This window comes from Topomyia yanbarensis, chromosome 3, assembly GCF_030247195.1.
Source record: "Topomyia yanbarensis strain Yona2022 chromosome 3, ASM3024719v1, whole genome shotgun sequence".
Classification (NCBI taxonomy): domain Eukaryota; kingdom Metazoa; phylum Arthropoda; class Insecta; order Diptera; family Culicidae; genus Topomyia; species Topomyia yanbarensis.
Window position 1 is genome coordinate 421401245 of NC_080672.1, and position 118745 is coordinate 421519989.

The following is a 118745-nucleotide window of genomic DNA, read 5'->3' on the forward strand; positions in this document are numbered from 1 at the left end:
GGTGATAGGACTATTATGAATTAAATACGCTTGGAGGCCAGGTGTGTGGAGTTGAGCGAGTCTACCTAGGTTGTCGCGAGGTCTGATATGGCAATGGATATGCTCAATTCTGCAACTCCATCTACAATTTGTGCAGGTGTTCCTGCTATGCTAAGCTATGTAAAATTATAAGTAAAACAACTACAATTATATCCTGTCCGATGGATTCCGTTGACACTGCGTGTATAAATTCTATTTCTTGGTGGTGAATCAATAGCTACAATATCCGCTACAACTTGAAGGTCAATCGGTGTGCCTTCTCTCGCGTCATCGCTACGACGCACAGTGGCTGGAGGCCGGACAAAACCTCAAAATGTTATGTTTGAAATATTGATATTAATATATTTTCCTAAATTTGTCATGCATTGAATGATATATATTCAAAATTTTATGATCATTGGATAAGAACTGGATTTTTAACAGCAGTTTAAATGATGTAATGTCCGGACTTTTTAATGATTTTCATTTCCGAAACCACAATTTCTATGTTCACTTCAAATGCCTGTTGCTCTTTTCATTTTAGTCCGGTTTTACCACAACTTGTTTCATTTTATAGGGGAACGAAAAAACTCGGTTTGCGATTATAATATATTCACTAAGTTTGCTTGGAATTATGACTTTTTCGTTTAATTATGTTTAAGGTGACCAGATCAAAAATACTGGTGGGTGTAGCGTAGTTGGTAAATCGATTGCCTTGTACGCAGCGCACCTGGGTCCGAGTCCCGACCCTGCACATAGGGTTAGAAATTTTTCATAAGAGATTTTTCTAACCCGAAGAGGTGAATGACCTTAACGGTAAAACCTCTATAATCGAAATAAAAAAAATACTTTAATCACGAATGTAATCTGTACAATCAGGCGAAACATTTCGGAACGGTCAAATATTATAAATTCTATAGGAAATTACCTCTACTTTTCGAATAACATGGACTCATCCTGCGCTTAGGTGCGCAAACGGGTTTAAGGATATTTTATTTATTTATTTATTTATTTATTTATTTATTTATTTATTTATTTATTTATTTATTCTTATTTTTCATCTGACCTGTGTTGGTCTACATGAAATGTTTCTAGAATGGGAAAAGCCCATTTCAGGATATGCTTCAGAAGCAATCCTCAAATGGGCGTAAAAACCCATCATCTTTTCAAATTTTTCACAGTTGATTACAATGATTTTACACTACAATTAAACTTAATCACATAGTACACAGTATTGCAAGAACAAAAATTACAAATATTACAAAAATGGAATCTTAAAATCTAAGTCAACCTTCTTAGTCTATTTTTGAAAACATCACAAGATACAGAAAAGTCAAAATGGTCATAAACACTATTAAAAACATTACACATCGCCCTAATGGGTTCGTTCTGACCATACTCTGTGCGCTGAAATTCCAGTCTTAAGAAGTTATGCGATCTGAGATTTCTAGGGGGCACATAGATATTTATTTGTGAGAGAATATCTGGAGCATCTATTTGACAAATACTGCTCTAAATGTGTTCCGCCTTTTCGCTAGGGTTTCCATATCGAGCAGACGACAGCGATCGATGTACGGTGGTAGCTCTGCTGGGTTACGCCATGGGAGAGTTCTAAGAGCAAAACGGAGGAATCTTGCCTGCACTGCTTCTATTCGGTTGATCCAAATGTTCGTATAAGGACACCAAATGGGTGCTGAAGCTTCCAGGACAGATCGAACTAGTGAGAAATAGAGTGCCCGTAAACAATATGGATCAGTGAATTCTTTGGCGATTCTTATAATGAAGCCGAGGTTTCTATTTGCCTGTGCTATAACATGAGAGTAATGATTTCTGAATGTCAGTTGTGAGTCCAGGAGTACTCCGAGGTCTCTGATAACTGTCATTCTCTCTAGCGATTCCCCTGAGATGGTGTAGCTCCAGAGTATTGGATTTTTTCTGCGAGTAAAAGATATTATGGAACATTTGACCACGCTGAGAGCCAGCAAGTTGCGACTACACCAATTACAAAAAGCATCTAAGTGTCGCTGCAGTGCCACGCAATCTTCTATTGACCGCACAATGAGAAATAGTTTGAGATCATCAGCGTATATAAGTTTACACCCTGGAGGTATAACATAGCAAACGTCGTTGAAGAACAACGAAAAAAGCAACGGTCCTAGATTGCTCCCTTGAGGCACTCCCGACAAGTTAATGAAGCTGTATGACTCGCTATTTCCTAATTTTACAGATAGAGAACGATTTACGAGATATGATTTAAGCCACCCTGTGAAATTTGACGAAGCGCCCAGCCGCTTTATCTTTGCCGGTAGAAGAGAGTGATCTACACGATCGAATGCAGCCTTGAGATCCGTGTATACAGTATCAACCTGAGGTCCAACTTCAATATTTTTAATACAGAGCGAAGTGAATTGGGCTAGATTAGTAGTTGTCGATCTGCCTGAAAAAAAGCCATGTTGATCCTTCGATATGTATGCTTTGGTCTCACGAAACAGCACGTTTCCTACTAAAATCTCAAATAACTTTGATCCAGCACAGAGTGAGGTTATGCCACGATAGTTCGCAATATTTTGCTTATCACCTTTTTTAAAAACGGGAAACATAACTGATTTTTTCCAACACACGGGAAACGCCGATTGCAATAGTGATTGATTGAAAATTAGCCTTAAAGGCGTACACATCTTTTCAGTATAATAGAAGGAATACCATCTGGTCCTGCTGATGTTGAAGATTTTAGCTTTCTAATGGCAGTTAGAATGTCTTCGTCAGTAAATTGGATATTACCTACATTAATTACATCATGAGGGACATTCTGAAGGCCATATTCCACCTGAGTGGAGTTAACCGAGTCCTTTTTAAACACACTCGAGAAATGTTGAGCGAATAGGTCACAGATGCCACTTGGAGTGCTTGATGTTTCACTTGCAAGGAACATACTGGAAGGAAGCCCATTTTCTTTGCGTTTTCCGTTAACGAAGGACCAAAACTGCTTTGGATTTTGTTTCAGGTTTGATTGGGTTTGTGCTACGTGTCTTGAATAGAGGAACCGATTATATGTCTTGTAACTGTTGCTAGCTTGAATAAACTCTCGTTTTGTAATGGGGTTTCGTCGGTTGGTGTAATGCCGAAGCGCAGCTGCTCGCAATCTTTTCAGCTTACGTAGCTGACGATTGGACCATGCCGGTTTTGGTCGGGGACGTGGTGCGGGAACTGTTATTCTGAATAGCTGTTTCAGGACCAGTGAAAGTTTTTCTACGGCAACATCTACATCGATCGCGGAATTTAACAAAGTCTCCCAATCAATTGCCTGTAGTGAACTTTGAAGCCTAGAGAAATCAGTCTTCGAAAAGTTGAACTCCCTGACATCCAGAATTTCGTCAAAAATAACCAACTGGGGACAAATCTGCGCTACTAGAAGAGGCGGATGATATGCGTCACAGGCAACTAATGTCTCAAGGGCTTCTGAAACGGCGTTAATAGAAGCTTCTTCATTTACGAACAGGAGATCCAGGGTTCGATTTCGTCTGTTATTTACGGTACACATTTGCAGCAAGTTCAATATAGACATTCCGTCCAATAAGGCAATACTCGCTTGAAGTTTTGTTACTGCTATGGAGACGCATGGTGCTTTGTACAAGATGATTAGAAAATTTATGTTAAACCAACACGTTATATAATGGATTTAAAGTAGTGTTCTTCATTTTTTATGATATTTTTGATATGGATGAACAGTAACGGAAAATCTATCATAAAAATGGGATCATAGTCATAAGATAGGTTCAATGACACTGTATGGAAAAATGCATCTAACATTTTGAGACTTTTGACATCAAAAATGATTCAGCACCTCAAAATTAGCTGAACTTATGATTTTCAGCCAAATTAAACAACATTTTAGGTCTGGCCTTTGTTCGAAGATTCGCCACTGTGCGACGTCTCTAAACATTTTTGGTGACCTTACCTAAAATTTTGTAATTTTATGACGTCGCCAAATGCCCATCGCTTTCTTGTTGTTCATGATCGGATTTTCCTGTTGGTTTATTATCCTTACGAGCCACTATTGTGTATTAGTCTTCTTCGGCGTTGGTTGGTTTGTTGGTTGTGCCGGGTTTTGATTTGCAGACATTAGGTGATGTCGTTGTTGAGTGAATGTTTGTTACCTTATGATCCGCAATTAATATTTTAGTAACCGCTTGTGATTTATCATAAGTTGATTTTGTGTTGGTGTCTGTTGTAGTCGATGAATTTTCCTTAAGAAAGGGGGGGGGGGGTTAAGGTTTCAGCGTGAAAAAAAACACTGTACGAATTTTGCGTGAAGCGAATTGAGCAAAACTTTTGTACATTATAGTATATCATTTCAATAACATGCTGTAATTTTTTATGCAAAAATATCGACAAACGACTCGGTAACGAAGCTTTTTCTATAACGTCTCTGGAAAAACATGATTTGCGGTATTACCTGCCATTCCAAAACAACTTAACCGATTTCTTTCAAACTTTGCATACACATTCTATGTTAAAAATTCCTAACCGCTACGTTGAGTTTTGAGATAAATTTTCAATTCAGGAGTTTTTTTACTCATTTTAAATAAAAATTACTATTTTTCACGAAAAATTCCGACTTTTTGTGAGATTAATGAAAAATTATCTCAAAAACTCAATGTAAGGGTTAGGTATTTCAAAAGCTCCGTCACCGAGTCGTTTGTCGATATTTTTGCATAGAAAATTACAGCATATTTTTGAAACGATACACTATAAAGTACAAAAGTTTTGATAAATTTTCTTCACGCAAAACTCTAAAAAAATCGCAAAAAAAGTATTGTTTTCTTTTCACACTGCACAAAACAATACTTTTTTCGCGATTTTTTTTGAGTTTTGCGTGAAGCAAATTTATCAAAATTGTTGTGCTTTATAGTGTATCGTTTCAATAACACGCTGTAATTTTTCTATGCAAAAATATCGACAAACGACTCGGTGACGGAGCTTTTTAACCTTCTTTAGGTGTTGGGCCGATGACTTTTTAGGTTTTGTACCTAGAAGTTTGGAATTTCTTGACATTTCCTCTTTCATGGAGAGCAACGATTTTCTATAGAGTTTAGAATTTCGGACATTCCTTAAGGACTGTACAAAAAAACGAATAAGGTGTTCGCGGGTCATATTAACCCGGATTTCGAACTCAGTTTCAAGACACATTTTCAGCCGATTATATGAGATTGTACCCAAATGGCTCGTTAGAGTTTTAATTTTCAGTTTCTGGAAAATATTACCGTCTCTGACCTGGTTGGCCAGGGGGAACCATCGGTGCCTAATGGGGTCATGTTTGGCATACATAGATGTATGCAGAACCGTCATCTTAAGTAACATGTTTATTGACAGAATACAAATAATAAGCACAAACAAAAAAACGAATGAGAATGTGCATTAGACTGGTTCAATTTTTGACTTTTAGCTCCACCAGGCTCTACTGATTCCTTTTATGGCCCTTAGTAATTGTGCAAATTTTGGTACCGATCGGTTGTATCTACGGACCTTCCAAAAATTTCAAAGTTTCTATGGAAATTAGCATGGAAAATCGGTTAAAATTGAAAATAAATTCTTAAAAAACCACCTCATCAATCAATTCATGAGAACACTATATATTTCTAAAGGTATTCTTCTATGGAACACATTCGTGGAACATTGTAAGGTTGCGAAAATTCGCAGAGAAAAGTTATTAACTAATGAAGCAGCATGACTTCAAAACAAGTGGATTTTATTATTAATCATAGCAACCCTGTTTAAATAGCTGCATCAGCCATACGGGAGCGGTGGGTGGTAAGCCTAGTTTACACTTGTATAATGATGGAGCTATTCAAACAGGGTTGCTATGATTAATAATAAAATCCACTTGTTTTGAAGTCATGCTGCTTCTTAAGTTAATAACTTTTCTCAGAGAATTTTCGCAACCTTACAATGTTCCACGAATGTGTTCAGTAGAAGAATACCTTTAGAAATATATAGTGTTCTCATGATTTGATTGATGAGGTGATTTTTTAAGAATTTATTTTCAATTTTAACCGATTTTCCATACTAATTTCCATATAAACTTTGAAATTTTTGGAGGGTCCGTAGACACAACCGATCTGTACCAAAATTTGTACAATTACTAAGGGCCATAAAAGGAATCAGTAGAGCCTGGTGGAGTTAAAAGTCAAAAATTGAACCAGTCTAATGTGCATGTTACTTTTTTACATAAGGTCGATTTTGGATGTTCCGCATTACGATTCCGATGCCGATTCCGGTGGTACAATAGTATTTCTCATAATACTGAACAAGCGACAATGTGGTCAATCAATGAAACTTATCCCAAAGTGTTGTAATATTCTTTAAAGCTTATATAACATCCCATCTAAAATGATATTGATTCTCTGATTTAACTACTGACCTCGGATTCTATGTGCAAATCATTCGTAGAATCCGGAACATCTGTAAAACTGGCCAATTCATGAATTTTGTTCTAGAATTTTGAAGTTCGAAAACATTTCTTAACGTTGAATTGGCATAAATTCATAGTCCCGAGTAAGAAATTGATCATATTGGTCACATAATCGCCATCTCGAACATCCGTAACTTTCGCTAAACTAATCGATGCATAAAGTTGGTCTTGGAATCAGGTGTTTTTTAGTGTTTCAAGAATTCTCATGACTACATAATGGCCTTCCGGAACATCTGGAACATCCATGGAACTGGTCAACCTTGTCATAGAGCTCTGAGATTTTTCCGTAAATATTTTTGGAAATATCATTAGCATAAATTCATACATGTGATTAGGATAGGGAAAATCCTGAAATGGCTGGGGAAGTCTGTTGTTTTCTCGAAAGTTTTTTTTCAGAATTATTATTGCGAAGAAATCGTATTTGTGGCCAGAACAAAGACCCTATTAATTTCGTAGAAGCTTTCCGGAAGATTAGCAAAAAAAAACTCGCGGTTGTATGGGAAAACTTCAAAATGATATAAACTAGCGAGCACAGCTCTTTTTGAGTTCCTTTTGTGGTCCCAAATGCCTGTGCCAAACTAGTTCACAAAATCATTAAATATTATTCATGCATTCGTGAACTGGTTCATGATCCCTAGTGTACTAGTCACGATCTACCATTCGCGTTCGTGTATTATTTCACGAAATCATCAAATATTTCACTGTGCTACAGTGATTTTGTAATTTTCAAGTGATCTAGTATAGGTTGTAGATCTCGCCAAATGCAGCACAACACAGTGTTTGAAAATGCTGTGTACCCTCAAAATCTTGATTTATGAAAAAAAACTATTTTGCGGGACTTTCGGCATTAAAAAAATTTCTACGCGATCATTTTTAAACCGATTTTAAATTTTTGAGTGTTCTGAAAAGAAGAAGAAATGACCTTTCCAACGGCATGCTACGTTATGTGCTTTTGTCAAAGCTACTTTGCGGTTCTGGGTCAACAATATGAAAACAACCATAATTTAGCGATTTTTCTATGAAAATTATGAAAATTGCTCAATATTCTTCTATAGAAGCGTCTTTGTTTTAATAAAATTTTAGAGAAAGCATTCAGTTTTGCATCCAACGACCTATTTATCATCACGATCGGTTGGAAAATGGCAGAGTTATTATTTTTTTTCCAAATTAGAAACTTGTTCGCATGAACTTTTAAGGGGTTAGTGAGGTATTGTCTCGCACTATAAGATGCTATAATTATATCTTCCGTTATTTCTTTCCAATTTCAAGCTCAAAGTTCTCACCAGCCCATGGACAACTTGACAGGTAGTGCTTGTTTCATATATGTACCACCGACTTGATGGTGGCGCTAGTATGCCTTCTCTGTACGACTACCACGAACAACGAAACGAAATAATTTCAAGAGAAAAGCGTGTTTCGTTACGTGTGTTATGAACGCCGTCAATGTGGCTAGAACAACATTTAGAAAAAGCGTATTACAAAATGTAGATAAAGAAAACTATTATTAGATAATAAATTTATCCCTAACTGGAAACCGTCAGCAAAGTTACATAAATCTTATTATAAATTTTGCTGGAAGTCGTTGTTTTTAGCAACCGGCTCTCTTCCTTCCTAAAAATATTTTGGTTTTCTGGTTGTGTGAAGTTTGTAATCGGTTAATCGTTGGTGATTTTTTTCTCAAGAAATATAAATGAAAAACATTTTGGCCAATGAAAGTAAACCTACGACCTTGTTTCAAGTTCATTAAGAACGTCAAGAATTCTAGTATTTTGATCGGAAAACTAAACAGTATATATAGGATTTTCGACACATTTAGCAAAATTGGTTTTGAATAGAATTTGTGTGCTTTTATCAGAATTCTGGCCAGCAAACCGGTAGTGTTCGGTTTCAGCAAGAATGCTGCCATCTCTGAGAAACAGAGGTGACATTTTTTCCACATACACACATACATACACACAGACATTTTCCGATCTCGACGAACTGAGTCGAATGGCTGGGATTAGGTTGACGATTTTTAGAGTGATTGCAAAACCTTTCTATATGAGAAAGGCAAAAACATTTTTGAGTGTGTCTCCTTAAAAGTTAATGCGAGCAAGTTTCCAACTTGGAAAAAAATTAATAACTCTGCCATTTCCCAACCGATGTTGATCATAAATAGGTCGTTGGATGCGGAATTTAATGTTCTCCCTAAATTTCTATTTGAACAACGATGCATTTTAATAAAAATGTTGAGCAATTTTCATATTTTTAATGAAAAAAAACGCAAAACGATGGACACTTTCATATTGTTGTCCCAAAACCGCATAATACTTTTAACAAAAGCATATCGTTGGAAAGATAATTTTTTCTTCTTTTCAAAACACTTAAAGAATTTAAAATCTGTTGAAAAATGACTGCGCAGAAAAATTTTTCGTGCTGAAAATCCAGAAAAACTATAAACTATTTTGCTATAAATCAAGATTTTGAGGGTATATTAAATTGATTAAGCGTGGTTTTGTGTTGTACTGACGAGATCTACAACTTTTAATGAACCACTTAAAAAGTCCATTCATTTTTTTTTAATTTGATGCACCGTGTTATTCATATTCGTGAAATGGTTCATGATTCCTAGTATAATGGCCACGACTTACCATTCGTGGTCATTAAATAGTTCACGAAATCATCAAACATTATTCACGTATTCGTGAACTGATTCATGATCCGTAGTATAATTGCAACGACTGACAATTGGCGCGCGTGAAATATTTCACGAAATGATGCAATATTATTCATGGGTTCGTGAACTAGTTCATGATTCCTAGTACTTGATCTACGATCTATCTGCGTGCTTGTGATATTTCGAATATATCCCTAATTATTTTCAATTTCATGCAATATGGCCATGAAATTTACACGGGAACTTTTTCACAAAATATAGAAGTATTATTCGCATAATTATTTTTTTTCTATGTACCATTCCTTGAAATGTCTAGTGACCAGCAAAAGGCACGAGCAGTAGATATAAGAAAACTGTTAGGACCTAGAACATCGCCATCCATTTGATAAAGTTCGGTGTGATGTCTCGACAGAAAAAGAGAACTGTGCTGAGCACCAAAAATATATTATAGGGCTAAAAATCGTGTTCGTGATATAGTTCATATAACAAGATCCCGCTTATTAGTCACACATTTATGTTCCTGTTTATATTGTTGCGATACTTCGACTACAAAAACCGATAATAACCAAAAAATAACAGTTCGCGATAAGGCGAAGAGAAATTACAAATATCATAATAAAACTCATGAACATCAGTCACATAGCTCCACGTGTCAAATTCGAAAGTAAGTTCTAGAATAAAATATCATGATAACGTGCAAATAAATTACGAAAATCGCGACTAAGATCCTAAAATCAAAAACAGAAATCATACTATTCGTGATAAAAATATCGCAAATCGTTACTAATATCATGAAATCATTAATACAAATCACACTACTCGTGACAAAAATATCTGAACAAAAATTACGAAAATCGTGACTATGATCCTGAAATCATGAATATAAATCACATTACTCATACAAAAATCGTGACTATTATCCTGAAATTATGAGCATGAATCACTCTACTTATGACTAACATACCAGAAATAGAAATTACGAAAATCCTGCAATCATGACCATAAATCATGCTACTCTGACAGAAAAATCTGAAAGCAAACTCATGAGTAAAATATCACGGAAACTTGATGAGGAATCACAAAACTCGCGAATAAGGTCCTGCAATCATGAACATCGGCTGTGTATTCTCAAATTATGAACAAGGTTCACAACAAAAACTAAACATGTCCAGGGAACAACCACAGTAACTCTACAAACATTTGAATGCAACGCCCTGTGTATATTCGACGCGAACTAGTTTTTTGGAAACGTAAATAGTTTCATGAACACGAGGTTTATTATTCACAATTTCAGGAACTTGGTCACGGTTTTCGTAAATCCTTCAGTTCACGAAATTCGTTTGCAAAAAAAAATTAAAAGGGCGATTTCCCGGAATTTCCGAATCCCGGAAATTAATTAACATTAATTCTCGGGACTTGGGAACCCCGGGAAATGCAAAAATCCTGGAAAACAAATTCCCAGGATTTCGGATATCCCACAAGAATGCTTATATAAGATGTCACTGAATCGTATGGGATAACCTGTAATAGGGCACTTAATAAGCCGCATTCTACATTACGATGGATCGGTTTTTCGAACGAATGTGATTTGCATTCTCAATAACGACAGCAAAACCAAACGGGAGCCTACTTAGATCGAATAACATTCGTTCGAAAATGTGATCCGTCGTAATGCAGAATAAGGCTGAATATCATCGGATATCACGGTAATCCGCATATAACTTGATATCAATGCTAACTGGACATACTTGCGATAGTTTAATTCGCCTCGTTGGCGAAACAAGAACCTTCTTGTATAGGACCTGGGCGTACTTAATTTGCATTTGGTGATACTTTAAAATGAAAAGTGATATTTATGTAATGCACTTTAAAGGTAATTTATGTTTACATGAACGTTTAGCTTGAGAATTGAAGAAAAGAAGGAAGAAGAAAGACAGCCAGCATTACCCAAGAATAATAATTTTAAATGAATTTTCGAATCTTTAAATTAGCTCTTTCGCCTCTTGGGTTCTGTGATATTATAAAAAAATCCACCTAGCAATGAGCTAATTTTATTTTTTATTCCACATCTATTGCATATGATTTTGACAGTTCAAATATATAATTTTCTAATGCTTCATTTCATTATACGTACGGATGTTGGCCGTTCGTTTATCGATCAACAATATTTTCAACAATATGCACCACTGTCGTGATACATTTTGTTAAAAGATTTCACTCAAAATGTTCAGTTGTTTAATGTTTAATGTATACAAATCGACATCATCATTCGAAATCGAACAATAATGGTTAGTTGATACTGGTGGTGAGTTGAGTTTGCTTCGCATGCTTGCACTACAGATGACTCTCTCGTCTCTCTTTAAAATAGGTAAATGAGATGATTCGAAGGCGGGATTTTCCCTAGATTTAGTTTAAAAAGCCGCGTCAATATCAAAAGTATAGTGTACAATAATTGACATTAAAGCAAAGTGACTGATAGTTATTTTTTTCTTTTCTTTAGTTACTTACTGTATGAAATTCATACCCCTTGATCCAATAGTTATTCCATTTTCTTTTTCAATGCTAATTTGAGGACGTTTTCTGGTGGTTTATAAAGAGAGTTACTTTTTTATTTTATGAGAAGTGATGGCGCTCAATCTCCCAATAAAGAATCGATATTTAAATTTTGTTTTGTATACCATTTATATGTCAGTGTCATTCAAATAAAGAACAAGTGAGATGTCAAAAGTATTAAAATCAAGGAATTTTTTTTAGAATCCCTCTCGAACGATGGTCATTGACAATTTTCGTGTTCGATTTGAATGACACTGACAGATAAAAGATAATGTTGTCGAGTCATTATAGCGTTTTTAAATAAAAGCAATAATCTGCAATGACTCGGACCATATGTAACACAATCATTGCAATCATTTCTAGGAGAGTGGAGGGTGAAACAGAATGCTCCGTCGATGACACAGCGTAAAATTGCATTTAAAAACTTTTGCAAAGTTGTCAGGTCATTCGCTACAGAAAGCAATCCATGGTTAGACAGATTTTGCTGACCCGGACTTTGACGTTCCTTCAGTGACGGATCATCCAGTTTGACCCTTAAGCAGTTGCTGACAGCACAGAGAGTAGACATCTAGGTTTGATTTTTTTTTCATAAAAATGACATTTAAACGGAAGTACATTACAAATTATAATAGAACGTATGAATCATCACACGCATGAGCAGAAGAAAATTTTGTCTAAAAGTCCATTCTTGATTCCTGTGCCAGTTCTCTGTGCTATGAGTTAGTGCGAGAAAACGATACAGGTATAAATGAAATAGAACCTTCCACATTTCACGACTATAACTAATGTTTTCGTTGATATTCGGATAAATTTCTAGTTTAAATTTTAACTGCCTACACAATTGGCATTTTCATACGCTAATTATTTCAGCTCCTAGGTGTTGCTATCTGCTCTAAACTGCAAGTTATTTTAGCTTCCCTAAATAAGTTAAAAACGATATTGTCAAATTCTGTGTGGCAGCTGTTCTACATATTAGCTTGCCATTTACAATGTCTTCAAATATAGTTTGTGTGAGTTTTTGCTACCTTCCTCAACACAATGTTTCAAAAGAGTTGCATTTTACAGACATGCTAATTTATTGCCATTTTTTTTTGTTCAAACAATCAACAAGCTAACATTCGTTCAACTATTATTGGCTGTTTTGGTCATTCTACAACATTTACTTGCCACAAATTAATTATATTGTACATACATTCATAACGTGTTTGTCTGTTTTGTATAAGAAATCGAGCCGAAGTATAATTGTTTGGCACTTGCTCACTCGATGTGATTTGTGTGTGCGTGTGCCTTTAACTTTAAAATGACTTCTGGCCAGTCCGCTATTATATTAGCCTGTTATAAAATAATGAAGCCTCAATCAGTTGTTGACCCATTCGCTGGTTTGTGTTTGTGTGTATATGCATTAGGGTGGATTTAAATCTGTCATTTTTCAGGCACTTTCGAGTGATTCCTAATAAGAGTTGAAACAGATAAAAACATGAAAATAGTGAAATATTCAAATATTTGAAAAAATTGGTTATATAAACGTTATCCAAATTGAAAGCGCATTGATAAGATTTTGCTAAGTAAAAAATAGACTGAAACTAAAATTTAAAAAAAAACTCGTGCTTGCATTCCAATTTTGCAGTATCAGTACAGTATTAATAGGAACGACCCGACTTATGTGGCTTGAAAATGTAAAATTTTAACCACCCTACTTTAGTATGTTTTTGTTGTTTGTATATTTTGACCTAAATGGAAGTATGCAGTAATTGTTTGTTTTGATAACTCCTATTGGTTAGATTGAAATATGCACAGATATACAAGTAACTATTTTTGTTTTTTATTATTATTGGTAACTGTATTATGAATGCGATTGGTATATTCTTAGTGCTCACTCTGCCTTGGTTATGCTAGATCTCTCACTGAACTCGTGGTTAAAAAATGTCCAGCTCCATTGAGTCGTCCGTACGTTCCCAATAGCCTCCCTGGTAGATCCAATCGTCCTGCTTAGTGTGAGGATTCATCGTTAGTTTGAACCACCTGAAAGCACAAAATATAATATTAATCACTGTAAACTAGGGCATTTAAAAAAAAATTAATTCTCAAAAGCCCCCTCTCATATTGTGACAAATGTCAAAGTAAGCTCAGATGCCAAATTTCACATCATTTGGACAATTATAGACTCCCGCCCACTTCGCTTGAAATTTTTGAAATTGATACTATGGGAAAATATGGAGGAAAATATATTAAATGCTATAACTTTTGAAGTAGCAATCAAAAAATTAAAATTTATACCTCTTTTTAAAGGAAATAACCTTAGTATTTGAATGGAGATATTTCTGCTTATAGAAAGTGGGGTACTGGGTCATTTTGGGCCCAAAATCTCCTATCTTTAAAAAACAATTCTACTCCGTGCGGCAAATCAAACTTATTTAACAGTTTTTCTAATGTGAAAAAGTCTCAGAAATCGAACGGAACCTTTTTGACCTTTGCCCGAATACGAGAAGTTGGGGTTAAATGGCTTTTTGTCATTCATATTAAATTTTATCATTTCTCGACAAACATATGATTACGGCCTAAAAGCCAACTGTCAAAATCCACTTTGAACGAAAATTCTAGACAAACTGTTATTAGTCGAACACAGTTCACAACAGTTTATGAAAGAGAAAACTTTTCTCTTTCGTTTACTACCAACATCTGTGATTGGCGTGTAACGGTTTGTCCGGAATTTCCATTCAAAGTGGATTTTGACAGTTGGCTTTTAGGCCGTAATCATATGTTTGTCGAGATTTTATCGTGCATATATCTATATTATTTTTCCCTCAATTTTAACAAATTGTACCTTGTTGAACGTGGAATATCCTTAGGAACAAAATGAAAATAGATTCGTTGCCGGAAACATTCAGAAACATCAAATTATCTGACATATAGTCTCGATTTCACATTTTTATCATAAAATCGCACATATTAACTCCATTTAACAACAAAATTCTTATTTAATTTACTACTCATAGTGAAAAATACGCTTAGGGATCACATAAGAAAAGTTTCATTCTTGGAAAAATAGGGGAAGTTGAGGTATTAAGACATTTAATGAAAAAATGTGATTTGTAGAGTTAATGTCAAAAAATTTGATGTTTCTGAATTTTACCGCTTACAAATCTATTATTGTTGTATTTCTAAGAATTTTCCACGTTCAACAAGCTACATTTTATGAAAATTGTTTGAAGAACAATAGAGATATATGAACGAGAAAATGACAAAATTTAATATACATGACAAAATGCCCTATAACCCCAACTTCTCGTATTCGGACAAAGGTCAAAAAGGTTCCGTTCGATTTCTGAGATTTTTCACATTAGAAAAATTGCTAAATACCACGGATCAGAATAATTGTAAAAATAGGAGATTTTGAGGTCAAAATGACCCAAACTTTATCGTTTTTTTTCTAGAGACAGGAATGCCTCCATTCAAATACTAAGACTATTTTTTTTAAAAAAGAGGTATAAATTATAATTTTCTTATCGCTACTTCAAAAGTTATAGCATTTAATATATTTTTCCTCCATATTTTCCCATAGTACCAATTTCTAAAATTTCAAGCGAAGTGGGCGGGAGTCTAGAATTGTCCAAATGATGGCATCTGAGCTTACTTTGACATTTGTCACAATATGAGAGGGGGGGCCTTCGAGAACTCAAAAAAAAAAAAATCGCGATGCCCTGTGGTTAATTTTTTTTCGTGTTGTTAATTATGTTTCGTTTCACATATGCAGAACGCTGCACAGTGGTGCAATTCTGAACAAATGTTGGCCAAAATTCTAAGCATACCCAGATTCCTTCCGGAATCATTTATTCATTTCATTTTAAAATTGCTATATTTTTGAGGCTAATCTTTTAATATAGGGATCACTTTCCCATGTTATTCGAAGATTTGTGCCTCGCCATGTCGTCTCATCACTTTCCTGATAGGAAAGGAAAAGAAGACGAAAGAAAAAAGGTAGGGAAATGGAAAATGATTACACAACACAATCACAACACAAAACAATAAATAATCTGAATTCTTCACTTCCGAAGGGTCTACTACGAAAGGCCGAATCACAGAAGGTCGAATCACAAAAATCGAAACCACAAAATATTAACTCGGGAAATGCCATTAGTGTTACACCATTAAAAAATTGAGTTCAAAGCTAGAAACTGTACCAAAGATGTTTTTCATTTCTTATGATAAAACGTATAGAATTCACTCAAACCTTTAAGAATCCATGCGAAGCCCGGAGGGCCGAGTCTATAGACACATTCCACGCACTTGTATCGCTTACCTCATGAAAATAAATCTGGTAATATAAGTAAAACTTGTTCTAAAATATGTTGGTATAGATTTAAGGCTCCCAAATCATAGATATATAGAAATTTTTTAAAAGAATTTTATGACGCTCGTCAATAAAAACCAGTAATACATTTAAGACTCGTTTTTAATAATTCAATATATTTTCCCGTATCACACCGGTATGTTCGTAATAAAATTAATTTGGAGTAATCTTAAATGCCATTTTATTGTATACATATTGTACAAAGATTTCATCTTTGGACGCAGATTTTTTGAGTGAATGGATTGCCGGATAAAAGGGGGGCAAAAATTGACCATTTTTGCGTTGTCCCCTAACACAAAAATCATGTTTTTTCAATTTTTCACGAAAACAGTGCACGATATCTATGACATATTTTCAGGAGCTATTAGTACTCATCAATACCTTTCTAAAAATGTGCTATTTGTATATAACAAACTTTGAAATCGTTCTTTCATAGGGGTGCACTGAAGTGTTGTCCCCTAACGCTTTCCGTTACAGTACGGTAAATCCTTCTGCAGAGATACTTTGGAAGCCTACAGAACAGGATATAGACATAAAAGATATAACCTATTTCAGAAATAGCGCAGCCATGCAGTGGTATGAGTGGCCTAAGGGGTGGAAAGAGAGATAGGGGTGGGGGGGTGATGCCATTAAGGGGAAGGCCTACCTTATAATATCGCAAAATAATCGAGTTTTCATTACATCTATCAATGGATAAACTATCTAAGGATAAATCAACAATTTCAGAACTGGGTTCAAAGATATGGAATGGAACGCAATATGCCAAACAAGTATGAGAGCGCACGGAAGAATTTGGTCATAGGGAATAACACTCACTTGTTCTCCTTAAATATTCTTTCAAATTGACGGGATAACACTGTTCAACACACGATCGGGGAGCAGAACGAAAAAAAATGGCGGTTTAAAACCAAAGTTTGTATGGAGAACTAGGGATGTTCAAGGGCAAGATATCAATAAAAATGGTCATCTTAAATTTTCGCATAAAGTCTTACATAAAATGCTTATTATATCGAAAAAGTAATCTATGCAAGTTTTTAGCGCAATCGGACATCATTAAGGGGGTGCGGCGTTTGAATATTGTTTTCATAATCTATCTATATCTATCTATCTATCTATATATATATATAAATCAAAGTTTGTATGTATATGATTTATAGACTCCTAAACGGCTGAACCGATTTCCATAAAAAATTATACACAGTAGGCATTTGTTATGGAGCATGTTTGTGAGCTATTGGTTGGCGATTATCTGCCCGCAAGATGGCGCTACGGAACAAATTGTGTTTTCCTCCTATTTCGATGAAAGTCGCAGCAACGCGCGATGGGTATTAGCTAGTATAAGAAAAAATTCAAAAGGGGGAAATGTCTAAAATCGAAAAAAAATTAGTCGAAATACGTCTAAAAATAGCATGAAACATCAGCATCTAGTCTCAAAACAAACGAAAACCGCTGAAAACAAATTATAAAATTTTTTTAGATCCAAGGACCTCGAAATTTTTGAAAAAATGATTCGAAAATCGAAAATTTTACTGTAATGCCCCACGATTGAAAAAAAAATTCCCATTGAACTAGGCTTGGTAGCAGCACAAATAAAAAGATGGCAGGGATTTGGGGTTCCAACTAAATCACCGTGAAGGAATTTTTGAAAAAAATGGAACGGGACTTTACAGTTTAAAACCAAAGTTTTGTGAAATTTTTTGAAAATTTGCATCTTTTAAGTGAAAATGGCCTTTTTTATCGAATTTTTCCAACGTATTGGGCTTGGGAGCAGAACAAATAAAAAGATGGCGGAGTTTACGGTTCCAACTAAATCACCGCGAAGAAATTTTTGAAAAAAATTAAAGGGTTGTGTACAAGACACGACCACAGTTACATTGAAAATGCAGCATTATTAACGAACACCATGCGCGAATTTATTTCGTCGCATCAATACCATCGATCTTTTTAGGGCACACCTGCTTGACGTTGTTGCATTTTTTGACACAACGCCGACGATAAATGTTTATACATATGCTTTATTACATTGTTGGATAAACAGTAGTTACATTCTCAAAAAGATCGGTTTGCTGTCAACTGTTTTGGGATACGGGACGAGACCCCTTTGAAACAATTCGAACTTTAGAACAGTGTTCTATTCGTGTTTTAAATTATGGAAAATTTAAAACAGAATAGTCGAGCTATTCAACTTACCAAAAACTACTTGAAACCACCTTTTTCGAACCATTAGAAAGTGGCGATTGTGGTCTACAATCTCATCTATACCGGGCCACACTGTTGAATGCGGTGTGGCCTGTTCTCAATCCATCCCCATAAAAAATCCTCTCGATTTTCCCTACGACGAAATCGGTTGAATCGCCCGACTTCAAAACCGACGAATTTATAGATTGTTGCACCGACTCTTATGGTAGTTCAACATGGGCGCATGTCAACGAAACAACCGACGAAATCAGTCGACGTAGCACGACTAAATCGGTGGATGCAAAACAATTAAATGGGTCGATTTATTGATACTTATAAATAAAGGGAACCTAGTTTGCTTCGGGAATTTCTGTAAATAAGCACAAAAGAATATTGGAATAGAAGAATTTATTGGTGAATTTTTTTTTCGCTAGCTATTATGAAGGGAGGTCGGTACATATTTTGAACTAGCACTAGCAATTGGCACCAGAATTCACTGCAGAAGCTATTCACTGGAAAACATAAAATAAAAATTAGCTCCACCAGTCTTATATAGGCAACGTCAAAACACTTACGTTTGAATGCATAACCGATAGACAGTCTAGTATCTGTTCCGCTGTTAGAGGAAGTCACACAACCTCGACGGTTGCTAATATGAATACGGAATATTATAAAAATACAAACGGAAAACAATGCTACTGAAACTTACCCAAAACTAACCGATTACCGAATAATTTTCGTATTCCGACATTATAATCGGAATATTTTACATTGCGCGTGCAATTCAAAATATAATATTTGAAATAAAAAACTTCAGACCACTGGTTTTGTCAATCTCCCTGTCAATAAGTAAACCGATTTCGTCTGTTGAATAATATGTCAATTAAATCATGTTTCTATGTTCCCAACCGATGTCTCAGTCGACTAAATCGAGCACCAGATTTACACAGATTAAATCTGGCGATTAATATGTTAATTCGCAAATACATCCGACGTAATCCGATTTTGTCGGTAAATTAATAGGTCGATCTCGAAGACCCCCGATTTCGTCGGTCGAGTGTGCAATTTCGCAGCTGTCAAATTTTCTATGGGGATATTAATTTGATTTCTAAATATCATTTGTCAAATATACATGAAGGTGCAACTAGAAATACATCTAGTTTGGCATTTCAAATCTTTGATTTGACTTATTTACATGTCTCGAGGTAATATACTTCGCTTTGTTTGAGCTTCAACAAACACTTCGGTCGCGTTAGGGGACAGCACTTCATATGCGACCGTTTGTGTTCATTTTGGTGTTGTCCCCTAACGCAGCGTTTGCCACGGTCGTGAAAAAAAATTCATGAAATCTAAGTATACAGTATTGTTCTGTGACTATCGATGATCAAATTCCTAGAACAAATGGATGCTCTAAAGTTTGAGATAGAGCAGGTTTTTTGATAAATACGAGTGTAGGTTGGAAAATCAATATTTTGCTCTGTTGTCCCCTAACGCGACATTTTCACCTCTCAGAATGAAATGACAACCTGAAAAATATCGAACCCATAACATTAACGTTGTGTTAGGACTTTTAAAGTATTCAATAAAGTGTTTTGAGCGTACATCGTAGGATTTGTTAAACGACAAGCTGTTAACAGTTGCATATTGCGTGCAAACGTTGTCCCCTAACGCTGAAATGTGTCTTAAAGCTAATCGCAAAGAATTACGGAAGCAAAATCGAGCTCAGATATTGTCGGTTAACTAAAATTCTTAAAGTTCCACAAATTAGCATTTGCTATACAGAGTTGGTGAATCCGAAACATAACCCAACCTGTAGCAATCGACTCAGCTCGACGATTTAGGACAATATTGCCGTTTTATTAGAGTGCAGAAAAACGTTCACTAGGCTTAGCCTTCTCCGAGGTAGAGTTACCTAGCGAGAGAAGATACCCCGAAACCTAGCCGTCCTCTTTGCTGGCTCCCCGAAGATCCATACCCGGCGTTTTGTCGCAATCTATTCGACTAGCCCACGGCGGTGGATCTAGCCAACTCCGGCGGAGCGGTTTTTGGCGGTGATTGCTCTCTCGAAACCGTTGTTGGCTGCTCGTGCCATTTCCGCTGTAAGTCGGTCATGATCCACGTCACCACTCTGCCGACCGCGTTCCACGTATGTACGTCGCTTGTCATTCTGCAGACGACATTATCCAGGATGATGTTCGGTCCTTCCGTTTCAAGCATTCAAAGACCGGTGTCTCGTCGATGTTCTCACATTCCGGGCACAAAGGTGACGTTGCGTGACCAAACCGATGAAGATACTTCTCAAAGCAGCCGCGGAAGCTGTGTCAGGTGGAAGTTCACCTCTCCGTGCTTTCTATTGACGCACGTCGACAGGTTTAGGATGAGCCGGTAGGACCACCATTCACCATTAGCAGTTCTAATCGAACTGACATTAAATTCTTTCGATTTCGAAATTGTAACGTATTTTATCTACTAATCTCGTTGAGATTTGAAATCAATGGACAGAGTAAACCACTTCGCTCAGAGAATCAAAGGAAATTTCTGAACGCTTTGCCAGCCAACTTAAATGCCTCCAACCCGTCCCTGCGTATGCGATTCCAGGCTCTTCTAGATAACTTTTTGAGTCGAACAAGTTCGGTATTCCACCAAGGTGTTCCTCTAGAAGCACGCATAACTCGATGCGGACAAGTCTCTTGGTATGCTGCTACTCGGCCCTATTCTGCACGGCGTGTGACGTGAGGTGACTGAACTCACCTCACTTTACGTGACTTTTTTCGCTCGATTCTGAGAGTCGACTCGGGTGAGGTGAGATTCTCCATTGCGGTTCAATGGGCGTCTCACGTCACCCGAAGTGACTCTTCAGAATTGGGTGAGAAAAGTCACGTAGAGTGAGGTGACATTAGTCGTCTCACGTCACACGCCGCGCAGAATAGGGCCGGTTATGAATGAGTTTGTTTTATCCACGACCTCATCCAAGTCACCTAGAGATTGAATCGTTGGAAAATACCCATGAAACCTAGTCGACAAGCCCTCTTCGTAGAGGTCCCAGTTCGTAGATTTGGGATAACGATTTGTGACGATATCTAGCGGGATGTATAAAGGAGCAAAGACAATGTGATTATGATCAGATAACGATCAAGCTCGTTAGGTACGAGCCAGTTTGCCAACTCATGCGTAATATCGTCAGAGCAAAGAGTTACATCTAAAATCTCTTCTATGGCAGCTCGTCTAAATGTTGGGCGATTTCCTACATTAAGTATATGCAGATTCGTACTGCTGAAGTATTCCATCAATTCTGTGCCTTTCAAGTAGATATCTGAGCTGCCCCAAATTATGTAATCATTTTTTCTGCAATATGATACAACCCTTTTGAAATCATCAGGAAGTGAGGATTAATTATGCTGCAAATATTCCGAGCAATGGGCATATTTCCTGTTTGTGTTATCAACAGTCATATTGACTGTAACAGTACGCGAGTTGTGAGGTGAGTACTATTCACAACTGTACATGCACGAGACATTTCACATGGATTTGTCATGCCATTTTTGCTGAAGGCCACGAAAATGGTGTTAAGTAGCTTTCCAACATAGAAGAAATACAGTTCTTGAACCAAATCTATGGAAGCTTTTCCTTCTTGCACAAGGCGTGATAGATTCATAATAGCTGTATATTTATGTTGAAGATTATTTTACTTGATCGCACTACACATTTCATCATCAGCACTTATTGTGTAGCAACTAGAAGATACCAAACAAGTTGGTTTATAGTCGCTTATAGCGAACCCCGAGATGGTTATTTGGGACATGACCATCATTTGAATATGTACTACGATTTGCGACGAAACAAACGTCCACTGTGTCAGAGATTCGCTTAACAAAGCAAGAGTAAGACAAATGTGCCGCAACGAATAGATAGACCGAATAAAATAAAGGAATCCCATATAACATTGGGCAATTATGCGTAGAACAGCAAGTACGTCGGTAAAACACCGCTAAAACTTGTATGTAATACATCTATTTCCATCCCTCACTAAACCAGTGTACGACGTCTGGTAAAACGAAAACGATATAAAGCAAAAAAAATCCATCCCAAGGAAAAGTGTACAGAACATCTTATACTATACAAACTGGTAGAAATAAAAAGTTCGTGATACAAGGCAATCAATTATTCACAACCAATTTCGACCATGTGGAATTAGTTCTCCCCTCTAGTATACACAGCAAAATGGTGTTGACATGATCGAATAAAACTGTAACAAAATTCGGCGAAGAAAGTAAGTCGTCATTTGAAATTGTTGGAAATTTCAATTTCACATTCATTTTTATGCCCCAAATAGGTGCATGAAAATTTGTAAAATTCCAAAATATTTTAAACTGTGAATATAGTCCAACCCAGCACTCACCTCGGAAAAAGAGCTTCGTCAGCCTTTTTACACTTTTTTCTAGTTTCCCGTTGTTTCTCTTCGAGCCTCGTCTTTTCCGCCGCTGCACCCTCCAAATCACCCTGTTCCAGTTTGCGAATGTCAGGACGCAGTCGAGAATCGGTTGGACAGATCGTCCGCTTCATATGATCCTCCATCTGGTTCAGCGACATGGCGAAGTTGGTAAACTGGTAAAACTCCGCCGTGTTGCGAGGGCGAGCTTCCGCTTCCCACAGGGAGACCGAATTGGGAATGTCTATCGAGTAGGTCGAATCGCTCTTCGGAATGTCCCCGTCTGCCGGCTCCGGTGGATCGTCAGGCTGGGTTGGATAAAGTAGACAATTTCGAACAATCCTATATGATGCTTTGAAATCAGAATTAAATTACCTCTGATATCGACAAACTTCTGAATGAACTCATTTTGAGACTGTTCAGTTTGGAAAGCACTTTTCGCGGTGTTGTTCCGGGTGATTCATTTGGACTTTTGTCGCCTCGCTTGAACTTATAACCGTTCTCCTTACAGTACTCCTCATACGAATTGTAGTCAGTACATTTGATAAATTCGGTCCACTTCCCGTACAGGAAATAAATTCTGCGTTTACTGAAGTCAAAACAAATTGAATTTATAACTTTTCCATACTTATTTAACTAGAATCCCAACTTACTTCCTGTCCGATATGTAACCTTCCACGCGGTGCAAGTCTTTATTGCCCACGCCGGCAGACTTGAAGTTGAGCGTTGCCTTCAGACCATGCTGGTGACTGACGACGTCCATCACGCCGTACTGCTCGATCCACAGTTTGCCCACGATTATGTTGTGTACACAGCAGTTCACATTGTTCCACGAGTATGCCTCACCGAGCTTCGGAAACTCGACGGTCACGGTTCCCTTCGGTTGTATTTCTACGCTTTTCCCCCAAAATTTCAGCTTCGGGTGGATCGAACCGTGGAATGTGAAATTTTCAGAATCGGCATGGAATGCCGAAATCGGTGGATGATGGGAGACCTGAAATATAGCCATAGGTTTATAATAATATATACAAATATCTGGAGCCCAGTCGTACCTGTTCACAGATGATTCGGAATTCGGGACGAGTAAGCTCGTACGTTTCGCCAAGCAGCGGGTTGAATGGTTTGCCGAGCCGTTCCCAGTTGGATGCCAGTGCCGAGACGGCAAATGCTGAGACATACTTCAGCCGTTCGATTGGATCTGGCTGTTCCGATGCTATCCGCAGTAACTTGGCATACTCCATGTACTCGGTCATCCGCTGGAGGAAGCTGAAATGTGGTGCATGAAACGGTTTTATTACAGAAGGAAACAAAGGTTGAGAAAAAATATGACGCGTTTGTTTATTTATTTATTTATCATCTGACCTTGTTGGTCTTATTGAAATATTAAGTATTAAATGGAAAAAAGCCAATTTGAGTGAAGCGGAATTTACATGAGGCTTCACTGAAGCCTCCTGTAAATTCTCTCAAATTGGCCTAAAAACCCATATTTTTTCGATTCGATTAACAATACAATAAAATACAACTCAACGCAATTCATGAGTTAAAAAATAAAATAAATATATAAATGACTCAAAATGGAAATTATATCAAACAAATAATCGGACACAATAAAATTAACAAAATGTAGAAAAAACCTTTATTTTCAAAGCGGTTCAGCGCATGCAGATCGACGTCGGATGGCACGTGATTGCATCGAAGCGTGCACTGAAGCAATTAGGAGTGATAATCGAAGACTTCTGAGCTTCAACAGCCACGTGCAGCACAAGACGTCTGCTATCTAGTGTTTCGTCGTCGATACTACGATATGGAGTTCCTTCTTGGGGTGCTGCGCTGAAAACGAAGCGGAACCGTGAAACTCTGAACAGAACATTCCGGCTGATGGCCGTACGAGTCGCGAGTGCCTACAGAACAATATCGTCGGAGGCAGTATGCGTTATCGCCGGGATGATCCCCATCTGCATCACCCTGGCGGAGAAATGCACGTAACACAAGGAGACTGGTCCGAGCGAACTCGTTGGCTAAATGGCAGCAGGAGTGGGACAACGCGGAGAAAGGAAGGTGGACCCACCGACTCATCCTAAATGTGTCCGCTTGGGTGCATAGGTAGCATGGAGAGGTGAACTTCCATTTGACGCAGTTTTTGTCCAGGCACGGATGCTTCCGGAAGTACTTGCATCTGTTTGGAAAAGCTTCGACACTTATTTGCTCGTAGTGTGCGACCGAGCAGGAGTCACCGGAACACGTGGTCTACGAATGCCTGGTGTGACAGTTGACAATATCGTCGAAGAGATGCGCCACGACGGGCATACCTAGGACGCTGTCAGCAGAGTGGTTAGGAATATATTCTCCTAACTGCAGAGAAAGTGGCGAAGGGACCAACAAGAAGCCACAAATCAGGTTTAGACAGAAATTCCGCCGACGGGGAACTCTCCGACTGTGTAGACTAGGTCCACCGCCGGGGAACAGTTGAGTAGTACGTGACGTAGCACCGAGTTTGGGTCGTCGGGACGCCTGCGAACTGGACGTCAGGCTTCACCGGAATTGCCGGACCGACCTCGACACCCTACCAGGTATCTCGTGAGTAGGCTAGATCCACCGCCGGGGACTAGATCGAGTAGATCAGGACGACGCGGAGAGCTAAATGGCTCATGGAAACGCCGGGGAATTCGTCGTCGGAGTAAGGCTAGATCCATTGTCGGGGACTAGACCGTGTAGTTCGTGAACAAATGAGAGCGGGAGCTGAATGGCTCATCGGTAAAGTAGAGCGAAATGGAACGAGAGGGAGCCAAAGGGCTCAAGAAATTGTGGCGCTAAAACTAAAGATGAACCAGTATCGGGAGAACTTCCTTCGTCAGGGAACTCTCCGTCGGCGTAAGCTAGATTCACCGCCGGGAACTAGACTGAGTAGACCGCCACTAGACACCACTAGTCGCGGGTCGTCGGGGCACCAGCGAACCGGACGCCCTGCTCCACCGGAATCGTTGAACTGATCTCGACACCTTGTTGGTTGGCTTGGTTTCGGGAGAACTTCTCTCGCCAGGGAATTCTCCGTCGGAGTTGGCTAGGTCCACCGTCGGGGACTATACCGAGTAGTTCGTGAACAAGTCGGGAGCTCAACGAGTAAATGGCGCTGAACTGTACGAAAACGGAGTTGCGGTGCTAACTGGTACAAGGGAGCCGAGTCGTGGTGCAGATTGGCATAAGGGAGCTCAAGGGCTCGGTGAATTAGACAATCTGAAGTTTGGGCAAAAAAGAGTAAGGAGTGTTTTTAGTGGTTAAGCATGTACGTGAGCCACGAGTTTCACACAGTGCCAATACAATACAAGCCAGGCTTTACAAGCTTTTTGAACTTTTCCAGAAAAAAACCTGTTTAATCCTTTTTGTGCCTTTCTCATTTATTGATGTGAAGGTGGTCCAAGGGGGAAAGGGGGAGTGATGAAGGAGGAGGTGTAAAGGTAAAATGGGAAGCGGGTGGTGTCGATGCAACACCCAACTGCATAGTATACCTTCCATTTGAGACTTGGTTCGAGAAAATCGGTTCAGTCATCACCGAAGAATCGATGCGACTTTAATTGTAGAATATGTCCGAAAGCCGGGACTCCCGGAATTGTCGTATAGTGGACAATATATTCAAAGAATATTTGATTGGCAATTAGTTATCTAGACCTGTGAATCGATGTAATTTAGTGACCATTCCGATAGTTATACCGTTCATTTGAAAATAAGTTTGTGCAAGCGGTTGAGCCATCTCCGAGAAAATTGAGCTTATTATTTGACATACACATACACACACAGACATTTTGCAATCTCGACGAACTGAATCGAATGGTATAAGATACCCGGTCCTGCGGGCCTTGGTTAGAAAGTCGAAATTCCGACCGAATTCATATCCTTTCTGTATGAGAAAGGAGAAAAGAAACATACAGAAATTGTCCCAATTTGTCGAGCTGAGTTGATTGGTATATGAGATTAGGCCCAGTTTTTAAAGTTTGAATGAATCCTATACATTTTTTTTTGTAAGAAATGTAAAAACACTTTTGAACAAACGAAAAAACTATTGCACCACTTACGGGAGCTAAGATGAATAAGGGCTGTTCTACCCTAGTACAAATATTTACTCACCTCAATGGTTCGTTGAAAACGACTGGCATGGTGATTTTGCTTAGTTCCTTTCCGATGCAATTCTTCAGCACTGACCAGATGTTGAAGTCACTGCGTGAAAACATAGGAACCGGCAGGGAAGTTCTATTGTTGTTATTGTTGCCGTTGTCGTCGTCGTAAATGTCGCCCCAGACGTATATGAAAACAACGAGGAAAAAAAGCAAAATAACAAACAATTAGGTTAGCGTCTCAGATTATAGATGATGGGTTCACCGTTAGCTAAGCTATTAACTTGTTCGGTGCTCGTGGCACGTACAAATCGTTGAATGAGTGATGGTTGGGTGGTGAGTACAGTGGGTGGTAGTGCTATCTGGTGGTGTTGTGAAAGCCAAGCGGATAAGCAAATTCAGTATTCAGGCAGGGGGTGTTTTGTATTAGCTTGTTGGTTGCACGTGCGACTAGCAAAATATTGATGCGAGGATAATGCAGGATACATGAAAGCTTGCGTGACACTGATTACAATCAAAATGATGAGAATAGGATGACAAATTGCGATACTGATTGAGTGTAATAAGTGATAATATCTAATGTACATCACCAGGAACTAATGGTGACAGCACAATGGTTATGGCCGGTATAGAGCAACATGCAACAGTTCGATCACTCTTCAATTGAGGAGAATTTTTATGTAGTTAAGAGTAATGTGAAATTTATTTATTTTCAGGATCAGCAGAGCTGCTTGAAATATGTTTAGAAATAAAATAAAATTACAAAATCTGACGATGTGACAAACTAAACACGCCATTGCTCTAACTCACTGCTAGATGAATTATTTTGCGTCTTTGTGAATGAAAAATTTCCACCAATGAAAAGAACATCGACAGGTCTGTACAACACATGTCAGTTTGGAGTTATACACTACACCCATTCGTTGATTAGGGACCATTCATAAATTATGTCACGCAAGCATTACCCAAAATTGACTCCCTGTCCCCCCATGTCACAAATTGTATTTAAATTTTTTATTCCCTTTCCCTAGTATGTCACGATTTTTTTTATTATTTTATTTTCTTCAATAAAAAGTTTACGTTCTAACTACTCCCCCTCCCCCGTATGTCTCAAAATGTGACAATTTGTGCTGACTCCTAGCAGCATGACATAATTTATAAATGGTCCCTTATGGACGACTTCGAACTGTTGTGCAACAATCCAGATCATCCCAGCAGGCGCCACAGGCTGTCAACATGGGGTCACATTTTGTTATAGGAAATGGTAGGCATTCCATCCATAGGCGCTTGATGAGTGAGACGAACTTTGGTATGATCAAAACATTGTTCCATGATACTGCGAAGGGTGGAGACTATGAAGGCAGAGAGATGGTTTCAATTTCCACCCGTTGTTGAAAACTGCAATCAGTGGTTGTTATTTCGATTCCGGGACAGCAGCACATGTACATACACTACTTGTTGGTGCAGTGGTTCGCGTGGGTGTTGAAAAATGAATTTTTTTTTTAACTAAAGCAATGGCTTACAGACAATAGCTGAGCGATATCCTGCTTTTCGTTTCGGTGAATTTGGAATATAACATGCGATATTTGGTGTTGAAATTAAGATAGCTTCGAATTTTTCAACAACAATTTTACTAAATTAGTTATGGAATTTGCGTTTTGACTTCGTCTCATCAGAATCCGATACTAAGTTAGTTAAAGGACTAAGCTAGAATCGGATTGAAGCTTCCATAACTAATTTAGCTATAGGTTTTGTGCTCTTCACAAAAGATGTTTTTAAACAATTTTCTCCTTAATCGAGAAAAAATAGTTTTTACCACTAAGGAGAAACACAGCTAGTACAATTTTATTGTTCAATAACTGACATCAAGAGATCAACATACTACTTAGTGAAATCCAAATTTGAATAAAAATCGCCTCATTAAAGGCTGGTTTCATTGTTCAATTTCCAATTTGCAACCCAAGAATACACCTTCTTGCTTGACATTGCAACAGACTCTCTTTTGAACCATAACTGCAAACTGAAGAAATTCGCAGGATCGTTTCATTAGTGAAAGTTTGATTTTTTAGTGATGCGGATTCTCCTCGTCATTAACTAACATCAACTTTATGCTAGTTAGATAAACCAGCACTAAATTGTCACACGTCTTGAGTGATGTCTCAATAGTAAGCACAGAAGTTCAGGTTTCCTAATGAGCATTAAGCAGCATTAAGTTAATGTTAGTTACTGACGAGGAGAGTCTGAAACACTAAAAAACAAACTTTTACTATTGAAACGATGTTAGGTATTGTGCCCTCGCGCAAAAAATTTGGTCTTGTCCAAAAATATTTTCCCGTTAGCATTTTTCGCATTAGTGAAAAATTAGTCAGACACTAAGAAGCTGCAGGCTGCAAAATCTGTTGTGATAGAAAGTAATGTTCAGTAACAAAATGTAGCACAATAGAATTGCCTTTGTTATTGCAGAAATATCAATAAAGGATGACGAATGAAGCTTTTGATACGACAGTAAAACGCCCACATTTAAAGTTAGAAGAGTTCTTTTCATCTTATCTTAGCAACATTATCTCGCTTTCCCCAGGATACGGAATTTAAAAAGGGAAAAACAGCGTGAGCGAGATTTGATACGTGTGGGCACGGTTCTAGGCTTTCAAGGTTACTTAGCGTGAGCGATGTAATGAATTTCGCTTTGAACAGTTTCGTTTTTTTGTCAATGCATAAAAGAATGACTTTCATTTCTTAAATTTCTATCGACTAAAAAGGTGTCGGATATCTTTGCAATGAAAAGATTATATGTATCCGGATCGGGCTGGCGTAGAAATATTTATTATATAGTAACGTTGATTTAAAAAAAATCAATCTTACACGGTGTAAATGAGGTCAGCCCTGTTGCTCAACCGAATAATCGGCTGCACAGATGACGGTGAAAAATTATGCAAATTATTTCCAGCGGAAAATTGACCAGGCTATTTGCAAAGTTGCATGAGCTGTAGCTTCTCTGTTCCTACAGAGACCAAGCACGCCCCTTGCCTCAATGGAGACTGGTTCGGTGTGGTGGAGACGTGAATTTCAATTTTTCGGGCAGTGGCTTGTTGCATATTAAATAAAATTTTAATAATCCATAGTATGGCTTTTCGTGCAGCCTTTTCACTACAAACTCAAAGCACGCTTCCTAACTGCAAGGATAGCTTCCCTTTAACGACAATAATGATTTTCTAGTATCATTGTCCGCGCTTAAGGCTTCCAATGCGAGCACACATCCATTCAGTCGCCATATCTTGTATAGTTATACGTCAATAACCACAGCAGAGTGTCTCGTTGCTTTTGTTATGTGGAAGCCGCCTTCAGAGATTTCGTATTGTGATATGTTTCGAATGAGGTTTTTCTATTATACTTCACTCATAATAGCTCCATAAATGACCTATGCTTCGTGTTGAGCTGTCGCTTCTGTTTTGCAACTCGTAGCAAGCCTTTAGCAGTACATCAATTTCGATGGTGACGCATGGTTTATTTCGATGCGTCGGATCCGGGGAAAAGTACCATGTGTGTCCATCGAAATTGTAAGGGGAAGATATTTTGCGAATCTTACTTTATCATGTATGTATCCTCCAATTGTTCTACATCAGGGCATTACACTTTTAGTCCAAATGGATATTAAGATAACCATAGGGTGGGGGTCTATTACTAGCGATTTGTTGCCGTTTTTTTTATATTAGTTGAATTAGGGTGGTCCTTGTGGTTAGGGTGTTCAATTTATCAACTTCTTAGATATGTAAAATTCAGCTACATAATGTTCTACAAAGTTATAAATCAATCAAATCGAAGCAACTTTTCTGAAGAAACTATGCGACTATCTCTAATGGTTCATGTGCTATGATTTTTGCAATATTTAAGGTCTTCCAACATTGCAAATGGATTTTCAATCTTTTAGTTTCATTTGAATGATTGAAACTTTTGTAGTTTTTGGTGAAAAAACTGTGAGAGCGTTATTTCTGTAAAATAAATAATTAATTTTTGAAATTGGTGTATTGTTCAACAAAAATCGTTCATAACTTTTCAAATAGACGAGATAATAACTTAGTTACTTCAGCAAAAATATTCGCCATATAAAGTTCTAAAAGTGCTGCAAACAAACTATTTACGATAAATCAATGTATGAAGTGACAAATGTAAAATAATGATTTTAAGAGGTCACGTTTACATCGCTCAATCTCTTATGGTAAAATCAACTAAGAAATAGTCAATGTGTGTTATAATTAAAATCTATTGAATATGTGACACTGTTTGAAGGCGGACACTTGGATTAGAATGATAATGAAAAGTTGAACATTTTGGCATCAGAAGTTTTTAAATATTTTTTTCTCAGAGGACGCTCGAAAATTGGCAAATTTCGTGGAGCGATGGAAGTTTAGGAATCCCAAAGATATCAACAAACCTTGGTCCAAGAGAATGGATGAGGGTCATGACTTCATTCGGGTGATATCTCAGGTCATGTACAATCACTATACGTAGAAGGCCCATCTCCGGCGTATTGAGGTCGTGGAGAGCGGTCTCTGCGCTTGTGGTTGCGGTTATCGCGATATTAAACAAGTTGTCTGGTCGTGTTCTAGTACCAGATCTCCGTTAAACGAATCCATTCGGCCTCGTTTCAGTCCAATCCGAGATGCTATACCAAATTCGTTACTGATACTTTTTGCCTGATACATGCAACTAGCAGTTGGGAAATTTCAGTTTTCGATAAAAATACACTGAAAAAATACAGTTTGAACAAGGAATTTTTTCCTTGAAAGTGCCCAACTTCAATTTTTGACGGTAGGTAGGGAACACCTATCGTGGAATAAAATTTCATCGAAATCAAAGATGGGGTTTTTTTTGTAAATCAACTTTAAATTTTTTAAATCTATTTTCTTCAGTGTAGAAGTCGATAAAGAATTTATTCAATTCAATTTTTATTCAAAAACTTTACTAATTTTGTGAAAATCACTCGCGCAACATTTTTTTAGGGAAATGTCATTTTTAGACTATAGCCATTTGAAAAAAAATTGGTAAAAAAGTTTGACCCTTTTCAAAAGACAGTCTAGATCATTTTTGGAAAAACAAAGCATGCAAAGTGGCTATTTGTGATAAAGTTGTCATGTACAGAAAGTTACATTAAAATCGCAGAGGGTGCTGCCAACATTTGTTCGAGTTGGCGCGAAATTCGTCCTATGTAGGATCGGGTTCAATTTACTTTGTACAAAATATTTTTACAAGGATCACTTACAGACGGTGGTCGGCTATTTTCGTCCGCGTCCCTTATCACATATTTTTATAAAGTGATTCATCAACAGTGCTATGAAAATGAAACCACCTTGGCTATGCCAATAAATTTTTTCCGATCTTTTTCAATACAAATAATTAAGCAGTCTTCATTTCTTTATATTCTGAATTGCACATGTTTTGTCGTATGTAATTTTTAATTGTTCTTTGATTTGATGGCATTGTGAGGGAACCGTCGGATGATGCCAATCGAGCTGACATTTCTTTAGGCTGAGCAAACTAATTTATTTGTTTGTATTGTGTTTATTTGACCAACTTGGAAACGAATCGACGGGGTATTTAATGCGCGTGGGGAATACGCATGGTCTTGTCTTAGCGAAACAGTTTTGATACTCATATTGCTAGGACAATATTGATATTTACTAATCGTGCCATAGTACTGGAACGTTACTCCGAAAAATCCGGATTACTAGGAACCAGATCAATTCATCCAATTCCATTTCTCACAGTCGAGAAATGAACAAGTTGCTGAATCCAAAACATCTAGAAGTGTCCAATTCGGCTAAAGAAAGTTACAGTTATGAGCATTTTAATTTGTGGTTATCCGGGTACCCTCGTGGGCCTGTTAGAGGTGTTTTTTGTTGGACACACAACGGTTAAAAGGTCAGTCAATTATACTGAGCTAAGAATAAGTACGTACTATTTGGGGACGGGGTGTGTTTGATTCGTGCATGATATTAATATTGTTTAGGAAGGCAGCATCGATATTATTTCGCGTCTTCATTGTAATATTGCAAAGTTTACCCAAACGAGGTGGAAAATTTCAAGTTTCGGAATCTCAATATGCTTATGATAATACCTATAAAGCTCTGACAAATAGTGACATAAATGACATGGGAAGCCCGCTTTGACGCAAACGGCCATTTTACGCACGATTGTACGATGTATAGAGGAAATTCCGTGCGTGCAGCGGCAGTATTGTGCTCCTACAAAAAAGAAAAAACTGAGATCATTTGGTTCGTATTAGACCAAGGGGATACAGAGCGTGGTAATATGAGAGAAAATTAGTTAGTAGTTGGCAATCTCTGCGAGACATGAATTATGAATGGTTCACAATACCACTTTTAAACTTATTGTTTATGGTCTATTTTATTTTGTCGACAACATTCCCGCCAGCCAACTGTGCGGAGTTCAAGTTGTTTTCGATGAAACAAACTATCGATAATCGATTACCCAATCCGTGGTACTTACGGGAGTGTCATTGAGTCGGGGTCTTCTGTTAAGTAAGTATCATATCAACACATCCTTTCTCGTATCCCAAGTTACGGTAACAATGGTCGTGGCCCGCAATGGTGGTTCAGAGGCGAAATTCTCGCTTGGACTGGATCATTTGTTATTCCCAAACAATGCTCTTCAAGTAGTCTGGCTGGAAATGAGAGTCACCAGTCTGCAATCTACGAAGTATATCGGGCTTACGCAACGCAACGGAATATGTTTACAAGGATCGCTTACAAAACAGGGAATTTAAAAAATACTCCTACAAAGCGATAATCCAAACAAAGCCTTGATACTACATTGCGTTGCGGAACTTGACCTTCTGTTTCAACTGACTAAGCAGCCGATTCTTAGTATACTATGCGGGTGCTAACGATCCTTCCAACCACTGAAAGTTCTTCTGGACAAGTCACTTATGAGGCCAACGCGCCTGATCCTATGATCGATAATTCACGCACGTAATATAAAATTGAACACGCGTGCACTGAAGTAGGGCATTTCAAACAAAACTCAATATTATTCTGAAGCCACGTGCAACAGTAGAAGGTCTAACCGGCTTCTGATCCAATCCAGCTCACTCGTTTTGAACGCCACACTATTTCATTCCTATTTCCGATTCGTTCATCTCTGATGACATTACTAGCGACGGCCCTTTTTCGAGGGCGTACCGCGTGTAAGTACCTGCAAAAGAAGTAAAGATCGATGGCGTGGTCACCGAGACGACTTTGGTGTAGCACGGGGTTGGCTGTTTTAAGGAGCCCATACTTCAGTCAGTGAAGACTGCGAACGATACGGAATAAAGACCTATGTCAGCTCAAACTCACATCGAATGACGATTCCTTGGTCTGCAGTACCTAAATATCTCCTCGTTGACAAGGTTCATCTATATGTTCGCCGCGCCTTGTGCCACAGTTCCAAATCGGATTAATGGCAAATAGTGAGCCGCACAGCCACAGCCAATAAGTGTTGGCGCCCTGTATGCGATGAAATTTGAAGTGAGCTATTTAAATAAAAATAAACTTTTATATTTCACAAGAAGCGTTCTCTATTTTTAAGACTACCGTACTTACAACAGTGCACAGCGGTCCAGAGCAGGCCCGTGCGCAAGGGAATGGTTTTGGTGGTTCAAACTCCTCCCATGAGGTTTTCGAATTACTATTAAAAACTTTTTATTTTTAATTGCAAACCGTTTTGACACATAAAATGTCATTGAGTTCAATCACTCTAGAAACGAGTCGTTGAAGAAAACAAGTGGGGCTGGAAAGGGATGTATGTCAAGATGGTCGGCTTCTCTGATGGATCGGTTCACGTTTCGAGAAGCTTTGAAATTAGCAACAATTGTGAGTAAACCAGTTCCACAGCAGATGTCGGTCAGCGTGCTACAAGGAGAGCTAAGGTAGAAAAACACGAGGTTGGAGAAAATCGTGATGTCGTTATATGGAGAAATTTCACCGCCAATGATTACTCCGACGGAGTGGCTAACAGCTAAATGGAAATTCCGCTGCCAAGGAACTCTCAGACAGCAGATGAATAGGAACGAGTAGCGCCAAGAAGGATAAGAAACCCTGCGAAGGTGCTTGTGATGAGATGTAAATCATTATGATCGATTGATTTGTGTCTCGCCAGATTGCAGCAGACCAGAGCAGGTCAGATATACCGTGAAGGTTGGACAGCGAGCAAAGAAAAGCAGCTATGGATAAAAACATGAGTGATTAACACAAAACAAAAAGAGTAAGAGCACAATCCCTACTGAAATAGTACCTAACGGTTGCCCCAGATGGATGCGAATTGCGAGATGCAAGAGGTTTAGGTTTAGTCGGTAGGCTTAACTACTACAAACCAATCCGAATCTATCAAAAGCCAGTGGGCAGCGGTGCCTGTTGATGATTCATTCTCGATAACAATTTGTTGAGCTGAGACAATTGGTACACAAGATTCGGCCCTCCAGGCCTAGGAAAACTCTTCAATGTTTGTGGGTTTCTATACCTTTCTTTACAAAGAAACGTAAAAAAAATCAAAACCCTCCCCTTGAGAATTTTCTGCGCACGAACCTAGAAAGGCTAGAAAGGCCTTAGAATGTGGGTTTTGCTTGAAGCGAATCTGAGTTGGTAGAACCTGACTCAGTTTCGGGGTCATGCAAAAAACGGCATAAGGAAAAATCGATTTCCTCTGCACTAGGCAAAACCCAGACGTGTCGCCACATTGAAATTAATACCGGTAATCCACATTGAAAGGTTTTAGTCACGATAAATAAAAGCAGACGGAATGACGCGCCGAATGAAGTAAGTTTTCGCAATAACGTGAGGCCATGAAATTAAGCAGAAGGTGCTTCATATACAATCAAGATATTATTTATAAACTGTGGTTTCAGAGTAGTTTGAAAAGCAAGCAATTCATGGTTTTAGGCACGGACAACTAAGAAAAATAAATAATATAAAAAATGAAAGACGTAGAGACATTCTATAATATTTCGTTAGTCGGACGATTTCATTTTCGTTCATCGAACACAATTTTCGTGCGTGTTACTTTTTCATTCGATCTTTTAGGATCGATAATTCCATTTTTTTTTATAAATATTGTGGAGATTCTCTGTTTTTTTGCGATTGGCGTAAAAGAAATGTCTTGGGTTGATAGCGAATCTGTTTCGTTAATAGCAAGGACTGCTACAAATATCTTTCATAGAGATGAGTCTGACTGCGTGGTCGGAAAACCAAGCACTTAATCACTGCCGAAATTATTTATTATTTAAAAACCAACCGATTCAATGTTTTGCTTGAAGGTAATTGAATTGAACACCATTTTCTCCAGAAAACCTTTTTGCACTGGACTTCACAGAAGCTCTGCTTTCGTGCGGTACTCATACTTTCATACCCCGGCTAGAACAGAACAGCATTACTTTATTAATTGGGCTATCAAGGATTTTTAATATTTTGTAGCTATAGTAGAAGACACATATAATTAATAATGCAAGCACCTAAACACTTATGCCGCGGTCATCTTAACTAAACACAGAGAAAAGTAATATCTTAAAACCTTGTGCATACAGATAGAAGCTATTTATTGAAGCATGCCAACAAAGGGTAAATATTTCAGAACAAGGGTGAACGGTACGTATACAATAAATACTAACGAAGCAAGGACACTTATATCTTGATAGTATTTACACTCTGTGCGGTAGTTTGTATATGAGGAGAGCTGTGCGCTCACCAGTTAAGGGTTAAAGTGCCATGTTTTTCTTGCGTGACTGGGGTCAGTGCCGTTGAGTGCATTGACGACTCGCATGACATTTAAAGTAGGAACATGTTTCAGTTTTATTTTCATTCCCGCAATTAGCTACTATGTATATTGGTGTATTTGTCTTCAATTCAAGCTCGTGCTATATGTTTTCAAATAAGCATTCATTGTCAGCTGTTGACTTGTGTGGAATGTGGAAATATACTGTTAATTCTATTTGTTCTAAGTGAACGAACACTACTATATTTACCTGAGTTTTTCGTACTGGCCATTTTTCTCATGGGAAACACTTTCTGCCATATTACTTCAAGTACCAAAAACGGAAAATAAAACTCAAAATTACCCTCAATATTTAATTCTTAGTAAGTCTTCTGGTTTTCCGTCAAAGAAAATACTGTCAAAGTTTATGGAGAGGAACGTAAAGCCAATTACAACAGCGGTTTCTGATGCCTTGAAGTGCTCAAATTATCTCTAGTTACACTGTCCTTTCTCTTAAGAAAATTAACTAGAAAACTAACTCCGTTTTGACATTGTGTAGTAAGTTTGATTGGGTTCGAGTTCTTCAAATTTCTTGGTTTGCTGCAGGCGTTTTCAATTTTTCGATATTGAATTCTCATACTCTAAATACCTAAAGTTGTCATAAATCGAAACTACTTTTTGACTGGTAGTAAAATATTTAAAACAATAATTCGACGAGAACATTTCAAATGGGCCGATAAACAAAACGTAAACAATTCCGGTTAATACTTACTTCAAATAGACACTAACAAAGCTTTAAACACATCTTAAATAAGCCGGTTCTGAAGCCTGGCTGTTGGCGAAATAATAGATTATCGAAAAGGCACATAAGCAAAATAACTTGTTTTGCTTATGTTCCCTTTCACTTCCCCTCAAAAATTAACGGTTCATATACACCAAACAACAAAACGGGAAAATTTGTTTATGGGCCCTTTTCTTAATGAAAAAGACTATACTTGAAAAGGGAACAAAAACATCGCAACACCAAGAAAGGGATCAAAATAAACGTCACATAATCATTTGCTGTAAACAAAAGGGTTCACCCGCACGCACTATAAGCTATCGTCTCGCCGAAAAGGGATTATAAAAGAGGGCACAAAACCAGTGCGATATTTCAAAAGGGACCAAAAAATTTATCTGCAAAAATCGTTCAAAATACAATTTTTTAATAAAATATGGTATATTATTCGGAAAAAATGGTTAATTTAACACGACATTGAGTTGTTTGGTCCTTAAATCAAGCTCCTGTTCATAAATGGGAATATAAAGTACGAGGTAATTTTTCAGACGCCATTTTCTCAACATGAGCATATTGTATATAATGCCTTATGAAATGTTGACGTCGAATTATTATCGCTTGTATTGTGCCAGTGACTACTTTGATTCGTTTTATTCGTTTTTGCGGTTATTGCCCACTCGTTTCGTGCAATAATCTCTAGGAAAAGTTCCCAGTCAAACAAATCCGGGATCGATTCAGAATCCTGAATGGACTCTAGGGATTCCTACTCAAATGCAGCAACCGATTCCACACTGAATCCATTCAAGATCCCAAACTGGTTGCAGGATGGATTTGACTGAGTTTTCTGACAATAATGGAGAAAATGATTGACTACAGCAGAGTACTTGAAATACTCTCCACTGAGCGAATTTCAATTCGCATATCAAAGCAACAAACTAACAATAAATCCATTACACATGTTAGTTGGAAAACTAAAGAATCCTACACTAAGGCAAAACTCATAGCGAAATTCATAAGATTTATCTTATAATGAATAGAAAAGTAACAAAACTATGTTTTCATAAGATTAGTATGACAAACATACGAATTTTATTGTATCGATTTTGTTGGCTATTTTCGGCAAATTTGAGACTAAGAGAAACGAATGCAATGAAATTGAAAGATGGATAGGTATTCTAGCGGCGTCGGCGGTAAAACATGATGATGAGTTATGTTCTACCATAGACCATGCGGTAGACTTGGGCAAGGATGCAAAATGCCTACCTTTTCTGCGGCTGTAATTTTTCTGCCTACATTCTCATTTCTTTTTTGACGCTACTGTCGTTCGCTACTGCAGGACGTCCAGCGCTGTACGGCAGTCTGTAAGCAAAGCAGTAACATGACAAAGAAATACTGCCCCCAGTACAGCCACCAGACGCGAGCGGTACAGCTTCTCTTTCTTTATTTTACACTTTTTAATATTTTTAATCTATTCAATATTTTCAATAACGAACGACGGTAATAAATGCGGTTCGTTTACGCCACGACCGGCATCATCGCTTTCGTGTGCGAGCCTCTCCCTTTGACTACGCAGAGAAAAGTGTACAAAGCGAGAGAACAAACTTTACTACGTCACACTCTCACCGAGCAGTCGGAGTACAGCAGCAAAACAAAAATGTATTCTACTTCTCTACGGGAAAATGTACTCGGTTTGACTACCGTTCTGGCAAGAGCTGTAGTGATGTGTCGCTGTAGCGGGCTGTACGGCTTGTGCAAATGTAAATATACCGAAAAAAATGTAGTTTATCAGTACCTTTGGCATCCCTGGACTTGGGTGCAACGCCCAACTCCTACTCTGCAGAAGGCAAAGAATTCTTCACATTTCCTTTCGATCATGCCCATATGAGCTTGCCTAGTTCTAGTTTTCCGTTCTAAGTTTATAACTGATTCGCTCTAGAGCACCTATCCGTCTTTCAATTTCATTGCTTTCATTTCTCTTAGTCTCAAATTTGCCGAAAATAGCCAACAAAATCGATACAGTAGAACCTTGCGGCAATTAAAACATAGTAATATACGAATTTTATGATTACCTTAACATTTTAACAAGTTATTTCATATGCCAGTCGTACGAGTTTCATTCGAGCATCTAATGGTTCTCATAAACATAAGAGAAATATATAATATTGTCTTATGATAATTCAAAGATACCTTATGGAACATGAAATCATAGCAAACCGATTTAACAAAATGAATGCCGTTTCATAAGAGTATCCTATGATTTACATACGTGCTACTTGTGGCTAAAAATTATACGATGAAATTCGCTGTATTTTTTGCCTGAGTGTATTGAAACAAAAGAAAGATTTCTTTTCCCTTGCGGTTTTTCTCGACATAAAAGGAACTTTCGACAATTCATCTCATAGTTCAATGCGAAATGAGAAAAGATGGGTTTGATATTTACACAATAAATTGGATCAATTCAATGCTTATAAAGCATGAAGTAACTAGCTCGGTTGAAAATACGACACTGACTATGAATACAAATAAAGGATGTCCCCATGGCGGAATTCTATCATTCTTATTGTGGTCATTAGTTGTAGACGAGCTATTGATATAATTAGTCTTTACAGTACAAGGATATTATTTTTATAAACATTCTATTTTAGTTTTGCTTTCATTTTGTCAATTTTTGACAGATTTTTATGAAATCAGCTTTAAAAGATCTAAAGTTTAGTCCAGTTTCTTCGTCCCTATAAGCGTTTGAATCCGTTGACCGGTTCTAGAATTATTTGGAATCCCCATGAGATATACCCGGCATCCAAGTGGGGTGACGAACGAGTTTTGAAGAAACATCACATAAATTTAAGTAGATTTTTTTTTAATTGGTTGCATATGACTATTTTCTATTGATCCTTCACAATGTACATGAATTGGACCAATCTTGGCTACCGGAAAACTGTCCCGGGAGAAAATGTATTCACTTTTCTATCATTCCAGTTTTTTTAATTCATAGATTTATAGGAAATGTGAAGTCCTTCAAATCATACGTTCCCACAGGTTCCTAAACTTTGGTATGGCCATTCCGGCATCGGATGGAATTAAATAAAAAAATTTAACGCCATTTTGAAAACCAAGATAGCTATTTCCGGTAACCACGAAACAGTGAAAACCATCTTCGATATGTGTGTCATTAGGGGGTGGTCAGCATCAGATAAAAATTGGTGAAAACCAAAAAGGCGACTTCCGCTGGTACCAACATTCAAACCACGATCAAGATGTAATAAATCATGAATCAGTCACGTCGTACAGTTGAACCGTAAACAATGTAGATTTACGGATGTAATCACAAGTCAACATTTGGTTTAAGAGTAATATTCATAAAATTTGTAAACTAGTTCACGGACAGAAAAACGATATGGTAATGACAGAGCGGTAACCGTAAATGAATTCACAAAAAACCAATAACCTCCCCAAGTAAAAGCATTTCGGAAGGAAATTGAACACAATTATAAAACAATTGATTTTTGTACATGGTCCTGTTTTCGTTACGAAAAAATAATCAGAATTCATGGCACTTTATTCCCGATTCCGGGAACAAATTTTTTCCGTGCGGTAAACAATAGAAAAAAAGCGGACAATCGGAAACTGAGGAAACACATATCATAGTAGTTTGTCTTCTTTTGGTAAAAGCAAGCATATTGAGAATATTGGAGTACGTAAATAGTCAGCGTAGGAGAAAAGTTTCGGCGGCGATCCGGTCTATCGTTCGGCGTCGGCGTACCTATGTCAAAAATTACTGGCGGCGGCACACATGTTTAACCAGAATTTGCCTTCTTGGTTTGCAAAATGGCATTAAAAGTCCATTTTTGTCTTCTTTTGATCACCTTTTTTCAAAAGACTACCATATTGATGATGGTTTTCATTGGTAACCAGAAACCGCCATCTCGAGTTTCGAAATGGTGTACAAACTCAATTGCTTTATTCTACTGATCCGCCTTTTTCCAATTACATACATGTCTCGTTTTGGCGTAAGTCATGTGTTCCCCCTTTTTTCAAGGTTTTTAGGAACGTGTCCAATGAAAAATAAATAGAGAAAGAATGACCGCAACGGTGAGAATGAATATACGGTAGCAAATCCCCTTCTACTGGACACACTGCGAAAAGATATGTCCTAAACCATGAATCGAACCTGCGATCTCCCAGTCTCTAGTTGGGTGCGTTTACCACTCCGCCATCGAGGAACTGCGATGACGTCATCGCAAATTCCATACGCACATTAATGCACCCAACTAGACACTGGGAGATAGCAGATTCGATTCCTGGATACACGCTAGCTTAATCCTGTCACTAAGTTTGTGTCGGTTTCTGATGAGACAAAGTCGAAATGCAAATTCCATAACTATTTTTTTCAATGTATGAAAAACAAAATAAAGTGTTCAGAAACGTGTAATAATTTGTTTTTGCGAACATCTTTACTGAAGACCAAAAATCCCTATTATTGGTAAAATTTGTAAAAATTTCAAAAGCAGTAACTTTTGAACGGGCAGCCAGCTCTAATTGCAATTAGTTAGTTATTTGGTTATTTTTTATTTGAACTTGAACCATGAGGTCATTCGCCCATTAGAAAGGAAAAGCTACGTTACATTGCATTAACAAGTGTATATCATTTAGTTATTGCCTGTGTCGTATCTTGTTCGGTGCAGTAAGCCTTGTTTGGCGTATTGGGCACACTGATGGATCGACCCTGGTGATTGTATGTACCAGTTTCCAGGGCGGTGATTACCGACAGGGAGTCGGATAGTATGACGGTCGGGATGCCATCTGTTTTGTTGGCCAGCGCAAGGCTACCCGCAGCGGTTTCTGCTAAGAATACGGAATAGCGGTCTGTGCCTATCCCTCGGACTCCCATCCCAACTGTCGACTAGCTTGGACGCATCGCTGAAGATCCGGGCGTGGTTTGTGAACCGATCTTTCATTAGCTGGTAGAAGTTAGCTCGGGCTACCTCTGGGGAGGGTCCAGCGCCAAGTGACCTAGATAAGCTGGTGTTCGTTCACGGCCGACTTTCGTAGCAGAGGCGGTCCCGGGCTTTATGAAGACGTGTCAGTTGGGGAAGTTCCGTACCGGTATACTCCCGAAATATGTTTTGGGCGGACTGTAGTAAGGCGCAGTCATTGCCCGATGCCCTGTCCAAATATCTTAGGGTACATCGGAGCATATTGTTGGCGGCTGCCCACAGAAAAAGGAGCAGATCGCCCTCGACACGATAGATCTTGCAATGAATAAGAGCCCCTCCGACGCTGAGGGCGGTCTTCCTGTTCCAGGTCGGATGCCGGTAGCTGATGGCCCGGATTAACCGTTTTTTGCTTTCGCAATCTCGTATGAGAGATCGAAGGTGCGGCAGATCTCGACGGAAGGGATGATTCCCTGTGCGATTTAGATTGACTGGTCGACTAGTGGCATCGTGGTGCGAATTATAGCAATGGACGATGAAGCACTTGGCAGCTGCCAGGTTAAACCCCACTGTTTCGTCTACCGACTAACAGCGTTCACTGCAGCTTGCAACTTTATTCTCACTCGGGTCGTTGACTTTCCTACTACTATGATAATGATGTGATCGGCGTAGATAAAGATATGGACACCCTCTGGGAGGATGGCGAAGAGCGAGTTCATGCTGACCAAAAACAGTGAAATAGCAAGCACCGATCCTTGGGGGAACCCGTTTTCTTCTGTGATGATCCTTGATTGCTGACCACCGATTCCTACACGAAATGTGCGGTCGTGGAGATAGTCCTTTATGAAGTAGCCTAAGTTTCCGGTATCTCGCCAGTTGGCCAGCTGTCGGAGAACTTCTTCTCGGCTAACCGTGTTGTATGCTTTAACGACGTCTAAAATAGCGATGTCTGCGTGTTAGTCGTTGGCTAGGGCTTGACGAAGTATCTCTCCAAACGCCCCAAGATGGACTCCGGTCCCCGCTCCTTTGCGGAAGGCAAACTGGCGCTGGTCCAGGTGGTAGTTCTCCTCCAGGAAGGTCATAAGGCGTTTACTGACCATCCGTTCCATAACCTTCCCGAGGCACGGAAGTAGGCTTATAGGGCGGAAGTCGTTCAGCGTTCAGGGTCCTCCCCCTCCCTTGGGGATAGGAATTATCATTTTTCAAGATGATGGAATAGGTTGGCCATCCCAGATACGGTTCAGACATTCCAGTAAAATTCTTTTCCCGGCAGGTGAAGCGTGTCGCTAATTGCAATTAGGAATACTACATCGACACAATAAAATTTAAAAAAAAGATCAGTTGTCGCTCGTTTTCTCCAGTAGTCAAATAACTTCGAGATAAGAAAATTATGCGTTGATAAAAATTGTGTATTTTGATAATTGAAATAACTTCGTAGAATGTGTGAAACCCGTAGGAATGATTATTTTAAAAGATATTTAAAAATAATATTTTTGGGAGCCATCCAAATATAACGATCTATAACTTTTTAAGCACTTAAAGAAGGGGTTTCGTGTTTTGAGCAAAGATATTCGTGAAAGCAATCTCCTTTTCTAAGGACGTTAGCTCATTTCTTTCACAAAAAAAATTAGTTGAAGAATCTCACTTATAGGAGGATCAATCACGAAAATCATAGCAGCAAATGTATTTTTCCAAAAAATACTAAATTGCTTTGAAAAAATAAGAGATAAGCCATTGTAGTAATATAGAAAAGTTTTCCATTTTGATAATTAAAAGCTTTTTACATATCAGAATGTTATTTCGAAAGCTATTTTAACCTATTGGCTTTAAAGGGATCATCCACAAACACACAGCTATAATGTTGAAGATATTAAAGATGAAGACTTTGTGTCTTCAGCAAAGTTGTTGGCAAAATTTCGCTCTACAGCTCTGCCGAAAACATAATTTTCATATATGTACTTGCGAGAAAGTTGGTAAATATATCTCACTTTTAGAAGGAAACATCATTAAAATAACAGCACCATATGAAAGGGCTTATAGTGTCGACAAATTCCTCCGAAGGCGTTATTGATCCAAATTTAACGATTTAGGCGTAATTATTATATCGCGCGATTTTGGCAAAAAACACTGTGCGTTCGTAGGAACCAGTATCAGTGCCGCGAAAATTCAAAATCATTCTGCTTGTATTTACCGAAACCAACATTCAGATTCATCGCCTCCCTCATTCATTAACTTTCCAAATGACCGAAATTTCATGCAGCATCGAACGCTTGAGTGCAAAGGAAATATAAATTCCTTCAACAACCAAAGCATTCATTTGGTATTATGTGGACAGTTTGAAGGCAGAAGTTGGCATCTTCTACATCTTCAAGCATAAGTGAACTGCGTAATGTGGTATACTCTTGATCAAAAATCCATCATCCAAACATTTCAATCATCGTGCCGGGCATGAATTGAATTTTGTTTTCTTTCAAGTTCACGCAGGGATGTCAGTTTTTTTGAGCTCTGACGTGTATAACAAAAATGACATCAAACTGGTAGAGCGCAACGAGGATTCTCGATGTGAGTTCATTTTTTTAAATTTTTGATTATAGAGGTTTTAACCTTAGGGTCATTCGCCTCTTTTCGGGTTAGAGAAATCACAGAAATGAGCTGCGTACAAGGCAATCAATGTACCAACTACGCTATGCCCGTCCCCGATGTGAGTTCATTAATTAGCGAATGTGATGAGCAAAGTTAACAAGCACTGATCTAACCAACGACTTCAAATGGTTAGCGTGCTAATAAGAATAGAGTGAAAATCGACTCATTTATCCACATATTTTATGAGCGTCTCACACAAATCTTAATATCTTGACACTGATACGACACACGGGAGGGGGGGTTTTGATTTTATGTTCCTTATATGAGGAAGGTATAGAAACACTCAAATGTTGAAGTTTTTTCCGAGTACCAGAGAGCTGAGTCTTGTGTCGACTTGGCTTAACAAAGGAATCTTGATCAGGCACCCACTGGCTGCTGGCTCATGGTAGTCTCGGATTCTTACTGTGGTGGTAGTAAGCTTACCGACTAAACTTAAACCTCTTGTTCCTCCCAATCTAGATCCTTTCAGGGCCACCGTTAGGTATTACTTCAGGAGTTATTGTGCTCTTGCTCTTTTTATTTTATGTTAATCGTTCATGTTCATTTTCATTTATGCTGTGTCTTGCTTGCCTTCGTGGTATATCTGACCTGCTCAGACGCAAGCTGATCCAGAGATACCGAACATAACGACTTACAGCTCTTTACAGCCATCTTCGTAGGGTTTCTTATCCTTCTTTGTGGTACTCGTTCCTAATTATCTACTAGCTTGTGCTGAGAGTTTCTCCGCGGCGGTATTTCTCCCGATACCGATCCCCTTTTTCATGAGACATTTAGTTCTCAGCAACTATGGTGCGGAGGTCACCTATGGCATCTAGACAATGGTATCCCGATTTTCTCCGAGTTCGTTAATTATTTTTCCTCCATTCCTGGCGCCATCTTGGTTTTCAGAATGGTGTCAAAAATCGATCTCTGGCATCTACTCGTAAAGTCCGTTACAAAAATATCCTTATTGATTAGGTCATAAGGAATTCAGCATTAGCCAGAAAAAAATGGGGTGCCGACAACCGACTTTAGTAACCTTTTCGAAAACTGAACAAAACAAATGTGGCGAACATTTCGGTGGTATTCAAATTTTGAATAAAAAAATAGAAATAATTCACATCGTAAATATTCAATGCGCATATTTTTTCGATCGATAGGCTTCTTTCTATAACACTAAGCAAATGATCAAAAACTTTTGATTTTTACTTGTTCAACAAATATTTTGGTTCTAAAACAGAACATACGAGCCTGGTTGCTTCAGCAATCGGCACAAAAAGAACGTGCTAATATAACACATAAATAATATTTGTCCGACTGACAATGTTTGCTTTCTGTCAAAAGTTACGCCGGGGCACCGATAACCGATCAGTACCAGCAACCGACCACTTTCCCCTATAAAAGATTTGATGGGTGGGGTCAGAAGAAAAATAACAGAATTGAATAAAAAAAAAATGATTAAGACGAATGCACAAATCAGAACATATTCGTAATTTTTCATTGCTTACATGAAAATTAAATAAAAGGCGGATACGTCCTTTAAGCAAGTTAATTTCAAAATTTAATATGTTAAGGTTTTTCCCTGCCTACTTTTTTGATGGAGACGGAGAGTCTTTTACCAGACATACATTTCTAGAATATAATGGAGACTCGCCATTATTTTTATAGGTCAAGAGTAATCTACTAATCCCAAAGCAAACCCGAAAAATCACATCCTCTAATTTAATTAATCAATAACACTTCAACATTGCGGCGGTCCTCCCTATTAGAAGTATACAAATATTTACGAAACCTAGAAAAACAGAATCAAACTAGCCCCAAAACATACGCAGGACAAATTAAGAAGACCAGAAACATCACAACGCGCCGTGATAACACGAATAGGGGACAGATCTACAGCTATAGAAAAAAGCCACGAAGATACAACGATTCGCCAGAAGGACAAAAGAGCAACGTCGGGAAAATGTATATATTTATAGATAAAGACACAAAACATGGAAAACGACTAACACCTATACATATTGAAGAGATAAATCAGAGTGATAGCAACCTTTCGAAAAGGGAAGGTTGTGGCGGAAAATGCTCTTACGCTTCTTTAGGCTTTATATAGATAAAAATAGGCCACTGTTTCCCATGCAAAAATTAGCTATTGCCATAGTCAATGTTTGACGAGGAAGATGTTTTCTATTGCCACCACACAAAGCAACGGTGCTACTGATCTTTGTTCAAGGCATAATAGAAAACATTGCACTGTTTTGTGACATATCGCGTTACAAAAAGATGTTACAGATTGAAAACGTTGATTAGGTATGACTAGGATATGAATGTTTCTGAATAATGAAACATAGAAAGATCAAAGATGAATAAAGCAGTAAATGTCCGATAGAAATATAATGTACTGGTGTTGTAGCAACTCTCTTATTGCGTTGAAATAAATGGAGGTCAACGCAGTAAAAACATGGAAAGGACACCGACCGATTTAACTGCTGGAATGCATAGACCCCGTTCATCAGGTTTCAGTTTGTTTTGAGCATAGGACAGCATTACAAGAGAAATGACACTATAGGCAACCACTTAATCCAATGAACGCTTCACGATATTGCGAATGGATAAATCCAGGCATGTGAATGCTTGTTTACAGTTCACTAACACCCCAGCCAAACACAGCACAAACTCTTATAGCGTTTATTTTTTCATTCCTTTGTAGTTTTCCCAACAGATTTCACATTGAAAACATAGATGCTGTACAACAGTAGCACTGACGCCGAACCTTTTTTCTCACTTCATACGAAATAATCACTTCCTGCAAGGATATCGATTTTCGCCCTTTCATTCATAAAAACTTATTAGGTAAGAGGGAGGACTGTGTCTCTCATGTGGAGTTGAAATTTGCAACTCACAACACAAATCACGTACTAAAATACTTCACCATCCATTCACTTTCACTGCCAAAGCTCGACTCAGTCCCTTAGCGAGCCTGCAGGAATATCAGGAAAACCTTTCGTTTGCCTCCTCCTTGTCGCTCACGGTTTCATCACACGCACACATCCACACAAACGATACTCATTTTCTTCCTGTTTGAGATACGAGTAGAAAATCTATGGCGCTCACAGGACGAATGTGTGCAGTGCTGCGAGCTTTCAAGTTGTATGAAACTCAGATTTGTCCTACTATGTTCAGGGAAGTTCAATAAATTTTACAATCTTCTTTGTCGAACTTCAGAGTATCATAATAATCAATGTAATTTAAGTTTCAGAGGAATCCTGCAAGAAAGGTGATCCAACGAGTTCAAAAAGTTATAAGCTTGTCCGTTTCGTACTGTTAAATCGACAAGTGGAACCCCTTAGTGGAGGACTGGGACTGAGCTTGAAAGAATGGAAAAGAATATTAGAATAGCTTGGAACCGGTGCGGCGTCAGCATGATAACTCGAGGGCTTTCAGGTCAGCTCGTAGCGCACATAAGAAATGTCTTAATATCTTGCAGAGCGGGCTGGGTGACGAAACCTATGCTCTAATGTCTCTACTCTAAACGAAGCCAGAATGTTAAATAAATTTTTTTCAAAATCGAAAGAGTTTCAAATGAACTCCTTCGAAAATGATGTTTTGAATTGTCCCTTTCACGCACACCTTCCAGGTTGTATTTATCCGGAGCTGAACAATATTCACAGATCTCGATCTGGTGATTCGGACTCGTGGGTGTTAGCACTAGGGTTACCAAATTGGTTGAAAGCAATTTAAGGACACATTACATTAAATGTTAAAACCTGTTGCGCTTGGAATTCGCACACATTATTAATTCTGTACCAGCACCTGAGCGGCATCATAGTAGCCATGTGTGTTGGACGCAAAAAATTTCGCTGCCGTCAATTTTGTCAAAGTTTTCTGATTTTTCGACAAATTCAAGACTTAAATAGAAAAGACGATTGGCATGAATAAGGCATCTGTTAACGACATGGCAGCGCAGGAGTGTGTACACGAAAGTGCAAATTCTCGAATCTTCATTTCCCCGTGGACCTTTCAAATGTGACACTTGGATGCAGCGATCGAAACACTACCATCGGAATACATAAAAAATGAGGTGGAACCTGACGCTTGAAACTTGAATCAAAACGTCGAAAGAAATTTGTTATTTATTATTTTTTTTATATATTCGTTTCGAAACTTTCGTTAACAGTACGTAATCATTTTTGCTTACCAAACCCATTTCCCATTTTCCTTACCTACTAACAAACTCCAACATCCGTAATACCTATGACGATTGCGTGGGTCTCCTGTATCTTCTGAAGTAGATATTTAACTAATATTTCCTTCCCCTTATCGATCGTAGGAACATGGCCAGTTGTGCAGTGAACTATGTATACTAATGTAGAAGTCCACTGTATCAGCCACCCATGATTAGTGCGATCGTTTTTGCTGTGTTATGCTATGCTATGCTATGCTATGCTATTATTAATTCTGTACCAGCACCTCTGGTGGTTTGATTTGGAAAGTTTTAATAGCGACTTTGTTTGGAAAACACGCGTGTTTCAGCGGTGAAGGTTTCGCCCTGATCCAATTAGTAAAAAGTTGGCTAGATGGTAGACTCTGCACTCTCGTCGAAAACTCGTTTCCGCAGACTGCTGGGCAAAAGTTTTATCTAGCTTGAGCACGAGCTTGTTTTCGCCCTGTAAATTTTACCAGAAACTTATGATCTGGTAAGGAATTTGCAGCTGCAAACTCAAAACCAAGTTTTTAAGTCCTAAGAAAACGATGAACTCGAAGTTGTATAAGCAAGAGTTCCTGGAGAAGGCCCAATGGAATGTTGGCTAGATTTGGCTAGGTGTCAGTACAACCAGGAGGTATATCGTGACAATAAAGTGGATTTCGCCCACAAGGATATTAATTGGTCGAACTACCCGCTGTGTCGCCCACGGGAAAGACGACTCAGAATGTTGCACAAATAGCTCGATGTTGGAACAAAATGCCGCTGAGATGGATAGGCCAGTGTCGACTTTTCAACGGGAGTATGCAGGATAAATTTTCTCGCTTACCATGGTGCACAGCTATTCTAAGACTGCTCGTTTCGAGGCCTTTCACCAATGAAACTCGTGTTTTTTCCAAACAGATTTCTGTTACAACACTCTACATTCGACCACTTTAAGCACTTACTCAGAATAAACATTCTAATCTCAATCGTAAGTGAAGCAGACTTTATTCATTTTGGAGTAAAAGAGCTTTCGTTTCCTTAGCGAAGGGTATGCATATAAGTAGCATTTTGCCGACTTTAATAACAAAAAGCACTGAAAGAAAATGACCAATTACAATGATGATTTTATTTTATTTTTCCTAGGAATAAAATTAATATGAAAAATTTTGAAATACATCTAGGTTTGAAACTAAATCAGGACCTTTTTAGTATAATAAAGGACGCTTTCCAAAATCATCGACATTAAAGACATGTCGACATTTAAAAGAAGAACGGTTGGTAATTCTAGTTACCACTGAAGTGGGCTGTTGATAGAATCTTTCCCGTGCTGCTACAAAGAGATTTGATATTCTCAAACATGTCTTGAAAAAGTTTATGGGTTCCAGTCCTGATCCCGAAACCATGGCGAGAAATAGCTGCTAGATTTATTCCTAAAGTGAGCGCTCAAGCTATGAAGAAGCCAAGAGTGCGTTCGAGCTTAAGTTCTTTTCTTCCAAAACCTTTGGAACGGATTATCGATCAACGCTAGTTTAGTTGAATATCCACTGCACAAAATGCTACATGCACATCAGTGTGGAAAATTCACGATCACTCTGCTTCACGATGTTGCTTATAACATTGAAGAGGCTTTTTCGCTCAAGCAATCGAGCTTAGATGTATTCCTAGATATTGAAGGTGCTTTTGACAATGTGTCCTTCCTGTCTAATCTGGAAACGACGCGCGGTCATGGGGTATCTGCATGCATCTCAAGTTGGGTAAACGCAATGCTTAGTAATCGCATTCTTTGCTCGTCACTGAGACAGGCAGAAGTTCAATATTTGCGGCTGTCCTCAGGGTGACGTTCTGTCACATTTGCTATTGAACCTGGTTGCCGACTTGCTTGTTGAGGAATTTCAATGAGATTGAATTTGTTAATCTACGGATTTATAGACAATTATCAAATACTAATTACTAAATTTTGCAATCTTCGACTTAATGCAACAAGCATTAAGAGCAGTCGAACAGTGGTGTCGACAAGTTAAATCATCAGGTAATCCAAGACACAATTTTAATAGACCTTTCAACGAAGAAGCGAATAACAACCGATGTTTGTCCCTTGCAAGTTCTATGATTCTGAGCTACTGTGTGCGACTCAAGTCAAAAACGTTGAAGTTATATTGGACTACAAACTCATATTCAGTTCAGAATCAAAAACGGCATCAACTGAATTTAAACGACAATTATACATCCAATACTGTCATACGGATGCCTTTAATGGTGCGTCATACGGATGCCATCTGCAAAGAATGGCGCTCGTGACGTTGATTGGTGCTATCACCACAACTCCGCTTCCCTTGAGACTCTTATAAATATCAAACGAATACACGTACCCATTAAACAAGAAGCACTATATAATACCACCCCGTGGTGGGACCTGTACGCGGAAATGGCCACAGCGTATAAGGCCTTCCAGGTTACCCGCTAGCTATCGACAGTACGTGTCGTTAGATACGCGAATGAAGAATCTGATGAAAGTCGAAAAACGCAGTTATTGGCGGCGGTTCGTCGACGGGTTAACGACAGAAACAGCGATGAGTACTCTTTGCGGTACGGCTCGACGTAACCGAAACAGTACCAAAAAGAACGGGGAATATTCAAACCGCTGGATATTAGCTTTTGCCAAGAAGGACTGTCCGGTCTCTGGTCCGGTACAAAAAAAACATACCGCGCTGCGTCTTCTCACGATACCGCGAACGAAACACCTTTTTCGATGGTGTAGTTCTCACTTGCTCTCTTGTCATGTAACAATAAAGCCGCTGGGCCAGACAGAATCAAATTCAACGTGCTGAAGAATCTGCCGCACTCTGCTAAGAGACGCTTGCTGATTTAACAACATTGTAACATTGTCCCTCATGACTGGAGGAAAGTGAAAGTTATCGCCACCCAAAAATCAGGAAAACCAGGCTCCGACCACAACTCGTATCGACCGATTGCAATGCTGTCCTGTATCTGAAAGTTGTTCGAGAAAATGATTTTGTTCCGCCTCGAAAATTGGGTCGATGCAAATGGCTTACTGTCAGATACACATTTTGGCTTTCGCAAAGGCAAAGGGACGAAGGATTGTCTTGCGTTGCTCAAAACACACGAAAGCGTGCAGATGACGGTGTGGTCTCTATTACAAGGACCATTGTAATAACCGGAACATGGTGGGGTACATTTCATCAAACTATAGCAAATCCAATATTGTTGGCGTATTGCGTTGGGTTGCATGCACTCGACTCATACGATGAGTGTAGAAGTTCTGGCGGGCGTCCTTCCGCTGAAAATTGATTTTGGGACCTCATATCGATTGCTCATCCGATGCGATATCTTGAATCCAAATTTCGAGAGGCTTGTCGAGCTCAATTCTCCAATCCCATTTATGTCCTTGTACTTCGATTACATAGAGGAAAGTATCAATCCTTTTTCAAATTATCCGAACCGTGTCAATCTCTTTCATTCTTCTGGCTCAACCGTATTCTTCGACGCATCTATAAAAGATGAATTTTATGGAATCCCGGATCGCATACGTCCGCAAGGGATCCCAAACATCTTAATGACTAACTTTCGAGAAGTCGACTGCAACAAGATGTTTACACCGACGGGTCAACCCTCGACGGCTCCACTGGCTTCGGTATATTCAATCCAAACCTCACCGCCTCATTCAAACTCAATGATCCTGCTTCAGTTTACGTCTGCTGCTATTCAGTATACCCTCGGGATTATTGCTAATTTGCCCGCCGATAATTACTTTATTTTCTCGGATAGCCTCAGCTCAACAGAGGCTTTCCCTTCAATGAAACCTAGAAAATATATTCCATATTTTCTGGGGAAAATATAGGAGCTCTTGCGTGCTTTGTCTGTAAGATCGTACAAGATTACCTTAGTTTGGGTACCCTCGCATTACTCCATTCCAGGTAATGAAGAAGCGTACTCTTTAGCTAAGGCTGGCGCTTTAGAAGGTGACCTACGAAAAACCAATTTGCTTCAATGAATTTTTCCATATCTCTCGTCAGAGGACGCTAGAAAGTTGACAGACCTCTTGAAGCAATGGAGAGTTGGGACGGTGGTTACATTCTATCATCCCGAAGGTATCGATGAAACCTTGGTTCAGAGGAAAGAGTGTGAGTCGGGATTTCATTCGTGTGATGTCTCGGCTAATGTCCAATCACTACAGGTTGGACGCTCATCTCCGAAGTATTGGGCTCGCAAATAGCGGTATCTGCGCTTGTGGCCACGATTACCACGATATCGAACATATTGTCTGGGCATGCGCCGACTACCGTTCTGCCAGAGCTCAACTACTGGATTTGATTCCTTCTACCTAGTGTGTGAAACACGACCAAACAATGCGTGACAATGCAAAGCAGGTGTATACCCAGTTGCGGGCAAACTGTGTTGCTGTTAACTTCTCCGGTTGGACCATCGATTCGTGAAGTGAAGCAAATGTTGAAGGTGAGCATTAGACCGGCAACAATTTTGATTTTTTTTTTTCGGAATACTGTTAAAGCAAACGGTAATTGGCTTCACATACCATTTGTCAAATATGAGCTTTTTCTGAAAACTCTAATTCACTCACAAGAGTTTTCAAGTTTATATGTGCAAATAGATGACAGAACAAAAGACAAAAGAACAATAAATTCAGTAAAAAATGCCAGTATCATCTTGTGCCTCCCATAATCTGCAGATATATAGCTTAAAGTGTAAGGATCAACTTCACCGAAGTCTGCAAATTGATCCGATTTAACAGTAAAAAGATATTAATAAAGTTATGTGTTACCTCTCTTTCTCACACATGCTTAGAATAGGCAGCTTTAAAAAAATCTATTGATCTTAATTTTTTTATAACTTTGTCGGGGAACCTCCAATCAATATGCTACCTTCAACAAAGCTGTTCGTTACAATATAAGCTATGTAACTAAAAGTTTTGAGGTATGCAAAGTTACTGCGTATTTTTATTTGATTTTAAGTTTTTATTTCCGAGTTTCCATATACATTACTATAGAAACTAGAAACCTCTTGTGGGTGAAAAAAGCTCATATTTTGCATATGATTTGTGCATCTAATTACCATTTGAAGTAGCAGTGAAAAAGTCAAAATTGTTGCCGGTCTAGTGATCATGGAGCTCAACGTAGCATAAGTTGATGCTGTACAGTACCACCATCTACGTCATGAGGTACTGATTATGTTCAAAAATTAGTCAAGTCATCTGCTTCGCAGAACAACTTGAAACACGTCGAATGCAATGATATTTTATACAGCATCCCAAGATATATAGATAATGACAGTATTGAAATACAATTACATGACTTGGCACCAGGTACAAGTCCCGCTGCTATCAAACAAGTAATGTCAAAATTCGGAGAGATGTATAGTTTTAAGGAAGATACTTGGAGAAATTTCTTCCTAGGACTTCGCAACGACGTTCGTGTGGTGAGAATGCGTCCGACAAAACCTATCCTCTCCTACTTGACACTCCCAAACAGATCACCTCAAGGTGTTACATATTCTCAACGAACACTGGTCACTAGACTGCCCAGAAAAATAATGAAATTTTGAAAACTCCATCGGCCACCCCTGAGTCGATTCCTGGTCCAACTAGGAGTACTTTCTCCAAATTTGAAGCAAATCGGACAAGTCTAGCTACCGGACCAACGTGCCTGAAGTTTGTATGAGATTTTTCGACAATTTACATGGAGAAAACCCACTAGCTCGCATTTTCGCCGATAGGTGGCACGGTATGCATCATATTATCACTTTAAATGAAAATAAGAAAGATAATTAAATTGTCTACAACTTTGTCGAAGACTGCTAGTCAATCCGGCTTAAATGAAGTTACTAAGTTTTGTGAAATAATCGTTTGGTTTTTCTCAATAGTATGTTCAGAGGAATTATAGTACATAATACTAGTTATATTTGGTTAGAAAATTTTAGTTCCGCCTGTGACCGTGTAGAGGGCGCCAACCCTAACTTTTCATAGAAAAGAGATAGAATATCGAGATGTTCGGAAGAATTATTGCAAAATACCTGTTCTACAACTTTGTGGAAAACACCTAATTTCTCTCTCCTTCCGTTGAAAAGTTTGTGTTGGCGCCATCTATCCTGTAAAATGTGGAACTAAAATGTTTTAACCAAAACATTACTCGTATTTTTTACTATAATTCTTCTGAATATACTATTGAGCTAAACCTAATAATTACTTCAGAAAAATGTTTAGTTCGTGCGAATCAAGTACTGATACATTACCATGCACTGCTACGTCCCATGCAAAACTGACTCAGACATCACCTCGTTAAAAGTTTAATAACTTGTTTCATCAAAACCAGATTGACTAGCAGTCTTCGACAAAGTTATAGACGGATAAATTATCTTTCTTATTTTCACTTACAGTAATAATACAATGCATACAGTACCACCTAGCGGCAAAAATGCGAGTTAGTAAATTTTCTCCATGTAAGTTGTCGAAAAATCCCATACAAACTTCAAGCATGTTGGTTCGGTAGCTAGACTTGTCCGATTTGCTTCAAATTTGGAGCAAGTACTCCTGGTAGGACTGGGAATCGACTCAGGGGTGGGCGTATTTGTATTTGGTCCAACTAACGAATTAAATTCGTTAGTTAGACGGAGGGTGTGGCCCAACCAGCGAATCATGACTGTAGTGCATTTATCAGCTCTTGGTTTCAGTTTTTTTTGCCTAACCGACACTTCATTTAAAGGTGGCCAAAATGTGACTACCAAATATTTACACACAAAACAAGGATCATGAAAAACAAATCCACTTTAGTACAACTTACGGAAAAAATAGTCCACTCTGTGCTAACCTCAAAATTTTATATTTCACTAAGTTAGATTAAAATAGTTAACTTCCTTCAATCTCACCAAATCACCTCACTATTGCTTATGCTTATCTGCAGTTGCTGCTTTGGTCTAATCGAATGAGTTTTTCCTGTGCTAACGATGGCTGCTCCTTTGCTAGAACTTCCCTAGCAAGTGTGATGACAGATTCCGCAGTGTGCTCTCCAAACGATGCCTCCTTCCTACACGTTGGCTGGGCTCTCATTCCCTGGTAACTATAAAGCAGAGCAATACTCGCTCGAGTTATACTCCACAGCGAAATTGGCTGGTGCCCTACACCTGAATAATCCGAAGAAACTGTTCACAAACGCGAAAAATCTACAGCTTAATATGAACGGCGCAGAGCAGTGATGCATATTAGACTTTTTCAAAACATAGCACTGCTCAGTTAATGTGAGTCACTTATGGTGAAGTTTCGAACCAGTGTCAAATTAATACCCTGACGAGTTACAGAAGGAATGAACAGTACATACTTGTCTTTTTTCATTCATTAGCTGACCAGACGAGAAAACGATTTGATTCTTCTGTCTGGTTTCTGGCCTTTACTCTTGTGCCTCTCGAAGCCTATCCCAGATTAGTAAAAATCTCCGGGCCAAGGCCTCATCAGAGGTGACAACCCTATGAACGAGTAAAAAAAAGATGGGTGGGTAATGTCAGAGACATAACCGGAGTGAAGTAGAATACACTTTAGACCGGTAAATTCTCCTCTGGAATAAGCAATTTCTATGCGATTTTGTCGTTTTTAGCACATTCATAGTTTATTTGGAGTATGTTTGGAATTATCAAGTTGACAATTTGCAACATTCTTTGAAAATATTGTTGAACTTTTATGAATGAAGGCACGAAAACGAGCGTTTGACCGTCGTCCTACTACCAGCATCAGAGAAGTAGCAGATCAGCATTTTTCGCTAAATGACCTGTACCAAACAAACCGCTCGTAAGTCCACCGGCGGAAAGGCTCCCCGCAAGCAGTTGGCAACGAAGGCCGTGTAAAAGTGCCCCAGTCACGGTTGGCGTTAAGAAGCCTCATCGCTACCGAACAGAAACTGTCGCCCTGCGAAAAATTTACAGCTATCAGAAATCGAGCGGGCCTAAATTGTGACCCAAAATGAACCACAAACCAACAAGTTCTTTTCAGGACCAGCCAATTATAAAGTATTATTATTATAAATGAAATTTTCCATTGCCTTACAACCTCCCTCCCCCTTTCCTCCCGGCTTGAATTACTATCAATCTTGATGATGCTGTGCGGCGGGGGCACTAGTTTTTATTATAGTGGAAAATTTAGGTTTGCGCGTTTTTCCCAAAAGTTTTTTAGCTGTGCTGTTTTCAAGGAAGTTGTAGTTGAATTCAAAATAAAATTGTTTATTTCTATTGTCAGAGATGGACCTTCCAACGAAAACTAGTCTGGCTCGCTTGGAATCGAATTGTACGGACCAACCACTGCTTTCACAAAATCTGTTATTTTCAGTAATTTTACATTCTACACAACTAGTCACAACTATTTCCAATCAGCGCAAAAATCGAAGGTTTTCATTCAGTACAACAGCAGATTTTCACTTTTAGAAAAAAAACAGGCAACATTCTGGCCGAAAATTTTGAAACGGTGCACCTATATCGAAACGTTAGAAAACGTTCGATTTTTGTAAATTGAATCATTACACTAACCTGTGCCATTCTACTTGAAAGCGACGATATTGTTCACAAGTGGCTCACTTACCATTCAACGCTCTTGACAAGCCACTTTCTGATGCTTGTAATAACAAAACTTCAATTTCATTCTTTGTCGATAAATTGATGGCCCTGAAAAGGGCCATTTGTTTGGGCAGTGTTCGGAATTTACTTGGAGCTGGTGTATTTGGTAACAGTTTTGGTGCCATCTGAGACGGCGTGCTTGGCCAACTCTTCTGACCGCAGCAAACGGACGGCGGTTTGAATTTCGCGGGAGATGCTGCAAACGAACTGCTGCATACTGATGCTGCAAACGAACTGATCGTGAACAACAGCATGCTGAGTTTTTATACCTGACTACAGCACAATGTAAGCTCGTCCTTTTTTGTGTTGTCCTCAATGTGTGTTATTCGTAGCTCCACCCCTTCGTTGGTCGACCACATATTTTTGATAAAGAACAAAATTGAAATTGTGTTTCCAATACGGAGGTTATCGAACATTCAGGGTAAAAAGAGTAATGTAATACGGCACCTTGGTAAAATGTTTGAGAATTGAAACCTCTTTTGAATGCGCCTAGTAAACACGAAACTGTAAACAAACACACAAATGGTAACTTTTTATTTTGTGTCATTCTACGTGAAATCGACGATATTGTTCACAAGTAGCTCACTTGCCATCGAACGCTCTTGGCAAGCTACTTTCGGATGCTTGTAATAACAAAATTTCAATTCGATTCTTTGTTGACAAATGGCCCGTACCAAACAGACCGCTCGTAAGTCCACCGGAGGAAAGCCTCCCCGCAAGCAGTAAGCAACGAAGGCCGTGTAAAAGTGCCCCAGTCACGGTTGGCGTTAGGAAGCCTCATCACTACTGAACAGAAACTGTCGCCCTGCGAGAAATTCACAGCTATCAGCAATCGAGCAGGCCTAAATTGTGACCCAAAATAAACCACAAACCAACAAGTTCTTTTCAGGACCAGCCAATTATATTTCAGTAAGATATAAATGAAATTTTCGTTTTCCATTGCCTTACAACCTCTTTCCTCCCGGCTTGAATTACTATCAATCTTGATGATGCTGTGCGGCGGGGGCACAGGCAGTTTCCATTATAGTGGAAAATTTAGGCTTGCGCGTTTTTCCCAAAAGTTTTTTAGCTGCGCTGTTTTCAAGAAATTGTAGTTGAATTCAAAATAAAATAGTTTACTTCTATTGTCAGAGGTGGACCTTCCAACGAAAACTAGTCTGGCTCGCTTGGAATCGAATTGTACGGATCAACCACTGCTTTCACAAAATCCGTTATTTTCAGTAATTGTACATTCTGCAGATTTAGTCACAACTATTTCCAATCAGCGCAAAAATCGAAGGTTTTCATTCAATACAACAGCAGATTTTCACGTTTGAAAAAGCAGGCAGCATTCTGGCCGAAAATTTTGAAACGGAGCACCTATATCGAAACGTTAGAAAACGTTCGATTTTTGTAAATTGAATCATTACACTAAACTGTCTATAAATCACAAATAACTTTTGATTTTGTGCCATTCTACGTGAAAGCGACGGTATTGTTCACAAGTGGCTCACTTACCATCCAACGCTCTTAACAAGCTACTTACTGATGCTTGTAATAACAAAACTTCAATTTCATTCTTTGTCGATAAATTGATGGCCCTGAAAAGGTCCTTTTGTTTGGGCAGAGTTCGAAATTTACTTGGAGCTGGTATATATGGTAACAGTTTTGGTGCCATCTGAGACGGCGTGCTTGACCAACTCTTCTGACAGCAGCAAACGGACGGCAGTTTGAATTTTGCGAGAGATGCTGCAAACGAACTGCTGCATGCCGATGCTGGGAACGAACTGAGCGTGAGCAACAGCATGCTGAGTTTTTATACCTGACTACAGCACAATGTAAGCTCGTCCTTTTTTGTGTTGTCCTCAATATGTGTTCTTCGAAGCTCCACCCCTTCGTTGGTCGACCACATATTTTTGATAAAGAACAAAATTGAAATTGTGTTTCCAATACGGAGATTATCGAACACTCAGGGTAAAGAGAGTAATGTAATACGGCACCTTGGTAAAATGTTTGAGAATTGAAACCTTTTTTGAATGCGCCTAGTAAAAATGTTTTCCACTTCACTCCAGTTTGTTTCTGACCATGTTTGCAATTTGCGTACTGAAATAAATCATAATTTAGGGTTTTACCCAAATTGCTCCCCAGGGAGATTTTGCACTTGGCGTGTTCAGTATAGGTCACGGCATCTCGGATGACATTTTCCTGCACACCATCAGCATTCGTAGATTAAATCGGAAATGCATTTTACATTACCACGACGATCCAGACGCCGAATGGCGGATTTGGTGATTCCCTGGATTTTATCACGAAGAACCTTGCGATGACGCTTGGTAGGGAACGCAAACATGATACCGCTCATTGTACCGTCCGGACGAGCATGTTGCTCGTGTGGTAAGCGAGCACCCACTGATACAAAACAAGCTCGCGTGACCTGTATATATAACATTCCCGTATGTAATGAAACGCTTACATGCTCCTTTTTGACGGCTCTGCGTGGGATATGCTGGCAAATTGCGCATTTTCCTCGCTGTTTCCGAAGGATTTTCTAAAAATCCTCGTTTTGGTTTATTTATAGTAGTCGCACTAATTCCGAAATTTAATACGAAATACGTGCACAAATTTCCGATCAGATAGTGCAAAAATATTGCGATTTCGTCCAGTAGAACGGAAGATATTCGCATTTCAAATCTGGGAAAATTTCTCAACTGAAATTTTTGAAACGGGACCCCATATTGAAACGTTAGAAGTATTCTACTTCAAAAAGTTCGATTGACGATGTGCATTCAAATGGGATTGAGTTTTTGAAGCAGTATCCTCAATACTGTGTATTAACAAAAGTATTCTATTTGTAAGGGCAGCTTAACAGTAGATTAGTTGGGATTTCGTAGTTCGAACAAATCAGTTTTTAAAGGGCGAACACGAAATTATTGCGACACATTCAACAGGGCATAACATTTTACCATTGGGTAAAAATCAACCAAATTTTGCACACTTTCTCATTGATGTGTATTGTTTACATGCTGTCAAACTCGAAGTCGTGTTTTTCGATTCAACGAAAATGGAGGTGAACCAACGCGAGTTGAGAGAACAAATTCTTTCCAAACACCTGGAATTTCCTGACCTGTCGCATCGGCAGTTGGGAAAAATGTTGAACATTCACCATTCAACCGTCTCCAGAGTGTTGAAGCGGTTCCTGGAGCGGTTGACGTTGGACCACGGCAAAGGAGCTGGAAGAAAACCGGGACCGGAGAACAAAAAGACGGAGGGAAAGGTGAAGCGGATGATTAAAGCAAATCCCAACGTCTCAAGCCGTGATTTGGCTAAAAAGATCGGCATGTCGCACAGCTACGTCCAGAATGCAAAGAACAGAGCTGGACTACATACATACATGGTACAGAACTTCCCAAACCGCGATGAGCGGCAACAATCGACGGCTAAAACTCGGGCACGGAAACTCTACGAGAAGATGCTGACAAAATATGGCTGCTGTGTGATGGACTACGAAACGTATATAAAAGCCGATTTTAAGCAAATTCTGGGGTTGGAGTTTTTCACCGGCAAGAGCAAGTTCTATGTGGACAACAAATTTAAGAAGAAGAAAATGTCGAAGTTCGCCTCCAAATATCTCATTTGGCAGGCCATCTGCTCTTGCGGACTAAGGAGTGAGCCTTTCGTGACAAAGGGCACAGTAAATGGCGAGATCTACAAATCTGAGTGCCTCGAGAAGCGCCTTTTGCCGTTCTTGCAGCAGCACGACGAAGCTCCGCTATTTTGGCCAGATTTGCCATCATGCCACTATTCTAAAAGTGTCCTGGAGTGGTATTAGGCCAATTCTGTCCATTTTGTTCCAAAGGACATGAATCCGCCAAACTGTCCGGAGCTGCTCCCCGTGGAGCAGTACTGGGCAATGATGAAGCGGGAAACTTCGGAAGAGCAAGAAGACAGTCAAAGACGAGAAGGACATGTTAAGAAAATGGAAAAAAAAAAACTGAAAAACTGGTACCGGATGACACTGTAAAGACTTTGATGGAGGGCATCTAGCGAAATTGCGTTCATTTTTACACTCAAGGCTCCATCGATTAACTTTTCTTTTGAAGTAAATATATGAATAAAACTACCCTAAAATTTTGGTTTGATTTTAAACATTATAAGAAAATTGGCATGACATTTTCAATGTCGCAATAATTTCGTGTTCGCCCTTTACATGCACGTTCACGTCGGATCACTTGGAAATCTTCGGTGCACTTATTTCTTGAGCGTTTTTTCAAAACGTCATATCTGCAATGAGTTACTCTCCTTTGTTTACTTTCTCTTCTGTTAATAATTCGGTCACTTTAACATTTATCCCACAGCTCTTTGCATAATATGCTAGCTAAAACCACCGTCTTTCGATCTGTACTGTAAAATAAGTGAAAAGTGTTATAGTGACGCCGTAAAAATCGAAAGAGAAAGTATAAACGGAGAGTAACTCATTGCAGATATGACGTTTTGAAAAAACGCTCAAGATTTATTATTAACCAAGGAATAAGAATAACGAAGACTTCCAAACGATCTGACGTGAATGCGTACTTTTATCAAACATGAAAGGAACTTGCACACTTATGTGATAGTCCAATTTGGTATGAAATGTACAATATGAATAACTTGATAATTTCCCACCCCGCATTGCGCCGTCATGCCGCCGACATCGATATTTTGCATCGGCGCATACCTCTATTTTTGAGTACTACTGAAGTACAGTATTAATTTTCCAGGCACCTAACCGACACAAGAAAGCACATTAGAAAAAAAAATCAAAGCCAACACTGACAGAGAAATTTCTGGTCTTCTGGGAAAGGCACTGCCCTGCAATTGTTCGACCGTTGTCATAGCAAATAGCAATTATAGCCCTACATCCACTTAGACCCACACGATGTCAACAAAAGACACTCATTTATAATTGAGTTTACCCGAGCCGAGAGTGTCATATCGACATAGATCTTTCATTAGGGCTTAAATCGCAAATGTAAACAAACTGCGTTTTCGCTATTATGACATTATGCGACAAAAATACTACAAGATTGAGGTGAAAATTAGTTAAAATGGTTTTTAGTTCGATTTATAATTAAAGAAAACAAAACGGCGAAACATGCATTTTCTTCGAGATTTCGACTTAGGCCCTTCTTCTCATATGGAATATAAAGGCTAAACTTACATTTTTTGACAGAACCGGGCGTACGGTTATTATTCACAAAATTCTTTAAACGGCGGTTCTATTATATAAATGATAAGCAATATCTACTAGGATCATGTCTACTCGATACTTGTTGCACATAAACATTCGAATATTTCGATATTTTCATGAAATTCGAAGAAAAGATGCACGCGCCCTATCATTTACATTGGGTTTCTATGCGCCCATTTGCTGAGCCCTATTAAAAAGTATACTGTCAAGCTCGCCCATTTACCCAGCCCTACCCAGCAAGACAGAGTCAGTTTAGCCCTTTTACCGCGCCCTTCTGAAAATTATGTACACCGTTTAGCCCTTCCGCAAATGGTGGTTGCTGAAGGGCGAAATCACGACTGGGATGCAAATTGGGCGTAAGCATTTTTTTAGTTTCTACCCACTAAAAGCACATAGGAATTAAATTCTTTGTTATATTGTCATAAGGTTTAACCAAAGATGCTTCCGGAAAAACATGGTCATAAAGTAATTTATACCTACAATAAAAACTACATTTAGAAAAGCATCGCCGTATATTGAAACTGATTTTTCTCCATTTGAGTACATTGCGACTTTGGCCCTATTGAAAGATCTGTGTCGATATGTTCCTGTGGGTGGTAGTTGATGATGCTCGATGGGCGATTAGCACTCACCACCACAGGGAGGACTGCGTTCGGCTCCGTTTATAGTCGGTCGAGTCGGCTACCACGGTTGCTACCGCCCACACGCGCTTGTTGCAACAACACAATGGGCGTCAATACAGGAAAGAAGATGGACAGGAACAGGAAAATGCTCACACGTATGTGTGTGCAATGGAAATGGGCAATGCGATGTGACACAGCAGAAGAGAAGAAAATTAATGCTATGCGATTGTGAACGACCATGAAAAGTGCTTAACTTGGGGAAATATTGATTTTTCGCCTATTAGCACCGTTGCTTATTTTGTTCTCAAATGCACGAATCTATCAATAACTAAATTGCTTCCAATCACCTTCTGTGCCATTCTGGATATACTAAATTTGTCCGTTTGATGCAACAAAAAACACTAGAACACTGATAAGAATTATTCTTTTGTCACAAAATCGTGCATAAATTAGAAAACTAATCAAGGCTCTTCACTTTTCCATTTCTAATGTAATGCGTCGAACATAAAAAAAACACCACGCCAGAAACTAAAGCAATGCACTAAAGCGGCGAAACCAACAACTGTCTATCTAGAGCAAGGGCAAAGTTCAAACCATTAACGACCAAGTCGGCTGACGGAATGGTTGATAAATGCGAACGAGATTTTCACACTTCCTGTTCTGTTGTACCCACCACCCACTACCCAATGATGCACGGGCCTGAAGCCACTCACATGAAACCATCGCACACACAAAGTTGTCTTGTCCTGAGGGGATGCACAGGCTAACGAAGCAACTCACAGCTGGACGCGCAAGGTGAAAATGCAACAGTTCGTACGAGCGAGCCTTTCCGAATGCAAACGAATATTGTGCTATATTTTAAATAGATGTATACATCCAATGGGCCGATCCGATTGAAATAACTTGCCCGTTTCAAGGGTAAGACAAGCAAAAAGTTCAATTCTAGCTCTTGTCATGATTCACATGTTGAAACAGTAAGCTCATTTCTTTAGCATTGCACAAGGTCGTAGGATGAAGGTAACTGGATGGCTGATATCGAGCCTCCCTAGCAATATTCATACTTTTTATGTGATGTTTCCGCTGTAATAAATCTGCATCACAAATTGCTCCTTACAACGAATCGAGTGTTTTTTGACGTAATCGGACCATGAAATTTTCTCAAACAATTCAACCACTAGATCATCCTCTTCAAAGTGATATATTTAAAACCTTCGATAAACGGAAATTATAGTTAATCGTTTGATTTCAATATTTTTCTTCGAATCAGAGGCTTTGTTAGATTTTATATCGTATTTGCCTTATTTTAATAACGATCCTCTTCACTCAGCACAATTTCATACTTCATTTCTTGCCGGTAGCCGCAACCTGCTGTGCGGTTTCCTCCTCCTTAGCAATAGACTGCAGCAGCTCCTGCTTCTTGTTGGCAATACGTTCCTCGCGGCGCTTACGTGCTTCCCGCACCTTATTACGCTTCGCCTCGGCCTGATCGCTGAGCATCTTGCTACGAGCCTTCTCGGCCTTTCGCTTATGAATGTGCTCCATCAGGATGCGCTTGTTCTTAAACACGTTACCCTTCGCGCGCATATACAAATCGTGGTACAGATGACGATCGATCTTCTTCGCCTCCCGGTACTTCTTCAGAAGACGACGCAAGACGCGCATACGATTCATCCACAGCAGCTTCTGGGGCATACGGGCATTGGCCGTACCTTTCCTCTTTCCGTAGCCGCAGTGGCGACCCTTACGACGAGCGATTGTGTTCTTACGGACACGGAAACGCGAGTGCACCACAACCGGCTTCTTGATGATCAAACCATCCTTGATTAGTTTGCGAATGCTTTGCCCTGTAATTCAAAGCACTGTTGAAAACAATCACAGTATTGAAATGTGCCAATACTCACGGGAATTCGTGTTTCCGATTTCGTTGATTTCATTAGGATCCAACCAAACCTTCTTTTTGCCACATCGCATAACCGAGGCTGCTAGCCTCTTTTGAAGCTTGAGGGAACTGAAAAAAAAACAAGTTTTTGAAGGATTAATCAATATTGCGAAATAATTAGTATTTCGGTTTAATCCCCTAAATATGCAACCAAAACAAAACTTAAAACGTTAAAACACACTATACCGGCAACTTTTTGCACGTTTCTATAAGGAATAACACTTGTCAACCATATCGCTACACGAAACAAAACCTGGCCATTGCTGCCTTCTCTGAAACAGTGGTACATGTATGAAAACATCGCTTTTTTAGCTCGAATTTTATCAAAACTGCTGCAATTTTCACCGGTATAATCTATCTGAACACTTTATCCAACTCATCCAGGTAGTTTCAACTATTTTCAACCAATATTTCACACAAATTATGCTACAAATCGTACCTCATGTTGCTAGTTGTTTCCTCGAAAGAAGTAAAAAGAAAGCTGCTGTCTATCGGGCGGAAGTACTACACACCAAAATTTGACAGCTGTGCTTAACTGTGACAAACGAATCTGACGAACATCCGTGCAAGGGGTAGGAAAGCAAACGAAATGAAATCACACGAAACGCGAAAGTGCACCGCTAATACAAACTCGACTTTACACGAGAAGGAATGGAATTCGAGCGTACAGGCGATGGTCCTGTGGTCTCCCTGTCAAAAAAATGCGGACGAACATGATTAGGCGATTTAAAAAGTTTGACGTTTGACTCAACTCGCCTACCCTCGAAACAAATGCAATTTGCGAATGCGATTTAAAGGCAATTTCAATACTTAGACAAATTTTCTGGCGGCTGAAATGGACTTGGTTGTTTTTCGCGTTTTTTCAAACATGGCGGTTCATGTTTGGTTTAAGCTTAAAATTGTTTTTTGAACAATTGGTGTGTTTTCACTTGTACTTTGTTTGTCTAGTGCACTTTATTTAGCCACCGAATGTGGGAAATTGTGGAATCGTGTTTATGTATAGTAGAACAAGATCTCTGCCCTAAAGTCTTAATGAACGTCAGATTGTGATAAGTTTGGCAATACCAATTTCACCATTGATTCTTCCTATAATTTGGTGGTGATTACCTAGTATACTGGTAAGTATATGTGAGTAGATAATGATTATTGTTAATTTTCATAAAAGGTAATTAAGGGCGATTAAATGGCGCGTTCCGGGGGCGATTTGGGCGGCAAAAAAAGGACGGCAGCAAATCGCCCAAATGTTGCATTTGAAATAGCCCCCTAATTGCCACCAATTTTCTGGCAAATTGAAGGGCAATTGACGCATCCGAGTTGGCAAAAAGCCCCCCGTTAGTCAGTGCCCTTTTTGACTGGGCTACATTTTGAAGTTAGAGATTGTTCGTACCCGATCAGAAATCAGCATTGAAATATGGGGGCAAATCACTCTATGAAGTATAAGAAATTTACATTATATTTGAAAAAAAAATGCATTTCATTTCCATTTTTGCAACAACGTTTGCATTCTAGGAGCAGATCACATGTGATGCATTTTTAAAAATCAGCGAAATTAAATGCATTTCTTTTCATCAAAATAGAAATTTGTAAAGCATTTTGCGTTGCGTGTATGACGTCAAAACACGGATAAAAAAAACCAAAAGTTGAGTTTTTTTGACTCAATATCGGTGTATCGTGGAATAAGGTAAAATTAGGTAAACCGTGTTGAATGTAGTTTCCCTTTAACCACGGCAAAAACCACAACTCATTGACAGGTTTTTTATACTCAACCTTGAGTTTAATTTGAATCTACCTAATTTTGAGTATACCTCAAACAACTCAAAAGTACCTTATTCCATAGAGTTCTAGGCAAACCATTCCACGCACACCACTTGAGTGGTTTGTTTTCCTCCAACTGTCATATGTAAAACTGTCAGCCAATTTGAAATAGCTCGCATAAAGTATTTATAATGGTGCTGAAATGCTCTTTGTCGCTGTAAAAGTCATTCCGAAGACGTACAATGCCGATTGGTCAAGTTCAAGAGGGTGAATGTTTTGACGTTTCTTTGAAAAATGAGTGAAGCCAACATAAGCTGGCTTCCTGGCTCGGATAGTTGTCAAAAATGACAGCGAACGCGCTTTAAGCAACATTCACATTGCTACGAGCCAATGTTGTTAACACGACCTGAAAGTTGTCGAATGCAAACAAACTTCATTTTGATGTGCTTAACCGGTATTCAGGTGATAAAAACGTACGGATTTTATGGAGAAGAAGCAATGCAAGAAAAAGCGTGCGTTCTCATATATTGTTAATATTTACTTATTCTGAATCCCACTTTCAAACAGAGTTGTGCAATTCATGTGGACAGACCTTAAATATTTGAAACGTAGCTAGCGCTACTAGCATTTGGTGGTAGCTTCAGGCAACCAACTGTTTTCATGGGGCTGGTCAAGTTCCATCATGAAAATAATCCGACCAAAAAGTTATTTTCGATTTGTTTTACTCCACCTATGACAGATGGAGGAAAACAAATCGTCGAACACACTAAGACAGTTACAGATTGTCAAGTACTCTATGGAAGGCCTCGACTGAGTCAAATCTCTCTTTATTTTTGACAACACTAATAAGTGCGAAAGTGACGCAAAACTCAAAACTACCTAAACTTAAGTTAAAAGAACTTATTCTGTGGGTTGTTTTATTTTTCCGTGTACATTCAACAAAACATCGAAGAGAGTGAATCAGCGTAGGACGTTTGTTAAACAAACTTTTCTGCGGGCGAGTGCAAAGTTGATGAAAAAATGGAAATTAAAAGCATTTTTCCTAATTTGATTCAAATTTGTTATACATTCTTAGAGTAATCTGCCCCTTGGGGAAATCACTCTAAACTTAGGACTAAAATAAATTAGTGAACTTTTTTGTTCCCAAAATAACCCCGACTAGTATTAGCTAATCTTGTTAAGTTTTGCTGTTCTTGAATAATCCTATCTAGTTTTCAATAGTCTTGGTATAGATTGCAGCTTAGAGTGCCCAGAAAAATGATGAATTTTTGAAAACTCAATCGGCCCACCCCTGAGTCGATTTCTAGTCCCACCAGGAGTACTTGCTCCAAATTTGAAGCAAATCGGACAAGTCTAGCTACCGGACCAACGTGCCTGAAGTTTGTATGGAATTTTTCGACAATTTACATGGAGAAAACCCACTAACTCGCATTGTCGCCGCTAGGTGGCACTGTATGCATAGTATTGTCATTATAAGTGAAAATAAGAAAGATCATTTAATTGTGTAAAGCTTTGTTGAAGACTGCTAGTCAATCCGGCTTTGTTGAAATAAGTTATTAAACATTTAACGAAGTGATGTCTGAGTCAGTTTTGCATGGGGCCTATCAGTGCATGGTTGTGTATCGGTATTCGATTCCCGCCAACTATACATTTTTGTGAGATAATGGTTAGATTTAGCTGAATAGTATGTTCAGAAGAATTGTAGTACATAATACGAGTTATATTTTGGTTAGAAAAATTTAGTTCCACCTGTGACCGCATAGAGGGCGCCAGCACTAACTGTTCATAGAAGTGAGATAGAATATCGAGATGTTCGGAAGAATTTTTTAAAAATGCTTGTTCTACAACTTTGTAGAAGACACCTAATCTCTATTTCATTCCGTTGAAAAGTTAGTGTTGGCGCTCTCTATGCTGTATAATGTGGAACTAAAATTTTCTAACCAAAACACGACTCGTATTACTTACTATAGTAGATACAGAACACTAGATTAGGATTGTCGCTGGCATCAGTGGTTGGAACATCATTGTTTTGATTCCGGGATATACCTGTCAAATGGGCCAAATAAAAAAAAGCAAAAAAATAATCCTCTATCGTTGTTTCATAGCGACCAATCATTTTTGTTTCTTTTCGCCATCAAAGCAATGGCCATTCTCGGTTGGTGTATTTTCACTAATTAGAATGTACAAATTGTCTAAATCTGTACTGAATTTTAATGAATTTTCATTTCCTTGTGCGGTATATACAAACTCTTCCATCTCATAACAATAACAGTCGAAAATGTACACCGAGAAAATTGAATATATTGATTTCACACATATTTTTTTTGCAACTTGTAGTAGCAAATAAAAATTACCTGTCACGCATAGATATCATGTGAAAACTAATGAAATTATAATAGTATGCCACATAGAAATTTGTTTCATAGCAGATATCACGTAATTTTTCTGTTTGCCTCTCGTTTATTCTGCTGTATATTTTATGCATTGGACGTTTTCGATCATGAATTTATAAAAATCACAGAAAAATAAACGAGACTGAATTGAAGAAAGGCAAACTCTGCCTTTTACTAATTCGAAGTTCAACTAAACGGTTTGTGGTTACAAGCAGGCCATATTTTTCTGCGTGTACCAAAAGTGCGGACCAAAGACTTTTACTAGAGAGACTTTCGATAACTTGACAGATATATACCGAAAGCAAAACAAACATGTTCCGAGGCGAAAACAATGGGAACACCAACGACAATCCTTATCTAGTGTTCTGTATCTACTCTTACTATAAATCTTCTGAACATACTATTGACCTAAACCTAACCATTATCTCACAAAAATGCAAAACTGACTCAGACATCACTTCGTTAAAAGTTTAATAACTTCTTTTAACAAAGCCGGATTCACTAGCAGCCTTCGACAAAGTGGTAGGCAATTGAATGATCTTTCTTATTTTCACTTACAGTGATAATACTATGCATACAGTGCCACCTAGCGGCGAAAGTGCGAGTTAGTGGGTTTTCTCCATGTAAATTGTCGAAAAATCCCATACAAACTTCAGGCACGTTGGTCCGGTAGCTAGACTTGTCCGATTTGCTTCAAATTTGGAGCAAGTACTCCTGGTGGGACTAGGAATCGAATCAGGGGTGGGCCGATAGGGGTCATTTTTTTCCTGTCACTCTATTGCAGCTGTCACTTCAACCAACGACATGACCTGAAACTTAATGAAATATTGTGAAGAAAAACGGTCTGAGTCATTTACCGCCAGTTACCAGTATATTGAGTGACCCCTTCTTTGTTTATTGATTTTCAGTTGCTGTATAGCAACTATGTTATGTTTACAAAATTACCTTCCTAGTTACTAGAAAAACGAAGTTATTGATACCGGAAGCATTCACGTTCTTCTTCATACGAGGAACCTGCATTGGTGATAATCTTTCTTTTCGTCACCCGAGGTAAAGCGCAAGAAGGTAATAAGGTGAAAGTTCTTTATTATATGCAAAAATTGAACCAATATTTTGATTCCAGAAGAAAGATAAAAGGAAGAAAAAAAACGTCGCTCTCGTTCCGTTATCCGAGGAAGCAGCCCTGGTGCTAGACATCATACTCCGGAAATCGGTACGAAAGGCGGTTCCTTGTCTCTAAGGGTATCAGACTATGCGGCATTATCAGAGTCGGAGTTGGAATCGCAAAGAGCGGCTTGCCTACTGTAACTGAACGAACAGTTAGAAAGAGGGTACTGACGGCCAACTTTCAGTGGGTCGCAGAAGACAGGGGCATCGATACAGCAACAATTCACATGTGCGAAATTGTCAGCCTTATTCTGCATTACGACGGATTGATTTTTCGAACGAATGTGGTTCGATCGAATCTGACCCGTTTCATTTTGCTGTCGTTATGAAGAATGCAAATAGCATTCGTTCGAAAAAGCGATCCGTCGTAATGTAGAATAAGGCAGTGTATACCTTTGAGCCACAGATGAAAAATAAAAGCGCAAAAAAAAGCAGTAGTGGATAATGTGCCTAGTCTATTTCATAATTTTCGAAACTTTCGCTGTATCAGCACAATTATTCTGATACGTATTTTTCGTGGTTGGGATTCATTCATTCGAGGAACCAGGAAGCTTTTTTCTATCTCAATATCAGTTTTTCATCCAATTAGCGCAAGACATTTATTTTTCTGTCGTTCTCAAATGGAAAGCCAGAATTTATTAACATTGAATCCTTCAAGCTTGAATTTCATTCGAATTGTGAAGATAAACTAAATAGTAGTTTAAAAGGTTAGAGAATACACGAAGGAACAATTCAAACTTAAATTTTAGTTTCGTCCGGATATTGGATAACAAATTCTTCAATGTTGATTGGTAACGGTTTGCTTTTTGCCGCAATTTATGCAGCAGGACCTCGCTTGAGCAGCAACCTTTACATCGATGGGCGCTGGCTTCACAAAAGGAATCTCTTCGCGGTACCTTTCCGGCTTATTTTTTTCAGTGGTTCCGTAACCTGTAAAAACAGAAAAATATCTACCAGTTTCCATTTGCCCTTACTTTGCCACTAAAACATGCTGCTTGTTACCTTGACATCAGTTTAGGTGTGATGCGTTTCGAGTATTACGCAAATCACTCGAGTAGTAACACACCGTTGCGTTAAGCATGAGAACATGATCGACCGAGGCGTTCACATTCTTAGTTTATCCTTATCGAACCGGTAGCCTTCTAGCTTGATAGTCTAGGCTGTTGCTGCAGGAAACTATCTCCCTATAAACGCCGGAATCATCAAATCAAGTTTCCAAGTGGTTTTTTGAAGCAGCATCATTTCGAGTTCCGGAAACAATATTCACGAAGCGATACGGTATGTCTAGTGATGGCAATACTACCCTGCGTTACCGCGTTATCTCTCAGAAAGATACCCTGTGTAAAGCGGCCATGTGAACCGAGCTCCTGTCGGAAATATGTCGAAAATCCAGAATATTTTATTGGTAGCGAAGATTCTGGAATCCACTCGTCTCGGTGATAGTCAACGATACTAAGTTGCTCAGATGTTGCGATTAGATACTTCTCGTCAGAACTACCTTCTGACTACCTTTTCCGCGACTCTATATAGCTCTTCGCAAAACTGTGAAAACTTAATTTCTTGCATTACTTCTTTGCACATGAAAAATGGTATGAAAAGCTGTGTATAGTCGTTTGTGTATAAAGTTTGCAAAAAATGCTGAATCGGGGTTTTCTCCAAGAAGACCGCAAGACCATTCAAAAATATCTCCTTCCGCTTGAAACTATAGCATCTTTCTCTTCGCTCATTCTGTCGATCATAACTATCAGATCTACATGCGAATATTTCAATTCGCAATCACCAAACCTTATTATGTTCTCATCATTGCAGTCGGGCACTTTCGTACAGATTTCCACTTCTCTTAGTGCCTTTCTTCCTCGCAAAGCATATTCTCGTTATCTAATACAGCTTAGTAGATTAACCCACACACATTTTATCTGACTCTTCACTCTTCAACAATAAATCATTTCCGATGGTTTCCAGTACCAATTTGTCCTCCATCTCCTTACAGCTCTTTTTCTTCATTTTCGCCGCTTCTATCTAAGGCAATGTCCTTAACGCGACGCTCCTGGTATGTTTGAACTTTGTCCAGACCATAGGGTCTGAGCGAAACAGAACTCATTCGAGGACCATTTCGCCGCACTGCACAGATGCTACAGATGACTTGATACGACACTAGAAAGGATGATGAAATTAAAATACGTCCCAATTTCACTCGAATAAAATGGAATACCTACTTGCAAATTCGAAGCCTTTTTTGATTCCGCTTTTTGGTCACCAATCGATAGAACGCTATAGAAAGGACGCCGAAATGCGAAAGCGTAACCAGGGATTTCAACGGTAACTATATAAGTTGTTTGCAAAAAATAACAACAGATTCATCAGTGTTGCTGGTTTCATGATTTTTTAATCAACTGTCAAATTTGACAGTACCTGAGTCACTGAGGGGTAGTCATATTTGTGATACAGTTTTGGAATTGATGTGTCTCGTCGTGTCGTTGCTTCAACCCATTACGTGTTCGAAGGAATTCTGTTTCCGGAAGCAGCTGCCCTTGGGTTGATATTTTCTTCGGATCGAAGCAACAATGCTAACATCAATCTGATCAGTCTAATTCAAAACTGGAATCGATTTATCCTACACCAGATGCACTACAAACTGTTGGAGGCTGTGAAGAAGGAAAGTTTGATCTCCCACGATACAGTTAGTGGTATGCGGAGAATTCTACTATCCGGTTCACCGCGACCGTTCGTTCCGGGGGCGGAAATACACATCCAACACCCGCAAGATCACCAAGAATGCTTGTACAGCGCAGTTCAGCAGTATGACGCTAACAATAAAAAGTTTCAATTCTTAGTGACCAGTAGTAGTGATTTGGGCGGTTCCTTGCTTCAAATAATCTCTTCTCGCACAGCTGAGAGCCATCGAGCGCATCTACGGGTGGCGGATACAGGGACGGCTTGTATCCAGTGTAGGTTAGTTGCGAATACAGTCGTGATTCGCTGGTTGGGCCACAAACTTGTCCAACTAACGAATTTGATTCGCTAGCTGGACCGACTGACAAATGTCAAAAACTCTCCAAAGGAGATGTTGGCAGTGTAAATGCAACGACACGACCTGAAACTTATTGAAAATTACCAAACAAAAAGTGTTCTTTTTATTTATCGCCAGGTACCAGCACATTGAGTTACCCCTCGATACGCAAAATAAAATAATTTCTCCAGCAACACTTTTTCGTTTATTGGATTTTCAGTTGCTGAGCCACCTATATGTAATGTTTACAACTTCTAAAAATCCATCCAGCGGAATAGACCTTTCTCGTCAAAAAGTTTTATATGCTAGAATGCTTCCTTTTTTATCCCCGATGCGTTACTGCATATTGCCGCGATGATTTGATACCTCTAACTATTGAAAAAATCAAAAATTGTGCGAGCTGCTCATTTAACCCCATATTCTGAATACCTATCTTGCCTGGTTTCCCCGTATTTTTACACCATTTGGATGAATTTCCTGTGGGGAATACTAAAACGATGCCAGATCTGCATATATATTACTAAATCTGCGGATTTTGCAGTTTCGCTGCAGATTTTTGCAGATTACGAATATTTAGCAGAACAAAGCCTAAGTCAGCTAATTTTACCCAGCCTTCAACGTTTCTGATCATTGAAAATATCAACACACTACATTTCTATGTCAAATTTATTGAAGATTTTTACGGAAATCTGCAGACTTTTTTATTTTTTTTTTTTGAAGTAGAATACTTCTAACGTTTCAATATGGGGTCCCGTTTCAAAAATTTCAGTTGAGAAATTTTCCCAGGTTTGAAATGCGAGTATCTTCCGTTCTACTGGACGAAATCGCAATATTTTTGCACTATCTGATCGGAAATTTGTGCACGTATATCGTATTAAATTTCGGAATTACTGCGACTACTATAAATAAACCAAAACAAGGATTTTCAGAAAATCCTTCGGAAACAGCGAGGAAAATGCGCAATTTGTCAGCATATCCCACGCAGAGCCGTCAAAAAGGAGCATGTAAGCGTTTCATTACATACGGGAATGTTATATATACAGGTCACGCGAGCTTGTTTTGTATCAGTGGGTGCTCGCTTACCACACGAGCAACATGCTCGTCCGGACGGTACAATGAGCGGTATCATGTTTGCGTTCCCGTACCAAGCGTCATCGCCAGGTTCTTCGTGATAAAATCCAGGGAATCACCAAATCTGCCAGTCGGCGTCTGGCTCGTCGTGGTGATGTAAAATGCATCTCCAATTTAATCTACGAAGGCTGATGGTGTGCAGAAAAATGTCATCCGAGATGCCGTGACCTACACTGAACACGCCAAGCGCAAAACCGCAATGAATGTCGTCTATACTCTGAAGCGGCAGGGACGCACTTTGTATGGATTTGGAAGTTGAAAAGGTAGAACTCACTTGTATCATTATAAAAAGGCCCTTTTCAGGGCCACCAAAATCATTTCAAAGAATGAGTTTGCATTTTCTGTTTCATGGACTGTTTCTCCCTGGAGAGCTATTTGGGTTAAACCCTAAATTATGATTTATTTCAGTACGCAAATTGCAAATATGGTCTGAAACAAACTGGAGTGAAGTGAATTTTTACTAGGCGCATTCAAAAAAGGTTTCAATTCTCAAAATTTTACAAAGGTGCCGTATTACATTACTCTCTTTACCCTTAGTGTTCGATAATCTCCGTAGTGGAAACACAATTTCAATTTTGTTCTTTATCAAAAATATGTGGTCGACCAACCAAGGGGTGGAGCTACGACGAACACATATTGAGGACAACACAAAAAAGGACGAGCTTACGTTGTGCTGTAGTCAGGTATAAAAACTCAGCATGCTGTTGCTTACGCTCAGTTCGTTTCCAGCATCAGCATGCAGCAGTTCGTTTGCAGCATGTTCCGCAAAATTCAAACCGCCGTCCATTTGCTGCTGTCACAGAAGAGTTGTCCAAGCACGCCGTCTTCGATGGCACCAAAACTGTTACCATATACACCAGCACCAAGTAAATTTCGAAAACTGCCCAAAGAAAAGGCCCTTTTCAGGGCCATCAATTTATCGACAAAGAATGAAATTGAAGTTTTGTTATTACAAGCATCAGCTTGTCAAGAGCGTTGGATGGTAAGTGAGCCACTTGTGAACAATACCGTCGCTTTCACGAGAATGGCACAAAATGAAAAGTTATTTGTGACAGTTTAGTGTAATGATTCAATTTACAAAAATCGAACGTTTCGATATAGGTGCTCCGTTTCAAAATTTTCGGCCAGAATGCTGCCTGTTTTTTCAAACGTGAAAATCTGCTGTTGTATTGAATGAAAACCTTCGATTTTTGCGCTGATTGGAAATAGTTGTGACTAATTCTGTAGAATGTACAATTACTGAAAATAACGGATTTTGTGAAAGCAGTGGTTGGTCCATACAATTCGATTCCAAGCCAGACTAGTTTTCGTTGGAAGGTCCACCTCTGACAATAGAAGTAAACTTTTTTACTATGAATTCAACTACAACTTCCTTGAAAACAGCACAGCTAAAAACTTTTGGGAAAAACGCGCAAACCTAAATTTTTCACTATAATGGAAACTGCCTGTGCCCAGCCGCACAGCATCATCAAGATTGATAGTAATTCAAGCCGGGAGGAAAGAGGTTGTAAGGCAATGGAAAACGAAAATTTCATTTATATCTTACTGGAATATAATTGGCTGGTCCTGAAAAGAACTTGTTGGTTTGTGGTTTATTTTGGGTCACAATTTAGGCCTGCTCGATTGCTGATAGCTGTGAATTTCTCGCAGGGCGACAGTTTCTGTTCAGTAGTGATGAGGCTTCCTAACGCCAACCGTGACTGGGGTACTTTTACACGACCTTCGTTGCTTACTGCTTGCGGGGAGGCTTTCCTCTGGTGGACTTACGAGCGGTATGTTTGGTACGGGCCATTTATCAACAAAGAATCGAATTAAAGTTTTGTTATTACAAGCATCCGAAAGTAGCTTGCCAAGAGCGTTCGATGGCAAGTGAGCTACTTGTGAACAATATCGTCGATTTCACGTAGAATGACACAAAAGAAAAAGTTATCTTTTGTTTGTTTGTTTACAGTTTCGTGTTTACTAGGCGCATTCAAAAAAGGTTTCAATTCTCAAACATTTTACCAAGGTGCCGTATTACATTACTCTTTTTACCCTGAGTGTTCGATAACCTCCGTATTGGAAACACAATTTCAATTTTGTTCTTTATCAAAAATATGTGGTCGACCAACGAAGGGGTGGAGCTACGACGAACACATATTGAGGACAACACAAAAAAGGACGAGCTTACATTATTGTGCTGTAGTCAGGTATAAAAACTCAGCATGCTGTTTTTTTTTTTTTTTTTTCATACGTTTATTTGACACGGCATTTGCAATAGCTTTTTACGCCAGTTTCTTTTTTTACATAGCACGTTACAAAAATCCTTAAGACTAATTTTAACTATACTAGTACTTTGTCTAAAACTAACACTGAAATCACTTTATTGTTTGCTTTTTTCCTTACATTGTTGTATTTCATACTGATCTAGTATTTTCGGGTGTATTTATTTACTTTTTTTCTGTTATTGTCTAAATTTAAAAACTAAATATTCTAGGTTCCTTTAATTGGTGAATGATTAGCCTTGGATGAGAGTATGAGGAGATGAATTTAATTAAATTTTGACAGACGCTGTTTTTAGAAAATGATAGATAAGTTCCATGTATAGAGGATCGCGATACGCCAGGATGTCTCTAACAGGAACATGGATTGGTCTTCCTCGGACATGTAAAGAATCTACTAATTGTGATCTGGCTTCACGATATTCAGTGCAGGACCAAACAACATGCTCAATGTCATGGTAACCTTCTCCACAAGCACAATGATTACCCTCAGCGAGCCCAATACGACGGAGATGCGCATCTAAAGTATAATGATTGGACATGAGCCTAGACATCACACGGATGAAGTCCCGACTTACATCCAATCCTTTGAACCATGCCTTCGTTGATACTTTAGGGGTAATTGAGTGTAGCCATCGTCCCATATCTCCATTGTCCCAAGATGTTTGCCAACTAGCAAGTGTCCTCTGTCGAGAAGCGCTATAAAATTCATTGTAAGCGATGGGTCTTTCATATATTTCACCATCTAGTGCACCAATCTTGGCTAAATTATCAGCTTTCTCATTGCCCGCAATAGAGCAATGGGCGGGGAGCCACACTAGGGTAAATTTATAACATTTTCTTGTCAGGTTACTCAGAGATTCTCGTATCTTCCCCAAAAAGAATGGATCGTGATTATCAATCCTCTTTGAGCGTAGAGCTGCAATTGTGCTGAGACTATCAGTGAGGATAAAGTAATGGTTCGGGGGTAAAGTATTAATTATTTGCAAACTATAGTGAACTGCTGCTAGTTCGCTATATAAACAGAGGCGGGTTCTGCAAGTTTGAGAGAAATTGAAAAATTATTGTTGAAAATACCGAAACCAGTGGCCTCACTGATTCGTGACCCATCAGTGTAAAACATTTTAAGGCAGTCTATGTGTTGATATTTACTTGTGAATATTTTAGGGATCTCCCGCGAGCGTAGATGATCCGGAATTCCACGAATCTCTGCTTGCATGGACGTGTCGAAGAATAAAGTGGATTCAGGAATATCTAGTATATTGACGTATGTGGGAACATACCTAGCAGGCGTTATTTCTTGTGACATGTGATTGAAATACACTGTCATGAATCTGGTTTGGGGTTGAAGCTCGACAAGTCTTTCAAAATTTTCAATTACCAGTGGGTTCATAACCTCACATCGAATAAGTAAACGAGAAGAAAGATCCCAGAATCGGTCTTTTAAAGGAAGAACTCCCGCTAGTACTTCAAGACTCATCGTATGGGTCGACTGCATGCAACCTAAGGCAATTCGTAAACAGCGATACTGTATCCGTTCCAGTTTAATAATGTGAGTGTTCGCAGCTGAACGGAAACAGATGCACCCATATTCCATTACTGAAAGTATTGTTGTTTGATACAATCTTATCATGTCACTTGGATGAGAACCCCACCATGATCCAGTTATTGTTCGCAGAAAATTTATCCTTTGTTGGCATTTCGTTATTAGATACCTAATGTGGCCTCCCCATGTGCCTTTAGAATCGAACCAAATTCCAAGGTATTTAAAAGTCAGGACTTGGGCTATCGTTCTACCAACCAACTGAAGCTGAAGCTGAGCTGGATCACGCTTCCTTGAAAAAACAACCAACTCTGTTTTCTCCGTAGAGAAATCGATGCCTAACTTCAAAGCCCAACTTGATAAATTATCCAAACTATCTTGCAGTGGTTGTTGTAAATTTAAGGCTTTTGGTCCTGTAACAGAAACCACGCCATCATCTGCAAGTTGTCTTAGAGTGCATGGGCTGACAATACAATTATCAATATCATTCACGTAAAAATTGTAGAGAAGGGGGCTTAAACAAGAACCTTGTGGGAGGCCCATGTAACTTATTCTGAATGTTGCCAAATCGCCATATGAAAAATGCATGTGCTTTTCTGACAATAAGTTGTATAAATAATTATTTAATATTGGTGAAAGACCACATTGATGTAGTTTCTCTGAGAGAACATCAATGGAAACAGAGTCGAATGCTCCTATTATGTCTAAGAACACAGACGCCATTTGTTCTTTTTTTGCATAAGCTAGTTGGATTTCTGACGAAAGTAGCGCCAGACAATCATTCGTTCCCTTTCCCCTCCGAAAACCAAACTGGGTATCTGATAGCAAGCCGTTCGCCTCAACCCAATTATCGAGACGTCGTAGGATAATTTTTTCCAACAATTTCCTGATGCAGGATAACATTGCAATCGGTCGATACGAGTTATGATCGGAGGCTGGTTTTCCCGGTTTTGGAATAGCGATAACTCTCACTTGTCTCCAGTCGTGCGGGACAATGTTCTGCTCAAGAAGCTTATTGAATAAATTCAACAAGCGTCTTTTTGCTAGGTCAGGCAGATTCTTCACCAAGTTGAATTTAATTCTGTCTAGTCCCGGAGCATTATTGTTGCATGAGAGGAGTGCAATTGAGAATTCCATCATTGTCAAAGGCGAATCTATGAAATCGTTACTTGTGGGAGCATCGCGAGTGATTTTCTGCGCAGGAGCAGAATCGGGACAAATTTTCTTGGCAAAATTAAATATCCAACGATTCGAAAAATCTTCGCTTTCATTAGTCACGTTTCGATTCCTCATTCTTCTGGCTGTGTTCCAAAGAGTACTCATTGATGTTTCTCTTGACAAGCCATTAACGAAGTGTCTCCAATAACTAGATTTTTTGGCACGACGTATACTGTCAAATTTGTTTTGCAAAATGAAATAATTTTCAAAGTTCTCACGTATACCCCCTTTCTGTTTCATAATTTCTTTGTAGGCAACTTGTTTAGCTTCATATGCATCAGAGCACTCATTCATTCCAGGATTGCATTTCGTTTGGGCTTGTTCTGCTGCTTCAATAATTAAACCCGCTAGGAATTCATATTCTTCGGTAGGGGGTAGCTCTTCTGTCGAAGCAAGAGAAGTGGAAATTAATGTTTCGTATGTTTTCCAATCAATATTTCGTGTTAAGTCATAAGGAACATTGATTGAATTCGTAAGGCCTAATTCACTGTTAATTGAAACAACGATTGGCAAATGATCGCTACCGTGAGGATCAGGTACAACCTTCCACGTGCAGTCTAACCGAAGTGATGTCGAGCACAGAGATAGATCTAATGCACTTGGACGTGCAGGAGGTCTGGGGATGCGTGTTGTTTCGCCAGTATTTAAAACTGTCATATTAAATTCGTCACAAACATTGTAAATCAAAGAGGATCGATTATCATTGTAGAGGGAACCCCACAATACTCCGTGCGAGTTGAAGTCTCCCAGTATCAGACGCGGAGCAGCCATGGATTCCACTACCTCAAAAATTTGACGTTGTCCAATTTGAACTTTGGGAGGTATATATATAGAAGCGATAGACATGTCTTTGCCTTTAATGTTCGTTTGGACAGCTACAGCCTCAATGCCCGCAAACAAGGGGATGTTAATTCTATAGAAAGAATAGCACTTTTTAATTCCTAGAAGCACTCCTCCATACGGGGTGTCTCGGTCTAGGCGAATAATGTTGAAATCATTTAAGTTGAAATTAATGTTTGAGGTAAGCCATGTTTCACATAGAGCAAAAGCATCGCATTTTAAATTATGCAGTAAAATTTTTAAGGAATCAATTTTAGGTATGATACTTCTGCAATTCCACTGTAAAACAGTGATGGAATCTTTCATTGGAGGAGGTGAATTACCCATTGAAAGATACAATCGCTGCAAGGATGGGCCATTGAGCAATCAGCTGCTCTAAAAATGTTCTAATTGTTGGGAGGAAAGCTGAAAGTATACTCTTTAGTGGTTCAGAAATATTGAATGCTTTAAAAATCCAATCAACAATTTCAGAAAATTTCAATAATCCTACCCCCGGCTGAGGCTCAGAGGAAGTCGAAATTTTATTATTTCCAGTAATGGTGTTCTGTTTGGATTGTACGTTCCCAAAACCGGGCGGAATTGATTTCGGTTTTGAATCGGAATTTTTCGGTTTTGGGCGCAGTTTATCTATTGGTGGAGAAATTTTAAGGCCCTTGCTTGGCAGCTTGGGAAAAGAAGACTGTTTTCTTTTTCTGGAATTTCCGGGTAAAACAAATGATGTACCTTCGCACGCTCCGTCAGAGTCAGACTGTTCCGAAAATAGAGATGTGTAAGTGTTTTCTAAGAAGATGGGTTTAGGGGTAGCATTTTTCAACATTTCTGCATAGGAGCGCTTAGACCTCTCCTTCAAGGATCGTTTAATTTTATCCTCACGCAATTTATAAATGGGGCATGCAGGGACCTCATGTGAGTTTTCTCCGCACATTAAACATTTTTCTGAATTTTCATTACATGTATCCTCTTGATGAGAACCCCCACATTTGCCACACCGTGCCTTATTGGAACAGTAAGTGGCTGTGTGGCCAAGCTGTTTGCAATTAAGGCAATTCATTACACGAGGGATAAAAAGGCGAACAGGGAGACGAATCTTATCGATAATGACATAGTTGGGCAGCGCAGACCCAGCGAAAGTCACTCGAAATGAGTCAGACAGTCGATAAACTTTTTTATCTCCTTCGTGTGATACTGAATGCAATTGCTTGCATTCAAGTATTTTTACGTCTTTAAGTATGGTGTCTTTGAAACGACCAACCCCATGCTTAACTAAGTCATCAACAGTCAAACTCGATTCTGTGATGACCCCATCAATTTCAATTTCCTTTGAAGGAATATACGCTCTATACTCACGCGTAAAAAGCTCGCAAGAAGCAATTTCATTGGCTTGTTTGAAACTACCAACGACAATGCGTATTTTATCTTTATTGACTTTGACGATCTCTTTTACATCCGAGAATCGCGAAGTCAAATCTTTAGAAATTTGAATAATATTTAGCGCCTTTACTTTACGCCTAATAAATACAATCCATGGTCCCGTTGACGACTCTGGGTAAATTTTAATTCTAGTCGGATTTACATTTTCAGCATAAGGCTTAGGGGGAGGGTCTGTTACTCGTTCTCCCATCTCTTCATCCATTTTACCTAGCAAGAAAAACTATCACAAAAAGGAATGAAAAATATACCTGTTATACCTGTAGAACACACCTCATGTGTTACGTTGTAAACTCGGTGCCCGTTGTTTGACAATGTGACACCTGCTGTTCTTCTTCGTCGCGTTGCTTCTTCAGTAGAGAAATAGTCCTACCTGCAACACTTCAAAACTCTCTCCGATTAAGCTGCTCGTCGGTATCACCACCACAAGCGCGCTCTCTCCGTTTCCACCACCTCGGTAGACAAATGTGGCTACCTGTGGCTTGCTGCGAAAATCCCACTGTCGATGCGGCACTTTTCAGTGCCACTTGTTTTCCTTATTCGTTGTACCACTTCTGCGGTAGACAAATAGAGCAAATGGGTCTACCTGTGACGCTTCCCTCTCGTCGATTAGAATTGCCCGACGACACCAATACACTATATTTTTTTCTGTGTGTACAGGCACGATCACTGTCGATCTCTGCCACCGCGGTAGGCAAATTCGTCTACCCGCGGTTTGCTGTCAAAACACCACTTGTCGAGGATGCCGTTGACCACGCCTCCGACGTATCAACTGTCGACTCACACTTAACAAACTGGTCTCTCTCTCTCTCCCACAATAACGCATACAGCGTCTCGCACTCCGTCACTCTCTCGAGAACAAATCCTTCCACCTGGAGGCACAACCGTCTCGGTCGGTTGCAAAAACTGTTATGAGCATGCTGTTGTTCACGATCAGTTCGTTTGCAGCATCAGCATGCAGCAGTTCGTTTGCAGCATCTCCCGCAAAATTCGAACCACCGTCCATTTGCTGCTGTCAGAAGAGTTGGCCAAGCACGCCGTCTTCGATGGCACCAAAACTGTTACCATATACACCAGCACCAAGTAAATTTCGAAAACTGCCCAAAGAAAAGGCCCTTTTCAGGGCCATCAATTTATCGACAAAGAATCGAATTGAAATTTTATTACAAGCATCAGAAAGTGGCTTGCCAAGAGCGTTGGATGGTAAGTGATCCACTTGTGAACAATATCGTCGCTTTCAAGTAGAATGGCACAAAATAAAAAAGTTATTTGTGTGATTTGTAGACAGGTTAGTGTAATGATTCAATTTACAAAAATCGAACGTTTTCTAACATTTCGATATAGGTGCTCCGTTTCAAAATTTTCGGCCAGAATGTTGCCTGTTTTTCTAAAAGTGAAAATCTGCTATTGTACTGAATGAATATCTTCGATTTTTGCGCTGATTGAAAATAGTTGTGACTAGTTGTGTAGAATGTTCAATTACTGAAAATAACAGATTTTGTGAAAGCAGTGGTTGGTCCATACAATTCGATTCCAAGCGAGCCAGACTAGTTTTCGTTGGAAGGTCCATCTCTGACAACAGAAATAAACTATTTTATTTTGAATTCAACTACAACTTCCTTGAAAACAGCACAGCTAAAAAACTTTAGGGAAAAACGCGTAAACCTAAATTTTCCACTATAATAAAAACTAGTGCCCCCGCCGCACAGCATCATCAAGATTGATAGTTATTCAAGCCGGGTGGAAAGGGGGTGGGAGGTTTTAAGGCAATGGAAAATATCATTTATAATAATAATACTTTATAATTGGCTGGTCCTGAAAACAACTTGTTGGTTTGTGGTTTATTTTGGGTCACAATTTAGGCCCGCTCGATTTCTGATAGCTGTGAATTTTTCGCAGGGCGACTGTTTCTGTTCGGTAGCGATGAGGCTTCTTAACGCTAACCGTGACTGGGGCACTTTTACATGGCCTTCGTTGCCAACCAGCCCCTGTCAAGGACGACGTCTCTGTACAGCCAGCATCACTGCCATGAAAGGCAAAACATTGATTTTGAGCCGAATGATTAGAAGCTGTATTTAGTTACAAAATGTCGATTAAATTAAATTATTAAATCATCCCACAAGATGCAAAACGTCGTGTGAAATGCTTGAATATCGAGCATAGTGCCGAACATAATTCTTTGTTTGGGGCTTTATAGCTATAACGCCCCATATATGTCGGTCGCTGTCAAACTCCATATGATGGTATAGGGTTGCCAGGGAGTTGTTGCCAACTGCTTGCGGGGAGCCTTTCCTCCGGTGGACTTACGGTTTGTTTGGTACAGGTCATGTAGCGAAAAATGCTGATCTGCTACTTCTCTAATGCTGGTAGTAGGACGACGGTCAAACGCTCGTTTGCGTGCCTTCATTCATAAAAGTTCAACAATATTTTCAAAGAATGTTGCAAATTGTCAACTTGATAATTCCAAAAATACTCCAAATAAACTATGAATGTGCTAAAGTCGACAAAATCGCATAGAAATTGCTTATTCCAGAGCAGAATTTACCGGTCTAAAGTGTATTCTACTTCACTCCGGTTATGTCTCTGACATTACCCACCCATCTTTTTTTTTTTTCTATTGTTTAAATAGACCTGGCATCACTGATGCTAAAATAATTCATTCATATACCTGTCAAAAACATAGAACACTGCACGAAAGTGTATAACCTAACTATTCTGACAGTTCAGAGAGTTTGTTTACATGGACTTGCAAAATTTTTGATTCCACTTGGGTGAATACTTTCGATACTCTTTGAAGAAAATCAACTCAAGAAGGATAAGGATTGGAACATTGGGAACCTGGTTCATACACTGACCAATCGACGCTGGATGGAAACCCCGTTGGCATATGCTGAATCACAAGATCAAGCTTTGGTTTATAAAACGATTGATTTCTGGATGATGGATAAGGATTTGTACACAGTTGTTTGTTCGATCATGGGATAAGTCATAACAATATGACCCGATTGATAACTCCTTTTAGATGAAGTTTACCTGAACTTTATAGGTAACAAGTTCAACAATTTATTATTCGTGTTCAAGTTACATTGAAGCAAAAGTTTCCCCGATCATCGCATTGTCGCTGATGTAGCCGGCAAGTGCAAAACAGTGCTCAGTACTGACGATAAGGAGTTTGAAGGATTGATAAGAATGGAGAGGATTGTACATTCCGGAAGAATATTGGGAAGGTGAAATTATTTGTTATATTCCATCCTGAGTTGGCATCATTTTGGCACCGCAATAAAGCTATCTGCAATTATTGTCTTGTTCAAATTGGCAGGGAATAATTAGGCAGCGAATGATAAACTGCATAGTCAAAACGTTTGTTACTTAGATAGAGTAGATTTTATTCACTTTTTCGGAAGAATAAGTCATTAGTATGTTGTGGATATAAATGTGTCGCCGGTGCCGTGTATTATGGTAGTGCCGTTCGGAAACTGTTGGTCATCAGACCCTTCTTGTCGTACTGGTCATAGATGCGACGATTTTTCTCATCTGACAGCACTTTATATGCTTTGGAGATCTCCTTAAACCGTCGATACGATACGTCGATCTTCTGGATTTTTATCTGGGTGCCATCGTAGCGCGTTTTTTGTGCGCCTTTTTGATTTCCGCATCGGTGGTGGTTCTGGTCACGACCGCTGCTAGCTTTCGAAAGATATTTCCTAGCTGCTGCTACCGTATCAATCTCTCTCTCTCTCTCTCTCTCTCTCTCTCTCTCTCTCTCTCTCTCTCTCTCTCTCTCTCTCTCTCTCTCTCTCTCTCGACTGAGGACTTCAATTTCGGTTGACTAAATAATGCAATGAAAATTGTACTTCCTGGGATTTAATCTAACGAGAGCAATTCATTGTGAGGAATTACGCTGCGTTCCGTTATTGCTTGCCTCTGTAGAGGATGTGTGTTTCTTCACTTCGGCTGTCAGCTCTTACTTTTTGGGTAATTTTGCTATCTTATTCTGCGGGATAAATCTGTCTAAATCCGCTACGTTATACTATGGTCACGTTAAAAACACCCTGCTATTTAATCTTGTAGCATTGCTTGTAGCTCTCGGGAAGTCTTCTTCTCGACGTCGCACTTATTCTTGTGATCCAACTTGGTGCGAACGGTGTGGTTTCGTCGGAATTGCTCACTCGACAAGCTGTAGGTGCAAGGACTCTGCTACTAATGCCTGAGCGACTCGTTGAAACCTTCGTACAGGGTCAAATCGGCCTGTTCTTGTGCACAGGACCGGAGCTGCGTGATCTTCCACGAGCATCGTTCTGCCGGAGCGTATTGCTGAGCCAAAGCAGTCTGTGCTTCTGTGGCTGCCTCCTTCGAATCGGAACCGCTGAATATTCTGGTTAGGAGAATGTCCGACGGCAAACCGATTGCAGCAACACCACCTGGCGTACCTGATATTTTTGACTTTAATCTAAGTCCCTGGCTGGTGGCTGCTATTGACGTAGCAACAGCCGAGCGCGTCGCAGGCTGGACCATCGGTTGACTCGGTGCCGGACGGGACGAAACAGCTGCAACTGGAGCGGACCTAGAATGGGTTGTAATGGTCATCAATTACCAAAGATGGTCAAAATGTTTTGTGACTAACGTTGTGATTCAGCAAAAAAGCAAACCAAATTAAATTGATTGCAACAACTAAACTAAATTCTACCCAAAAATTTGAAGAGGGTCTAACTGCCAAACGTAAACACTGAGAAAAAGTTTTGGTCAAATTCATTATAATGTTAAAAATTTGATACAGTTTATTTCGTATGATTGCCCATATTGTTTCTACTTGGACACCAAACGCAAGCAAATTCTTTTAAGGCCTGATATTACACCAAAAGGTAGAAAAAATAAGTTAAATCCTGAAACGTGACTTGCCGATAGATGTTTTCTTTTTTTCTGTTCATTCTATAGTTCGTCTCACATAGCCTCTCTTTCTGCTTCACATAGTTTAAATAGATTGACGTTCGTTTTTTTGCTATTTGCATGTCTCGTCTCAGGTTAAATCTAATTTGATGACCAGACTTTAATAGGGATTTTTCACGAAACCGCATTTTTCAAATTGGCAGACGCGATAACTCAAAAACTTTTCAGCTGATTGACTTCACATTTTAATGAGAGTGCATAATATGTGTAGCCAGTCGATGAGCTACGGAAAACTGAATTAAAAAATTCTCCACATTATTTTGAAGAAAAGTAAATGAATTTAACATTAAAATATAAGCTTTTTCAGTTTTTTTGATGCCATTTTCCGAAATTTTAACTTTTTTCTTTTTTGGTTCATCGAAGAACTACAAGTCTAAGCTTTATAAATCTTACTAAATTTTCTGTTTCAGACAATTTGATCAAGAGTTATCATGAACATCTGTTCTTGGAACAAGATCTCCCATGAACATCGACTTGTTTGTAACTATGTACAAAATTTCGTGCACGCATTCAACCTTAAACATGCTTCGTCTTGATGTACAGGTTCGCCTCGAACCCAAGCGAACAAGGCAAAAAGAATCCACGCTAGTTTTGATTAGAGTGAGAATGAGAAATGGTGAGGTTGCACAGGCGAACATGTGCATGTGTTTTTGTATGAAATACCCTGTTCGGGTTTGCACACAAAATGTGGATTTAATATGAGCACAGAACTAGGGGCAGATGACGCTAGGAATGTATAACAAATTCGCATCAAATTAGAAAAAATACTTTTAATTTCCTTTGCATCAACTATCAACTTGCATTTTGGAGTAAGCCTTTTTTAAATGTTTGCCCAGAAATGGCTCACTTCAACGAATCATGTACAGCAAAAGTCGAAATGCCAAATTTAACGGAACATTGCATGATGATGACAAATTACAACTGAGCGAGCTAGTTTACAAGGTGTTAATATTTAGCATCGAACCTAACCAAGTTTCTCATACTATGATCGAATCAACAAAACATTTCAATACCATGTAAACAAACTCTCTGAACTGTCAAATAGGTGAGGTTAAACATTTTCATGCAATGCTCTACAGCGAGAGGTTCACTTTATTTTGTTTACATTGCCAATGAATTTTGTATCGCGACTCACCACTTCATTTGCCGCGTTGCCAAGAACACAAGAAAAAATATACAAACCAGTGCTGCCCAAACACACTTTTTGAGTCTCACCATTCTTGCAAAGGTGAAAAAAATATTCAACATTCTTGCATTTTTCAAACTTTAAAAAATCATTAAAAAATCACGATAGCTCTAAAAAGTCTCATTTTAACGGAAATATTCTTAAAAATGTGTAATCTTTCGATTAAAAATAAGAAAAAAGGGGGTTAGGTCGGACGAGAAAGGTCTATTGTGAAAATTGGTACCGGTGAGAAGAACTTCGACCCCTGGAGCCATTCCAGATTGTGTTAGGCTCACAGTGACAAGTGGTCGCTTCTATAGTAATTCATCCCGTATCCAGTGGAAGTTTCGTGATTTTTATCATCTATTTGACCAATCAGTCGAAGAATAAAAAGGCACTCGATCTTGAACAACAAGATATATTTTACCAGACTGAAGTGACCTAAAAAAGTCACCGGAGATGGTTTTAAGGATGAAGCCAACTCAATCAAGGCCCGCTGGTAATTGGCGTTAGGTTTCTTTGGAAGGCCACTTGGTCATGTGACATACAGAGAATTTAAACACACAGGATTCGCTGGGAGGGAATGATTGCTTGCGTTTCGTCAGCCGATTACAACTGCTAGGAAACGATCAATGCCCGGCGATAGAATTGAAGCCATAATCAACCAAAATGCAAATCACGCAAAGATTCGTTTGAATGCTGTTAAAAGAATCTACAGAAACTGTTGCCCGCTATTACGGGAAATGAGAGTGTCCCAGAGAAAGGTAAGAATGAGATTTCGTTTGTCGACTGATAGTAGAGTTTTAATTTCCAGTTTTTAGCAAACCACCCTTCAAAGTTAAGCGTTGGTCTAGCAGGAAAAATTCATTGCCAAATGCAATCAAAATCACTTCAGTCAAGGCTATCCGATCAGAGCGCGAACTCTCGGATAAGATTCACTCTTCATGCCACAACGAACTGATAATGTCATTAGAAATGGTTGGAATATAAATGAGTCCGAAGCGTGCACAAAGAAACAGAAAACGTCAGCAGTAAAATAATAGAAGAGTAACACATTTTTCGTCAAAGTTTATCTTTCTAAGTTTTATTGATTTCGTAAAAAAAATCCTTTGTCACATACACCACAATTGTGCCGAAAGTCACCAGCATGATGGGATACACGCTAAGTTTGTGCTTGCCACACAAGGTGCACTTGAACCCTTTTTCATTCGCTTCGTGCTCGTGCTGAGAATTCTTTGCCACATACTTTTACATTCGTTCGCCCGTACGACAGCGCATGTGTATGGGTTAGTAGTGTTTTCAATACATGATCGTTACCAGTAACGGTGCCCTTAAACTGCCTGTCACTTTATGAAAGCACATGTGTACGAGCATACGGTTCACTCGTATGATCGCTCACTCGTTTGAATGGTATTGGTACCTTCAAACATGAACTTGCACGAACAATCACCCGTATGAAGACAAATGTGTACATTAAGATTGGTATTGGACATAAAATATTTGTCCCACAAAAAGCATTTGTACGGTAGCTCGCGCCTGTGCAGATAAGGTTAGGGGAGATTTTTGAGCAAATGCATTGTTTCATAAAGTATACTTTTACCGGTTTTCGTTAATTCGTATTGAATAATGCAGGTCCACAGATATCGTAATTGAAGGACCATTTCACGAGATGTATCCGGACGTGTTTGCCATTTCCGGAAAAAATCGTGTTTCTCAAGCTCACATTTGTGTGGTCTTATGGCATGAGTGAACTACATAAGATATGCTTGATGCATTTTCGTTGGTGTGTACGCTAGGGGCAGATCACTCTAGGAATGTATATCAAATTTGCATCAAATTAGAAAAAATGCATTTAATTTCCATTTTTGCATCAACTTTGCACTCCCTCGCACAAAAGTTTGTTTAACAATCGTCCTACGCTGATCCACTTTGTTCGACGTTGTGTTGAATAGGGCTAGTTTTTGTAGGGTTTGACGTCTTACACGCAACGCAAAATACATTTTGAATTTCTATTTTGATGGAAAGAAAAAATGCATTTAATTTCGCTGATTTTTCAAAATGTATCACAAGTGATCTGCCCCTAGTGTGTACGTCATCCTGTAAGGAAGTAATGTCCACTTTAAATATTTAATTAAGAAAACTAGTAATCCAACTCGAGTCATGAAACCAGATTCCGTTAAAGTTGAATATGGAATGTGATGCAAGGAGAGAGAAATTCTCCGTATCTACCCATGCGTTCGTACAAACCAGACATCGATTAGCCGCTAAATTCTTGGGTTCACAAGTTTAAGGTTGAATCCAGATTGCTGACAATAAAACATTAACGCACTAATCAGATAATTTTGGAAAGATTTCCTATTTTTAGTAGCTTACAGTATGTTTTGTTGTCAAATTGCTTTTTTCCCTGTGTGTGTTTGAAAAAATAACAGCGGATTATTCAGTCTTGCTAGTATAATGCATTTTCTAATCAAATGTCATATTTGACAGTACCAGTTACCTGAGTCACTGAGGGGTAGTCATATTCGCGAATCACGACTGTAGCCAAAATAAGCACCTCTGGATGAGCAACGCGTTAAGAGAGCAAATGACATTTCGGCGGTCTGGATCGCTTTTAAACGTAATATGGTGTTGAGCAAGTCCACCTGCTACAAGGAGCTGTGGCCGTGTGATATCTTGCGAGCTGATATCTCATTTCTGCACACTGGAAGCAGATGGACGTTGACTCTTTCCGTTTCGGTACTTTACAATGAGTTCAACGCGCAAAGTTTTGGCCGCCCCTCGACCTTTACCTGGGGATTAGTAGTCTTTCGTTTTCTCTGTTGCTTGTATACTCCGAACAGGAGTGAATCGTTTGTTAAATTCTCGCCCTCTAACTTGCGTTCATTTCAAAATTAGTACTTCTTTATTGCTAAGAGTCTGCTGGAGGAAACACTGGAAACAGATGGACGGTTTGATAAAATTTCCCGTGCAAGCGTAAATTCGGTGTAGCATCTTGTCCCGGACCACGATCAGCCCGGTGGTAAAGCCGAGGGGCAAACACTAGCAGGTTTGCGTGCGTCGTATTGAAAATGCCAACGTATTTTGAATATAATTAAAGTAAGTAATGAAAGTATTTGAAAATAGTTCTGTTGTACTTATTATGGTACTTAATGTAATTAATGCCGATGTGTACGTACTGAAAATATTTAAAGTACATCTTGACGGTAATTAAAATATTTTGCGTGTTTAAAGTACGAAGGCGCTGTACTTAAAATCGTTTCAGTAATTGAAGTACAATGAATTTGACGCGTACTTTTTTAAATCTTTGCGGTACTTAATGTACTTTATGGTACTTAAAATAACTAATTATGTAAGACTTTTGGCACTGCGACGTATTGAAGATTTAGTGCTTGCCCCTCGGGTAAAGCACAAATGACACGATCATTCAGCGGAATTTGCGTTGGTTCTGATAGCGATTCGGTATCCTCCATTTGGTGTCCTTGAGCGAGCGAATCCGATCGTCTTGTTAGACAGCAGGAACAATTACACGTTGGTTAGTAGCTCAGCGGGGGACTGTAGGAGATTAGGCAGAAAAAATATTACGTATGTACTAATTGAAATGTTAATGAAATTCAAAATAGCAATAAAGTAAATATATTCTGAAAATGAAACCATCAGAGTTGGTTATTATACTTCCGAAAGATGCCCTAAATCATACCTGAAATCGCGCATATATCAGTTGGTGAGCAGCACATGTACCAACTAATAACAGCAGCAGCAACTACTGAAGAATTCAATTTGAAATAAAGTTCCATTCAGTCGTTCGATAGCATCAGTGAGCAGCACATCATCCTTTCGGCAGCAGCAGCAGTAGTAAATATGGCTAATACCATGGAAGATCTTGAAGACATGGTCGGTCGCGACAGGGACGATACTGCAATAAACGGAAATCAGTTATGATTAATTTAATATATTCGTCTCCAAACTTACCCGCACCGTTTGACGCATCCTCCTTCTCGGGACTGGCGGCCTTGATGGCAATCTATTCGATTTTGCTCCAGCAGCATCCAAACCAAACAATCGCCGCTGTTCGGAAAACCCTTCCTCGTGTTCTGATTCTGTCGTAAACGAGTTAGCGGCATACAGCGTCGTCAGTGATCCTGGCTTCAAAGTGCATGCCTGCGTCGGAATGTACTTGAATCTAGGGGCAGATTACTTGTGATGCAGTTTTAAAAATTAGCGAAATTAAATGCATTTATTTCCATCAAAATAGAAATTCATAATGCATTTTGCATTGCGTGCAATGTCTTTTGAGTTACGTGTAAGACGTCAAAACCCTACGAAAAAACTATAGCCCTACATTCCACAAAACGTCGAATAAAGTAAATCAGCGTAGGACGTTTTTTGAACAAACTTTTCTTCGCGGGTGTGCAAAGTTGATGCAAAAATGGAAATTAAATGCATTTTTTCTAATCTGATGCAAATTTTATATACATTCCTAGAGTGATCTGCCCCTAGACTTGAATACACGTAAAAAATGAAGTTATTTTATTTATTAAGTTTGATTCATAGAATTTATTATGTTTAAAACTATATACTTCATAAGGCTAACCTTGTTTTTCATTACATATTCTCATAATAAGCATTTAGTGTACATATATGTTCTATTCATCATAACAGTTTTTGCAACCGACCGAGACGGTTGTGCCTCCAGGTGGAAGGATTTGTTCTCGAGAGAGTGACGAAGTGCGAGACGCTGTATGCGTTATTGTGGGAGAGAGAGAGAGACCAGTTTGTTAAGTGTGAGTCGACAGTTGATACGTCGGAGGCGTGGTCAACGGCATCCTCGACAAGTGGTGTTTTGACAGCAAACCGCGGGTAGACGAATTTGCCTACCGCGGTGGCAGAGATCGACAATGATCGTGCCTGTACACACAGAAAAAAATATAGTGTATTGGTGTCGTCGGGCAATTCTAATCGACGAGAGGGAAGCGTCACAGGTAGACCCATTTGCTCTATTTGTCTACCGCAGAAGTGGTACGACGAATAAGGAAAACAAGTGGCACTGAAAAGTGCCGCATCGACAGTGGGATTTTCGCAGCAAGCCACAGGTAGCCACATTTGTCTACCGAGGTGGTGGAAACGGAGAGAGCGCGCTTGTGGTGGTGATACCGACGAGCAGCTTAATCGGAGAGAGTTTTGAAGTGTTGCAGGTAGGACTATTTCTCTACTGAAGAAGCAACGCGACGAAGAAGAACAGCAGGTGTCACATTGTCAAACAACGGGCACCGAGTTTACAACGTAACACATGAGGTGTGTTCTACAGGTATAACAGGTATATTTTTCATTCCTTTTTGTGATAGTTTTTCTTGCTAGGTAAAATGGATGAAGAGATGGGAGAACGAGTAACAGACCCTCCCCCTAAGCCTTATGCTGAAAATGTAAATCCGACTAGAATTAAAATTTACCCAGAGTCGTCAACGGGACCATGGATTGTATTTATTAGGCGTAAAGTAAAGGCGCTAAATATTATTCAAATTTCTAAAGATTTGACTTCGCGATTCTCGGATGTAAAAGAGATCGTCAAAGTCAATAAAGATAAAATACGCATTGTCGTTGGTAGTTTCAAACAAGCCAATGCAATTGCTTCTTGCGAGCTTTTTACGCGTGAGTATAGAGCGTATATTCCTTCAAAGGAAATTGAAATTGATGGGGTCATCACAGAATCGAGTTTGACTGTTGATGACTTAGTTAAGCATGGGGTTGGTCGTTTCAAAGACACCATACTTAAAGACGTAAAAATACTTGAATGCAAGCAATTGCATTCAGTATCACACGAAGGAGATAAAAAAGTTTATCGACTGTCTGACTCATTTCGAGTGACTTTCGCTGGGTCTGCGCTGCCCAACTATGTCATTATCGATAAGATTCGTCTCCCTGTTCGCCTTTTTATCCCTCGTGTAATGAATTGCCTTAATTGCAAACAGCTTGGCCACACAGCCACTTACTGTTCCAATAAGGCACGGTGTGGCAAATGTGGGGGTTCTCATCAAGAGGATACATGTAATGAAAATTCAGAAAAATGTTTAATGTGCGGAGAAAACTCACATGAGGTCCCTGCATGCCCCATTTATAAATTGCGTGAGGATAAAATTAAACGATCCTTGAAGGAGAGGTCTAAGCGCTCCTATGCAGAAATGTTGAAAAATGCTACCACTAAACCCATCTTCTTAGAAAACACTTACACATCTCTATTTTCGGAACAGTCTGACTCTGACGGAGCGTGCGAAGGTACATCATTTGTTTTACCCGGAAATTCCAGAAAAAGAAAACAGTCTTCTTTTCCCAAGCTGCCAAGCAAGGGCCTTAAAATTTCTCCACCAATAGATAAACTGCGCCCAAAACCGAAAAATTCCGATTCAAAACCGAAATCAATTCCGCCCGGTTTTGGGAACGTACAATCCAAACAGAACACCATTACTGGAAATAATAAAATTTCGACTTCCTCTGAGCCTCAGCCGGGGGTAGGATTATTGAAATTTTCTGAAATTGTTGATTGGATTTTTAAAGCATTCAATATTTCTGAACCACTAAAGAGTATACTTTCAGCTTTCCTCCCAACAATTAGAACATTTTTAGAGCAGCTGATTGCTCAATGGCCCATCCTTGCAGCGATTGTATCTTTCAATGGGTAATTCACCTCCTCCAATGAAAGATTCCATCACTGTTTTACAGTGGAATTGCAGAAGTATCATACCTAAAATTGATTCCTTAAAAATTTTACTGCATAATTTAAAATGCGATGCTTTTGCTCTATGTGAAACATGGCTTACCTCAAACATTAATTTCAACTTAAATGATTTCAACATTATTCGCCTAGACCGAGACACCCCGTATGGAGGAGTGCTTCTAGGAATTAAAAAGTGCTATTCTTTCTATAGAATTAACATCCCCTTGTTTGCGGGCATTGAGGCTGTAGCTGTCCAAACGAACATTAAAGGCAAAGACATGTCTATCGCTTCTATATATATACCTCCCAAAGTTCAAATTGGACAACGTCAAATTTTTGAGGTAGTGGAATCCATGGCTGCTCCGCGTCTGATACTGGGAGACTTCAACTCGCACGGAGTATTGTGGGGTTCCCTCTACAATGATAATCGATCCTCTTTGATTTACAATGTTTGTGACGAATTTAATATGACAGTTTTAAATACTGGCGAAACAACACGCATCCCCAGACCTCCTGCACGTCCAAGTGCATTAGATCTATCTCTGTGCTCGACATCACTTCGGTTAGACTGCACGTGGAAGGTTGTACCTGATCTTCACGGTAGCGATCATTTGCCAATCGTTGTTTCAATTAACAGTGAATTAGGCCTTACGAATTCAATCAATGTTCCTTATGACTTAACACGAAATATTGATTGGAAAACATACGAAACATTAATTTCCACTTCTCTTGCTTCGACAGAAGAGCTACCCCCTACCGAAGAATATGAATTCCTAGCGGGTTTAATTATTGAAGCAGCAGAACAAGCCCAAACGAAATGCAATCCTGGAATGACAATAAATAGACGGCCCCCTAATCCTTGGTGGGACAAAGAGTGCTCTGATGCATATGAAGCTAAACAAGTTGCCTACAAAGAAATTATGAAACAGAAAGGGGGTATACGTGAGAACTTTGAAAATTATTTCATTTTGCAAAACAAATTTGACAGTATACGTCGTGCCAAAAAATCTAGTTATTGGAGACACTTCGTTAATGGCTTGTCAAGAGAAACATCAATGAGTACTCTTTGGAACACAGCCAGAAGAATGAGGAATCGAAACGTGACTAATGAAAGCGAAGATTTTTCGAATCGTTGGATATTTAATTTTGCCAAGAAAATTTGTCCCGATTCTGCTCCTGCGCAGAAAATCACTCGCGATGCTCCCACAAGTAACGATTTCATAGATTCGCCTTTGACAATGATGGAATTCTCAATTGCACTCCTCTCATGCAACAATAATGCTCCGGGACTAGACAGAATTAAATTCAACTTGGTGAAGAATCTGCCTGACCTAGCAAAAAGACGCTTGTTGAATTTATTCAATAAGCTTCTTGAGCAGAACATTGTCCCGCACGACTGGAGACAAGTGAGAGTTATCGCTATTCCAAAACCGGGAAAACCAGCCTCCGATCATAACTCGTATCGACCGATTGCAATGTTATCCTGCATCAGGAAATTGTTGGAAAAAATTATCCTACGACGTCTCGATAATTGGGTTGAGGCGAACGGCTTGCTATCAGATACCCAGTTTGGTTTTCGGAGGGGAAAGGGAACGAATGATTGTCTGGCGCTACTTTCGTCAGAAATCCAACTAGCTTATGCAAAAAAAGAACAAATGGCGTCTGTGTTCTTAGACATAAAAGGAGCATTCGACTCTGTTTCCATTGATGTTCTCTCAGAGAAACTACATCAATGTGGTCTTTCACCAATATTAAATAATTATTTATACAACTTATTGTCAGAAAAGCACATGCATTTTTCATATGGCGATTTGGCAACATTCAGAATAAGTTACATGGGCCTCCCACAAGGTTCTTGTTTAAGCCCCCTTCTCTACAATTTTTACGTGAATGATATTGATAATTGTATTGTCAGCCCATGCACTCTAAGACAACTTGCAGATGATGGCGTGGTTTCTGTTACAGGACCAAAAGCCTTAAATTTACAACAACCACTGCAAGATAGTTTGGATAATTTATCAAGTTGGGCTTTGAAGTTAGGCATCGATTTCTCTACGGAGAAAACAGAGTTGGTTGTTTTTTCAAGGAAGCGTGATCCAGCTCAGCTTCAGCTTCAGTTGGTTGGTAGAACGATAGCCCAAGTCCTGACTTTTAAATACCTTGGAATTTGGTTCGATTCTAAAGGCACATGGGGAGGCCACATTAGGTATCTAATAACGAAATGCCAACAAAGGATAAATTTTCTGCGAACAATAACTGGATCATGGTGGGGTTCTCATCCAAGTGACATGATAAGATTGTATCAAACAACAATACTTTCAGTAATGGAATATGGGTGCATCTGTTTCCGTTCAGCTGCGAACACTCACATTATTAAACTGGAACGGATACAGTATCGCTGTTTACGAATTGCCTTAGGTTGCATGCAGTCGACCCATACGATGAGTCTTGAAGTACTAGCGGGAGTTCTTCCTTTAAAAGACCGATTCTGGGATCTTTCTTCTCGTTTACTTATTCGATGTGAGGTTATGAACCCACTGGTAATTGAAAATTTTGAAAGACTTGTCGAGCTTCAACCCCAAACCAGATTCATGACAGTGTATTTCAATCACATGTCACAAGAAATAACGCCTGCTAGGTATGTTCCCACATACGTCAATATACTAGATATTCCTGAATCCACTTTATTCTTCGACACGTCCATGCAAGCAGAGATTCGTGGAATTCCGGATCATCTACGCTCGCGGGAGATCCCTAAAATATTCACAAGTAAATATCAACACATAGACTGCCTTAAAATGTTTTACACTGATGGGTCACGAATCAGTGAGGCCACTGGCTTCGGTATTTTCAACAATAATTTTTCAATTTCTCTCAAACTTGCAGAACCCGCCTCTGTTTATATAGCGGAACTAGCAGCAGTTCACTATAGTTTGCAAATAATTAATACTTTACCCCCGAACCATTACTTTATCCTCACTGATAGTCTCAGCACAATTGCAGCTCTACGCTCAAAGAGGATTGATAATCACGATCCATTCTTTTTGGGGAAGATACGAGAATCTCTGAGTAACCTGACAAGAAAATGTTATAAATTTACCCTAGTGTGGCTCCCCGCCCATTGCTCTATTGCGGGCAATGAGAAAGCTGATAATTTAGCCAAGATTGGTGCACTAGATGGTGAAATATATGAAAGACCCATCGCTTACAATGAATTTTATAGCGCTTCTCGACAGAGGACACTTGCTAGTTGGCAAACATCTTGGGACAATGGAGATATGGGACGATGGCTACACTCAATTACCCCTAAAGTATCAACGAAGGCATGGTTCAAAGGATTGGATGTAAGTCGGGACTTCATCCGTGTGATGTCTAGGCTCATGTCCAATCATTATACTTTAGATGCGCATCTCCGTCGTATTGGGCTCGCTGAGGGTAATCATTGTGCTTGTGGAGAAGGTTACCATGACATTGAGCATGTTGTTTGGTCCTGCACTGAATATCGTGAAGCCAGATCACAATTAGTAGATTCTTTACAAGTCCGAGGAAGACCAATCCATGTTCCTGTTAGAGACATCCTGGCGTATCGCGATCCTCTATACATGGAACTTATCTATCATTTTCTAAAAACAGCGTCTGTCAAAATTTAATTAAATTCATCTCCTCATACTCTCATCCAAGGCTAATCATTCACCAATTAAAGGAACCTAGAATATTTAGTTTTTAAATTTAGACAATAACAGAAAAAAAAAGTAAATAAATACACCCGAAAATACTAGATCAGTATGAAATACAACAATGTAAGGAAAAAAGCAAACAATAAAGTGATTTCAGTGTTAGTTTTAGACAAAGTACTAGTATAGTTAAAATTAGTCTTAAGGATTTTTGTAACGTGCTATGTAAAAAAAGAAACTGGCGTAAAAAGCTATTGCAAATGCCGTGTCAAATAAACGTATGAAAAAAAAAAAATATATGTTCTATTACATTCCCCGATGAACAATATAAGTTAAGTCTATTACTAATACTTTTGAATACGTTTTGGTTAAAATAATCTAATCAACATGGCGTTATCAACGACACGACCTCAAACTTCATGGAAAATTCCGAAAAAAAAGTGTCCAAGAAATATCCCACCAATTACCAATACATTGAGCGACCCCTCGGTAACGATGAAATATAAATTTCTCGCGCAACACTGCCTCGTTTTTTCTCAATGTTTATTTGCATACCCTAGCAACCAAAGTCCGCAACAGCTAGGAAAGAAAACGTACTGTTTCGTTTCCCGCAAGAGTCGAAAGCGAACTTTTTTTTGATTTCGGCAAAATTTGCTTCTTTCGAAGCCTTTTGGCCTGAAAAGTGTCTAAAACGTGAAGTGATAGCTCCAATTATCAGTCAAGAAAAATGAATCACATGCTCACAACGCTTTGTTTATTTTTAGGTTGGAGAGCTAGGCAAGAACGCCAGCAAGAAGAAGATTGAGATTCGAAACGTGTGGGTTGCTTGCAATCCATCCGGGTTTGCATTTGTAGAATTTGAAGATGCCTGTGATGCAGAGGATTCGGCGCGTGGTGTTGATGGAAAAACAGTCTGTGGCCGTTGTGCTCGTGTCGAACTGTCTACTGGAAGGGCGGTCATTGTTTTCGCTGTGGTGGCGAACCACCGCATGGCAAATGAGGTCATGGCAACTTCCACCCGGACGACAGACGCTACGAGTGTGGAGAGCGAGGTCATTATGTCCGAGATTATACTAAAGGAAGCAAGAGATCTCGGAGCCGCAGTTCGCGTTCGCGCTCTCGTAAGCTCCGAATTCGTTCCAAGAGTTACAGCCGAAGCCATGAACATGCCCGCGACCGCCGTACCCAATCCAACACACTGAGGAAGACAACTCGCGAAAGTTCGATTACTCGTGATTATATTAAATCGCCACGACGTTCCAAGACCCACTCCTGGATCCACCCCATTCGACAACCAGATCAGGCTTCAGATCGCATCGTCGTTGACCGTTTGCATCGATATGAGCCTTGCAACACAACCTTCAGTTCATCCGTGCAAATCACGAATTACAAATTAAAATTACATCATTGCAAAACGGTTTAATCTAAACAACCTGTACGCAAATTGCTGCCCGTATAACGAACAGATATATTTCTCAAGATGTATGCAATTTTGGTAAAAATAGCTTTCTGCTCATTCAGAAACTGCACGGGGATGTCGTATCCGAGCATTTCTAGTGTTCACTGCTTTTAACGATAGGTTGGAATAATGATACAAAAACTAGAGAATGTTTCACTTGGAACGGAAATACAGATTGTTACATTCAATAATGCAATATACAGCTACTAAAAATCCATGTTCTTTTGTGCTATACGGACGCGCTATGCGCGTTAAAATCGGTGTTAGAAACCGGTGTGTCAATTTGCTTTGGCAATGTCCAGTCCGCGGAATGCTAGCTGCAGGGCGGCAACTTCTTTAGAATGCTTTTCTATAGATTTGCTACTTTTTGAAAGCTCCCGATGGAAACGCTCTTTGCTGAATCTGCCCGATCGCCCATTATAGCTTTTAAACTTCCGCTTACTGATGGTTGCCTTTGAATTAGCAATAGAAAATAACGTGTTCAAACTATTTTTCTTGATTCTTAATAGTGAGAGAACCAATCACAAATACATACGTTAGTTGCATCACGCTTCAAACCTAATTTCTTTAGGAGTTAAGAAAATAGCCTGATTTAAAAACCTAAAAAGCTTCCAACTGTCATTCGAAGGATAACTTCGTATCTAAGAGATGAGATAATACAGTTAATCAAAACATATGTATTAGATCTCCCCTAGTTCTACAATTTTATTAAAGCAAACCAAATGCGACATAGCTTTTCCCTGTTAGAAAAAAAAATCCCAACCCCTGGTTGCTAGTTCCGGCACCCTGGGGTTGGGTTCCACCCTTTGAGTATCGCTCTTAGAACCATTTGACATCGTTGTGGCCGTTCTTGGTGACGACCATGGTGCGGGTGCGTTCGTTCTGCCAGGTCATCACCCCAATCGACTGGGCGTAATCGCGCAGTGTGTTGAAATCGCCCGGCCAAAGAAACTGATTGTACACCACTCCCTCAGTGTAGGTGAATCGATTGCGTTCGTTTTCCCATCATTTGATCTGATCGACAACCGTCGGTGGTAGGGCTGACTTGGTATTGGCGGTATGTTTCGTGTTCAGCATCTTTAATGTTAAGAGGTCATAACAAATTTAAATTGCACGAAACTTTTTACTTACCGTGAGATGCGCATGCTGTTCCGGATAGCTGATTATCTGCTCATGCTCATCTGCTGTTATACCACCCCGGAAGGACTGCCTCACGGGTTAACACGCCATCCACGAGATTTGGGAAACGATGTAGTAGCTCTGTGATCCATTAAAGCCACCTGAAGGTTAGAATCTGTATACGCATAAGCTCTGTAGTTTGTTTCAACCCCAATCTATCCTTTGTCTTGAGTCGAAATATCATCTTCCGGGTGGACGGAATGGCGCTCTTCGAAGTATTCCAATCGAGTAGTATAGTCGAGTGGCTCAATCCATCGGAACTGTAATCTCGGCCAAGAGTTGAAAAGTCCAGTTAAAAAAACATCGACAGACATTCGGCGAGGTCTAATCCACTAGCTTCGCACGTATCCAAATATTGTAGCATAAAATGCCAAACCTGTGCTTGAGTATCCAGCAACAAGAATTGGAAGCCCAATCAAAAGATGAATAATTACTTACTATAGTTATTACTCTATACACTACACAAAATATTTATCCGAATTTTTTTTAACTGATTATGATTTTGTAAATAAATAACAGCGTAACCAGGGGTTGCAACGGAAGGTTATTTGGAAAAAATAACAACAGATTATTCAGTGTTGCATGTTTCATATATTTTCCATCCAAATATCATATTTGACAGTACCAGTCACCTGAGTTACTGAGGGGTAGTCAGATTTGCGATACAGTTTCGGAATGCAAGTGTTTAGTCGTGTCGTTGGCGTTATCGTGCACGTTACAGCTTCCCGCAGAAATATTGTTAGGTAACTATGTTGAACTTCAGTATATTTAAAATCACTAACAAAGCTGTATTGTGTTTACCTATGGAGATCGAAATCGATGTGGCAAAACTTAAACCTAACCATTAATAAAGACACTTTTGTAGGAATTCTCGATCCGATCTGGAACGTCGACAATATGTTCGCTCGTCTTACGCGCTCCAGGCAGAACTGGCATGGTAATAAAATTGCAAGAATTTGTACTGATAATGACAATTTTGGTGTTTCAAGGTTTTCAGATGTTGGAAGTAAAAATCACCATAATCGCCGGTAGCCTCCCGCAAATCCTTGATTATCGATGGATCGATCGTCCAAGAAATTTTTCCAAAAAACATGCCACCATCTTCAACTCCAGAATAAAATACGGAAGTGAGCAATCTACCATTAAAATAAATTTGTACTGCTTCTGTGCCATCAGGAACTCAAGGTCTATGGTTTAGATTCCAACTAACCAAAGCGCCAATTATAGTTTTTCTTTTTTACAGCATTTGATTGGTCTTTAATTTATAGAAAATTGTAAATTTTGGTACGCAAATATATTAATAATAATAATAATAATAATGAAACGTATAAACCGATTTTATGATTTAAATATTATGATTCTTATGGATTACATACAACAGTACAATAAATGATATTTGTAACCCTAATATCGAATATGCTCACTTGATATGAAATGTATAAGTTTGATGTTATGATTTTCTTATGGTATGCATTATGAAATTCATTTCAATGGCAAATATGATTTATAAATAATTACAAAAATGTATGTGGTTTGCCAAATACATTCGTTATGAAAACTTCTTTTCGTGTAGTGTGCCACGGTTTGATTTACAACCAGATTCCCGGAGCCGAACTCAAATATGGTCGGTATCACATCAAATTTCAATCGAAGAATATTATGCAATGCTCAATAGTCACTAGAGCTGTCACTGCCACTCCAAATATTTTACTTAATTTTTTCGATCTTGGAAAGAGATAGGGTAACTACAATAAAAGTAAAGTGCGCATCAATGAGGTTGATACTAAGGTGTGGCAATGCTGTTGCTCTCTCGCTCGATCTCTGTAAAGCACGTGGATAGCAGATATATGGAAAATATATGGAGTTTAACTTTATTACGTAATAAAGTTACAGAGATTGAGCGAGAGAGCAATACAGCATTGCCACACCTTAGTATCCAGTACATTGAGTGCGCATGTGTTTCATCTCATACTCCTCGTTAATCCGTTGATTATTATCTTTGTCAGCTAAACTGAAGTGAAAAAGCATTTTCTTGAACTTACGTTATGTTTCACGTAGCATTGACGTGTGGAATATTTTGAGTGCAGTATCTATCCTTCCCCTCTGAAGCTCTGGTTACCAATACGGTCGTTACCCAAAAATGTGATGTTTCGTTTTCGATCAAACTCTGACGTTTTGAAGGCAAGCAAATTTGCGGCCGCCATATCGAAAAAATTGCCAATATTAATTAGATGGACTGTGTTCGGTTTCAGTTATTTTGTAATTTCTGGGTCAAACTGTGCTAATTAACCAGCTGAAACAGTGCAAAATTTTGCGACAATGAAGGTATAATACGAATTAAACTAAAAGATTTTAACTTAAAGCCGTGCTGCGGATGTTAGCATGAATTTTCACTCGACATGTTTTTATCTCGGTTTTTACAGAAAATTGCCGAACAAAAGCTGCAAGCTTTTACCGTCGGTACGATGGGGAAGCGGCAACTCAGCCGGAAGGAACTTGAAGAGCAGAAAAAACGAGAAGATGAAGCTGCAGCCGCACACGTACGTGAAAGAACTCTTGATTACTCCACTTTTAGTTGTCCCTCCATCTCTTAGCTTTATTTCAAATCTCTGAGAAACATGTCAAAAAATTACCCTTCAAACTCTAAAATCAAAGAAAAGAATGCTCTCTAATCGTACTTGACAATTTAAGGCGTTCAAAGAGTTTGTTGAAACCTTCCAAGAAGCTCCCTCCAAGATTTCCAAGGTGTGGGTGAAAGCAGGAACGTACGATGCCGGTTCAAGAAGTAGGTTCCAAATGTTTCGTACTTTATTCCACATCCGAAGTGTCTCACACTTGTTCATGTTTTCAGAGGAAGATGTGCGAGACAAAGGAAAATTGTATAAACCATCGTCCAAGATGGACACGGAGACGGAGAAACCAAACGACTACGTTAAAATGTTGGCCAGTGAGAACAAAAAGGATTTGTTGTTGACGAAGAAAAAGACCCAGGATAAAAAGAAAAGTAATTTGGAACTTTTCAAGGAGGAGCTTCGTCAGATTCAGGAAGAACGTGAGGAGCGGCATAAATATAAACATATGGCAAAGTCGATGCTGCCGTCGTCGGCTGATCAAGAGCCGAACCACACTGAAAAAGATTCTGGTTCGTTTGATAATGGGGATCCGAACACGACTAACTTGTATCTGGGTAATTTGAATCCAAAGGTAGGGAAGCACTGAAATGGCCCGATCAGGGGAGTGATCGTTTATTTTTCTTGTAGATATCGGAACAAGCGTTGATGGAACTGTTTGGTAAGTACGGTCCATTGGCGAGCATCAAAATCATGTGGCCCCGATCAGAGGAGGAACGAGCTCGATGCAGGAATTGCGGGTTTGTTGCTTATATGAGTCGTAAGGACGCTGAACGAGCGCTTAGGTCACTGAACGGAAAGGATGTGATGAACTACGAGATGAAACTCGGCTGGGGGAAATCTGTTCCTATTATGACTCATCCCATCTACATTCCACCGGTGTTGGTAGCCTACACGTTGCCTCCTCCGTCTTCGGGACTTCCATTCAACGCGCAACCACATCCGACGGATTTGGATAACATACCGTTGATGACCTCCAAGATGTATATGAATGATCCGGAGTTGAAGGAACAGATGGACAGTGTGTTGTACAAGGCGACGGTGAAGGTGGTCATTCCAACCGAACGGGCCCTGCTGATGCTAATTCATCGTATGGTGGAGTTCGTCATCCGCGAGGGCCCGATGTTCGAAGCGCTCATAATGACCCGCGAAATGGACAATCCAATGTACAAGTTCCTTTTCGAAAACGAAAGTCCAGCACACATCTACTACCGCTGGAAGTTGTTTTCGCTGCTACAGGGGGATACTACGTTGGAATGGAGGACGCAGGAATTCCGCATGTTCAAGGGTGGTTCAATTTGGAAACCGCCACCGATTAATTTCTACACTCAGGGAATGCCGGAGGAACTGTTGGTCGACGAGGATGGAATGGATGGGAACAAGGGAAATCTGTCTGTGGCGTAAGTGTTTTTTTTTTCCTTTACTTATTTTCAAGTTATTTTGAGCTTCCGTTACTTTTACAGTCAACGTGACCGCCTGGAAGATTTGATTCGTCATCTGACCCCAGAGCGGCAGAAGATTGGGGATGCAATGATTTTCTGCATCGAGCATGCCGATGCAGCGGAGGAAATTTGCGAGTGCATCTCGGAATCCTTAGCCAGCAATGGGACGCTGGTGAAGAAAAAAATTGCTCGGATCTATTTGATATCGGACATTCTTCACAATTGTAGTGTAAAGGTGCAAAATGCGAGCTTCTTCAGAAAGGCGTAAGTTCTTTTCACGGCTTGTTTTGTTGTTGAAATATGTTAAATATATTCTACTTTTTGTTATAGACTGGAGAAAAATCTTTTGGAGATTTTCACCAATCTTCATAACTATCATAAGCAGCAGGAAAGTCGCCTTAAAGCGGAAGGATTCAAATCTCGTGTGATGAATGTTTTTAAAGCATGGGAAGAATGGGCTGTTTATCCAAAAGAATTCCTCACCAAGCTGCAGCACACTTTCTTGGGGATCCAAATTGTAATGATTATTCTAAAAGGCCTGGTAAAAAGTTGTCCTACAACAGTGTTACTTTTATTCACAGGTTGAGAAGCAGGAAGAGGAACTCGACGATGAGAATGAAGACGAAGATTTGGACGGGGTACCGCTAGATGGGGCAGCTTTACTGAAGAGTGCTATGCTCAAAGGAATGACGGAAACGGAAACACGAACACCGGTGCTAAAACATGATATCTACAGTGACGAGGAAGACATCGATGGAATGCCCATGGACGAAGACATCGACGGGGTACCATTGGATGGAGCTGTCTTGGGAACGGATTTAGAATTTGAAAATGGTACTGGCAAAGGCAAAACCGGTGGATCGTTTATTCCATCCAAGTGGGAAACGGTCGATGCTTCCCAGATTGAAGCTCAAGCGATTACGACTAGCAAGTGGGAAACGTTGGATCCGGTTGCACCTGCACCTCCACAGATATCTTTGCGCGATGGCGACAACACAGACGAAGAACAAGGAAACAGTAAAAGGTGAGTGAATCGTAAATTTAAAATGCCCTCAATCGCTTATTTATTCTGTCTTCATTTAATAGCGACCAAGACGAAGCCCGTCGATTGCGCCTCCGTGAGATCGAAGTTAAAATTGTCCAGTATACGGACGAGTTCGAATCAGGCGCACGTCAGGTGCGGGTAGGCTTGACGTTGGCCGAAGAGATCGCTCATTATCGCCGTAAACTGATCAAGAAAGCAGAGAAAGAACTACGTCAACAGCAACAACAGCAGCAGCTGGAACTACAACTTCAGCAACAAGAATCGAAAAGTGTGGAAGACACAGACGACAGCGACGAGTATGAGGAGAGAAAGGCTTACTCGAAAAAAGCATCCAAAAGAAGCCCAAGCTCTGAAGTGTAAGTATTTCATGCTAACCCACCTTTGACCTGATGGCCGGCCAGTGTTTACCTAATTTCTTTTATCAGTTCTCGTAAGCATAAGAAAAGCCGCCGCTCGCCATCATCGGAATACGTTCGTGAAGCTGCTGCAAAATCCTCTCGAAGGTCACGTTCGCCAGGTTACACGGGTAGTCGTAGCAAACGGGAATCTTCATCGCCAGTGCGAAGCAGCAAAGCCTCCCGTCATCGTGCCGTATCACGCAGTGCTTCACGATCCCCCACAAGAAGACATCACACCGAACGTTCCATTTCGCCGAGTACCCGCAGCAAGTACGAACTGCTTGAATCACCTGCCCGCAGTGCCAGCAAGTATGACAAATATGAAGGATCTGCAACAAAGTACGATAAATATGAATCTTCCAAGTATGATTCGCGGTTGTACGAGGAACGTTCCAGTAGCAAGTACGAGAAGTACGAAAAATACGAGAGTTCGAGTAAACACGAACGGGAAAGAGAACGGGACCGTGAGCGAGACCGAGACAGAGAAAAGGAACGTGATCGTGACAAGGAACGTGAGCGAGAAAAGGAAAGAGACAGTGAGCTGCGGGAGCGTGAAAGGGAACGAGAGACTCGCGATAGAGACCGGGAACGGGATCGATTGTATGCTAGCAGTGGCAGCAAGTACGAAGTCGTTAGTTCAAAATACGATGAAACTGAAAGTAGAAGGTACCGGTATGTAATTGATCACTGGTAATAAGAGTGTTGCAAGTGTTAGTTATATTTTTTTCTTCTCAACGCAGATCACCTACACCGTCGAGATCAAGCCGAGAAAGCTACCGGTATGCAACCAGCTCACGATCGGAAAAGCACAAGAAACATAAATACTAGAGGTCATCGGAACTTTTGCCATCCCCTTCCCATCCGACAAAGTGAGCGTGTTTGTCTTGCTGTTTCAATAAAAATTGGTATCGCTTCGATACCTTCTAGGGGTATTCTCAAAAGCAAAACAAAAAAGAAGCAAATTACGGCGTAATGTACGGCGTATGTGCCCCTCAGATGTGGTACCAAGCGACACAATCGTGACCTAAGTATAAAATATTGTTTTTAGATGAATTGCGGGGTTTAACATATCGCCGAATTTCTTCGAAATTCCGTTTTGTAGTAAAACTGCGCCATCTGACGATGTTCGCATTTGACTACCAGTTTAGTCTCATGATAGGGTTTGTATAGTTTCCTGCCTTTATGCCCAGTGAGGGAAATGAACGCTTTGTGCCAGATTGGTCGAGGAACATTTCGAATGTGAGTCAGTGAATGCCAGACGCGCAAAGGTGCTTGAGCCGATGGCAAACGCTGGCAAACAAGCCAGCAAACAAGAATAGTCCATGCATACATTTTATAATAGAGATGCACCGAATATTCGGGCCGAATATCAGCCGATTTTGATTTAAGGCGAATATACGGTACGCCGAATATTTAAACATTAAATATTCGGTATTCGGCTGAAAGCCGAATAATACTATTCGGTGCATCTCTATTTTATAATTCGTGATCCGAGTTGATCAACTATAACAAGTAATTGGTAACATTTGCAGTGAATACATATATCACAAAAGCTGGATTAACCATATCCTCGTTTCATATCCGTTGAACCATAGTGAATGGCCAATAATGAAGAACAACAATATTAATATAAATATATTATTTCAGTTTGTTTCTCTTTGAAGAGCATCTCTATATCGGAGGAATGAAACTATGTCATACATTTTATATTAAAATAGTTTAATGGTGTGAAATGTATACAACACGTTAAACCTCCAACTTCTCAGAAGAATGAATGGAGGGAAATCACTGGCCCATGACAGGCAGAGCACGTAGACATAACCGGTGATTAAGGTAATCATCCTTATTCGTACTAATCGTTCGAATCGCTTTCGAACGAATCTCACATTTGTCGTATTCTTGTTTAATATTTTAATCCACTTAATGAATATCAAATATCTTAATCCACTCGTACCTTACAGAGAAAGCAGAAAGTGAAATACAAAGAAGGAGATGACATAACTGATAATAGCATAGATATTCTCAAAGGAATAAGAAATATCAACAAATGGGCGGTAAATTCCAGCGTCAAGGTAGAATATGGAGACGGAAAGGTAAGACTGCATAACAGCTAATAATGATGCCAAATGAATTTATTCATATTGAAAAAGGTGTTTATATGGCACCCATGCACTAATGGGTCCTAGTTTAACTTTGGTTTGAGGGCGGGTGGCGCACCTCTTTGGCTAGCGCAGAAATGCTGATCATACCGGCTCTACATTAGTGTACCACTGTACTATAACAAAACTATATGGAATGATTGGGTTTGTATAGTTGTTCCTCTTAAATGGGTACGCTAAACAAAAGCTAATGAAACATTTGTCGAAATCAGCGGCAGCGGCAATTGGGAAGGTGAAAGGGGTATTGTTTGCCATCGAAATCGATCCAAAAATCAATCCGGTTCAGCATGCGCAATGCAGAATTCCAATACCATTCGTTTCATTTATTTAGTTCAATATCAATTTCATGATAACACTGAATCAACAATTTGCCTCCACAATACTCGATTTGTAGCTGCAGCTCTCCAACGTCGGTTACGCCCAACACTCGCTAAATCACGCTTCACCTGGTCCGCCCATCGTGCTCTCTGCGCTTCTCGCCTTCTTGTACCAACCGGATCATTAGCGAACACCATCTTTGCATGATTGTTGTCCGGCATTTTTGCAACATGACCTGCCCACTGTATCCTTCCAGCTTAGGCCACCTTTTGGATACTGGGTTCGCCATAGAGTGCAGCGAACTCGTGGTTCATCCTTCGCCGCCACACACCGTTCTCCTGCACACCGCCGAAGATCGTCATTAGCACCCATCGCTCGAAAACTCCTAGTGCTTGCAAGTCCACCTCGAGCAGGGTCCAAGTCTCGTGCCCGTAAAGAACCACCGGTCTTATAAGCGTTTTGTACGTGGTGCATTTGATGCGGGGGTAAATCTTTCTTGACCGCAGTTTCTTCTGGATCCCATAGTAGGCCCAACTTTCACTGATGATGCGTCTTCGGATTTCACGGCTCACGTTATTGTCAGCCGTTAATAAGGATCCTAGGTAGACAAAATCCTCCACAACCTCGAAGGTATCCCTGTCGATCGTAACACTGTTTCCTAGCCGGATCCTGTCGTTTTCGGTTCCGCCTACCAGCACATACTTTGTTTTGGACCCATTTACCACCAGTCCGACCTTCGTTGCTTCGCGTTTCAGGCGGGTGTACAGGTCGGCCACCGTTCCAAATATTCGGGCGATAATGTCCATGTCGTCCGCGAAGTATATAAATTGGCTGGATTTCGTGAAGATCGTGCCCCGGCTCATCGCATCACACCTTCCAGAGCGATGTTGAATAGTAGACACGGGAGTCCATCACCTTGTCTCAGGCCCCGTCGAGATTCGAATGGACTGGAAATTTCACCCGAAATCCTTACGCTGTTTTGTACACCGTCCACCGTTGCTTTGATCAGTCGAGTCAGCCTCCCGGGAAAGCTGTTTTCGTCCATGGTTTTCCATAGCTCTACGCGGTCGATACTGTCGTATGCCGCTTTGAAGTCGATCAAGAGGTGATGCGTTGGGACCTGGTATTCACGGCCGTACGGTAAAGATCTGGTCCGTTGTCGACCGGCCATCGATGAAGTCGGCTTGATAACTTCCCACGAACTTATTTACTTTAGGTGATAGACGACGGAAGATGATCTGGGATAGCACTTTGTAGGTGGCATTCAAAATGGTGATCGCTCGGAAGTTCTCACACTCCAAATGGTCACCTTTCTTGTCAATGGGGCAAATCATTCCTTCTTTCCACTCCTCCGGTAGCTGTTCGGTTTCCAATGCAATTGAGAAGCTGGTTGGAGTGGAGAGCACGTCAGTTTTCATAACTATAAAGAGAGCAAGAACCTCGCCAAAAGACGGAAGACCATGCGAGCCAAATAGGGAAACGGATCAGGATGCTCTCACGAGGAGAAAGCTGTAGTACCGTTGTGAAATTGCATAATTAGAACGAGGAGAGAAAAGTGGAGTAGAAGAGGAAAGAAAACACTTCGGCTCGTCAGAAGGGACCAAAGGGAAAAGCTGTTCTCGTTAAAGCTAATGACGTATGCAGCGCTCCTCAAAAAGGGTACAGAGGATCCGCGCCACAATGCCGCGAATTCCACCACAATGCCGCGAAAACTGGATCCACGTAATAAACGGTGTTCACTTACTGGTGGAACAAGACGCTCAGTACATTCGTAACCGAACGTTGTACCGAGAAACAAGTGCTTTTTCTTCTCTCCGGTGTGGTTTAGTTTTTTCGGTAGTACGAAGGTGCTTGCTGTGGCAGAGGCTGCAGTAAAGCATTACTAATAAACAGTCCCGCGAGTGATAATTATTACCTGCGATATCGGTGAAGGTAGTGCAGTGAAGTGCGTTACTAAACAGTTTTCTTGCCTGAAAGACGGCTTCGTTTAGACGAGCTATGTCAGCTCTCTACTGTGTGAAGGTCACGCGGGTGATGGATAAAACAAACGAAGGATCAATTCACCTACCAGCTCGTCAGGAACCAACTGGTTAAGTGTTTTGTTTTTTACTTTTCTTATCGATTTTTTTATTATTGTGTTTGATTTTTTATTTTGATTTAAATTAAATAGTGCGCAACACGCAACAAAATGGAACAAACAGAAGGATCACCCTCCGACGACGAATATTATGGGGAAGAAGAACGTGTATCTGATACTGAGACAGATGATGTTATGGTCGATCCACTTCCCCCACTTCCCCCCAATGCCTCACAGCCCCCCCCCCCCAGTCAAGGTTTACCAGGATGGATCCGCTGGTCCTTGGGTGGTATACTTTCGGCCCAAAAATAAACCGTTAAACAGCATAACTGTTGCACGGGAGCTGACAAAACGTTACTCGGCCGTAACCGAGATTAAAAAGGTTCAGTCAGATAAACTGCGCGTAGTCGTTACTGACTTGAAACAGGCCAATGATATCGTTAGCAATAGCCTCTTTACGCTGGAGTATCGCGTCTACATCCCTTCTCGTGATGTGGAGATCGACGGTGTGGTAAGTGATGCGGGTCTAACTGTCGATGATCTGATGAATGATGGGGCTGGCCGCTTTAAGGACCCTAACCTTCAATCAGTTAAGATTTTGGAGTGCAAGCAATTGCACTCAAAGTCCATCGAAGATGGGAATTACTATCCATCAGACTCGTTTCGTGTAACCTTCGCCGGATCTGCACTTCCGAGCTACGTTGAAGTGGGAGGAGCTCGTCTACCTGTACGCCTGTTTGTGCCGCGGGTCATGAATTGCTCCAATTGCAAGCAGCTAGGTCACACGGCCACCTACTGTAGCAACAAGCAACGGTGCGGTAAATGTGGGGAACGCCATGCGGATGATACTTGCAGTAGGCCCGCTGAGAAGTGTGTTTACTGTGGGGAGAATCCACATGCACTTTTGACATGCCCAACGTACAAACTTCGCGCGGATAAACTGAAGCGATCCACCAAAGATCGCTCCAGACGCTCTTACGCAGAAATGCTTAAAAGAGCTGTTCCACTTATCTCCGAAAACCCATTCGCTCTCTTGCCAACTGACGATAACGCCTCTAACGACCCTTGCGAGGGGCATTCTTTGGCTCCGCTTGAAAACTCTAGGAAAATACCTAATCAAAACTCACCTGAACTTCCTCGTAAGGGTCCTAGGTTGTCCCAAACAAGGGTAGAAAATAAAAATAATTCATCAACTGGAAGTGCTGGTACAAATTCGAAGATAATACCTCCTGGTTTTGGGAAATTGAGATACAACCAGGAGTTTCCAGCACTCCCCGGGGCACCAAAAATCCCAAGTGCTCCAATTTTACAGTCAGAAACTCAACCTAAAACGGGATTCCTTAAATTTTCTGACATTGTGGACTGGATATTCACAGCTTTCAACATTACCGATCCTATGAAAAGCTTGCTGGTTGCTATTCTACCAACAGTAAGAACATTTTTAAAACAGTTGACTGAACAATGGCCCCTCCTTACAGCGATCGTATCCTTCGATGGCTAACTTATTAGACGGAATCAGGGATCTGATCACTGTTTTACAGTGGAACTGCAGAAGTATTATCCCCAAAATTGATTCATTAAAACACTTGCTAAATTACAATCATTGTGATGCATTTTCCCTATGTGAAACATGGCTAACTTCTAATATAAACCTCAACTTCCACGATTTTAACATTATCCGCTTGGATCGAGAAGACTCATATGGAGGGGTACTTTTAGGGATCAAAAAGTGCTACTCCTTCAATCGAATCAACCTCCCTTCGACGCCAGGCATTGAAGTTGTCGCTTGTCAAACAACAATCAAAGGCAAAGATCTTTGCATTGCTTCTATTTACATTCCTCCTAGGGCCATGATGGGATATCGAAGATTCTCCAACGTGATTGAACACCTTCCCTCGCCCCGCCTGCTTCTTGGAGACTTTAACTCTCACGGTACGGGGTGGGGCTGTCTATACGACGATAATCGATCTTCGACAATTCAAAACCTTTGTGACAACTTCAATATGACAATTCTGAACACAGGGGAAATGACACGAATTCCTAGACCACCTGCGCAAGCAAGTGCACTGGACATATCTTTATGCTCGACATCACTACGGTTAGACTGCAAGTGGAAGGTAATATCTGATCCCCACGGTAGTCACCACTTACCAATTGTAATTGCAATCACCACTGGTTCAAGACCATCGGCACCAATCAATGTTCCCTATGACCTCACACGAAACATTGATTGGAAGAGCTAGGCTGCTGAGATATCCAAAACTATCGATTCAACACAGGTACTTACCCGGAGGAAAAATATAAGTTTTTGTCCAACTCGATTCTCGATACCGCGATTCAAACTCAGACGAAACGAGTACCCGACGTGAACACCCAAAAACGTTCTCCCAACCCGTGGTGGGACAAAGAGTGCTTAGAAGTGTACGGGGAGAAGGCTGCCGTGTATAAAGCCTTCCGGAACGACGGGATAGTCGCTAGCTATCGCCTGTACGCGATATTAGAAAAGCGAATGAAAAATTTAATGAAAGCTAAGAAACGCAGTTACTGGCGCCGGTTTGTCGACGGGTTAACAAGAGAAACATCGATGAGCACTCTTTGGGGCACGGCCCGACGTATGCGAAACCGAAACAGTACTAACGAGAGCGTGGAATATTCAAACCGTTGGATATTCGATTTCGCCAAGAAAGTCTGTCCGGATTCCGCCCCGGCACAGAAAATCTACCGCGCCGCGTCGCCTTACAATACCGCGAACGAAACACCGTTTACGATGGTGGAGTTCTCACTTGCTCTCTTATCATGTAACAATAAAGCCCCGGGGCCAGATAGAATCAAATTCAACTTGTTGAAGAATCTTCCAGACTCTGCCAAAAGACGCTTGTTGAATTTATTTAATAGGTTTCTTGAGGGTAACATTGTCCCACATGACTGGAGACAGGTGAGGGTCATCGCCATCCAAAAACCAGGAAAACCAGCCTCCGACCACAATTCGTATCGTCCGATTGCAATGCTGTCCTGTATCCGGAAGTTGTTCGAGAAAATGATCCTGTTTCGGCTCGACAATTGGGTCGAAACAAATGGCTTACTGTCAGATACACAATTTGGCTTCCGCAAAGGCAAAGGGACGAACGATTGCCTTGCGTTGCTCTCAACAGAAATTCAAATGGCATATGCTAACAAAGAGCAGATGGCATCAGTATTCTTGGATATTAAGGGGGCTTTCGATTCAGTTTCGATCAACATTCTTTATGAGAAGTTGCACCAGCATGGTCTTTCGCCAATTTTAAATAACTTTTTGCTAAACCTGTTGTCTGAAAAACAAATGCATTTCTCGCATGGCGATTTATCGACATCACGATTTAGCTACATGGGCCTTCCCCAGGGCTCATGTCTAAGCCCTCTCCTCTACAATTTTTACGTGAATGACATTGACGAATGTCTTGTCAATTCCTGCACGCTAAGGCAGCTTGCAGATGACGGTGTGGTCTCTATTACAGGTCCTAAAGCCGTCGACTTGCAAGGACCACTGCAAGATACCTTGGACAATTTGTCTGCATGGGCTCTCCAACTGGGTATCGAGTTCTCCACGGAGAAAACTGAGCTAGTCGTATTTTCTAGAAAGCGTGAACCAGCGCAACTACAGCTTCAATTAATGGATCAAACTATTGCTCAGGCTTCAACATTCAAATATCTCGGGGTATGGTTCGACTCTAAAGGTACCTGGGGATGTCACATTAGGTATCTGAAACAGAAGTGCCAACAAAGGATCAACTTTTTCCGTACAATAACTGGAACATGGTGGGGTGCCCATCCAGGAGACCTAATCAGGTTGTACCAAACAACGATATTATCAGTGTTGGAGTACGGATGTTTCTGCTTTCGCTCCGCTGCGAACATACACTTCATCAAACTGGAGCGAATCCAGTATCGTTGCTTGCGTATTGCCTTGGGTTGCATGCACTCGACCCATACAATGAGTCTCGAAGTGCTGGCGGGCGAAAAATCGAATTTGGGACCTCTCATATCGATTGCTCATTCGATGCGATATTCTGAACCCATTGGTGATTGCAAATTGCGAAAGACTCGTCGAGATTCATGTCCTTGTACTTCGATTACATGGCACCGAACATCAATTCATCTACGTATAACGTCAACCATGCTCATCTCTTAGATACTTCTGCTCCAACTGTATTTTTCGATATATCCATGAAGGAAGAGATTTGTGGAATTCCGGATCATATTCGCCCACAAGTGGTCCCAAATATTTTCTATAACAAATACCATCAAGTCGACTGCGCCAAAATGTTCTACACTGACGGATCAATTCTCGACGGGTCCACAGGCTTCGGTATCTTCAACGAAAATCTTGCTGCCTCATTCAAACTCAATGATCCTGCTTCAATTTACGTCGCAGAATTAGCTGCCATTCAGTATACTCTCGGGATCATTGACACCCTGCCCGCAGACCATTACTTCATCATTTCGGACAGTCTCAGCTCCATTGAGGCCATCCGTGCGGCGAAGCCTAGAAAGCACTCACCGTATTTCCTGGGGAAAATACGGGAATATCTGAGTGCTTTATCTGAAAAATCTTACCAGATTACCTTGGTTTGGGTCCCGTCACATTGTTCTATTGCGGGCAATGAGAAGGCGGACTCTTTAGCCAAGGTGGGCGCATTAGAAGGCGACACTTCCGGAAGACCAATTTGCTTCAACGAATTTTTCAGTATCTCTCGTCAGAGGACGCTCGATAGTTGGCAAACCTCATGGAGCAATGGGCATCTGGGACGGTGGCTTCATTCCATTATCCCGAAGGTATCAACGAATGCTTGGTTTAAGGGGTTGGATGTGAACCGGGACTTTATTCGTACGATGTCAAGGATCATGTCCAACCATTACTCGTTTGACGCGCATCTCCGTCGTATAGGGCTTGCTGAAAGTAATCATTGTGTTTGTGAGAACGGCTATCACGACATCGAGCATGTTGTTTGGCTGTGCGCAGAGTACTGTGTTGCCAGGTCCCAACTAATAGATTCCCTTCGGGCCCGAGGTAGATCACCCTATGTGCCAGTCCGGGACGTCCTGGCAAGCCGTGACCACCCCTATATTTTTCTTATCTATATATTTTTGAAAACCATTGATGTCCAAGTTTAATACATTTTCCCCTCTCTCATTCACAGTAGAATCTCACCAACCTATCCCTGTATCAACTATATGACATTGCTTCACGAGTCTTCGGTGCATACCCTTCTTGATAACCGTCTACCCAGAACATCATGACATACCTCACATGCAGATGATATAGAGAACATCATGACAGCATCAGAGTGCCAATAATTATCCGAAATATTGACCCTCCCCTCGCCCCTGCGATTACAGGCTGGAAACTACAACAAAGTGTGCATATCCGTCACAATGATCAATCAGCAAACGACGATGTCAATTACACAATATGTATCCCACTTCCTACCTTTTTCCTTTACTTACATAAGAGGGGAGCAAGCCGCCCCTAAATACGGCTTTCCTTTCCCCCACTAACATGTGACATGTAATTAAAAAAAATGAATTATCGGCCTCGTTAAGCTAAAGCATTTGGGCCTAAATAAACGTATTTAAGATAAAAAAAACGAGAGATCAGACTTGGCAAGTCAGATTGCCACAACCCGGTCAAACCATTCGGAATTTGATTCGGAATCCTAAATGGAGTCAGTATGGATTCCAAATCAAATGCAACAACCGATTCTGAGTCGGAATCGGTTGTTGCATTTGATTTGGAATCCATAATGACTCCATTAAGAAATCCGAACCGGTTCCGGAATGAGTTTAACTGGGAAGAAGCTGAGCCGAGAAGTAGACGCCAATCCCTGGGGGAACGCGTACCAAGTCGTGATGGTGAAAATGAAGGGTTCATCGACGCCAGCTGAAATATGCCAGGGTAAGCTGAAGATAATGGTTGATGGTCTCTTTCCGCAGCACGATCCGACTACCTTACCACCGACACCGTCCGACGTAGAAGTGGCAACACGTGACTAACGACTAGCTCGCAGAAGCGTTGAAGCGACTAAAATCAAAGAAAGCCTCCGGTCCGGATGGATTATCAAACCTGAAAGCTGTGATCCTGGCATATCCGGACATGTTCAGGATGGTTTAGATGATGGTAACATTCCCCAAATATAGAAGGTACAAAAGCTGGCGTTGCTACCAAGGAAGCCACCGGGCGATCTGGTCTCGTATAGGCCTAAATACCTGCTGAAAACACTCGGATATCTTCTGGAAAGAATCGTCCTTAACAGGCTGACGAAATAAACGAAGGGCGAGCGCGGACCAAAGAAGTATCGACAGTGGAGGAAATTCGGACAGTGGTCGAGAGTGCTGAGAAGGCATCTGAATGGAAGAGAAGAGAACATTGATACTGTGCTGTGATCACGATAGATATGAAGAATGCATTTAACAGCGCCGGTTGAGGGTCCCCGACTATCTATGTCAGATTCTGAAGTGCTACTTCCAAAGCAGAGTGCTTGCTGTACGAGACGAAGGCCACACATCTGCAAGTCACACCAGGCGTCCCTCAGGGCTCCATTCTCTGTAGAACTCTTTGGAACGGGATGTACGATGGGGTCTTAACATTGCAGCTGCCCAGGATAGTCAAAATCGTGGGTTTCGCGGACAACGTGTCACTTACAGTGATGGATGAGACACTCGAAGAAATGGACTAACAACCATATAAGGACAACAAATTATTATTGCAAGTCATATGTGCACCAGTTAATTCTTACACAACTTTATTACGAGTATCGAATATACACCAACATTTAATGTTGAATTCTTTTTAGTTTTTGATGTACATAGCTTCCAGTAAAACGCCGTCCAGTCACTTCTTGTAGATAATCCTACCTTCGACCCAACTCCGCAACACATGGAAGTGCCACTGACTTGTGAATTTCCTACTTTTATCCTAAGTATTGGTGAAGAGATTCGAGCGGACAATTGTGAATTCAAAATAGAAAATATTCATTCACGAACATGTTTCTTCCAAGCAGTCAATCTAAGTTGGATTAGTAATAGAGAAGAGTAACCGACAGACAGCAATATTCGGTGTATGTTGAAGGGTCTTCTAGGCAACGTTTGCTCTTATCCGCACTAGCACAGCGGTTCTGCTTTCAGTTCATCTAATACGCCCGTAGAAAATTCACCGGAACTCGTCGGCAGCGCTTGTTCCGCGATCACAGGTTTTTTCTTTGCCCTTGACTTCTTTTTATACTTCTTGCGGATTCCCAGGTGAGCCTTTCTATGGTGCGCATTGAACATGTGCTTCGAATGAAAGACCTCAGCGCAAACATGACACACAATTTCCTCCCCCATCTTGTGAAAGTTGAG

General features: G+C 39.9%; 5 protein-coding genes and 2 pseudogenes across 14 annotated transcripts in view; 2 read left to right on the forward strand and 5 right to left on the reverse strand.

Annotated features, from left to right (window-relative positions):
- Positions 1-11184: 11184 nt before the first annotated feature.
- On the reverse strand, positions 11185-64118 carry LOC131693242 (oxysterol-binding protein-related protein 2). Of its 10 annotated transcripts, XM_058980903.1 has the most exons (9): positions 63832-64118; positions 63494-63570; positions 36782-36835; positions 26780-26902; positions 23710-23923; positions 23311-23651; positions 23033-23246; positions 22628-22965; positions 11185-13721 (listed from the first exon to the last, which is right to left on the reverse strand). In XM_058980903.1, exons 1-9 carry the CDS (start codon positions 63841-63843, stop codon positions 13616-13618), a joined length of 1479 nt encoding a protein of 492 aa, XP_058836886.1. In that variant the 5' UTR covers positions 63844-64118; the 3' UTR covers positions 11185-13615. The 10 variants fall into 10 exon arrangements, with proteins under 10 accessions (XP_058836886.1, XP_058836890.1, XP_058836888.1 ...); XM_058980907.1 differs by lacking the exon at positions 63494-63570 and having other exon boundaries at positions 63832-64117; XM_058980905.1 differs by lacking the exons at positions 63494-63570; positions 63832-64118 and adding an exon at positions 47624-47801.
- A 548-nt stretch (positions 64119-64666) lies between these two features.
- LOC131693244 (large ribosomal subunit protein eL19) lies at positions 64667-65973 on the reverse strand. The gene is made up of 3 exons (XM_058980913.1): positions 65863-65973; positions 65386-65492; positions 64667-65328 (listed from the first exon to the last, which is right to left on the reverse strand). The coding sequence occupies exons 1-3, from the start codon at positions 65865-65867 to the stop codon at positions 64826-64828; spliced, it is 615 nt and encodes a 204-aa protein (XP_058836896.1). The 5' UTR covers positions 65868-65973; the 3' UTR covers positions 64667-64825.
- A 5543-nt stretch (positions 65974-71516) lies between these two features.
- Positions 71517-72742, reverse strand: LOC131688389 (serine--tRNA ligase, cytoplasmic-like; annotated as a pseudogene).
- A 26309-nt stretch (positions 72743-99051) lies between these two features.
- On the forward strand, positions 99052-100321 carry LOC131688390 (uncharacterized). The gene is made up of 3 exons (XM_058972599.1): positions 99052-99153; positions 99225-99257; positions 99429-100321. Exons 1-3 carry the CDS (start codon positions 99052-99054, stop codon positions 99864-99866), a joined length of 573 nt encoding a protein of 190 aa, XP_058828582.1. The 3' UTR covers positions 99867-100321.
- Positions 100322-100831: 510 nt separating this feature from the next.
- On the reverse strand, positions 100832-101708 carry LOC131688391 (general transcription factor IIH subunit 4-like; annotated as a pseudogene).
- A 1793-nt stretch (positions 101709-103501) lies between these two features.
- On the forward strand, positions 103502-107855 carry LOC131689884 (U2 snRNP-associated SURP motif-containing protein). Its single transcript, XM_058975238.1, has 11 exons — positions 103502-103627; positions 103726-103842; positions 103994-104087; positions 104154-104506; positions 104563-105332; positions 105396-105638; positions 105705-105891; positions 105956-106398; positions 106461-106775; positions 106845-107489; positions 107558-107855. The coding sequence occupies exons 1-11, from the start codon at positions 103622-103624 to the stop codon at positions 107643-107645; spliced, it is 3261 nt and encodes a 1086-aa protein (XP_058831221.1). The 5' UTR covers positions 103502-103621; the 3' UTR covers positions 107646-107855.
- A 10278-nt stretch (positions 107856-118133) lies between these two features.
- LOC131691451 (zinc finger protein 26-like) overlaps positions 118134-118745 on the reverse strand; it is a 2694-nt gene continuing 2082 nt past the window's right edge. Inside the window, exon 2 of the mRNA XM_058977851.1 lies at positions 118134-118745. This exon is cut by the window's right edge and continues 1767 nt beyond it. Coding sequence (XP_058833834.1) covers positions 118509-118745 — 237 coding nt within the window. The 3' untranslated portion in view covers positions 118134-118508.

Bases quoted from the DNA above. Each gene is read 5' to 3' on its own strand.
- LOC131693244 (XM_058980913.1), bottom strand. The intron at 65,329-65,385 runs GTGAGTATTGGC...TTTGAATTACAG, and splicing joins AATCGGAAACACGAATTCCC to GGCAAAGCATTCGCAAACTA.
- LOC131689884 (XM_058975238.1), top strand. The intron at 104,088-104,153 runs GTAGGTTCCAAA...TCATGTTTTCAG, and splicing joins GTACGATGCCGGTTCAAGAA to AGGAAGATGTGCGAGACAAA. The intron at 107,490-107,557 runs GTATGTAATTGA...TTCTCAACGCAG, and splicing joins ACTGAAAGTAGAAGGTACCG to ATCACCTACACCGTCGAGAT.
- LOC131688390 (XM_058972599.1), top strand. From the start codon at position 99,052: ATGGCGTTATCAACGACACGACCTCAAACTTCATGGAAAATTCCGAAA. The intron at 99,154-99,224 runs GTAACGATGAAA...TGCATACCCTAG, and splicing joins ATACATTGAGCGACCCCTCG to CAACCAAAGTCCGCAACAGC. The intron at 99,258-99,428 runs GTACTGTTTCGT...GTTTATTTTTAG, and splicing joins CAACAGCTAGGAAAGAAAAC to GTTGGAGAGCTAGGCAAGAA.
- LOC131693242 (XM_058980903.1), bottom strand. The intron at 23,247-23,310 runs GTAAGTTGGGAT...TTTTGACTTCAG, and splicing joins GGTTACATATCGGACAGGAA to TAAACGCAGAATTTATTTCC. The intron at 22,966-23,032 runs GTAATTTAATTC...TATCCAACCCAG, and splicing joins GAAGTTTGTCGATATCAGAG to CCTGACGATCCACCGGAGCC.